The sequence below is a fragment of the Solea solea genome, chromosome 21 (genome assembly GCF_958295425.1).
Source record: "Solea solea chromosome 21, fSolSol10.1, whole genome shotgun sequence".
Taxonomy (NCBI): domain Eukaryota; kingdom Metazoa; phylum Chordata; class Actinopteri; order Pleuronectiformes; family Soleidae; genus Solea; species Solea solea.
In genome coordinates this window covers 16,541,267-16,685,445 of record NC_081154.1, presented here as the reverse complement: position 1 = coordinate 16,685,445, position 144,179 = coordinate 16,541,267, and the positions used below count along the sequence as shown (strand labels likewise).

General features: G+C 41.3%; 2 protein-coding genes across 2 annotated transcripts; both read right to left on the bottom strand.

The window, feature by feature from the left end:
- Positions 1 to 36,515: 36,515 nt before the first annotated feature.
- On the bottom strand, positions 36,516 to 106,762 carry svild (supervillin d). Its single transcript, XM_058620921.1, has 29 exons — positions 106,380 to 106,762; positions 82,143 to 82,605; positions 75,756 to 75,790; positions 69,977 to 70,038; positions 65,558 to 65,655; positions 63,385 to 63,481; positions 60,763 to 61,304; positions 59,363 to 59,498; positions 51,126 to 51,273; positions 50,297 to 50,380; positions 50,084 to 50,170; positions 49,400 to 49,583; positions 49,102 to 49,274; positions 47,543 to 47,698; positions 46,901 to 47,037; positions 46,602 to 46,749; positions 45,752 to 45,897; positions 45,406 to 45,581; positions 44,848 to 44,983; positions 43,377 to 43,677; positions 43,030 to 43,184; positions 42,487 to 42,589; positions 42,143 to 42,350; positions 41,923 to 42,056; positions 41,684 to 41,839; positions 40,598 to 40,741; positions 39,551 to 39,663; positions 38,845 to 39,000; positions 36,516 to 37,033 (listed from the first exon to the last, which is right to left on the bottom strand). The coding sequence occupies exons 2-29, from the start codon at positions 82,499 to 82,501 to the stop codon at positions 36,947 to 36,949; spliced, it is 4,461 nt and encodes a 1,486-aa protein (XP_058476904.1). The 5' UTR covers positions 82,502 to 82,605; positions 106,380 to 106,762; the 3' UTR covers positions 36,516 to 36,946.
- A 4,032-nt stretch (positions 106,763 to 110,794) lies between these two features.
- LOC131448640 (glycylpeptide N-tetradecanoyltransferase 1-like) lies at positions 110,795 to 117,744 on the bottom strand. Its single transcript, XM_058621251.1, has 12 exons — positions 117,662 to 117,744; positions 117,475 to 117,583; positions 117,248 to 117,392; positions 116,505 to 116,623; positions 116,233 to 116,324; positions 115,157 to 115,273; positions 114,782 to 114,952; positions 114,007 to 114,115; positions 113,736 to 113,906; positions 113,468 to 113,635; positions 112,718 to 112,855; positions 110,795 to 110,985 (listed from the first exon to the last, which is right to left on the bottom strand). The coding sequence occupies exons 1-12, from the start codon at positions 117,727 to 117,729 to the stop codon at positions 110,962 to 110,964; spliced, it is 1,431 nt and encodes a 476-aa protein (XP_058477234.1). The 5' UTR covers positions 117,730 to 117,744; the 3' UTR covers positions 110,795 to 110,961.
- Positions 117,745 to 144,179: the final 26,435 nt, after the last annotated feature.

The following is a 144,179-nucleotide window of genomic DNA, read 5'->3' as shown; positions in this document are numbered from 1 at the left end:
CCAGAACAGCTGATCTGAGTTAGTTCAATCAACTCTGAGTATGTTAACCTCGAGGTACGCACGTGCACAACCACTATAAAAAGCCATCATCAATGGAGCCCCGATACCACGAGTCACCATGACAACCGAGAAAAAAGAAAGATCAACTTATTTCAGTGAGAAGGAGTTGGAGATCCTTATGCTGGCCTACGGAGAATATGAGCACATATTTCGCCGCAAATGCAACACAGCTGCAGCAGCGAAGGAGAGAGAGACCGCATGGGAGAAAATTGCTGCCCAAGTCAACGCGTAAGTTTGAATGTACTATTCCATTGACATTTAACCGTAAGATGGTAGCATAGCCTATAGTTATGAATATAAGTAGGAATGAAATCTGAGTTTTTCATTTAGGTGCAATCCAACAGGAGAAAGGAGGACTTGGAAGCAGCTCAAAATGAAACATAAAAACATCATTCAAAAAGGTATATTTTGCTAGGCTATGATTGCGCCTCACTTTTATTTATTTTTTTATTTTTAATTGACTTAGGCTATTAAATGTAACGTAAATATTAAATCAGATTGCAAACATTGAGTTCTGTTCAGCCAACAGAAAGAAGGCAGAGGCCTGAAAAACGGGTGGAGGGCCACCTCCACCACCTCTGACAGAGGCTGAGGAGCTGGCTCTCAGCCAAAACAGGGGTCGCCCTGTGGCTGAAGGCATCCCCGGGGGAAGCTCATCTGAGCCTGTCACCCCCCAGGACACAAGTGCCTACATCAGATGCAAGTATACACTTATGTCTTTTTTAAAAATAAAACTTATATATATATATATATATATATATATATATATATATATATATATATATATATATATATATATATATATATATATATATATATATATATATATATATATATGAGGATGATGATGAGGAAACGCTGTCTGCTGCCACAGGGAGAGATCCGAAGGGGCCTACTGTAGTGTGTTGGAGTTTGACATGTACACAGAAGTGATGAGCATAGATAATGGACAAACTAGCACATTCTTGTCCTTCAACAGAACATGGCTGGGCATCACCAAGAGGAGGGTCCATCAACTTCTAGAGCACAGCTTGTAACACACAGTGAGATTTTCGGTCAATACCATGTTAAATCTGTATTTAGAACTGCAGGAATTAAATGTCGTCCATATGTTTCCGAGTTGCCGGTAAAAGAGTTGTACAGGGTGCACCTAATGAAAACCATTAAAAAAAACGAGAAAGAAATGGTATACCTGGACCGGCAAATCAGAAAAACAGACTTGGAAATTCTATTACTTGAACGCCAGTTGAGGTGGGTGCATTGCCATGGTGAAACAGGTGAATATGTGAAATATGTTAATAGTTGGAACTATATTACAAATCCTGACTGTTGCTTTTGTACTTTTAGGGAATAAAGAAGAACCAAATAACATGTGAATTTGTCTTTTATTTTTAATCAAAACGTCTAATCTGGGTCGGAAGATTCTCTCACGACGTAATGCATTTCTAATCAATACGGCATCGATGTCGATTGGATTTCTAATGAATGGGCAATCCATGTCTAACTGCTTTCTTCGTGTGGGAGGAGACAGGTAGAAACTCTGGGTTTCTTATAGTAAACCTGCCAGCGAGCAGGTTATGTTCACAGAGTAAGTTACCGCAGTAACAGACCCAGAGTTTAAGTTACCTCTCTTTCTGGAACGGATAACTCAGAGTTTCCTTCATCTCAGGGTTAACAAACTCAGAGTTCTCACATAACCCGCTTTCTGGAATACCCCCCAGGAGTGGTAAACAGCCCAGTGGAGGTGAAGCAGTAGTACTCTAGCTGACCTTCACAGCTGAGCATCTCGTTAAAGTTTGGACAGAAGGGAAGGAGGAGGCGGACTGAGGTGGTGGTGAGACACTTGAGGAGACCTGTGCTTCAATCTCTTTTATCTTTATGTCTTACTCACTCACTCACTCACACATACACACACACACGCACGCACACCTACAGCTTGTTAATATTGCAGCAGGTGTAACAGTGCGCCATACATACTGATTAGAGCAGAGGCCTTATAACATATACAGCATTATTAATATAGTCCACACCAACCTCTCCCACACATGATTCCTGTCCTTGTGCAGACTGTCAGCGTCACAGTGGCTTTCTACTCAGTGCTGAACCATGATTTCTGAAACCTGCAAGCAAGTCCAAGTGTCTTCCGATGGACACTGTCAAACAATACTCTGGGTTTCATTGAAGTGTATCTTTCAAATTTAAACCATATTTTCAAAAATGCCCTTTTATTGCTGCTGTTAAAGCTGAAGTATGCAGTACGAATGAAGTACTCATTTAGCAGCGTTGGAGTCGTTGATGTGTATAGTGGTGTGTGTAGTTTCACCGCAGGGAAAAAAAGCAACCACACATGCAACGTTCTGCTTTTAGCAAATATTGGGAGTTAGTTCACCAAGGTGGTGCAAAAGAAGGATTGGGTGCAACTTCAAGGTGCAAACGAAGGAGCAGCAGTAGCTGTTCCAACATCGTTGTGACTCGTTGCTGTGTAGTGCAGGGAAACCCACAAGTTAGAGTCATGTTTCTGTCACATTATTTCTAAACTGCATCCTTCATTTGCTGAATCTGTTTCCATTGCACTCAATGACGATGGAGAAATTACACGCGCATCACTTCTTTGTTGTTCCCGACAGGAAATGTTGTTGAAATATTTAGAGCTTCAGTGTGGAACCTCGGAGGAATTACCACAACACCGAGGTCCTGATCTGACCTAGATTTTCTCCAGTTTTATCTCCAGTACTCCTGTAAGCCATTTAGTATTGTTGATCTTGTCTTTTCCCATAATGTTTAGAGCTGTGTGGCGCAGATAGAGGCAGAATGGCTCAGCTTTTCAGGTAGCGCGTGGTTGCTATAGTTTCTCAGTTTCAATATTGGATGATGACAAATTGTATTTTAACCACAATTTTGATTGTATCGTCTTGAAGTCCTGCTGAATGTTGAGGTTTATTTTTAGCAGTAGAATCCACTTCTGAAACGTATAACTTGGTGTTTTCAGCCATCTCACTTTACTTGCACGGTGTGCTTCTTCCCCCTCACTATGCTATACTGAGAAGCACAGATACACAGAGTCATGTGGAGCTGAATCAGCGTTGTGTGAACTTGTTAAAAAGTTACAAACTACAGCTTTAAAAGAACAACTGTTCAATGCATGTACAAGAATGTTATATAAATAAAACAGTATGGCAAAAAAGTGCTGTATATGGACACATTATGCACTTCATGTCTTCTCCAAGATTAGAATCAAAGAGTAATTAGACAGTTTATCATACACAATGCAAAAAAAAGGATTTCTTATTGTTGTAACATTAGCATAAATACCTTTTATGTGGACAACTATACAACAACGGGGGAAACATGTCCATTATAAAAACACTTCAGGTCATAGTCAGTGTTCAGTCCATGTGGCGACAGAGTTATTATTCCTTATTATCTGTTCAGCACATTTTCTTGTGTCTTGTGTTATTTTTTATTCTGGATTTTATTAGCAACTCCAGTAAGAGCTCTTTTTTTTTATATTCTTTTTGCTGAAAATTGTTCACTGCACCTCAGAGAAGCCACTGGTTGGCCTCTTTAAAATGTACTGTTCAATTCAGTTCAATTAAATCCAACGGTTCAAAGTGTTTTGCTAAACTTTTGCTAAACTTTTTTTGGATGTAAATGAAATGTCCTCAATTTGTGTCCTCAAAGTTTCAGTGGCACACATTACGTGTGTGGGCTTTGCCTCCTTTTGTCCTTTGCACTTATTCACGTTTACCTTTTACCTATAAGCCCCACTTCTCCGCCTCCCTCAATCTTAGAAAGCTTTTTGCAATGTTTTCATGCTTTCAAACAACCCTTATGAACCATGTGAGATCATGTGGTGTGTCACTCTGGTCCCCACAGAGAAAGGGAAACAAATGTACACCCACTGCAATGTTACCTGTCCTGTCACCCACTGGTTCCCTCAGCTTCCTGTCACAGCTTTAGAAGCTAATCCACAGAATGGTAACATAAACTGGGAGACAGATGACTTAGAAGCAGAGAAGACAACGGCTTAAGTCCAGTTCAATATTCAAATGCTTTGATCTAGAGGGCAGACAAGGTCAAACACTATGAACACAAGAGAGCCACACACACACACCAGGGAAACCAGGGGGGTATTCCATCAACGTAGCTAAGAATTGCCAGACTTAGGTGTAAGCTTGAAGCTTGACTAAGCTCCACCTCCCAATCTAGCTCCAAGTCGTTCCATCAAGTGAAATCAGCTGGCTCCACCTGACGCTTAGTCAAGCCTCAACTGTTAAACCTCAACTTGTTTCCCCCACAGGGAAAATAAAAAGCCCATTCTAGTCGAGCGCGGAAACTGTGAAAAATGCCGAAAAGCAAGAGGAAAAGAACGTGCAGAGATGTTCTCGGCAGCGGAGCAAACCCTCCTCATGGAGGTATATGAGGATTACAGCCACATAATCCGAAAGAAGGGCAATACCGCGGCAATCAATAAAGCGAGGGATGTGGTGTGGCAGAATATTGCCGACAGGCTGAATGCGTAAGTGACAAAGAAAATGAAGTATTTCAGCATCATCATGTTATATAAATCCTCCATCAAAGGGACAAAATATATGTAGACAATAATCTACCAATTGATTTCTTGATGGTTTTTGTTTTAAACTAATCAATTATGTGGAACTATTAATGCAACCAAATCCCTAAAATTTAAAGGAAAATCCCCAAAGAACAAAAAGACAGCCCTAATAAGTAACATTCATATGAACATAATTAAAATAGCATTACTGTTTCACTGCAATGTAGGTGAAATTCTCCATATTTTATCGTTTGGCAGCCATAGTAGTAATGTTAGAAGGTAAAATTCATCACATTTATCAACTGAATGTTATGCAAATCGATGGGATAGCTTTCATTTATTTCCTGCATGGCCAATTGTATAGAATTGATATCATTTTCATTTAAGCCTGTCATTTTTACATGCTGTATTTGTGCTACTTCTGTATTTTGTCCCAGATGCTATATGTTGAATTGTTGTATTTTCATTTTATTTCATGTAAAGCACTTTGAATCACCTTGTGCTAAAATGTGATAAAGTTGCCTTGCCTACATTTTTGATAATAATAGGCTGCATTTAATCAAAGTATTTTACATGACTCATCACATTTATCATACAATTGATGGTAGATTATTACATGAAGAAATGCAATGTTGGTTATCATTCTATAGGAAATAATCATATGATCACAGATCTATTGATTATTTATCTAGAATCATTTTAGCAAATCAAGCAATTCAATGGAGACGAGGACCCCTATTACAGTAAGTGAATGCAGGTGACAGCAAATCAATCATCTATCTCCTATCAATCGGAAGCCCTAACCCTTGTTACATCAAAAGAATGATGATCTCTTTAAATTTCCTTTTATTATATTTTTTTGCGAATTAGTTCAATTTTGCGGCTGTCTCATACGTCATAGCAGGTCTCACTATCGTCTTGGACCAACACATCAGCCCTGACACTCGTCTCCACCCACTCCACCCTGCCTGCACACTGTCCTTCACCTCTCTTGTGCACTGTCCATTGTTCTGGACAGTTGACCCCAGGTATTTAAACTTGGTTTAAATGGTGGTTTAGTTTACTGAATGACGACATAATGGTATTTTTTATGTACAGTAAGTGTATTGTAATCAATGGAGACATTTATTTCCTAAAATGATTTCTGAATTATAAGAAAATACCTTAAAAACAAAGATAGTTTAAAACAAGAGCAGCTTCCTCTCTCAGTCTTGCTGTGGCCTATGACCTGTGACATGAACCTGTCTTCCACCAACTCTCCATGGTAGCAGAGTCTGGCTGTTCCTCACTGAGTTTGAAGCCTCCTACACAGCTGTTTGTGTTTCAGTTAATGACCATGTTTCAACCTACACATGAGAATGATGATCATTAGCACTTGTTTGGTATAATTGGTAAATCATACACTTGAATATAATCCCACAAAATGCATGTGTACGTAGAGGAATTGATGCCGTTTTGAAGGCAAAGGGGTGGCTACACCAAATTTTGATTCTAATTCTGGTATTCTCCGTTTTGTAAAATAAACAATTCCAATTTATATTTGTGAAAATATTCTAACTGAACAGTGTTTCTTCACTGCCTAACACAGCACTGTATAGTTTCTGACTAAAAGACCTTTCACCAGGAGCAAACTCCAATGAGTCAGTCCGGCAACAAAAAGTGAAATAAAGTATGGACTGGAAATGTATTTAATTCAAGATGAAAAAAAAGCAAAAGACAGAAAAGGAACAAACTTAATGACTATATTGTAAGACAAAAAGGACTGGGAAGAAGAACTAGTACTTATTTATTGTACCTTGTGAAAATCATGTCTTTGTCCTTTTTAAAAAATAAAAATAAAAAACTGGTTTAAGATTGAACAATACTTTATAGCTCCAGATTAAGGCCATAAACTAACATTAAGACCATGCTCCATAGTTTCACCCCACAGATGGACACACACAAACTTTTAGTGTCATTACAAAAACAGGACTGGAAATAAACACAGAGGACTCTCACATGAGGGGTAAGAATCGGGCAAAAGAGCGAGTGAGGAGCTGAAGTATTATATAGGGAGGGCTGATTGCAGGAGATGAGGAGCAGCTGTGATCACAGGTGAGTCTTGTTGGCTTGATGAGGGGGTGTGTCTTGGCAGGTAGAGTGGGGTGGAGTCAGGTGAGTGGAAGACTGCTGAATGAACTGTGACAGTGTCTTAAACTTCATAATAAAGTCTGTTGTAACAATAATAATAATTACAATAATAATAATAATGATACTAAATGCAAAGAAAGTTACTTGATAAAAACTTTTCAATTTATTTGATTATTTCATCGTCAACCTCAGAAATGTTAATGCAACAGCATTTGTACTCAAAGATGCTAAATATATCATAATTTTTCACTTTCTATCGTTCTCCTCTGCTGCATTTCTAAAGCTGCAGCATTAACAAACAGCCTAAAACTGTACTTCATCTGCAGCTTTGATTGATCGGAAGTCATTTCCCAAAGAAAGACTCAAGTTTTTGAGTCGCATATGCCACACAATGATCATCATTAAATGTGGCAAATCTACGAGAAAATAAAGTTGCAGATTTAGGCGATTAAAAGTAACAAACTACGAGAAAAAAATTGCAGATTTATGAGATTAAATGTGGCAAATCTACCAGAAAATAAAGTCACACATGCAACTTTTTTCTCATATATTTGCTGCTTTTAATCTCATAAATCTGCGACTTTTTCTCGAAATATTACCCCCCTCCCCCAGGTCCTTTTTTTTTATACTTGGCTCTAATACAGCATCGTAAAAATTTAACTATTGTGTGAACAATGAATTGTTTTGTACATTTCTGTACCATAGTATTATATACAGTACAGTACTTTTAGGGTACTGAATTGTATTGATAAGGTACAAAAATTGACTTTTACTAACAGAGTTGTCTTTCAAAAATACAACCCCTACACATAGGCGATTAAAAGATAAAGTGTTATGTTCACATTTAATGCCGACAGCCGTACTGTTGTTTTATAAATTAGAGCCTGTTATGGCAACACCGGGGGAGGTTTTGGTGGGTCTCCACAGTTTCTATGAATATTTCACACTTAACAACTGCCGACTGTCAATGAGGTGTAAATGGGGGCAAAAAGCCACTAACTCATTAGCTGCAAACTCATCAGTGACCAGATTATCAGGCTGAAAGTCATTTAGCTGAATCAAACACTCACTCGGGCTGTCACATTTTCTAAAAGGTGCACCCCCAGTGAACTGAACTTATTTTATGTGTCATGCTATTTCGTGTAAGCTATGCAGTAGAACCCAAAGTACTTCCACGTGCCACTTTTCAAATGGTAATATAATACCACTGTCTTTCTGATGGGCCACGAGTAAATGGTCTGTATCTATACAGCACTTCTCTACTGAAAGCTGCCTTACACTACAGTTTTGCCATTCACCCATTCACTCACACATTCATACAGTGTATCTATGTGCATCACACATCTTTCATAGCCCGTCACATGCTGCCGGCACAGCTGTCAGGAGCAACGCGAGGTGAAGTGTCTCGTCCAGATGTGTCCATGAAGGGAGCCGTGAATCGGACCCTCGACCTTCCGCAAGAGCGATGACTCACTTGACCACTAGTTCTTCATTCTGAAAAGATTTGGTCTGATTTGAATTTACAATTCCATCATTTACATGGATGCAAAATGAAATGATGATGCGACTGTGGTGTGCGTACACATGCATCAAGTGTTCAGTCAGACTGGACTCTCTTGACAGTTGCCGCGTTTTTTCCTAATTTTCCGAAAGTAGAAGCAGAAGAAGAAGCTCCATTTCCACTTCACATGTCTGATTGCCCCCTCGCCCTCGCTGTCCACTATCTATCTTACTGTATGTTCTTCCTCTTCTGTGTATATGACTTTCACGTTTACGTGGATCAGACACGTGATAGCACCAAACCTATAAGCCGTGATTGGATCGACTTTTTATCTGAACACTGATCCAAATGACGATCGGCATATACCAGCCCTCTTGTCCGTAATGAAATTTGTTTCTGAATGGGGAGTTTTCGAATTGGCATGTTTACATGACATTGTGATGCCGTCCTGGGGAGGTGTTTTGGGCATGCCCAACCGGAACTACGATACAGTGGAGAGATTATGTCTCTCAACTGGGAATGGGTTTTATTCCAATTCGAAGGCATTTAAAATGGATCTCAGGCAATTTTAAGTTTGAAGACATATCCAAATTTTACATTGAAAGTGACAGCCCTCATGAACCCTAATTACATCAAAGTAAATGACAGCAGTAGATGCTTTAGCTGGAAACCATAAAACATTAATGTAGATTTCATATGATGGGCATAGGATGAATGAACACACACACACACACACAGTTCATTTTCTCTAATCCCGCTATACTTGTTGACATGCAATTAAATAAGGCCGTGTTGGACGACGCACTTGGCTCCCACACGCTTCCATTTCAGAGCAGCTTTCATAACCGTGCAGCTCAGCTCCATTAGCTCACTTTGACCAACACTGTCTCCCTCCACTCTCTCTTCGACATTGGGAGTCACTTCCCACCCGCCCACTCCAAATCCACTCCTCCCACTCTCCCCTGTTTTCAGAAAGCCTCTCTCTCTCTCTCCCTCCATGCCATTAAATACGATTTGCCCACTCTCAGCCAAATCTGAGCTGTTATGGAACAGTTAAAAAAAAATTGCTCACAAACCCCCCCCCCCCAATTCTCTTCTCTGTATGAAAAAGTCAATATTGATGACTTTGATTAGATTCTCAATGCCACTTGAGAAAATTAAAAACAAAATCAAAGGGATCTGTTTAGTTGATTGTTCCTGGAAGAGAAAACGATCAGCAGTCTGCAGGGAACTTGTCTCTCTAATGTGGGATTCACAGTGAAATGTCATCAGCAGAAAGAAAAGGCAGCAAGCACAAATCGTGGCAGTGACAGGTTGCTGTGGCATCTTTGGTGGCGGCTACTGTTGCTGCTGCTGATGCCGCTGCTGCCATCCGGTCGATGGCGAAGCACCGGGAAAGTGACGAAAGGCCGGTAAGAGCCAGTTAATAAGAAAATGAAAATGTAATGGGAGGTGTTTAGCCAGCGAGGCAGTACATACGCCCATTTTTAACCCAAAATATGCAATTCAAACACTTTACACAAAACTACAAAGAGTTGGACCTGGATAACTAAATAACCTTATACACTAGTTTTAACCTGAAATTAGCTTTTTGCCTTTATTAGATAGGATAAAGTAGTGTGAAGGGCCCTTTGCCCCACAGGGTGCCAACTTTATCAAAATGAGCAAACTCCAGTGCCCCATTGAATAATTCTGAAGTAAAAGGCTGGAAGAAATGTATTCAAATTTATTTAAAAAAATTATAAAATTCAATCTCTAGGTCCTGACCCAGTGTTTTGACAATGACAGGTTTGGATTTCTTATGAGAACAGTTCTTAGTTCTTATTTGCGGCAGGTCACATCTGAAGAAATTATGCAGAAAACAGTCAAAGCTGTGAGAGACTAAAGTTTTGCTGCAGTTTGCACTTCTGCAGATTGACTGCTAATGTTTGTTGTGGATTCAGTTCAAAAGAAATCTCCGCTGTCAAAAACGACAATGGAAGCGCACTCAAAAACGGTAGTGCTCGGCCCGGTGGGAGCGCTCGTTTTCGTACAGCTCTACGACCAGCCGTTACGATGCTCGGGGACAAGTTTATTGTTACCTTATTAAAATACCTTTATTAAGAGGTTATCCTCCCATAACCCTGCAGTTTTTATGATCAGTGTTTCAATTTGGCAGTAGTTCGCTTTGGGCCTTTGGGACTTGCTGGCGTCTTGGAACTTGCCGGAGTTTTGGGACTTGCTGGTGTTTTTGGACTTGCTGGCGTTTTGGGACTTGCTGGCGTTTTGGGACTTGCTGGCGTTTTGGGACTTGCTGGCGCTTTGGGACTTGCTGGCGTTTCGGGACTTGCCGGTGTTTTGGGACTTGCTGGTGTTTTGGGACTTGCCGGCGTTTTGGGACTTGCTGGTGTTTTTGGACTTGCTGGTGTTTTTGGACATACTGGCGTTTTTGGACTTGCTGGCGTTTAGGGACTTCCTGGCGTTTAGGGACTTGCCGGTGTTTTGGGACTTGCCAGTGTTTTGGGAATTGCTGACTGGTGTTTTGGTGTTTGTGTGTGTTTTCGCTTCTGCATGTGTTTTTGTTTTCGTTTGTGTTTTGAATCTGCAGTTTGTTTCTCCTCCTGCATGTGTTTTGGTCGTGCAGTGCGTTTGCCCCTGTCGGCCTCCCATGTGTCAGATGTTACTGAAACCATATGGGACCTACATAATTTGCCCACTTCAAACCCATGCCGACTAAGTACCCTTTTCAGACTACCTTTATACTATTGTCATATTGTCAGCACAAATAGAAGCCTTTTAGGGCCCACATTGACATGCTAGTTGGGCAGGTGTGACCCGACTTTGGCCCTGTGTCAGGTGGGATTGGCTCCAGTGGCCTTGTGACACACATATGGAAGATAAAGCAATAGACAATGAATCAATAAACATGTAATAAATAAAAACTCATTACTAAATAAATAAATAAACTCATTACTCTTGTGTAATCGTGTGGCATAATACAATGTCAATATCAATGGGGGCAAGCAGGAGCAACCCCCTATGTAGGATGCCAGTTTCCCGACTGGCAGAGCCATGTACCCTTATCCCGCCCAGGAAGGGGGCAGGCCTGTCCAGGCCAGGGACACGCCTGGGCACCCCACGAGCACCACCAGAGCGAAGGACCGGATCCACCACCACCCAACTAGAGGTACTGTAGGTAGGTACAGGTAGGTCCCCGATGAGCACAGCCCCCCAGATGAGGCAGGACCCGTGTTTGTGACAAAATACTAATACTCCACATTTCAAATTTGCAGTTCACAATCCAGTTCACTTTGTTCTACCATCCCCATCCTCTGTCACTGTCCCCGAGTACAAGATATCCTCTCACACCAGTCTTTCAACTGACTCCAATGAAAAACCCACTACAATAAAGGTCAGAGGTTGAGGTTAGGGATCAGGATTGGACCAAAGTTCAGGTTAGAGCCAAGAAAAGGACGGAGGTTAGGGTTAGGATAAACATCCAGGTTTGGCTTAGTGGCTATTCACTGTTGGCTCACTCTCTGGTGCGTCTCATTTAGACACGGAAGGATACCTTGTGCGTCTCTAAGGTGACGCTGAGGGACAGTGACAGAGCGGTGGTATATTACGCTCTCGGAATGAGAACGGGCTGTCAGTCTGCAGTTCGTGTGTGTGTGTGTGCGTGTGTATGGGCTCATTTGCAAAACCTCTGTGACCTACTGTATGTTTCCCATAACACTGTACACTGCATACATTTGCAGAGGTTTACATAATTTCAGCCTCAGGCACCAAGCTAATAAAATATGCAATAAATAAGCATAAACTGATAAAAGGTTTGATTCCTCTTACAGCTAACGTAGCAGGACAAAAAGAAAAGGAAAAAAAAGCACTGTACTGAGGGACACAATAAAATGTGTTAAATGTTGTCCCCAGAGGCATCAACTGCATATTTGTTCATTAAGTTCATTGCTCTGTGCTTTGGCTCAGTGTGGGGAAGGGCACCTTCAGGGTCGGTGGAGAGGCCGATGCCCTTCCAAACGCTGACAGAGTCATTTGTCAACTGGGGAAAGGCCATGAATTTACTCTACGTGCTGTCTTATCCGCATGTTTAACCCCCTGTAGTCCCATCACACACACACACACACACACACCTGTCCCCGCAGTGTGCACAAGAGGAGCCGGATCTGATGGAATTAGTGACAGATACAGTGAGACAGTGAGGTCGAGAGCGGAAAAGAGAGTTTATTTAATTAGAGAGAGAGACAGGAAGAGGACTGAGTGACATCATTTCAACATTACCCCCACCAGCGCACACACACACACACAGAAACACTGTCAAGTGCTCCATCTGGTAGCCCCCCCACACACACACACACACATTTGCACAGCATTCATAGTGAGGACACACATAGACATTATGCACTCCCTAGCACCTTGCCCTAACCTTATCCATCACAACTAAATGCCTAACTCTAATCCTTAACCTGAACCCAATTCTTACCCTAAAACCAAGTCTTAACCCTCAAAACCTTGACAGAACATGAGGACCACCCAAAATGTCCTCACTCCCTATGGTTTGTAAGATATTTGGTCCTCATAAAGATACCCATACAACAACTGACACACACATTATACAGTAGCTATCTTTGTAGCTATCATATCCATCACAACTAAAGGCCTAACCCTAAAATGACCCCAATGCTAACCCTAAACAAAGCCTGTAGAGCCTCAACAAAGGTTTAACCTTAACCATAAGTTAATCAGTTAATGTCTAACCCTGGCCACAATACAGATATTAGCCCTAAACATAACCAGTTCCTCAGAAATGAGCTTCTTCCTCAGTAGGACCAGGTTTTGGTCTCCATGATGACTACAGGGCCAGTGTTTATGTCAGAAATGGTTCTTAAAAGGTGACAAATACAAGAACACACACACATGCCCTCTCACTGAGTCAGTGGTTCAGATTAAAAAACAACACTCCTCCGTTTCACACGTCCGAGTTATCAGTCAGCTCCTTCATTGCCGCCATATGGCCCTGACACTCTGTCCATGCAGGGATCCATCATACATCTGACACATGACACTGAACCACATCAAATTCATTTCAGTTTTTACACTTAATCTGGAGAGTTACTGAAAGAAATATGAAAAAACGCATGCACACACACACACACACACACACACGGGTTGTATCCATTCAGACAATCTGCTGATGTGAACATGAAGGAGGTATTTTACACACTCAGGAATCAAAGATATAACATTAAACATATGTATTCATACACAAGATGAATAACCTTTTGAATATTAAACACATGCATGTGTGTGTGTGTGTGTGTTCTTATATGGGTTTCTTTGTGAGGACCAACACACTTTTAGTCTCTCTTGTTCTCTCACCACCAACAATCACTGTTTGAGGGTTGAGGCTGGGTTTTAGGGTTAGGGTTTGAATTGGCTTCAGCTTGTGATGGTTAAGGTTAGGATAAGGGATTGCATTATATCTATGAGGGTCCTCACTACAAATGTGTGTGTGCATCACAGCGTGGAGTGGATAGAAGGAGCCTCAGGAAAAGGTGAAGAGGTTCAGCGAACTGTGCGTGTTACATGGATTGTGGAAGGTTGCTGGACCCGTAGTGAACCACAGGGGACGAGGTGTCCACAGGAGCCGTCAGTGAGATCCGACATCACCGCGTTTTACGCATGAGCAGGTACCATGTTGATGCATCAGCTCTTTTGCATTGCAGTGTTTGCATTGGACTTCTTTGAAAATAATAATAAAAAAGAATCCCTCATTGCGTAAATAAATTACATTCTCCCTTGAAAGCACATTTTGATCAGCGTTACGTGAAAAGATCAATACCACTCAAGTTACTGTCCTTTGCCTGCAGCCTCTTTGCACAGCTCACACTCACTTTAGTCTGTACAAAAACCCAAAGAGCAACAATTACACTTCAAACTGGATCATGTCTTTACATGTCTATTACTCCATATACATACATTTTTACTGAAAGTGATGACGTTTCAGCGTTCAGGCCTCCATCAGAAACACTGAGACACTGGCACTCATTTATTATGTAGGTCACTGCTTGACACATGTGCTGGCAGTCATGACAATTATCCTCCATCTGCTGGGAGGGAGCGCTCAATCATGGTAAACACTGTGCAACAAACACATTTTATTATTATTATTGATTTACATTTCCTCATGTTTTGTTATCAGTTTATTATTTGTGAAGAGAACAAATATGTGGTTCATTACAAAGTAATGATCTATGCTTTTAATCCACCTTTAAATTAAGCAAAGTAATCCAAATGTAATCAAATGTAATTATTACTTTGAGAAAGTAATTGAAAGAGTTACACTGCTATTACATATTTAACAGGGCAACTTGTAATTGTAACCAACTACATTTCCAAAGTAATCTTCCCAACAGTGCTGGTAAACTGAAACGGCAGCAAACTCCAGATTAAAGACTTAACTTCAGTTCTCTGAAACACGAGTGAGATCCTGAAAAGACTGTTTCAAGAGAACGGTATGGAAACGAGCTGTGTTTCGGCGGCAAAAGTAACACACTGAAGCTTTAATACTAAAGCGACTGGAATGGATTTTACACTTCTATAAAACCACAGGAGCCTCGTAGAGCCTCTTTGTATGAAGATAAAAAATTTCGATAATTGAAGTCTCGCAAATCAAGGTTTTATAGACATTTTGCTTTTGAACGGCATCAAGGCTCAGGTTGAAAGAGACGTTCGCTCTGTTAAAGAGTGAAGGACAAACAAAAAAGGAAATTTCAAACTGGCAAAAATAAATTCACTCCTTTAATCTCTTTAAAATATTGTTATAGTTGTGCAGTAACAGTATAGGGAACAGACTGAATACTTTGGTTGTCACGTAAGGAACCTCTTAGACACTTTTTGTCACTCAACACCTGGCTAATAATAATAATTAGATTAGCATAGGTTGCGGGGCCGGGGTGGACAACACATAACCTATAAAGACATCAAATAATAACCCATGTTATATGAGTGACGGGCCCTATTAAGATACAGTATATCACATAACATAACCAGGGTTATTTGGCTTCAAGGCCCTATTAAAACACTGGGATGAATAACGTGGTAGCAAAGGTTTCGGGACAGTAGCACAGAGGCTTGGGCTTCAGGGGCCCCTGGATCCTTGGGCCCCTGGGCCTATAGGCCCGGTAGGCTGCTTCAGTAATCCATCCTTGTGACCCTGCAGCCCAGCCATTAAAGTAACCTGTGATAACAAACACCCAGATTAGTCATCTTTTCAGTACGAGGTGAATGCCTGCGAGGTATTGAAGCGCTGAGACGCAATTTGAGCGCACACAACAAATGCACCAGGGTCAGCAAGAGCACGGTCACCTGGGAGGCTGTGAAATTGTTTTGCTCATAACGCCCCTGTCAGAAAGGGTTCAGAGCACAGATTATATTACAAACCTTTGAGGTGCACATAGGTGTCATTAGAGGAAAGACACACGAGGTAGTGGAATTTCACCTAATAAACTCCCCGGATAGCAAATGCTTGTAATGGACGGCACTGAGGTGAGATGTGAAGGGGAAACTGCAACGATCGTGTCAGCACCTTCTAGTGTTGCCAATTTTTATATCGAAAATTGCTTATATTGAGTCACATGCTGTATTGTAACAGTGGATTCTGCCAAGACAAATCTCCCTGAGAAACACACAACTACATCAAATATTACTTTTTACTTGTTTTTTTTTTACTTCCCACATGGATAAACAGAAGGTTTGGGGGTGAGAGGGTGAGTATTTAACATGTATGATGTCTCCTCTCACATCATGTGATCATTCTCCGCTGCTGCTCTACAGTAAACGCACATTCACCCTCAATCTCCCGCTGCTGACCTGCTGAAATGAACCAAATAGGTTCCATGTTCATAAATTATGAAAGCAATGGGAGAGTTATGTGTGTTTATGTGCAGGAACACAGTGTAACGTCAGGTGTGTGTGGCGTTTTACATCTTACTTGAATCAAGCTTGTGTAATGTTGTGAAAGTAGATGTTTTAAACGCTAAAGACTTAAAAACCTGAACTACTCCTTTAAGAATTAGTGCATATGTGTATACTCAACCCAATCTTTAGGATCATACGTGAGTCTTGATGGAGCGATGGTAGCTCAGTGGTAGAGTCTTTCAACGGGGAGGTTGTGGGTTTGATTCTCAGCTCTGTGGGCAAGACACTAAACCCCACGTTGCTCCTCGCGGCCGGGCCGACAGCGTGTGAATTAGGGCTGCCACAAACGATTATTACCAATTATTTTTGCGATCATACGCAAGTTGTACGTTACAGCAAACACATAACATATGTGTGCTAAGGCTAATGAAAGCGTCATCGTTAATATTAACGTTTACAGCTATAAGTAAGTAGCTCACTGTTGACGCTAATTTTACCAGCTAACTAGCCAATTAGCTTAGCGAGTGAACTGTCGCTCTTTGTCATAAAAAATCAGCCACACCGTGCTTCCTTTTCAGATGCTCGTGCATCGCCGCCGTACTGCCATGGAGGGCAAATTCTGCCTTGTAGATTTTGCATTGCACATTCTTCTGTTTTATTTTGGTAAAAATGCTCCCAAACTTTCGAGCTCTGTTGTCGGCTAGCCATGATACTCTTTTCCGGTGACATCACGGCGGACCCCCGATTACCACTACTGTGCAAGTGTGTCAACGACAGAAGACAGTGTAAGGTGCAGCGGCAGTTTGGAGAGAAAAACATCATCATCATCATCATCCTCCGCTTATCCGGGGCCGGGTCGCGGGGGCAGCAGTTTCAGCAAGGGACCCCAAACTTCCCTTTCCTGAGCCAAATTGACCAGCTCCGACTGAGGGATCCCGAGGTGTTCCCAGGCCAGAGTGGAGATGTAATCCCTCCACCTTGTCCTAGGTCTACCCCGAGGCCTCCACCCAGTTGGACGTGCCTGATACACCTCCCTTGGGAGGCGCCCAGGAGGCATCCTCACCAGATGCCCGAACCACCTCAACTGGCTCCTTTCAACGTGAAGGAGCAGCGTTTCTACTCCGAGCTCCCCCCGGATGACCGAGTGTCTCACCCTATCGCTAAGGGAAAAGCCAGTCAATCTCCTGGCTAACTGACGCGGCCTTCTAGGCCATCTAGGACTGGCAGAGGGGCCAGGGAACCCCACAGACTGGGGAGTTGGGCTACCCGGGAAAACCTAACCACCCTGAAACCAGGAGCGTAACAACAGGGTTGGCAAAAGCAGGCACTCGAAAGGGATGAACTAAATTCAAGGCTTCTGCTACTTTGTAGACTAACTTCTCTCTGAACATTAAAAGCTATGGCATGGGTCCCCCAGCGTCCTGTTGCCATAGACCTCCAAACTCGTCAAAATCGTTATTATCATCATGCTGATTTACTCAAAACACACCGACATGCATGTCTGTGTGCGTCTGAGCGACAGTGGCTCAGTGGTAGAGCGGATGGCACACTTAACCCCATGTTGCTCCTGACAGCTGTGGTGTGAAAGATGTGCGAGGCATGGTGAGCGGCTCCATATGAATGTCTAAGTGAATGCATGAATGTCACCCTTTTTGGGCTGTAAACCCACACCAGTTCACCAGCGCTAAAATGCCTCCCTTTTGACGCATACCTGCCTTTGCTAGCTGGTCTCTGGTGAGGATTGTGCGCCGTCTCCATCCGGACCTGCAATTTCCTGGCATAGTCCGGCCCAGGTGCTGCATCTGGCGCCTCCGGTGGTACCCCAAAGGCAAGCTCTGCAGGTGTCCACAGCTCTCTGCCCAACATCAGCAGTGCAGGCATGCAGGCGGTGGAGTCCTGCACAGCAGAGCGGTAGGCCAGCAGGATGAGGGGCAGGTGGACGTCCCAGTCACGCTGGTGCTCGGCCATCAAGATGGCTAGCTGCTGGCCCAGGGTCCGATTAAATCGCTCCACAAGGCCGTCGCTCTGGGGATGCAGTGGAGTGGTGCGGGTTTTGTGCATGTCCAGGCGTTCGCACATGGCAGCAAACACCCGTGCCTCGAAATTTCTGCCCTGGTCACTGTGTATGGTACCTGCAGTGCCGAACCGACTGAACATCCCCTCCTCCAAGGCGTCCGCCACCGTCTCCGCCTCCTGGTCTGGAATGGCATAAGCTTCTGGCCATTTGGTGAAATAGTCCATTGCTGCTAAGACATAGCGGTTCCCCCGATCCGAGCAGGGAAAGGGGCCTATGATGTCCACAGCGACCCTTTCCATCGGTGCGCCTGCTGGTTGTTGCTGGAGCTGCAACCCACGCCACTCAGAACATAAACACAACTCCATAAGTCTGAGACAACACAGACTCTAGGCATGCGCATACATGGAATCTCTCGTAAACCTTAAAGAAACAGTAACAGTGCACTTTTGTCAACACACACATTGAAAATGAATCGTGCAACTAACACATGCCCTTCAGGATTGTTACAATACTAAGTGTGTGGACATAACAAGAAATAGGTGCAAACAATAAAGCCCCTTTTCCACCTACGGTCCCAGTTTGCCTCGCCTCAGCACGGCACGGTTTAGGTTGGTTTCCACGACAAAAAAGTACCTACTTAATGTAGGCGGAGTCATCACTGCACAGCTGTAATGAAACTGCAGTGACACACACACACACACACAAGTGACTGGGGACTTGTAAAGCAGTTGTTTTCAGTTTAACTGAATCATTAGAATCAGTTAATTAAAAATATTAGTTCAGACCGGAGCACAGACGGAGTCACTGGACTGAAATACAACGGCAGGGTTTGTGATGCCGCTCGCGATCAGCAGTGCTGTCGCTAAATACACCAGACTCCTCTGTTAAATACTGAGATTTTAGACATTTCCCTGGTAACTGTTGGAGATTAAACCACGTTTTTAGGATTGTATCTGTATCTACAGTTTGGCATTGTTCGGCTTGATTCTTGTGTCGGACGTCTCTTCCTGTGACTGCACTCTGACCAATCAGTGGCCGGCAGTCTAGTGACATCGCACATAGTATCGCCTCAGCTCGCTTGGAACCTCGCCAGAGTACTATCGCTGAATGAATGAATGAATGAATGAATGAATAAAACAACCAAAAACATCCTTAACAGATGACAGATGTAACAGTCCGGGCCAGACTGTGACTGAGGTTGTTACAGAGTTCAGGTTTGCTTCAGTCTGAGTCTGTTTATTGCTGCATATATTTTAATTTCAAATCTTTGTGCATTTTGAAAAGCCAGGTGTCTGTAAACAGGGAAAACAAGCAGTAACCATGGTAACATGGACAGGGTAACACTAACACGGGAACTGCATCAGGCTCAAGGTTGAGTTCAAGAAGAAGAGTGCAGCCTGTGCGGCGCTTTAGTGCTATTTGCAATTTTTCTCATGCTTTGCAGAAAATGATAAATAGCCCTGTTTTTTTTCTGGGAGACCAGGCTGTGATAACAGACTGCTGCATCTTAACGCTCATTCAGACAGAAATCTTGTATGACAGCACATGCTACGTGTGTGTGTGTGTGTGTGTGTGTGTGTGCGCACTGACACATGCTGGGGGAAGTGAGTCACTTAATTAGCTCCTTCGGGCCCCAAAGGAAAAGGGTTAGCCGGTCAGTTAGCACAGAGGCTAGTGTCTCTATCAGCACCGCGACTCGCTGACACACAACATTCATCACAATTACACAGTTGCCATCATTTTTAATAGCGTCGGACTGTCATGTGGATTGCAACAGAAGGCAGCAATTAAACTGCAGCATGTCTCTGCTGTTTTTTTATAGCCTGTGAGACTACAGACAGATTTTACACATGAAGAGAGAAGTGACGGCCCAATCCTTTATGAGACCTGGAGCAGGGCTCCAGGGCTACAAGGCTCCTTATGGACCCTACAAAGATAAACCCTGACCTACAGATATTTGACATTAAAAGAGTGTCCTGGCCAAGACAAGCAACAGCATACACAAGTCAGAGCGCAGATACAACCACTCAAGTGTACAACATATACAAACAAAATAACATATACATAAAATAAACTAACTCAATTATACAGAGCGAAAATTATGCAATAAAATCAATAAGAAGTGCATTTAGGCAAAACATCTGTAGCCATTATGTTTCTGCCTCCAATTCATCTAAAAATATTTTAACAGTGTCCAAGGAGAAATCTTGTATGTATGTATGTATTTGTATATATATACATATATATGTATATATACATACATATATGCGTGTGTATATATATTTATACACACACACACACACACACCATATATATGTATATATATATATATATATATATATATATATATCATCATCATCATCATCCTCCGCTTATCCGGGGCCGGGTTGCGGGGGCAGCAGTTTCAGCAAGGGACCCCAATCTTCCTTTTCCTGAGCCGCATTGACCAGCTCCGACTGAGGGATCCCGAGGCGTTCCCAGGCCAGAGTGGAGATGTAATCTCTCCACCTTGTCCTAGGTCTACCCCGAGGCCTCCTCCCAGCTGGACGTGCCTGATACACCTCCCTTGGGAGGCGCCCAGGAGGCATCCTCACCAGATGCCCGAACCACCTCAACTGGCTCCTTTCAACGTGAAGGAGCAGCGGTTCTACTCCGAGCTCCCCCCGGATGACTGAGCTTCTCTCCCTATCTCTAAGGGAAAAGCCAGTCACTCTCCTGAGAAATCCCATTTCGACCGCTTGTACCCGCGATCTCGTTCTTTCGGTCATGACCCAACCTTAATGACCATAGGTGAGGATAGGAACAAAGATTGACCGGTAGATCGAGAGCTTTGCCTTCCGGCTCAGCTCCCTTTTTCGTTACAACCGTGCGGTAAAGCGAATGCAGTACCGCACCAGCCGCTCCGATTCTCCGGCCCATCTCCCGCTCCCTCGTCCCCTCACTCGTGAACAAGACCCCGAGATACTTGAACTCCTTCACCTGGGGCAAGGAGTCATTCCCTACCCGGAGAAGGCAATCCACCGGTTTCCTGCTAAGAGCCATGGCCTCAGACTTAGAGGTGCTGATCTTTATCCCGACCGCTTCACACTCGGCCACGAACCGATCCAGTGAGCGCTGAAGGTCGCAGGCCGAAGAAGCCATGAGGACCACATCATCTCCAAAAAGCAGCGACGTGATCTCAAGCCTGCCAAACCACATGAAAATCACAAACAGGATTGGTGATAAAGCACAGCCCTGGCGAAGGCCAACACCCACAGGAAACAGGCCTGATTTAGTGCCGAGAACCCTGACACAGCTCATACTTTGGGCGTATAGGGATTGGATTGGAAGTAGTGCCCCCCTCACCCCATACTCCCGCAGCACCCACCTCCCACAGTATCTCCCTGGGAACCCGATCATACGCCTTCTCCAGGTCCACAAAACACATGTAGACCGGATGGGCCTACTCCCAGGCCCCCTCCAGGATCCCTGCAAGAGTAAAAAGAGCTGGTCCGTTGTTCCACGACCAGGACGGAATCCGCATTGTTCCTCTTGAATCCGAGGTTCGACTACCGGTCGAACCCTCCTTTCCAGTACCTTGGAGTAAACCTTACCAGGGAGGCTGAGAAGTGTGATGCCCTGGTAATTGGCACAAACTCTCAGGTCCCCCTTTTTGAAAAGGGGGGGCCACCACCCCAGTTTGCCACTCCTTGGGCACTGACCCCGACCTCCACGCAATGTTGAAGAGACGTGTCATCCAAGACAGCCCCTCCACACCCAGAGCCTTCAGCATTTCTGGGCGGATCTCATCAACCCCTGGGGCTTTGTCACTGCAGAGTTGTTTAACCACCTCAGTGACCTCCCTCAGGGATATATATATATATATATATATATATATATATATATATATATATATATATACACACTATAGATATAGATATTTATTTATTCCCAGGGGTCTCCAAGCAACCACTTAGTTCACTTATGCCTCGGGTCAGCTGTGGGCTAATGGCTTTGCTAAAAACTACAATAAGGACGCGTGTGTTGTGTGATGCGCACACATGATGCAAGATTCTGCATCACAAACAGAAGCAGATGAAGTCATTTGCACGTCAGTCGGAGGAGTTGATGCTGATAAAGCCCACATTTTCTCACATGACCTGGGAGTAAACACTAATGAAACACATTCTCACGAGTCAAAAACCCGTTCAAACCCCGGATTAAACTGAGAAACACACACACACACACACACACACACAACAAAAATGTCTTGGACCATCTGCTGCTGATACACACAGGGAATAAAAATGTACTCTCCCCTGCCACTAATTGTTGAAGATTTAACAGAGATGAAGAAGCGGAGCAAGATGGAGGGGAGGAGGGGAGGAAGAATGGAGGCCGACAGATTGAAGGAGGATGAAAGTAAAGGTAAACACAGAGGGAAACAAATGGGACAAGAGCTCGGGGAAATAGAGGGAAAACCAGAGATACACAAGTGAGCTGGTTTACAATCAGGAACGCCTGCAGGGACACTGAAAGTCCGCTGAGAATATACTGATTGACTTAACGTCTGAATATGCTGAGGTCACATATACTGTATGTGCATAAACACCAGCTGCATGCGTGTGTGTGTGTGTGTGCAGTGAGCGTTGCAGGCAAAGGTAAACACAAGTATGAAAGCAATTTCACAGCATCCGCGTAGCAGAATGAGTTTGTATAAAACCACAGGAGACACGTGGAGTGTTGGAATAAATGATTCTCCAGACAAAATAAACTGAAAAACTCATCAGAAGCGTGTAATCGAGAGGAAACATATCAAGGTGCTGGAGTAAAAAAAAGAAAAACACAACCACATGACTGTCAAGTCCAAGCCCTTTTGTCTTGAGAGACACACACTGACACACTATAACAAGCCCTTAGCCACAGTCCAATTACACATCCAACAGAAAGAGACTTGTAAGCGCTCAATAGTGAAGAGTGTTACACACCGCCATCTGTGAGGAGATTGATGAGGTTTCCCTTCAGTTGAAATGCAAAATAGTAAACAACAATGTGACAGCCCCTGTTCATCCTACACTGTCAGTTCCTCTGACTATCAGCTGGAGCTTGATGCAGCGGTTAATTAAATGCTGTAATCCAACCCGGTCGCCATGGGATATAACAGGTATGTTGCCATTGATCGTGTCTGCAAACCATAGAATAATGCCACTTATTTACTGTACATGCATATTAATGTCATGTTAATGTCAGTGGTTGGATTTATGCTGCGTTTCCATCATGGTGCGGTTTCGGTTCAGTACAGTATGATAGACCTGGGTCAGGCTTGTGTTTCGACTGATTACATCACCTTTACTTAGGTCGGCTTGGTGACAATGTTCCCCTTTGCCTAGGGACACAAGAGACCCTTGAAACATCTCTGCTCTTGCTACATAGTCACTCAGACAACCAAGACAAAGCATCAGGCCCATGATCAGACGCTGACGTGAAGCATGCATGAGTCATACAGGTGCATTAGCCTTATTTAGCTGCTCGCCAATGTATGAATGGCTAGACTATTTACTGCTTGTCATTGTTTTTCCTGTCTTTATTTACCATAACTATCCAAATAAAAGGCAGAAATGCTATATACACACACCTCTCAACTCTAAGTGTCATTTTGAAGTGAATTGATTGATATAGTGTAACAAAAACAGGCCTAATATATGGGAGCAGGAGGTGACACAGCAAGGACATACAGTGTCGAATCAGAGGCAGGACAGAGACCACGCTCCTGGCAGAACTAATTCAGTTTCCACACAGAAGGTCACTTCATATCAAGAAGTGAACAACCCCATTTAGCTGCAGTCAAACACCCCAATGAGCTTAGAAAGGATTAGACTGTACAAAGAAAGAGGAAAAACCACCAGCACTGCCTGTGATTAATGCAGACGGTATAGAAAAGCTGAGTCCAATCATAAAGAAATGGCGGCTCAATTACAAAACCCATCAAGTCTGGCTGAGACCTATAGAAAACACAGTGTTGAGGACTATTAAAGATGTGGGTTTTCAACGTCGAAAAGCAAATGAGTCAGAGAGCAGGCTAAAGACGTACAGCAAACCTACAACACAGTAAAACTTTCAAAAATAAAGAAAAGGTGTGGCCAAATGTTTGATACTGTCAATTCTGTCCTCCACTCCTTGTGTACGATAATTATGTAAAACAAGGAAATGCAATAATAGTGGTATAACAGTGTATACCCTCAATGGGCCCCTGGGTACAGATGGGAAAAGGGGCCCCCATACCAATTACACACACTTGCCACTAAAAAAAAAGGAAATTGGAGGAAGAAATATCTTCTCTCTTTTTTAACTCTTGCATAGCTGCTCCACTTAATACCCGCCGCTCTATCTTGCACTGACTTAAACGTGACATAGAATGCTTGTATCACACATATATGTTAGTTATGGAGGTCTACTTACATATATTAACTTGTTTTCATGGTTAAAATCCTCCTAATCGCTGCAAACGAGCCGATCAAAATATCTCCTCACTGACGCTCTCGTCAGCCGCGCTGTTTCAGACCCAAACCACACCCCCAGAACCAGGACTGTGTTGTGATTGGCCAGCCAACGAGAGCTTTCCTACTGTGCTGTGATTGGCCAGGTACCTGGAAGTGACGTAATAGATAGGCCAGCTCTCAGATACACAGCTCCCCCTCTGGCACGGTGGATGCTCTGCATCTCAGCAGCTACAACGAGAGTAGTTCTTCTTCTTCTGCGGTTGAATGTACGCAACCGGATGTGCCCGGACTAGTGCCCGCACCAGGAGGCGCTACGGTGGTGAGAGGAGTGCTGAGGATTTTTGATGACGACATCAAACTACGGAAGTGCCGATCCGCTTCGCAGAGCCCAGGAAAACAATACAACACTATTTTCTCAGCAGTGGCTGAACTGTTTGTTCTGAAGCTTTAGGGTTTCATAAACAAGGTAATGACACAGATACACACACAAACGCAGCGTTAATTGGAGCTTCCGGTCTATGTGGGCTTTAAACGTGATTGTTGTTATTAACTAGTGCCCACTGTTGACAAACACATCATTAATCCAACTGTAGCTTCAGTAGGCTAACACACTAGCCTAACTCCAATCAACTTGCAAGACCACCAGGCTCATAATTGAAGTAAAATGAAGTTACTATTGAATAATGAATGAATGAACTATGTTGGCTGTCATGTAAGGAGTCAGGCCTACTACTGATTAAAGGGGCCCTAATAGACATATCACATAACTTCACCTTTGCTCCGTTGTCGTGCCCCGTAACAACATCATGGGTAGATAACATAGTCTATGGGGCCCTTTGAAGACATCACATAACATAGTCTATGGGGCCCTTTGAAGACATCACATAACATAGTCGGTGTTGTGTGGCTTCGGGGATCCATTAAAATATAGGGATGTATAATGTAATAGTGAAAATATTGGCATAGTAGTTCCTTAACACATTAAACAACTACTGCTGATCGCAAAAACACCAAGTCTATTGGAAAACAAAATGAATCAATCACTTCATCTTTAACCTCAGCAAAACATTTCCCTGAGTTAACGGTCTCGAGCGTCCAATCCAAGACGCCTGGATGCACTTGAATTGTGTCTCTGGAGGCTTCAGAACAGGTTCAGATTATTATGGATGCTGCCACTTATGTGAAACACAACGTTCAAGCTGCTGCAGAAACATGGAAGTGAAAGATGGCGACCTTCTTAAAGCAAGGCCATTCCCTGAAGAGCATATAAAAGTCTTATTCTAAGGCTAAACAATACACTCACGGGTGTATATATTAGATTTTTGCTCATGTGTTACACAGTGGAGCTTGACTGGAAGTGCATTCATCATGTGAAGGACATTGAACGCATGGAGCAGGTTTCATGACTTTCTATAACATCTTTCATTTTGAATGTGATTTTCTTTTTGTTACTTATTTCCTTTACTTGACACACACACAGCTCTTTGTTGAAGTGGCATCACTCCAGGGATACTCTCTTTACTTTATCGTGCTAGTTTCCACACCAAGTCACGTTTCTCCTTAGTAAAGTAGACTGTTAGCATTTGGTTCAGTTTTACTCTGGGCTCAGTCGAACGGGCCAAAAGGGACAAAGTCAGCATCAAAAACTTACCGATGAAGGTGCTGGTGAGTGGAGGAGAGGACGATAGACAGCTGTAACTAATCACCACAGTGACTGAAGGTGGGAGGTGGGAGTGGAAGTGAAGGAAGTAAAACTAACAGAAACGAGAAAGCACAAACAGGAAGTCGACAAAATATGCAGGTAGAAAAACTACAAAATAAGACAAATATAAAAAAGATTGTGAATCCTGGTGTCATTGTATTGTGATACTGAGTTTAATCAAACATGTACATTTATGTTTATTCCAAGTAAAAAGATAATATAAAATTGAGGCTAATTAACTAGGTAACTGCTGCATTCATTATTTCCTAAGTTTAATTGTAGAAACTAGTAGTTTAAGAAAGTATATAATGTAAGAAAATCACAGTTTAAAAAGTGTAATGCATGCAACACCTGCATGGACAATTTCTCCGTAGAGAAAAAGGTGAAAAAGGGACCAGACAGTGTCAGGATGTTGTTGTATGTCGGTCCTGTCCATTATATTTGCTTCTAACTGCAAAGTACATTAGTGAGATGAAACGATTTGAAACCAGCCACAACATGAGCGCAGACATAATGTCTCTCCAGGGAGTTTAGGCCAATTTTCCCATTCATTACACATCAGATTTGAGGGTTTATAACCACAAGTGTCCTGCATTTGACTTTCATGTGAACACCACTCACTCATATCAGATACTGTATCTGATCTATGGAGTGGAATAGTATGAAAAGTTTAACTGTTTAATTCTTTGGCACCAGAGTAAAATGGTCAACAGGACAAAACTCCCTCACAACTGAAGTGAATACCCCACGGACGTCAGGGCAGTTTTTGATAGCACTCTACCACTAAGAAGAAGAAGAAGATGAAGAAAAACAGAAGAAGATGCCAGCAAACAGCAAATGAATGGTGGAAACACAAAACCATCTCTGAAATCACATCATACAGTTCAACCTGGAAATCAGACAGTTGCCACAGAGAGATCTTACCATCCTCATGTCATCACATAAAATGTAAGGTTTCCTCTGATCTCACTCCAGTGTCAAGCTGCTCAACCGTCACAGGCCTCATAACATTCAGTCTCTTCAGTCTCCATCACCTGCGGAGGTCTGCTGCCTTTATATTCACACCGGCCAGCTCCAGTAAGTGGAACTGGAAGAAATTCAAGTCAAATAAATTGTGCTCCTCTTGCTCTCCGCAGAGTAAAAAGCCTCAGGTGTGTGACGTCAAAACCGGGCGGCGGTGGCTCGATGGTCATGGCTCGGCCCTAAATGGGTTTCTCTCCGTCTGTCTCTCCCTCTCTTTGTAGCCAATTGATTGAAAAGCAAGGAGATGGAAAAATAGTCTGAAATGACGGATGAGCGCGCGTGGAAGATCTTTCAATCACTCTGTCGTCCGCGGGAAACAGGACTGATGTCACGGTCAATACATGACGCCTTTCATCACTGACGTCTGTGTGTGTGTGTGTGTGTGTGTGTGTGTGAGACAGAGAGAGACAGAGAGAGACAGTAAATGGTGTTTTGGTATGCAGGCGATGGAGAGTGCCGGGCAGCACCTGACGGCCCGTGGGCCGTCAGGTGCTCAACAGATGATTTTAAAAATCCGATTGAAGCCACTTCAATCACTTTGAAGGTGCTTATTCTGTCTCATGGCGCTTTACAGTGACACAATCTGATCTTCCTGACCATCTGTTCACATTATATGTATCGCAAGTGATCAGATCTGATCTGTGTGTGTCCATGTTGACATCATCTAGTCTTCCACATGGATTTCTACAGTTACAGGCCACGCCCCAGAAAAACAAGTAGCCTAAACAAAATATACGACAGAAATCTGTGCCTGGTTCTGTAGAGAAACGGACGAGACTGCCGAGTTGTGCCGCCTAGCAACTATTGTCTTCCACTGTGGCGATTGTTTAACGCGCCTCCAATTAACTTCCAATCGACTTCATCAGCACTGTTGTTGTTGTTGTTGTTGTCATCCGAGACACTGCGATCTCATCTGAGCGTCCAAGACAGTCACATTGAAACAGATCTGTAAAAATCAGAATCAGAACCGCATCGGAAACCACGTCCGTATGTGGTTTGAATGAGTGGGGGGAAATAATGGAACCTCATGCGTTTTTTATTCGTCCAAAAACAATCCTATCTCTTAAATTTGTCTTTTGTACATTGGATAGTTCAGATTCAAAGAAAAATAAAAGTTTAGTTTAGCAAACACAAATTTGGTGATGATGTTTTGACCCACTATTCAGTTGCTCAGGGAGAAATGTACTTTGCCGACTCCTGAGGGAGAGTATCTGTGTTTTTGTCATATTTGTTTTCTCTCTGTGTGGGTTTTGAATTTGCATGTGTGTCCCCTGTGTGTGTCTGTTTGTGTGTGTCTGTGTGGGTTTGAATGTGTTGTGCTGAAGTCAAGCAGGCAAACTGTCACCATCTGTTGCCTGGAAATATCCACTGACATAACAATATAAATGCTCACTTCAGCTCTGCTGATCCACAACATGTGTGAGATTGCAAGTGTTTTGCTTGTTTCATCTTTATTTTAATTCTCTGGCGGAAAACTCGCTTGCTCAGACGCTGCGTCGCGTTGTAGAAGTTCTTCACTTAAAGCTCGAGTCTGTAAAGAGCAAAGCAGGGTCGGCATGACACGTTCATCAGGCTAAAGGGAAGTTTTCTTTGAATCTAAACCCATGGTTCTCAAGCTATGGTGCACAAGCTTCCTCTGGTACTAAACTACAGAAGTATTAATAATGGTAAAAGAAGCAGCCCAATGCCCCATGAAGTGAAAAGCAGGCTCATTTACTCCTAGACTTACAAACTAACCGGGAAAGTCGCCCCCTGGTGGCCATTTAAGAGAATACAACCATCAAACTTCAGCATTGGCTTCACTTTCCGGGGGAATTTGGAGAATATGTGAAAGATTTCATTACGTAAAGTTATGGCTTTAACACGTCAACATGGACTCAAAGAATAAAGCATATTACGGAATATGACAGAGACTTGTGCATTAATGCCCCCTGCTGGACTGGAGTGGAAGTGCCTGATTTCCCTGAGTCTTAGAAAAGACACAATAATTGTTTCCAGGAACCTCTGCGTTGTGAAGAAAGTGTCACATTGCTGTTTTCCACCACGGAGCTCCCGCTACAGTTTCCGAGAACATACTTTACGAAAACAACCTCAAGACCTCCTGGTTTCGAGGACTCTGGGTTGGCCGCCACGATCTTGCAAAAGCTGGTTTTCCGCAAACAGACATTTATGTCTGGGGGTATAATAAGGGTAAAAAATGCTTCATATTTCTGCTATTATAAAGAATAATTACATCAAAGACGCCGTGCTTAAAGGATCCAAAGTAATATCTGAGAGTTAATCCGAGTGCACTTCATCTCAGCAGCAGGAATCCAGCTCCAGAGCGCCGCTGGGAGGGAAGCCAGAGGAACATTGATTAGCAACATCATCACCTTTATCACACACACACACACACACACACACACACACACACACACACAGACAGACAGAGGTTATTGCAGGTTTGTTTGTCAGTGAAGTGTTGGCTCCTGCACAATGACTTTTTCAAGGCCTTGGATTTCCCACAAAACAAAGAAAAACACTTTTGTTATTTTCACATGAACCAGCCTCTATTGCTTTGTGAGTTCCAGGCATCTGAAGGCCTCCTCTCCTCCTCCTCCTCCTCCTGCTGCTGCTGCTGCTCCTCCTCCTCCTCCTCCTCCTCCTCCTCCTCCTCCTCCTCCTCCTCTTCTCGCCCATGCTCATCACTGCTTACAGAGAAAGAAAGAAAAAAATTCAAAAAGAAATAGAAATCACAGTTTCATATTGATTGGCTCGTTTTGAGGCAATTACAATGTCTCTGTGGAGCGTCACGGCAATGTTGATCGTCGTTGGTAAACACTAACGTTAACTTTCACTCATTTAAACAGTCTTATCTCTTCTAACCCTAACCATAATCTAGTTCATGCCTCACCTAACCACACTAGCCCTACACTTAACCAGACACACACACACACACACACAGGTGCTGCGCTGGTGTCTGTGCGCCTCGACACAAACTCACTGTGAGCGCTGAATCACTGAAGAGGTTGGCAAGGACAGTTCTGACAAAGTGGAATAAACCACTGACGTAAACACAGCACAGACAGTTTGTGTTGTCATGGTTATTCTCCACCACAGCCTTTCAACATTTGCAGTAACAGTCTCTGTTTCTATTCAACTTATTTATTTATTTTTATTATTTTTTTCAAAGAACCCACATAGTTGTGTTGGGAAATGCATATATACATAAATATATGTATTATTTATGGTTACCACTGCTGAATCCCTCATACTATGTACATCATATACCAGGGTTGTATATTATTCATTCATTCATTCATCGTCTACCGCTTTATCCTCCACATGAGGGTCTCGGGACTGCTGGTGCCAATCCCAGCTGTTTTGCAGCAGCAGGGGGTGAAATATGGCTTCATCTCAGGTTCAGGCTCATGTTCTGAGGAGTGTGTTGTGGTCCAGCCTCCATAGTCTCGCGCACACACACACACACACACACACACACACGACACCCGGCCTGTTATTACACAGACTAATCTGCCGTGTATCAGCTGCTTCGCTGTCATTCCGCTGCCGTGGCACCTGAGCCAGGAGACAGAGCCGTGCAGGTGATTAATAACACTCACTTGATAATAAATAAGCGACGCAGACGCACTACTGCTGCTGCTGCTGCTGCTGCTGCTCATGGGGGAGGCAGCGGTGGATCCGTCCTGCCATGTGCCCGTGGATCATCTCCTGGAGACTTTCACCAACTTTAACCCACACGTACATCATGTATTCACCTTAAAATGTAATCATTCACTAACCTTAACCATCACAACTACATGCCTAACACTAAACCCTTGAACTAAGTCTTAACCCTGAAATAGCCCTTTATAGTGGACAACATGTCCACAGCAGACCTGATTACTGCAATGATTTCTATATGCTGGCGTCTCTCAGTCGTCCCTCAAACACGCAGCAGGCCGTCTTTTGTCTAACACAAGCAGACAGGAGGACATTACGCCCGTCCTCTTCTCTCTCCTCCGGCCTCCGGTCCATTTTAGAATTGATTTTAAACATTTAATGTTTGTTTTTAAAGATCAAGCTTAATGGCCTCGGCTCCATCTCATTTATCGGAGATGTTAGAAGAATGTTGGTGAGCACAGCAGAGCTTTGAGGTCAAGATTCCTTCTGAATCTGATTTATTCAGGATGGCTTTTAATACCCAGTAGTGTGGTGACAGTTTTCATACTTTGAATAACTTATTCTTATTTATGCTTTTGTCTTTGTTCATGCACTTGTGTGGTGTGTTTTAGTCACCTGTGGTTTGTTGTAAGGGGCGGTAGAAATAAAGTTCATTATTTTATAAGGTCAAAAGGATTTGTGTTTGGTCCTCACAAAGATATACGGTAAATACACACACACACACACACACTTGGTTGTCAGGTGTCGTTTAAAAACCATGAACTGTTTACAAAAATGGAGGTTGACCCCTGGTTGACCCCTACTAAGAAGTAGCAGCCCTCCACTTAAAATAAAGTCATGATTATTATTATTTCTGTCCATTTTTTTTTTTTTATTTTGCATCATAAATACATTTTTATGGCAACACAGAAAAAAAATAACTTTAAACTCAGAATTCAGAGTTTTAAGAAATTATTTTTTCCTGTGTGAGCCTCATCCTCTTCCATAGCATTGTTCCATATTAAAAAAAACACTTTTATTCTGAAATTCTACAAAATACCATCACATATATTATTATTACAGTTATATTATACTGTTTTTGTTAATATTCTTTGGTTAAGTTGGTCTTTTTCCCCCCACTTCATGGGCCTCTCCTCACCAGACGAGACACTGACACAAACCTAAATGAAGTCCTCTAGTTTCTTCAGAGAGGTTGATAAGGAGGCAGTCACCAGGGGGCGATGATGCTGGTGCACAGAAGAAGAAGAGAGTTGGTTTGAATGGAAGTGTTCATTACTTCTCATGTGATTTATGACGTCCAGAGGAGTTAATCGTCTCAATCACAGACTTCAGGTCTTTTTCTAACAGAATATAATATCAAAATCATAAATGCTGTTCTCATATGGAGGAAAACGGTGGTACCGTCCACTTTTATATACATTATCTTTATGATTGAAACAGACAGCCCACGAGAGAAACTGTAAAACTTACACACTACAGCTTTAAAGTGGAACGGACTTAGTCAGACGTAGATTTTTGCACAGTCGCTCAAAATGCTATGCCAGGTTTTTAATACCAAAATTATGAATAAATAAAATGTAATATCATATCCGTGATATGATCCTTACAAGTTTGCTTGAAAACTTCCTCCTGCAGAGGACCGCACAGCTCCAGAGCACAGAAGGTTGAACCAACACTGTCCTCTAGTGGTCAAACTGCAGCACCATCACAGAATCCCTCTTTAATTGTGTGATCATTTCAAAATGACGTGACCGTGTTGTGTTTAATAATTTTTGTCATTTGTTAAAAGGACTTGTTTCTGAATTTATAGCTCATGCGTGAATGGCAGACGTGACAGGCTTTAAACCACCATGCACATGCACTTGACTACATGTTATTTGTTTTTTTTAAATAACATTAAAAATAATATCTTCATTTCCTGAGTCTGCATCCATAAACAGTAACAAAGCACATGCACAATATACCAAACACTCTTAAGTCTCCTGTCTGTGGTACAACCACAGCTATGTGGACACCGGTAGTTTCATTACCAATAAAATAACATGTTTAAAATGTGTTAATAAAAGCAGGTTATAGTATAATCTACAGGAGACGGGTGAAGTCTATAGTGACTTTATATTACTGTGATGATATTCACTAATATTCTGAAGAAAATTACCTACAATTTGGGATTCATTTTTAAGTAAAATAATAATTTTAGTTATTAGTCACGTACCATATATTATTATTGTTATTGTTATAACCCGGAGAAAAGAGCTAACCACTACACCGACCGTGCGGCGTTTGAGGATTTCTCGTAAGGGCTGTGGTGCTGGAAGTGACGTACTCCGAGCCGGCTGTCAATGAAAAGCCGGCGCCGGCAACTATTCCCCAAGCTAGAAGTCCCTAAGTTTTCACTACAATAGAGGATTTTGATAGAAATCTTAGGGTTAGGGCCAAGATGACCTGGTAAGGCCATATAACAAGTAAATAAAATGTCACTGTCAAGGCTGTATTTCGTAACCTAAGTCCTTGGTTACTACGGCCCTCAGTACGTCACTAACGACACCACAGCCCACAACCCCGTGCGGCCCCTCGTCCCGACATACCTTCATTAATTAACCAGGCACCAGTTTCCAAAGCCACAACACAGACACACGTCACGTCTGTATCTTCTCCTTTGGTCACTGAGCTCTGTCTCTGAGTTCCCACACCGGGGTTGACATCAAATTCAAGGACTTTTCAGGACCAACTACCTCAAATTCAAGGACAGAATGTGCTGACACAGATGGGAGGGAAAACCTTTAAGAGTCGCTTCACCCATAATCCACTTGAATCTGGACACGATTGTCCTCAGGATCTTGGTCAAAGTCCGTATGTGTCCTTTGTCTCCGAGATCTTAGAACACTGAAAGGTTAGGGGGGAAAAACCTGCAGTGGGTGGTGCAGATTCTGGCTCCGATACTGTGGCACAAGCTGGAAAAGCTCTGACAGAAAACAGTTGTGATTAATTCCACCTGTGCTTTGATTACCCAGAATGCCCCGCTGTGTGAGAAAGGGCCTGTGAAGGTGTTTTCAAAGCATTTACTCCGTAATGCTTCACAGACTGTGCAGCGGTTACCTGCTCACGATCTCCTCCAGATGCTTCACTGGCACCTCGTCCACAGCTGGAAGAGCACGAGCAGCTGCCGCAGACAAAAACGCGGCCTGGGAAACACATTAGCGAGTCCTCAGGAGTGAAGATGCAAACAACTGGAGAAGTTGGCACATATTTCCTCTGAGGTTCTGGAAGAAGTCGGGCGGTTTATGGAAAAGGTAGAGAAATCACCACACGCTGAAGGCAAGGAACGACTCAGACCGAAATACCAAAATGCTATGGTCACGACTCAGGAATCAAGTCCAGTTGTCTAAATCTAGTCGGCTGAGGAAAACCATTTAAAAAACATTATAGACCAGAGCTGCAAAAATGAATCAATCATTGTCTCTTTAATCAATCAATGAATCGCTCAGTGTTTTTTAATTTCTTTAAAAAAAAACAAAAAACAATCAATGTGATGAAATTGAGAATACTAACCTTATGCATTGAGGACTTTGATGTGCACTTGCCATCTTGTGCCACCATGTTTCTACGGCAGCCCAAATGGATAAAACAAGTGTTTTCACATCTTGAAGCTTGAGAAACCCATTTAAGGATTTAAGGGAACTATCCCTTAAATGTGATTATATGGTTGATGTGTGTCTAAGTTGTGATGAAACATTTACCATGCAAACACAAACATATTCAAAGTGATTAGTTTACCTTAAAAACAACATTAAATGTATGCTAAAACAAATTCATGTTTTATAAAAGTCACATGCAAAGACCAGCGTTTATTTAGAAACTCCATCTAATAAGCAAAATAGTTATTATTATCAAGTCTGACAGCTACAGCTGTGAGAGAAACAGTCGCTATAACATTCATTCTCAAGAACTGTATCCAAAATACGATCGTTTCTCAAACCTTGAAACCACATCAAAGCACTTTCAAGGATTTCAAGCACCTATAAGAACCCTGTATGATTTTATGTTTCCCAGTTGTCACCTCCCGAGCTTTGTAGAGGCTTCCAAAACTAAAAAATAAAACGGCATGTGAAGGCCAGACGTGCTCCATAATGGAACAGAAGAGTTGTCTATTTGTAGATGTCACTAATTCTCACACAAATGTTAATTTTTGACATTAAAGGTCATTGCCATTTTGTATATTTAGCACTTTTTATTGTATTTTATGGACCAAATCAACTAATTTATTAACCAACAGATGAATCACAAATGAAAAGAATTAGCTTTTACACTCAGTAAAATAAAAGGATGTGATTTACTGCAGTCATGTGACAAAATGTCTGATGTGCGATAGAGGCATCAGTGTAACATGGAAACACCCACGTTTGCAGAGGAAAACCCACACTTTATTGTGTTAAATATTTTATTTAAAAATGGAATTTTGAGTGTTTGTCTCTTTGTCCCTGCCACCATCCATGTGCCATGAGATAAAAGCTGACCTGGTCACTGTGTCCATGATAAATGATGCATACTGACACTGACTGACACTGACACTGACTGACATGAGATTGTTAAGGAAAAGCAAACCAGTAGCTGTATATGACACATGTGTAAAAATAATACCATTGTTATTATAAGGAGCACAGATGAAAGGCAGCAACGTTTCTCTCACACACACACACACACACACACACGTGTAATACTTTATGGTTGTACATTCACACACACACACACACACACACACACACGCACGCTCACATTCACAGAAACAACCTTAGTAACGATACAAAACGATTACATTTGGTCCCAAACAACCAGATATCAAAGGCAGTTTCACATGAGAACCAGGAAATATTTAGTACCAAACTTGCAGCAACAACAACAATAACAACAACAAAAAACAAAAAAAAAAAGGATTATTGGTCAATTTCAGTAATGCTGAATGTTCACGCTTCTGTTCCGAATCATCTCTGCCTCGATTAAAAAGGGACAGCTCGTGTTTCCGTGTGGCGGAACGCTCGCTGACGACATGGAAACACAGAATTCAGCCACGGAGCAAAGGATTCTAACTGGTAACATCATCGCATGATATCTTAAAAACCATGTCTGCCAATTTAACTCCGCATTAGACAGACTTTTCTTACACGAAACTCAAGTTTATGTCGCAAACCAATCAACTCCCTGCACCACATCCTTTCATTGGTTTATTGAGTGACACTAAAAGCTGTTAAATGGTGACATTAATTAGCAAAAATCTTCAACTATTGAACATTTAGGGGTTTTGGACTTAATTTTGTGATGAATACAGAAAGAAAAAGAACACTTTTACAACCACAGTCTTAGTGTGACACTCTGAACTGACCACAGATGAGCAGCGGTTTGTGTCGATTTCCTTCCTTTTCCTCCTGCGCTAAGAGATTTCAGCTCAGCGATTTACCGCAGCTACACAGAGATGGCTTGTTATTTTTAATGAAATGTAAAAATGGATGAATTTCAAAGCACAGGTAATTGCCATAGCAAACATACTGTCCGGTGAAAAGCCCACCAGTCTGGAGTAAACACACACAAAAAAACACATTCATTTATAGTATAATACATATTTATAATATGGGGGGGTAATTTTTTTTTTGACCATCGAAGCAGATTAACAATTGCACATAATTGTTGAGTAAAAGTATTTCATTGACACAGAGAAATATTAAAAAAAAGAAAAGAAAAAAGTGGAATTGTTTCTTTAAAAAAAGGTCAACGTTTGAACAAAACTGTACATTTGTCTTTTACCTTTACAAAACGACTACATTATTTAATTATTGGAATAAAAAGCTGCAGAGAACATAAAGAACGGGCAGGTTTGTTTGTTTTGTGTTGTGTGTTGTTTGCAGTTTTAAAACAGACCCTTGCTTTTCTTCAGATTCTTCTGCTTCCAGTTTGGCAGAGCGTTGAACTCGACTCGACTCATCTCCAGAAGTGTCTGCGGAGAACAGAAATAAATAAATAAGAAACGGAGGTTTGTATTTCATATTGAAAGCACACAGAATGTATCGCCACAGATGTGTTGGGGCCATTTCGAAAGTAAGAAGCAGAAAGCCTTGGACAAAAACATGAGAAGCAGCTGCGGGCGATCGGGTGAAAACAGGTCTTGCTCTTGCCTTTGTTCAATTCTTTCATCACGAAAAGTCCATGGAAATTAGAAGTGGTTTAAAGGCACAGTCTGTTTTTCATAGTGAGACCTCGAGCAGCAGCAACTACGACGACGACAAAACAACTACGCTGACAATGTTGGGAAGGAGTGTGGGAGACTTTCAGCAGCAAATCATGGCTGTCACCCTTTAGTAACAAATAAATACTCAATAGATGTATGAATAGATATCCACTTATCTATTTTATTGTCAACTGCTTATCCGAGATGCAGTTTCAGCTCTACTCGTTTCATTACACAAAACTGCCGTGACAATGTTTTATACGCGACGTCCGGCTCTGAATCTCTCTCTCGTCAGTCACGTACGCTCGCTGTAACACTCTTGCCAGTTTTTAAAAATGGATCGGTTGATTCTTGTGCCGGACGCCGCGCTCAGGACTCTTCCATTGACACACTCTCCCATCAGAGCGACATCACGGCCAGGGACAGTAAAAAGGCAACCACAATGAAATATGCATTTCTATGAATTCAACGAGTTTTGGAAAGATTTTGGTTAATGTATGTAGGGGAGACTGGGGTAAGTTGAGCCAAAGGGTAAGTTGAGCCACCCCCTTGTTGCTAGGAAACGGTAAAAAAAAAATTGATCATGTGACCAAATATTTGGGAGGATGGCATCATTTAATGGAGTTTGTGAAGGTAAGAACCTCATGGGTAAAGTGGTTAGACATTTATTTCCAAAAAAAACATTTTTCACTCTTGAAAGTGAATTTAGTCTTTCATACGTTTCATGAGAATTGTGTTTAGACCAAAACAGATCATTCTAAATGTGTTTTATACATCAATTGTGGTATCTATGTGCTACAACACGAGGTCATAAACCTAGCATTTTTAGCTGTGGGGACTGAAAGTCAAAATGGTAGCTCTGGGGTAAGTTGAGCCATTTGGCCAGGGGTAAGTTGAGCCAGTGGGGGTAAGTTGAGCCACTGGTATTTTAGCTGTAGCCTATATCTGCATTTGTATGAGTGGAGATCAATGCCTGTGTATAAGCGCAACACAAGCAGGGGAGCCACCACTGATGTTCTTGAAAGAGCCACCAGTGAAGCGAGAGAAGGGAAGTCTATTCGAGCAGCAGCAGAGGATGCCAAAATAGACAGAATGACACTGAAGAGATACATTAACAAAAAAGAAAAATGTACCTTTGAAAAAGACAGGCTATGATGGAGTAGCAGAGGCTAAAAGGATTCCCTAAGATGGCATGGAGTCTGAACTTGCCAAACATTATGTATAATAAACAAAAACACACATGAATGTGAAGAAGTGACTGTTATTTAGGGAGGGGTGGGGTTGAGGTGGGCGGGGATAGGCATACGGCTCAACTTACCCCGCTCCTATGCTCAATTTACCCCATACACGGGGTAAGTTGTGCCATGAAACCACTTTTTTTGGACATGCTATATTATTGACACAGTTATGTTTACACTCATTCTGTTTGTTTGAACAGATGCACAACATCCTGAAATATATGCAGATATATTAGTGAGCGTCAAAACTATGATTGCCTTCATGTAGTGATCCTAACTATGAAAAATGGCTCATCTTACCCCAGTCTCCCCTACTCATGCTTCCGCCTCTCAGTGTCTTACCTTGAAGTCCTCGTCCGACAGGTAATCCTCCAGGCGCAGAGGGTCCACTCCTTCTGGCAGTGGTTTGCGGGTGAGCTCCTCGATGGAGTACTGCTGCTTACTGAGCTTAGACAGCACGTCCTTCACCAACATCACTTTGTTCTTGGCGCTCTCCGCCTGCAGACACACACACAGATCACAGATAACAGATTACCTTTTTATCCCCTGGGGGAATCACAGGTCTTTTTCCACGCAGCAACACAACCAACCCGAGCATTCCATCTTAATCTGAATGTAAACACCAACATTTGGTGCACGGCAGCCAAACGTCCTCATTTTTAATCTGGTTTTGTAAAAAGAAAAGCGCCAGTAACGTCGTCCAGATGGGAACATTTCAAATGAGGAGGCCGGAGGACGTTTCTCCTCACCCCACAGTCGCTCCTGCACAAACATGTGACACTGTACATGTATTTACATTCCATAATATTAACGTAAAGCCAAACAGTTTAAACAAACGGTCCTTTATATTTAACCTGAAACGATACAGATTGAAATTTGTAACGGGAACATTCTGTAGCACATTAACTTTAATGAGGCTGATGGGGAAAAGAAAAGGCTGCTGGTTTCAATTACAGACAGAAACCTGAGCCTCCTTTGCTGAGACGGAATCTTTTCATTTTCGGTAAAAGTGATTGTACAAGGTCAGTAAAGCAGCCGAGTCTCCCACCTTTGAAGTGATGCTGGTATCCTTCTCCCAGTATGGAAAGATATTGGTGAACGTGAGGGGTTCAAAGCCTGCTATGACCAGATAAGCCAAAGGGGGGCGCCGGGGGTTCTTTTCTGTTAATTACACAAAGCACAGCATTGGAGAAGACGTCAACACTGAAAATGCAATTCATCTAAATTGAGGTCAAGCTTCAGATGACAATGTCTTTTCAGTAGAATTCAGTGGAAGTCTGAAACGTTTCTGTTGCCGGGCGAAACACAGAAAGTGTGTGACCTCATTTCACAACGGTTTTAGTGATTACACAGGAAATGTGTGATGTGTTTCACAATAAAAGCACAATACAGACTCAAGCAAGAGTCACTTTGTTTTATTTAGTTAGTAGATTTCAGTATGTGCCTGTTTTCTGTGACATTTTACTATTACATCACAAAAGAGTTTGTTTTGTTCTTTCTAACATCGAACATCAATACAGATATTTAAATAATGATGTAATAATAAGAATGACAATTAATGATGACAGATTGCAACAGCTGCAACTAACGAATATTTTCAATTTATCCGTCGATTATTTTCGAGATTAATCGTTTGGTCCATATAATATCAGAAAACCTTAAAAAATGTTGATCGATGTTCGTCAATCCTGGAAATGAGGACGTTCTCAAATGTCTCGTTTTGGCCACAAACCAAAATGATTGACTTTTAATGATTTCTTTGTTATCCAGAGCAAAGAAATTAAGAAAATATTCACATTGAAGAAGCTTAAACAATCGGAAATCCTGTTTTAATCATGAAAAAAGCTTCAAACCGATTAATCAATAATCAAAATAGTTGATTAATTTAATAATCGATTAATAGTTTCAGTTCTAATTGAAATAATTTGATAATTGGGTGTGTGCTGTGTAAATAGGGCAGAAGCGGCTCATTTTTCTGACATATCTGCTTAAATTCAATTAATAGACAGACGCTCCTTGCATTTATGGACAGATACATTTTGTGACATAGTGGAAGCATTTCCACCCCAAACACCAAACGCCCGTGCCCTCTGACCTTTGCAGTACTGCAGCACAGTGTCCATGGCACATTTCCTCTCGTTGTCCCAGCGCATCTTTGCAGAGCCGGTGCACTGTGTGTCGTCAGGCTGCCAGCCCTGCCACAGGTAGACCTCCATACGGTTATCCAGCAGGAACAGAGCTGCAGGCGCATCAAACGGAAAGATTTACTGCACAAGAGCATCCAGTATACAGACAGACATATCGTCCACTGTGGATAGACGGTTGCCAAGCGCTGCCACTCAAACATCAGAGTGTGAAAGAGTGTTTTGAAACACCAGCACCAACCTTTACTTTTGCTTAAATGACATAAAAACAACCCACTTCAAACTGTTTCAGTAGATACAGGATAGTGGTGTTGGTTAGTAATGGTGTTTAATCAATATTAATGCATTAAAACTGCCCTCTTCTGGAATTATCGATCCATTATATCTCCTCCTTACTTACTATGTTCTCCTAAGTATCCGTAAATCAGAGCCGTGCAGGCACAGAGGTGATTACAGTTGATGCATCAACTCCAAACCACAGGGTGGTGTGCAAAGAATACTAATCTTTGGATAAACCGGAGGTCAATGTCAACGTCTGCTTTAGATACACGTACATTAGAACAGATGAAACAGTATAACAAGCGTTATTTCTGCGGTTGCGTTTATCATATTTGTGACAGGAATTTTATTTAAAGCTGCTTCAGAAAAACAAGTGAAATTTGTTTTTGTTGACCCTTTTATTTCCACAGTTTTAGTTTAGTTACAATGCAACCTCACACATTTAATAGGTCATGTAAAAGGGTCTCTGTGTGTCAAACTTTTGACTTCTCCCCTGTGTGACGATGGTAAATTCTCCATAAAGACACATTTCTCCATCGTCATGTGATTTGTCTCCCTGCTTTTGTGCTGCTGCTTATAAAGAAAAGTCTGCTGAAACGTCGCCCCTGACTATGTTTACATGGACACAAGGCGTCGGAAAATAAACGCCTGATGGGAATAAAAACATGAGTCGTCATTCGGATCAGAGTTCATATGAACAGTCGAGCAAACGTGACCTAATAATGAACAGTCACAGACACAGAAGAGGTGTGGGCTACCTGGCTGTTGTGTGGCATAGAGGTTCTCCTGGAGGAAAGGCATGGCCATGACTCCCTCCGTCACCCGAGCAGGATACAGCTTCTCCTCCCCTTCAAAAATCCCGGAGCTGGCACTGAGGCGGAACAGCCGGGGCGTGTAGTTGTATTTCCCTGGATCTGGAGACCACACATGATTAGCGATCTCTCTTTTTGATAAATGCCTTACTGACTCTGAGGAGCATGTGAATGTGAGCGCGCACCTTGCAGCATGCAGTCGTAGGCCTTCTTATCCTGCGCACCCAGAGCCTTCACCAGCTCTGGAGGTTCAGCTCCTTCTTCCACCTCCTGAACATTCACACTGCTGCTGCTGCTCAGACCTAACTCTGAGGGACACCTGAGCACAAACACGCTGTCGTTAGCTCCACCACAGAAGCTTCAGCTCTGTCCATCATACACACACACACACGACACGCGTCTTACCTCTGGGTCAGTTTGTCCACAGCTCTTTTAGCCACTTGCCTTGCACTGACGTGTGCTTTACAGCCGTGCCACAAGTAGAGCTGAGCTTTCTGAGCATTTAGCAGCACCAGGCTGGCCCGCGAGCGCAGACTGGCACGCTGGCACTCCACCTCCACCAGCGACGCCTCCGCCTGTGCCTCACCACGGACACAGAACAACCTCCAGCCTCCTGGACACAAGTGATTAGATTCTCTCTGAAACTATACTGTATATTACAGGTAACAAAACAGCTTGAAATGATTCAGTGATGCTCCGAACCACAGAGTTTATACTGAAAATAACTTTTTCTTGTTTTTTGTTGTTACCTTTGTTGTTGGCACCATCCTCTCTGTTTCCCCTGTGAATGACCAAACCTCCCTGGAATAGCTGGAGGAAACATGGAGGCTCTTTCCCCTGACTCACCAACACCTAGACACACACACACACACACACACATAAAACATCCATATTATCAGATCCACAAAGTCACACTAACCTGTACTGGCTTTTGCCAAATCAATGAGATTACAAATATAGAAAAAAAACAAAATTGCATATAATTCAGAGGTGCATTTCAACCCTCACTACCTATTAACATCAAGCAGGAGCACAGAGCTCTCTCATGTGTGTGTGGAAATGCCTTTAGGGTCTTGTACGTGTGGAAAAGCTAACAAAAGCATGTTCCACTTCCTATTGTTCTTCTCATCAAAGATCCGGCCCCACAATACAGGAAGTTGTTGTTGGAAGTCAAACTGTTCATTTTGGCTGTGCTTTCTCTGCCATGTGTTTGTCACTCTGGTCGTGCACCGTATAAGAGCACAGGCACCGTGAGAATAAGCTATAAGTGGTTACAGAATGATGAAACTCACTTGCGACCCCCTGTGGCTGCCCAGCTCCACTGTCATGAGGGCTGAGGTTCCTTTCTCACTGACGCTGGAGTGACGGCCCTGCCAGAAAAAACAGGCGGTCCTCTCTCTTCCAGACGCTGCAGCACTCAGCTCCCCGGGTTTCTGACGCTTGCCCACTGACAAGACACATCCACAGTCAGCTTTCACCATTATAATAAAAATCCATCTTTCCATAATATGGTGGATGTATGGTGTATCGTATTTTGAATAGGGATTGCAGGACCAGGTTTACATTCACATATTTGCTCCATTCATTTTTTCATATTTTCATAGTATTTACGACTGTAGCTATTCAATGTCCGACTCACCCAGTGTGGTGACTGAATACTTCCAGCGGATGATGTAAGCATCGCTCTCGTGCAGTTGGCCCAGGCTCTCCGCCGGGAGCTCCTCCTCACAGTGCTCCTTGATGTGCCACATATCTACAGCCACGGTGGCTAACTCCGCCTGTCGGCCGTCCTCCGTCCTCACCAGGCCGTAGCCCCGCTGGACATCTACTCCCTCCAGAGCGGTCTTCACGGGATCGGGCTCATTGTCCAGCAGGGCTCTGGCATCACATGGCTGTAGTTCCAGTTCGAGTGGGGAGCGGACAGTAGAATTGACCGGACTCTGAGCAGGGGAGAAAGTTTTTTACTAGTTGTTACTTTACTCACTATAGTCATTATTTTGTGTGTATTATGTACAGTCAAATGTTTGGCAAAAGATAACTTGAGAAAGCACTCAGAGAGAAGAATCCTCCACCAAGAGTCACTCTTAGTACGGATCAATATCAAAATCTGATGAATGATTTTCATGGGTCATGACCAAAGTTTATTTTCACATTTGTCTTTTAACTAACCTTTTGGGACGTAAATATTTCAACATTTTTGTCTTGTTGTTGGCGTGTTTTTATCATTTTATTTCACTAATTTAAAGGTCTACCTTCACGGGAACTTAAGAGAACAATGGGCTTTGTCAGTCAAGGCCAAGGCTCTCTACAACAACCTGCTTGTGGAGATCTATCCTCCTTTTTAAACCAATTTTAATAACATATTGAGCTTTTACTGAGGCTGAGTGAGCATTATATTCATTTTAGTCATTTTTAACTGTTTTTATTCAGCCTTTTTTATATTTTATTCTATTATTATGCAGGAAAACACTTTTTTATAATAAGTTTTTCTTATTTCTTATTATTATTTTTATTATTATTATTATTATTATTATTATGGCTTGAAGAGGTTAAGCCACTGCTTTAAGCCCCTGACATGTTGCGCCTGGATGTGACTTATTTGACAGTGTGAGTCAGTGTGAGTGTCCTGTTTTTTTTAAATCACAGTTGCAGACAAAGGCTTTCAATCAAACAGTCCGTATATTTATTTTCCTTGCCGATAGTGTTCAATTGTTTCATTGCAATTACAAACAAACAAACAAACAAACATAGCAGTCAATTACGATGGTGTACTGACTAACAAACATTTCTCTCTCACTCCGGTCAAAAACTGTTTTGCTCCCGGTGGAACACCTGCCCAGACAAGGTTTAGTTCCTATTTATAACCTTGTTCAATTTGGCTCCTACATGGATAATAGGACTTTATTAAAAACCTGTACAGATATAACTAATTCCTAAAAGGTAATCATTAATATAAATGTAATGAATTAAATCTTAACATCCACAAAAATCTGCTATCACCAGTTGTAGAGGTGAACATACACAGTTGTTACATGTACAGCTAAACCCCTCTACATTACTGCTAATTCTTTTTTTAAATACAAACATGCCAAAGTGAGTGTAATCTCTACCTTGATTTCCTCAGCTTGAGCAGCTTCCTCCTTTTTCTTCTCAGCCCAGTCCAGGAACTTCTCTTTGAACAGTGCCGTCTCATTGTGCTCCGACAGCCGGCCAAACAGAGCCCAGCTCGGACGACCCTCCCCCTGCCTGGATCACACACAAATAAACACAGATATTTAAATATACATATATATATGTACACACACATATATATGTACAGTATATATACATATATATATATATACCTACCTATATGTACAGTATATATACATATATATATATACACACATACATATATATATATATATATATATAAATATATATATACACATACACACATACTTATACATATATACATACACACACACACATACTTATACATATATACATACACACACACACACACACACACACACACACACATACACATATGTATACAAAAAATTTAAAAAAATGAATTCATAGCTGTACTGACATCCTAAAACCACTAGGGGCTACAATAACACAACCAATAATCTTACAATCTCTCAGTGCTTCTCCACTGGAGTGGATCCCTGTGTCATACTCACTGAGGCACATCCTCATTTGTGCACGAGGCATCTAAAGGGTTGACTCTGCAGTTGCTGTAGTCGTAGCTGCCAGCGTAGAGCTGTTTGCCCAGTTTCACCGCCACTTTTCTGTCTCCTAAGGGCACATCCTTCCCATGCCACACGTACACTTCACCGCCAAAGTCAAACACTAAGACCTGGCCCGACAGCAAGAAGGAGCACAGAGAGAGAGAGAGAGAATGTGTGTGAGTCTGTGAGTGGACAATGCCCTTTTGGATGATTTATTAACACCTCTTTCATCATTTTTCCAGACTTTCTATGCAGGCCTGAACCCCTTTTGGGGTCATCACTCTCACAGTAGCTGTACCTCCTTAGAGTTGAGCAGGGTGACACTCGGGATGGATGCCCAGGCTTCTTCATGAGGCACCAGTTTGTCCCCCTGCAGTCTGTATACCCCATTAGAGTCCAGCACCCCGCTCTCATAGAGTTCATCCTCCTCTGGCTCGCCTGCCCCTATAAAACACACATACACAGCATGAAGACCAGGGTAAGCATAGCATATGTGTGTGACAGCAGGAGGGCAGAGCGGCCGGACAGATAACCCTTCAAGTGGTAAACACAACAACACAGCTGATGTAATCTTAAGACAAATAAAAGAAACGTATTATTATTATTATTATTATTATTATAATAATAATAATATATGTATATATATATATATATATATATATGTATATGTATGTATATATATATATAAGATATTATATACAGATCGGTTACAAAACAAGTGTTGCAGATTTGTTTCACTAAAACATTGACAAATTGGATTTACACAGTAATGAATGGATAGAAAGCAAATGATGAATTTATGACCAACAACATACTATTTTCGAAGGCTTTCATTACAGACTGGACATTCTCCTCATTAATCATCTCTCCCGCCTGCAACCCACTCACTTTTAATGTGAAATATTCATTAACTGCATGACTGTAAGTCTCTGACGCGTTAGTTCCCAAAGACAGGACCAGGCCCCGTAGATGGGTGGATGGCTAACTTTACTTATATACAAGATTTTTGTATACACGGGTCAAATAAAATGCATACAATTACATTTTAATTATTTAACCAAACAAAATGAGAGAAAAATGGGGTTTCAGGCTGCCTCTGGTGCAGGTCTTTCCTTCAGTATACTGTGCTTCATTAATGTTGTGTGCACCTCTGTATTTAGTCTTTCCTCCCAGCAGGGTCCAGAACTCTTTGGCCCATCTGCTCTCAGTGTTGATGCCCTCCTCCAGCACTGTCACCTGCGGGGCCTTACAGCCAAGGTCTCTCTTGGCCTGGACGAACGACGCCATCTCCGATGCCTTGATCGCACAAAATATGAAGTACATGTTTCAACATGAGTTTTCTTGTGCAATATCATTTTTTTAGTTCCAACTTCATCAAGCCAAAGCAGCACCTGTCTAAACATGATCATGTGAATTCTGAAGCTTTTTTTTGTGTGAGGGTCACAACCTTCGCTTTCTCAATGACGTTGGCAAACTCTCCGCTCCACATGAAGCAGTGCTTTGGTGTTATGAGAAGGAAGCAGTCGCCACTGTTCAGAGAGTGAGCTGTGGGTTCAACCAGGCGCACCTGCACGTGCCTCCGACCTACACACAGAGACAAAGTGCTTATCTGTGATTTAAATATATATATTTTTTTTAATTTGCATTTTTGAGGTGGTGTTGCATGAGGTAACAAAGGTTTGTGTCACTTTGAAAAGAACAACAACAAACAACTCTCACTTCCTGCACAGAAATCAGCATGTTCACATCATGGCCCGCAGGTTATTTTGTAATGTAAGTGTTTGAAATCCTTTGTTCAGATTAACCTAAGTGACACAGATTGACCAAATGTGGCAGCAGCAGACCAGCAGCTCTCTAAAATGACTGAGTCTTTCTATGGACACTGGTACAGGAGATTGAGGCGTTTACAAGTGAAAAATCTCAGTTTACAGACTAAAAAGAGCGACAGCAGGGGGAAAAACTGACTAACAAAAGCCTCACTTAAGAAGGCACACATGTTATTAAGTGAGACTTTTAGTGACCATTCCCCATACATCACAGCAGCAGTATTTACAGCAAACAAGCGGCACATTCTCGCGGCGTTTCTGACCTTTGATGCGGATGAGCATGAGCTTGTTGAAAGGCAGCGTGCTGTTGTTGGTCACAACGTCGGTGGACTTGACGTTGCGCAGGCTGACCTTGCGGAAGTTCTCCTTGCTGGCGAGGCCCGCCAAGGCCACATCGGCCAGGTTGGAGTGTTTTGCCACTGAGACGACAAACAACACAAGCGATGACCCAGTTTATCATACATTAACTAGTACAGGTTCAAGGTTAAACTACTGCTGTGATTTAAATCGTGACTGTGTCATAATTGTATCTGCCGTTAACAAATACAGGCAACGTTATTAACATTTGTTCTGAGGGATCAGGCCTGAACAGGGTCAAAATACAGCATTAGCCTAATGTATAGGGAGAGGGCGTGTCTTCCAACTTCCTCTTTCATGTGAACTCCACTATACATCAAATACTGCATGTTGCCACCATAGTTTCCTCTTATTAAGTTTACTGAGGTCAGTCACAGTCAGACAGAGGAACTGAATGTACATATTGAGAGTAGGCAAAGCAGATGACAGACGCACACTCATCAGACACAACATGTTTTTTTGTTAGTCTGAGTCCTGTGTTGAAAAGAGCTCTTGGGAAGCTGTGGCTCAGGAGGAGAGTATTCCACTACCCACAAGGTTGGTGGTTCGATTCCTGGCTAAATCTACATCTCTTTTCTAGGCAACATGTCAATGATGTGACGAGGATTAAACGTGTGACCAAACAACATAGGGGGCTGTTCACATGCAACTGCTTTTGTGTGCACAAATTATTATTCAAACAAAACAACAGCGTTCCATTGTAGTGGATGCGTTCCATCCGTTGTAGCTCGCCTGTGTTTTGGGGACATTTGAGTCACACCAAGATGAAGTACCTCCACATTTTGGAATGCAGCATGCACTTTTAACCTTTTCTTTTGACAGTCTGGCCAAAGAAGTACAACAAACTGCTCTTTGTTGAGTTTAAAAACAAGTTTTGAACCTCCACAGAAAGCGAACAAAGCTCCTGAATCAGGAAAGGAGCGGATGAACCGGATTAAGATTTACCCCAAAATGCCGTCATTATTTTGAAACTAAAATGAATTGTATGAGGCTACAGCAAATTCAGTCATCTCAGCAGCTCCCAGGTTTTGTGACAGAAGCTGAACTCCACAAGTGCCTTTGTTAATAAACAATGCATTTTTTGTAGATAAGTATACTGAAGTTTTGCAGTGCTGTAGAGATTCCACAGCCCTAAAATCCTGCTCTTCAGATATGAAAGCCTGTTTGATTGTTTCCAGCCTTCAAAAAAATTGATTTTTATACATTTTTTACCAGTGAAACAATTAAGACATAGCGGTTGTCATTACTAGCACTTAGGAATCATAATGCAAGCAAAGCTAACTTCTTTTTATCATTAGCATGCTGCTAAAGTAATGAACGATAACTGTACTCTTACTTTGGCGGGTCATTATATATAACTATGTGGCCGTCATTTAAAGCTGTTGAACCATCAGAGACTCTAAGGTTTAGCTACGTAAGAAGAGTCAGAAACAGTGCCAGAGTAAGTGAGCGCAAGTGCTCTTACTCCTTTCCACTTGGATCCTCTTGGTTTCCACTTTGGCCACATTAAGTCTCTGTTCGGTGTAAACCTGCCGCAGGTCGTTGCGAGCAGCCAGAGCGCGCAGAGGGTTCCTGGAGCCCTGGTTTCTCCGGGCCGGTCGCACTGCACGCTTGTGTTCTGCTACGGCTGAGGTGAGCCTTCAAACATTCATACACAAAAACATGCAACTCAGAAACCTGATATTTTTTTTATATATTTCAACTAAGTAAAGATTTGAATAATACATTTGATAATAAGGTAAGTGTGTGGACAATTTACTAACTTTGGTGTGTCGGCCTGAATCTGACTGAAAGACTCCTTGGTAACGACCACACTGGACTCCCGCAGTGCCGAGGGCGAGACTGATCTGTAGAAGTTGCCAAACGTCTCGTCATCGTCCAAGGTCATCACCTCTTTCTCCGTCTCTGCGGTGACCTCGATGGTGGCGTTTTTGCTTTTGCTCACGCCTGACGGAATGGAACAGGAAGCATTAGCACTTTTGTTAATACCGCTTGAGTGTATATTTAATACTTGTAAAATCTTTGTGTGAAGAGTGAAAGCAAACAAGAGTGAAATAACAATACTTCACAGCATGAATAGGAGACATGAGCCTGACGGGAGCCAACAGGATGGGCGAGGTTTGGACAAATATTTTGAAATTGCTATTGGCTTCAGGTCAGATTGCCTAACTACATGTGTACCACCAGATTTTAATTCCACATCTATGTGCATGCAAGCAGTCCAGTATATGCTGCACATGTACTGTATGTACACAAAAAAGACAACAAGCAGTAACCATGGTAACAGCTGCACGTCAAAAACAGGGTAACACACACTCAAAACAGCTTCAATAACCTGCATCAGACTCGAGAAACATCACGCTGTCTGCCGGCTATTACACATGTTTTTAACTAAAAGTAGAAATAAATAGAACCTGATGTGGAAAACAATAACAGGAGGATTGTACCTTTATTGTGGAGTTTATCCAGGAAGGACTCGAGCTTGTCCAGCCTTTTATCTCCTTCCACCTTGACGTCAGTTCTGCAGGAGATTTCTGTCCGGCAGAAACGAATGCAGGTTAGCTTTACAGAAATGTGCTCTTTTTGCCATTAACCTGGTTTTAATTTAAGTCAATTTAATGTGACTAATAAAAAAAACAGGGGAAAAGAAAAGACAGCACCTTCATGTGGCTTCACAGGTGTGGCATTAGACTTCTTGAGGGATTGAAGAGGTGACTCCTCCTTTCCTGTGTCTGACACGAGACCTGTTGTTAAAAACACAGCAAGAAGAAAAGAATTGTACATTGTTACAGCCGTATTAGTAATAATAATGATAACATTTTAACTCAAGGAAAGAAACGTAGCAAAGTGACAAAGTTCTATGACTTAACTGATTATTAAATGAATTGATGAAATGATCATTGTTTTCATTGTTTTCATTTAAAAGAGGAAGTTAGTAAGTTTTTTTTTCAGCTTCTGATATGTGAGTATATGCTGGTTTCTTTGTTTCACAATGACAGTAAACTTTTTTTTGTTTGGGTAAACAACAATTTTCTTCCCTGAATAAGGGATTATTACGTTACTACACAATCATTAGAAAATCAGTGAGAAGTCCTCTTCTTGATTAATAAATTACATTGTTTTGTGAAAGTAGAAAAAAGTACATTTTAAGAATAAAATATTACATAGTGAATTGTCTCGTTTATCCAACCAACACAATTACTCGATTATTAATCGATTACTTAATGAATCGTCAACTATTTTGATTTGGTTTGAGGGTTTTTTGAGGGTTTTTTCATTATTAAAACAAGATTTCTGATCAGTTTTAGCTTCTTAAATGTGAATATTTTCTGGTTCCTTTGCTCCAATTAATCATTAATCATCATTTCCAGGTTTGACAAACACTGATCAATATTTTTTCACATTTTCTGACATTTTCTGGAACAAACGCTTACTCGATTAATCGAGAAAATACTAGATTATGAGTAGCAACGATCAGATTAAACCCACCTCTCTTGGCCATGCGTCCAGCAACAGTGAACTGGACTGAGTCGTTGGCTGCTCCTTTGCCTCTGCTCTTCCACTGCTCCTCCTTCTCCTTCAGGATCTTCATCCTGTCCATCAGCGACATCTTTGGCTCCATGTCGACGTTGGACTTCTGTTGGAAATAGGAGTCAAATGTGGATCAGCCGCACGACAGTAACAGACAGTGATGCAATCATTAGTGAGCAGAACGGTTGCATGGAGACAAGACTGAGGCACCAGACAATCATCAAAGATGATTATTTATGAATTATTTCTGGATGGAAGTGACATTTCCACTGAAAACTGCTTCCATGGAAGCTTTTAGTGTTTTTTTAATTTAAAACAAAAAAGCATTATGGAGTCCCATCAATGCATCCCTGTGTATCTACCCAGGCCGTCCATCACCTAGTATTTAGTAGCACCGTCCTTGTATGTTTTACTGCTACTGTCATTTCTGCACCTGAACTCTTCCATCAAACATGAATTAGCAGAGGTTTACTGCCCCCCCGCTCCCACTGGACTTCAGGGGCTGTGTTCCAGTAATTAATGATATTCCACTCCTAAATATGTGAAGCTTTTTACAGCCCTGTCTGGGTTTTTACTGTCTGCCCTCCTCCCCTCATTCCTCCTCTGATAATGAGCATGGCATAGCGTGATATGCACCGCGAGTGGCGACTTTCTTTCTTTCTTTCTTTCTTTCTTTCTTTCTTTCTTTCTTTCTTTCTGCAGAGGGTAACACGCAGCTTAGTCACAAGATAAACTCTCGCACACAGGAAATGAATCCGGTAAACAGCATGCAGCACACAGACCAAGTAAACAGTGTCCTCGCTGAAGCCAACCTAGAAGTAGAAGTATATTGAATAGCCACTAGGAGGCGATACTGCTGGTTACGAAAAGAAAATTACACTATATAGGAAATATTGGTGGTTATTGAACTCTGGACTCAACATGGTGCTTGTGAAATTGCAATTTTAATAAAGAAAATAAAGCCAACATTTCTATTTAAAATCATAAATGACACTTACATTTCTGCATGCACTTACTGTATATATATATAAACATTTAAATTGCAATTAGCAAACTGCAGCACATTTAACCCAAAGTTTATACTCAACTCTGTCCTTTCAAAAATTCACATTGTCCTCCTAATGTGTTATTCCAGCTTAATATAAGGCTGAGCCATACAGTATGTGAGTGACTACTTATTTCAATATCAAAGATTTTTTTTTACAGAAAAATGCTTTACTTATTATTGTTTGGTTTTTTTTTTTTGCAGTTTTTCCAATAATTTGTCCGATTTGAATTGTTCTATGCCAGGGGGTCACCAACCTTTTTGAGACTGAGAGATACCTGAAGGGAAGGGGAATAATATGGAGGGCGACCATATCAACATTTTATGCAATTTACCATTTAAATGATGAATATTATGCACTCAATTGCATACACATTAATTCCAGTGCTCCCGCAGGCACCTGGTTGGTGACCACTGTTCTATGCCAGTTGAAAATGTAAAACAAACAGTTCCACAGTGGTGTAAAGTATCTAGTATCTATAGTGAGTGTATCAACATTATTATCATTACTGGTAAATACTGTACTTGGGAAGACTTTATGTATTTCCTATAATAGAGCTACTGAATTTCTCACACTCGCTCTGCATGCGTCAGCTCTGTTACATACATCATTTAATCATCCAAAGGGCAACGGCAGGGCAGTCTGCACGCGGCATTAAAGTCAACGATAAACAAATGTTTGGGATTCCCAAAAGCAACAAGCTTGTCACAGTCATAGAGGACTTTTTGTGGATGAAAGATGTGCTGACTGACTGTCAAACTGTGACTTATAACACTGTCTTTATTCCTACAGTATGTTGTGAACCATCAGGGAAAGCAGACACAGATGTCAGAGTCCTCTAAGAGTCAAAGACGTTTGGTTTGGTGGTGAACTGCGCGTCTGACTGATGTCGGTGTGGCATCACATCAGGAAAACTCTCCCCTCCGAGTCTGATATTAAAGGAAAATCAATATGAAAATATAGCCTGGATGCGTACGATAACCTATAATCACGCTAACCATGAGGTCTTTATTGGTCATCTTTGATTTTTGGTTTTAATAATTGAATCATTTTCATTTGTTTATTTACTTTTAGAAAAGGGGTAGTGGAATGTTTTTTTTTAATGGTGGGCTTATGTGGGACACGTAGTTAGTAGTTACACACGTTTAGAGAGGAAAGGAGAACGAATGATGTGATTAATGCACTGTTTTGCTGTGAATGAGAAGAGGAAATTAAATAAATATGCTTTTAAGTGTCTCCAGGGGCCTTTGTCATTGACTGTTTTAAATACAGACTCTGACATGCGAGACCAAATCAACCAGCATAGCTCACAGAATTTTGCCACAATGTGACGTAGATTATGGAGCTTTCAGTTACAGCGGCTTTTTATGTAATAAATGATTGTTGAATTTTCGTATAAAACATGAACTGATTCGTCAAGAGTTTGTATCAGTTTGAGAATGAGATGTTTTGCTCTGCAACAGCAGGTAAACACTAACGTTAATTGATACTGTAACTTCAATGTTTAGGTTTGAAACAGCAGAATTCAGTCTCTCTTCTTAATAAAAAGTGAATTTCTTAGGAGCAAAATAATAAAAGGGGCTGCTTGTGAGAGATGTATCTGTTGGTTTAAGTTTATGATGTGGAAAAGAGGTTAAGTAGCTTCTCGTAGATTTGTCTTCATCCTCAAACTATCTGGCAACCTCAAGGCTCTGGGAATGGAGGGGCGGGGACAATGGTACATTCCGTTTGTATACAAACACTGCTACCGTTAATAGCACTTCTGTCGTATCACAGTGTCCCATATGTTGCACTTGTTGTTTTCCAACTTCTGAACTGGAACATTACTCCCAGTTTCTACTTGCGATGTAAATGGAACGCAGCTTTCCAATATCTTCAACTGGGGTTGCAGTACCCTTTGTAAACTGTAGTCGAGTATCTTACATACAGTATAGCCCCTTTCGAGCATCCCACTCTCCCTCCTCTCTCTGGAGTTCTGGTTACTGATTAGATAAAGTGCTGAGGGGATAGTGGAAAAAAAGTTGCATGTAGATTTACGCACAGAGCCCAGAGGAAAGATATGTGTTATACGCGTCACATACAGTACAGTTGATTTATTGCTGACCTGTCCTGGGTTTACATCTCACACAGTGGAGGCCTGAAGAATGGGACATAAATTATCTATACTGTGATGTTTGAGAAAACCATGCACTTAACTGACCGCCTTCAAAGCCGTAGCTGTAACTCTGACTCTGGCCTGAGTCCAACAGTTTGAGTCACTCACGGTTCTCCACTTATCCCTGGAGATATTATATAGCAAGTTATTTTAAAGTTTAAAAGGAATTGCGTGATGCTGCTTTAAACACTCAAAGAGCCATGTATTGAATGAACAGGAACAAACACCAGCTCCTTTCAAACAATCTCACACACACACACACACACACCGACTCCACTCCCCCTTTCTCCCCCTCATTTCTTTCCTCCACTACAAACAATGGCGAAGGTTCAAGTGGTAACACATTTTCTGAGACTATAATGTCAAACATGTTGCGCGATGTGGTCAAATATTAGCGTGACATGAGAGCAAAGTTCAAAGACATACGTTTAATCACACCAGCATGCACACAGACACAACACACTGGGGCTACACATCAAAGTGAGCTCTTGCTGATTTCATAACATTAGAGAATGTGACACGCAGATGTTTCTGCACATACCACGTCCTAAATGCAGCCTAGGAATGGGAGCTTTTTAAGGTCATTAAAACACATTGCATCTTTAAACTATTAACACACAAAAACAGCACTTGTGGACCTGTTATTACAATACTTGTGCAGTCAGGCTACAATACAATCTGTCATCAGACCTGACGCATTCTCACAGGCTAACGCAGGCCCCTCCAGCAAGCAGCACCATCTCTGGAGTCAATCAGAGAAGGGAAATACCTCGGCCTGACAGGACCCCAGAGACGGAGGAGGAGGAGAGGAAAGGGTCTGTGCTTCAAACCCTCACAGGAAGCCATTTTTCTCAGCCCTGCTGTACTGTATGGCACGGGCGGCATCCCAGCCAAACCGCTGACACAGATATCACCCAAGTGAGGGCCAGCGAACCACATTCATGTAGAAACAGCAAGTGCGTTGACAGCTCAGGTCTCTCAGAGGGTGAGAGATCGTCCTGAGCGCAGGTAGAGGGAAAACAAACGGGTAAAATACCGAAAGTGCAGTCAACAGAATCGCTGGAAAGTAGTTGAGTTTATCAATTGCAGCCTGTTAAAAATACTAATTGTGGAATTGTGTGGAAGAAGACATTTCCTGAAACTATGCCGTGTTTAGAAAACACTTTGTAGTATACGCAGTTGTTGTGTGTGGCGGAGTAAATATTTACAGCAGCCAATGAGAGTTCCAGCTCTCTCTGAAGTGCCCTGTGATAGGCCAAAGTCTCCAGTCACTGGCCAGACTTTGCAAAGCCTCTAAATCGAGCCTAGAGGAAGTTAATAAGTGGTATTCTCGCTCTCAGCTCACTTGATTTAAATTATGCTCCAAGGCTATTATGAACCATAAAGCTGTACCTTTAAGTCATTCAGTCCATGCAGAGTAAAAACACTCACCTGAAGGGACAGGGAAAGGCTGACAGGTGTCAAAGTCAAAAAAGGGGAAGGGTAGAGTCTGCAGGTGAGGACAGAGGAAACTGGAAAAGAAGGGTCAAAGGTGAAGTCATCGTAGGAAGAGAAGAGGAAATGAAATGTATCAGAGAAGGGAAAAGCACAGCAGGGCAACTTTAGACTGCAGCAGCTGGAGAGGCCAAGGATTTTTGTGTGTGTGGAGGACACGGGTCATTTAAAGCCTGACACAAAGTTTGGGCGAGTGGGAGTCGAAAGGAAAAGGGAAACAGACTGTTTACAACAGTGCGTGAGGAGAAATCAAAACATCATAAACTGAGAGTAATACACATGCGAAAACATCCCCATGTAACGTTAGAAAGTCTCTTCATGGTTTAGTTGGAATGGAGTGAAAACGTCTCAGCTCGTTGGTGGATTTACCAGTAAAACTTCCCACGGATGACTCTGAGATTATGCTTATTTAGAGAGTCCAGCTCAACAAACGCATTCACAATGTTCTGGGGATAATAAACTCATCTTTAACTGATTATCTCAACTGCTCTTTTTGTTGTTTTGTTTTTCTGGAAATCAGCATTCGGTCAATATGACCAGCTGAGTGTGAAGCTTTCCGTGGGGGAGCTGAAGTGTAATTGTTTTGACTTGTGCCGAGAAGTGAAGGCTTGTCTTCAATGAGTCATCGCTGGAAAGCAAGGCTGAGACATTTAGCAAATCTCTGTGGGATTTAAAGGGAAACTGTCGATTCTCAACTATTATCTTAATGTTTGTAGACATTCTGTGAAAGACACTTTCAAATATAGAACTTCATTTGGAACATAAACTTGAACTTATTTTATATAAAAGCAGTATTTATTGAAAAAGGGGGACTATTAATCATTTACGGGTAAACAACAAGGAACAATTAATCAATGTAGCTTTTTATTAGCGTTCATTATTCAAGATATGACAGATCTTTAAATTTAAATTTACAACGAGGCCTCACTTTACAACACAACCATGATGTAGTGAACAGCTTAAACAGGAAACACCTGGAGCTGGTTGGAGATGTCCATGGTGTGGACCATGCATGTTACATTCCCTGGTCGCCCACATATCAACCAAAGAGCAACAACATGTGCTTCGCCTTGGCAGAGTGCGAGATAACGTCGACGTGAAAACCAAAGGTCTTTTCAGACATGTAACTGAAGTTACGCTCGGAGAGATGTCCCGCAGATAACACAGACGAGGCATGAATGTCGATTACTCGGGGTTTATTTAGTTTATTTAATTCATTAACGTAGTTTATTCGTCTTTTGAAGTGAGTTTGTAAGAGGTTGTGACCCACAGTCAGCACTGATTGCAGCCTATCCCCTGTGTCCACAACCAGTTTGAGACACAGATCCTGGACTTTCACTGAAAACATGGCAGCCCATGCGGACACAAGGAAAAACACACATCAGCCACTTAACATAATATATGCCTTATTAGATCTATAATCCTAAAACAATCTCCTTTAACTAAAGATTAGACATTATTTCCTGACTGGAAACTGAACGATTTTTACATGACAGCACAAATGGGTAGTTGCTCTACTGCTGCCTCGCCAAGCAAGTTTAAATGTGTTATTTTGTGACTTGAAATCCTTTGTTTGGATTTAACTAGGTGACACAAACTTAGTAAAAAAGACAGCAATAGACTGGCAGCTCCCGTGTTTCAATTACGGTGCCTTTCCACCGGCTCAGCACTGACCATGTGTCGATACCTCATACAAACACACTTTAAAATAAAACAAAAAAACAACAACTATCACTATGTGACAAACTATGTGTTATCTGTGTCTGCTGTGATTCAGTTTCACACAGAGCACAGCGTGGTCCAACCAATTCACAGGCAATAACCTTGGATTGAATGAAGGGAAGAAAACCACAGACTCTCTGGAATCCTGTGTGATTGTTGATCATGTGTTGAGGATGCACATTTCTGCGCTAGTAATGGATGGAATGAGATTTTATAGACTGTTGATTTATCATGATGATGACAGCCTGTACTTATAAAGTGGTCTTCCTAGATCAAGAGTGGATTTGTTCTTAAAGCTCATCTTTGGATAAAAGACGAACCCAAACCAGAAACTCCCTCCAAGCGGAGAAGTAAACTTGACATCAAGTCAAGAGACGCCTCATACAAATAAACATGAGGTCAGCTTTTTTGGGTGTTCTCCATCTGGCGCACGTGAAGCTTTCCTATGCTGCGTTCATCATTTCTTACTCTCAGTGTCATGTCACTTGAATGTGCATCTATTAAAACCTCCACACTGTCTGATCTGTGAAAACCTGTGTAGGGATAACTATCAAGAACAAAGATTTAATTGAAACCGATTTCTCGTTGTCGGTATCTGAATAAGTATCTGGATAAAAGCTGGAATTGTTCTGCGTATTCTCATGGTGAGGAAGATGCACATGTCAGTTTACACTCACTTTGCAAAGTTTACAGAAAAAGTAGCAAGTGTAATATTTTAAAAAGCAAAGCGAGTAAAGGGGTGATAGACAACTTCATTTAGCACTTAAAATAGTCTGCTGCTCATCACAGAACTGCAGTATTTGTTGCGATTATACTAGAATTTATATTTGCATACATAAACAGAATTCAACCCATCCTTTTTACACACCAGCAAACACGCACAAACTGGGCACAGGAGCGGTGCACATGGGAAGGTCGTGTACCTTGCTCAGGGGCACCCCAGCCCTTGACCTGTCACAGGATTAGAACCAGCCACCCTCCACGTACAGGCCCAATTCCCTTTCCCTTGTCCATAGGCTATACCCACGTGATTAAATGTGTAGCTTTAAACTTCCAACTTTTGCTCTAAAGGAACAGTAACAATGTTTGAGTCTTTTCACACATGTTTTATGTTGAATCTTGAGTAGTATCAATAAAAGTATCAATAAGTAGCAGTACCAGTATCAGTATTGATATAATTCTAATGATGCCCATCCCTGAATTGTCGTCATCTGGCTGTTTCTGTACGTTTGTGAGACATTAAAGTGCTTATGGAGGTGAACTCTTTCAAACTCTAAGCAGGAGGAAAGAAAGGCTGTAAAAACCAGTAAAGAAAGCTGGTAATAGCTTGGAAGGTTTGCAGGTGTTTGGTCACGGTGTAGGGTTTTATTTTTACAAGGGAAAGAGGGTGTGTCTCCTTTTCCCTCTGTGAGGCTAGCTTAGCCCTGGATCTCTGGCTTTTAGCGTCACCACTTCCAAATCTGCTGTAACCCCAAGGCCCTCCCAACCTCACACACTCTTGGCAGCAAGCGAAGTGAAAACGAGCTGATTCAGCAAGGGAAGAAATATGTCTACTGTCAAATGTTTCTTTCCCCGTGAACAAAACTGAAGGGAAAAGTCAACATATGGCAAAGTTTGCTCATTAAAGCCAATGTCAGTGCACCCAACCCCCGAGAAACACACCATGAGTTCATGTTGACATGAAAAATAAAAGGTTATGATGTTTAAGAAGTCTTGCAGACCTGGTATTCATCAACTCAACCCCATTACAAACAAAAGGAGGCTGCATAAAACCTTACCTTTTTCCTCCAGGCATTTTCAGAATCTTGGAGCTGACCGAGGCGATCAGTCAGTGAAGTCTGGATCTTTTCAGATGCTTTGGGCTTTTTCAGTCGCTCCTTCTTTTCTTCTGCCTTATTAGTGAACTCTGTCAGTCTAAAAAAGGACAAAAAACAGGCAGTTTACCTCATCTATACAAGTACGGTGTTACAGAGAACACTAGTAATTGATTATTGATGGATTATTACATTAATTGCCATCTAGTTTTGAGATAAAATAAAAAAACAAGTTCTCTTTAAATGTTTTCTTTACTCCTCCGACAGTAAACTGACAAAACAAGACATTTGAGTAACTCACAATTATGAGGGTTTATCATCTTCTAGACCATAAGATGAAATGACTGATTGAGCGAATAACCCATTGATCAATAAAGATATTAGATTAACCCCTAATTACAGATAAAGAAAATGAAAACCTCCTTGCTCCTCATTAAACATTGATGATAACATTTGTTTTAAGTACTTTATATTTAGGAAGCCACCTATTTAATTACAGGGAGCCTTATTCATATGCCTCATTTGAATAGTGTTTTTATTTGTAAGTGTTGTCAATAATTAATGCAACGTTAGTATAATTAAAGCTGCAGTGTGTTCATTTTTCAGGATTTTTGTTGTTCTTCTGCCGCTCATTTGTCTTCGAGGACAGCGATGATCAGTGGCGATTGCTCTAAGACAGCAAGAGAAGCCAAGCGTCCTCTAAAAATGTCGTCAAATATGTACCGAGTTGTATTTACATTTAAATACTAAATCAGAAAGTGTCAATAGTTTGTCCAGAATCAGCGGTTTATCCCGTAGCAGCCTACGCATTAAAACCACCTGAGGCTTAGCTTGGGACGGCACAGAGCAAGTTTTTTTCCCTCAGTGAGCTCGACCGTGATTGGACAAATGCGGCAGAATCGTCACTCCCAGGGAAGCTGGGCTTCCACGATAGTGGATAGGGGGAGGGGGGTTTGGGGACACTGGGCTTCAGCATGATGCTAGGAGGTCTAAAAGCAGTACTATCAGACCTGACTGAGGCAGCCTTTCAGTGTATACAGCTGCAGAGCAGGGGCGGACACGGACAGAAAGAATTTGTCCCCATCAACCTAATTAAAAAAAAAATGTTGTCGAGCAGTAGAATTCACTTCTGAACAAATATCACACATTAATCCTTTTAAATGTGTTTTTTGGATGAAAATGAGAATAATGATGTAAAAATTACATATCGCAATCGCATTTCCTGTCAAAATAATCACAATTAGATATTTAGATATAAGTGAAAACTTGCTAAGATAATAATTATTATTTTAAGGTTATAGAAAGGAAAACCAACACATATTTTCTGAACATTAAGCATACTACGTTTGTGTTCATCCATTGACCTGTGTTTGAGTGAAGATCCCTGACTTCCATCCAAACTGCTCTCCAGATCCTCAACATCCTCTGACACTGTGGAGCTCTTCTCCAGGCTCTCGTCAGGTGAAGGACTTAGCATCTCCTCAAAGCTCCCTCTACTACTGCTGCTGCTGCTGCCGCCATCGTCGTCCCTCTGCTGTCTGTCCACGCTGAAGCTCCCGCCGTCTGTGACATCGTCAGCAAATGACTCCTCCTCTCCATCATTCTCCTCGTAGAAGTCATCGTCCATATCCTCCTCCTCCTCCTCCTCCTCGTCTTCTTCATCTGCCTCCTGTGTGTCTTCCTCGTTCTCTACGTGGCTGAGGGTGATGCTGCTTTGTCGGGCTGGCGGGCACTCAGGCGTCGAGCCCTCGCTGTGGTCTGACTCCACACTGGTGGAGCGGCTTTTCTTTAGGATTCCCTTAATACCTCGAGGCCCCGAGTCTTGGCGCTGCAGAGCGGCAGGCTGGTAGGAAGGAGAGGGAGGAGGAGAGACGTCTCTGGACTTGTCAGGAAGGAGACTGGAAGGCTGGTGTAGAGAGGGTGAAACAGAGAGATTTGTGTTTTACTACCAGCCATTATATTTATAATATCTGGAAAAGACTATTAAACTCTGCAGAACCACTTGGAAGGTCATTCTACTGTGCTTCATAACAGCTCATAACCATCTCTGACCAAGATTTTCCACTCATTTCCTAATAAATGCTAAAAACCTTCGCTTTAAGTCCCACACTGTAAATACACAACCATGTATACAAACAGTCTGACACAATATTAACACGGTAATATACTGAGATGTCATTACTCATACATTAACATCAGATATTGATATTTCAATGAGCAAAAACAACAGTGCTTTCTAGAGATTTGTCTCACCAGAGTCACTACTTTCTCACTTCTTATCACAGGACTGAGTGAAGTACGAAGAGAATTTCAAGCTGCTGTCAGCAATATCAGCTTTTGGCTAACTTCCTGTGCATTGCTGTCATTAGCATCCTCTTCCTTCTCCCAATCACTTCATGAGCACAGTTCTGTCAGGTTGGATAAAGTGTTGGGGGACACTGCTGGCTGCAGGTAGCAAACACACCACTGAATTTCCTAGAACTCCTTATCTAACTTCTGTGTCCTTAAAGGTACAGGTCATCGAATGTTATTAGTCAGTGGGTTGGAGCATATCACTACTGATACATGATACTACTGCATGATAAATAAACATTAACATGTTATAATAAAGATTTCTGTTCTACATGTAGTTGAATACCAAAATGAGCATTAGTTGCATCCCACGTTATATTAATCAAATATTATTTTTTAAATTTGATGGAACGTTAAAAAGAAAACTGTTTTAAAAATGTAATTGACTGCCATTTTCTGACATTGAAATGAATGGAACCTTTGCCTTGGCTTTGATCTGAGTGGTGGGCGGAGTTTGCCACCAAAAACCAACAGAAACAGAAAAACATTGTTTGGATATTGCTGACTCAGCATTCCAAATATTACATCGAGTACAGGGAAACAAGTGTTGGAAGAACTCAGTATTCCCAACATCATTTTCTCCACATTTAACAGGATTGTCTTGAAATATATTAATTGCTGCAGATTCATTCCTGTGGGCCATGTATTGTGCATTTCTATGGTATTGTGAGTTACTACACAATTCCCAATGATACACAAATGTGATTTCAGCGACCTGTTGTTGTTTAGGATGAGGGTCAGTGGATCAGATGAGACACAGATGTGGGGAGAAGCAAGTCAGAACAGAAAGATTGAGAGGGAGGAACAATGGTGATAAAAAACAAAGATTGAAAGTGAAACAAAAAGGAAAGGAACGGTGTCAAAGAAATACTTTAGCATTTATCTACTGTCAACAAATCTGCAAGACGAGTGGGGAAAATAATAACGAAGAACACGTGTCAAGTAATGTAATGGAGACCCACAAAAGCTTTTGTAGTTCAAGCTGCCATAAATTAACTGTTCTTATACATGTTTCAAATTACAGTAAACAAGCAGATATCCGTGTAGACCCGTTTTAAGTTTGCAATGACACAACAGCAGCTGGAGAAACAGCAGACGCTCTACAGACAGGTTAAAGGTTACGAGGGAGTACTGATTAAGGAGGAGATGGGGGAAAAGAAGGATAGACCGAGGCCAGCTGGGTGTTAAAGTGCAATGCTAACCACATGTTGTGCTTTTAATGAAAAACACTCGGTGCATAACTTGTGGGAGCAGCATGTCAAGGTATTTGTCCATATTTTCTATTACTTGTGAGGATCGGCTGCAGATCTCAGTGACGTAATCCCGCCTTGTGCAGATGAGTCAAACAGTGGGTGGGTGTGCGTGTTTGTTTTGCAACTGCACACAAGCGGTATGATTTACCATCTACAAATCAACATCAAAAACACAGAAGTGAAGACAACGTGAGCCGAGAGGAGCACCGAGCCAGAGCTGAGGTGAGTGAGAGCTGTGGAACTGGCCTGCGTGAATGCATTGGTGAGATTTTTCAGCAGTGAGCAGCATTGGTCAAAAACTATTAGCTTTCAAAACTCAGCGCACAGTGAGTTATGAAAAACAGGTGACATTTTTGAGATACCTTTACAAGGAAAACTCACCTTTTTTTCCTCTGTAGCAGCAGCTGCAGCAGTCCCTGATAGCTCATCTGGGGTCACTGTCTCTTCCATTGCCTCATCTTTATCATATTTATGAAGCCTGAAACACACAAAACACACACATTTTTTAAAGTTAAAATTTGATTAAAAAGTGATTTAAGTTAAATTTAGGGTCAAGTAGCAGCAAACTACCATTATGTAAATGTTATAGAATCCATTTAAATAGGCCCTTTTGATTTGAAGTGTGTCTGATCATATTAACAACAGCCCTTTGTTCAGTTCATGTAATTCAGGACCGTGTGACAGATGGTCAGCATGCATGCTGACACTGAGGACGCTACATGGAACTCAGTCATTAATCATTTGATTACTTACATCTGCGATTTTTCTACTGTCCAAATATCTGCCATATGAAAAAGGCCCATTTTAAGCATGTAAACAAGAACACTGCCAGTGAAAATCAAGTAAAAGCCACTAATTAAGCAGTTTGGAACTGACACAGGAAGTGTGACTCTGTTTTGTTTTGACACAGGGTTTAACCTTTGATAACGCCATAAAATACAGCGCTGTAATCAACGTAATCAAGGCTCGTCACGTATGAAGCTGCTGTCTGTCCTGCAACTATTTCACACGGCTTTGTGGAACAAAAACAGCAGAGTGCTTTCACTGTGACATAGGAACTGGACGTGAAGTGTGTGCAGTTCATGTTAAAAATAGACAAGAGCGCTAATCTTCAGGACAAAGAAGCAGTGCTGCTCGCTCACTCACTCACTGAGACACACCTGAAAAGCATGTCTCACGTCTCCCCTCAGTGAAAAGTTGGATATTCTGCAATGCAGGTTCTCTGCTCGTGCATCCAGTGTGGCATGATCATTTTCAGAGGACGTAATTGGTCTCCATTTCCCGGACTTCAAGTGTGCTACAGGCTGGAAAAGCTGCAACATTTGTACCATAGCAGTTAACAATGATTTATGATAATAGGACGCCTATTAGTGACCTGGGATCTAATATACGTATGTATTTGTAGCACAACTACAACTACTCACTTGAGACTGCATTATTCTACACTTACATTTCAGATTATGTATACTGTCACTTACAATAGTTTCAACATGTCATATTGTTTTTGTGAAACTACTTTAAAACCATTTTTATCCACTCACTGCCATAACAATCTGGAAACTATTAGATTTGATTATTTAACTCATATTTGATCTGATTACTAGATTTCTGTTTGATTACGGCACATTAATCAGAGACATGTTTTGCACATCTACTCCACCTAGATCACAAACTGTTGAATGTCTCATTAAATTTCTTTATATGTCATGACGGATTGTATATATCCATCTGTTTACATTCTGGTCTTTCCTAGAGCAATATGGCACCCATCGACGTATCATTTAAACGGGCTGGAGCTGCCACTGAGGGTGCACGTCTTTCACCCAGAGTCACCCATGACCCTCAGATATAAGCAGTAGAGAATGAATATTAATCATGAACTCATATTTGGTTCATTGCAGAACAGTGGAGCTGTGCTGAAATGTCAGTTACAAGGTTCAGCTGCATCTATGACGAGCCAAATATACAGATATCTGAACTGGGCGGAAAACTGAGAACAGTTCAAACTCCACGTGGACGGACGAGCACGCACGCACACATTAGCCATAACTACTTAATGCCTAACCTTGACCTAACCACAATTTAATACTTAGCCCTAAACTTCATCAGCTCCACAGAAATAAGGTTTATACCTTATTGAGACCAGGTCTCCATGAGGACTACAAGTTCTAAAGAGGTAACAAACACAAGCGTGCACAAACACAGAGTTTGGCTACAGTGGTTACAGTGCTAAGTACAGAAAGGCTATCATTGATGTGGCTATTAACTTCAAATCTGGTTTCCGTCACCATGGCTACGACACAGCACTGAGTGTTTGTGTGTGTGTGTGTTATTCCAGACGAGCTCTGCAGGTCTATCTGGTTTATCTGTGCAGCTGTTTACATCAATGGACAAACCTCTCAAATCCTCTGTAATTACCTCTGTGCTCTTTTCAGTCTGTTTCGGTGTGTCAGCTTGTTTTAAATGGCTCTATATCCGACATTATCACACTCTTCAGTCCACAAAACCCTTCACAAAAACACTCAACATTTCAGATATTTTTTAACCTGCTCACCTGTTGGAGGCTTCGCCCTCGTCGCTGCTCATTGGCCGACGCTTTACTTTGTCCTCCATGTGTTGACGGCTGCTTCCATCCTCGGACCCCTCCAGCTCCTACACTCCAGCGAGAAGAGAAAGACGGTTATGAGCGGCTTTCCCGACGAAACACTGCTGAAGTACTACACCCGCTGTAAAAAAAAAATAATCTTGATAAAAGAAGTGAGTGAATGAATGAAGGAGGCTCCACCCCCTAACTTGAACAAAGCCAATGAGCTCATAAATGCTGCAGCTGAGCTGTTAGGAGGTCATTGTTGAGCTGGGTTAGTGACTGTGGAGCGGAGTTTCACTGGACTGTATGAGGAATCAACACACCTTGAGCACATACAGGGTAAAATAAAACAGTGCTCTCAGTGCAGCAACGTCTCACGGGATTTTTAAAACATACAACAGTTCAAAAACACGTATTTAAAAAAAAGATAAGATAAGGGTTTTTCATTTCACCAGGTTTCCACTGTGATGTACACAAGAAATGTAACAATAAATATAGAAACAAGAAAACAGTCATTTAAGAGGAAGAGAGAGATAAATAATTGCCGTTCATAATCATACCTTATGGAGAAGGGGTGGGATTAAGTAAGTTGTACTTCTTCCCATCCCTTTACAGTTGTCTGTGATTATCCACTTTTGTATTATTATTTTAGTTGTTGCCTATTTCATTTATATATTATACTGTTTGCATGTTGGGCCACACGGTGGTGTAGTGGTTAGCACTCTCACCTTGCAGCGAGAAGACCCGGGTTCGAGCCCCGGTTGGAACAAGGGCCTTTCTGCATGGAGTTTGCATGTTCTCCCCGTGTGTGCGTGGGTTCTCTCCGGGTACTCCGGCTTCCTCCCACAGTCCAAAAACATGCAATGTGGGGATAGGTAAATTGGACACTCCAAATTGACCATAGGAGTGAGTGTGAGAGTGAATGGTTGTTTGTCTCTATCTGTGTGTGGCCCTGCGATGGACTGGCGAACTGTCCAGGGTGTACCCCGCCTATCGCCCGATGTAGCTGAGATTGGCACAGCACCCCCCGCGACCCTCTGGGTGAGGATAAAGCGGTAGATGATGACTGACTGACTGTTTGCATGTTCAAAATAAACTACTACTGAAATACTCAAATGATCTATGTTTAAATATTGCTTCACTGTGTCCATTGTCTGCCTCACTGTCATTATAAGAGAGGCAGGTTAATAGTGATTTAAAAGAGGCTTAAAGAGACTCTCTTGTTCAGAGATGGTTAGATTGCGATCGGGTTCATTTATCACATAAAATACAAGTGATCTTCAGAGCTCAAGACCCAGAGAGGAAAACCCATATAACTTGTAGTTTAATAAGCTGCAGACTAAACTAAACCAGCTATTTCCCCAGCAATCCTGCCTACTACAGCTGTGAATATGCGAATATATCCTGGTTTCTAATCTTATCTATGACTGTAAACTGAATGTATTTGCTTTGAGGGAAAAGTAAAACTGTCAAGTTGACTTATATAGCACATTAAAAACAACAGGAGATGAACCAAAGTGCTTTACAGAAGGAAACGGGACAGAATATAAGACAAAATATAAGTATAACACATTTAAAACGGTGACAATCAGTCAAGACACCATCAGGTTTAAAAGCAAAATCTATACAGACAAGACTTCAAATTGAATTTAAAAAAATAAATAGCATTAGATGTAGAACGAGGGACTGTTCCAAAGCTTCATAACATAGGGTTTTGAAGTCGGAAATAAACTGGGGAGTGCATGAAAAACAAACAGAAGGACTTTAAGATTTATAAATGTTCTGACATTTGATAGACCAAACAACTCAATTAATTGAGAAAATAACTTATACATTCATCAACAATGAATAGCTGCAACCACCAGGTATCTACCTAGAGTATATACCAACATTCAGTATCAAACTTCCTGTTTGCCTCTTTAAAATGGAGAATTTTTGCGACCTATTTAACTATTTATATTTATATTTATAAAACCATATATGACTCAATTCAGTAGCAGTTGAGATGAAGAGAGTCTGTTACCTGCTTAGTTCCATGAAAGAGAAACAGATGTGATTAGAGGGACAGCATTACAAAGACGGAACGTCATGGACACAGGACACATTAAAGCCTGTGTACAGTGTGAACCACGCAGCTGTGTGAGAGCGCTGTCAATAAACACTTGAGCGCCGGCCCGGGTTAACCGAGTGCAGATAAGTAGATCTCCAGCTGTGAGGAAAGCCGCGTGAATCCAAATGCTTTTGTGCAACAAAATTACACACCAAAGCTTACAGAATTAGACGCCTCTTACTTTCTGATACTCAAAGATCACAAGTGACCACAACTTCCACGCAGCAATGTGAATACGCCGCCTTCCTACAAAACGAGTTATAACATTCTCAGGAAATTCAAAACATATATGAATCAGCTTGTTTCTTTCTCCAGAGGTCTCCATGTACACATTTTATAGCCTCTGCGCTGTTGGAAAGCACACGTGCTATAAACTCACTCCCACTCAGCGTCTCCTGTCTGAGACTCTGATTCACTGGCTTTCAACAAAAGGATTGTGGAGGAGAGAGTGAAAGCGAGATAAGCAAAAACTGAGCATCTGTTGTCGCGGATGACTTATAGTGAGAGACCACACAAACAAAAGGCGGAGAGTGAGGCACAAGAAAGGATGGAGAGAGAAGAGAAAACAAAACTATTTGTGACAGTGAGATAGCTTCTCCGTAGGAGCCTGTTTTCCCAGCAGGTTTTTTGGTTGAGGCAACTTGCTGCCATCTGGGTTCACTTGGCCAACCTTGGCACGGCTCATGGTCTGTGTGGGCCAAGTCAGAACAACTATTTACATCCAGTACCATGAAACATAGCCACTTCTGTAATCTAAGCAGCCTGGGAAAGCCAAATAACTAGGCTCACTTTTATGCACACTTATGGCCTTCTCCCATAGGATTGAGGACATTATCAACTTTTTTTTTTTGTCTGTGAGTGCAACCTTTAGCCCTTGAAACTATTCTTTCCCACTGTTGCTCTAAGCCCTCCACAGACTGTGTGTGCTGAAGTCATGACTTTGGCCAAGCATGAATCCAGGTGCAGGACAGCACAGTGTTCTCTCTGAGGAACAGCTCAATTTGTTATTAAAGAGAGAGGGAGGAAGCGTACACCATCTGCTCTGGAAAAAGCTTTAAGTAAATCAGTAAGGGAAGTGAAAGGAATTAACCATAGATGAGTTATAAAATGTAGATGTGGCTCCTGTGACATCACTCAATGCTGGGAACTGATGAATATAAACTGAAAAAAAGAGTGGGTTGTGTAGACCTAGAGTGTAAATACATCAGGGTTGTAGCTAGCGCATTTTGCATAATTTGCGGCCACTACACTAAATTGAGGACGTTACGGTAAAAACAATTTTTTAGTGTAACGGCCCTCAATTTTGTCAATACCTTGCTGTAACATATCGTGTTTATGGCTACTGTGATCTAATGCTGCCAGCAGCGAGGCGTGGAAACGGATCGTAGTATCGCATCGTATTTCATGCCACACATGACATCGATGACGCAAAGGCAGATTGCTCTACGTAGTTCATTCATACAGCCATCTTGAATTAGCAACCCATCAGCCAATCAGAAAATAGCATTTCTTGTTGCTGGGGGGAAAGTCTGAAAATACATGTAGGTTTCCGCTGCACTAATCATTCCACGAAGGTGCAGGAACGCGCATGAATGCTGTGAAGGCCAGGTTTCGAGTGAAAGAGCACGTTCAGGTAATCATTTCAATTATATCACTTCATTTATTATAATAGCTGCTTATTAAAGTGTAAGATTGATGTGTAAAGAGTATGAATTTAACGTTTGCCTTAAACATACGCGGATCCCGAGACATGAGGTTCTGCCTCATTGGGACTAGGGATAGCAAGGCACCACTTTTTCGAGTCCGATAACAATAAAGATATCACAATCTCGAGTATCTGCCCACATCGATATCAGTCATTTTAGACTTTTTAATCTATTAAATTGTTAACAAAACATTTGTGCTAACCATGTCAAAGAATTCTCTAACTGTGTTACAAATACAAATCTTCTCCCATAAAGAAGAAATAAAGAGCCCACAACATGACTCTGATGCTGTTGCTGATTTTTATTTACACTTTTACAGTCTGTGCATAGTGAAGCGTGAGATATAAAGGATTTCTGGATTGTATCAGATTGTGTTTTTATCTGTCCGATATCCAATCCAGTAATTCTGACCCGTATCAGACCGATACTGAATATTGTATTGGCTCATCCCTAATTAGGACCAGCTTCTGGTCTCCATCAGGACTACTTGTCCTGACAAGGTCAGTGTTTATGCAAGAAATGGTGCTAAAGAGGCAACACATAAACAAACACACAGCTTAAATACTGTACCTTAAAGAGGGACTTTTTGGATGTAGCAGACCTCTTGGATGAGTCCACCGGTATCTCAGCAACTAAAAAAGGACACAAATTTAAACAAGGTTAACTATGATTTTGATGAAAAATGTCATATTAGGATGAACAGTGTGCTTGGTATCCATGACATAACCCACTAGTGATGATCTGGCTTTTGGCTGTCCACAAACTAGAGGATTTCCAAATCATAACAGGTTTAAAAAAAAAAACAAAAAAAACGTAGGGGATCACAGTCCTGACAGAAGATGTGATGTGTTTGCAATGTTCTACCACGAGAATGAACACACACAAGTGCAAGGATGATCCATCTGAGACACAGGACCACACACACACTCTTGTATTTTAATTCAATTATTTCCAGAGGTAATTCCAGGAACTTGGGATTTCAAAAATTTCCTGTAATCATAGATGACTTCAGAATAAAAAAAATATGGGGGGTGGAATGTTGGAATTCATTCACTCACACAATCGCTGTCCCGTTAATACAGTTCCACTGAATCAGTCTCCCCTGACCCATTATTACAATTTGAAATCAGAGCGGACCAATCCAGTCATTGGCAAAGATTATAGATGTTTCCAGACACAAAATGAGGTAAGGACTGTGTCCAGACGTCTAGAAAGGGTGTAGTCACCTCCCACTTGTAGATCAAAAGGCTTCTGTATGCAAATGAATACACCGACAGTGATCCAGATGACGTATGCAGAGCGACAAAAGACGTGTCCTTGCTTAAAATGGAAGCAATTGCTCTTTGCCGGCCGCCATGTTGGACATATATAAAGATTGTGTGTTAGTGATTGGCTCCGTCTTTAGGAGACTCCGTAGTTGTGTCCTTGCCAGACGCGTCTGCAAAGCGAAATCCAATTGCTGCCAGACTCAGTTGGGTTCACCCAGGCTACAGTATGTTCAAACACGACAAACAAAACTTGCTGTGATTTATCTGGAGCTTCTCCTGCCATGGGACAACTTGGATATTATCCCGAACTCTGTCTCGGGAGCCGGCAAGAGAAGTTCAGGCAAATGTCTGGAGCAACTTTCATGGGCACTGCTGTTGTTATCATCTACATACAGAACATGTCCAGACTCCTGTGCAAGTCTGACAGCAGCTGGTATCTGTGGACACCTCAAACAGCAAGATCATTTGGACAAATGATTTGTTTAAAAAGGCCCAATGATTGTCGACTGGGATAATTGACTATATGCCAGCCTGACGATTTCCGGAAAGCCAGTGCCAACAATTCAGTGATGCTCCACAGTCGGTGTCTACAGAAGTTACCAAGAGTGTTTAGCGATGAATTACAGAATGAATTAATTTGGTCATTTCAAATCCCTCAAGGCGAACCACTTAAACGACTAAAAGACAATGTAAACATTGTACATTTTAATCACTGACGTTACCCTAAAAGGTTTGCCCCTCATCACGACAACTGAAGTAAAGGAGCTGGCTTATATTTTAGTGGAAGTTGTAAATGACGCTCTAGGCACTAGAGTCAAGTGATTGCCCTCCAGTTTGTGGCCTGCATTACTTTTTGTAAACAAAATACAATGACATGCAAAGGTACGACTGCACACAAATCGACAATGGGCTACACACACACACACACACACAGAAATACACTCTACTGACCGTCTTTTCAGGTCAAGTGGATGTTTTCCTCATAGGGGAGAACAGCTTGAAAAATGCAGACAGGAAATCTGACTGGAGAGAAACTGGCTAAACTTATGTCTCTAAGGTGTTTGGGGATTAGAAGAGGAAATAAAGGGAGTGATGTGTTCACTGGCCACAGGTGAAGTCTGAGAAGCCACTAATGAGAGTGACAGTGACATATTTAAATGGAGTACCACAACATTTGTGGATTTGTGCTCATGTGTCACGGAGGAAACACTGCTCATGCGAGCCGTCTAATCAGAATCAGCTTTTCGAATAGTACAATCCTCTAATCTTAACAAAAGGAAACAATTTTATTTAATTGTGATCCAAAACCAGCACAAATATCTTAAGTCAGCAGAGTCGATCTCATTCTCCCACTCCAGATCCGTTTTTATTGCCTTGACAATGTTATATTTCCAGCCAAAGAAAACATAAGAAGAAACAAATCCGAATAATGGGCCGTCTCTGACAAATTCCCCTTATCCAATGGGAAAAAAATACTCAGCTAAGGCCTAATACTTTGTTATGATTTATGTTTACAAGCTCCCCTGTTGTCCAGAACTAAGCATGATTTGGTTTAGATGATGAAACGCTGAGCATTGCAGACTGCTGATCCCATTCAGACTGTATTCTTTTGGTTTTGACTTTGGTCCAAGCCTTTTACATCATTCATCCATGTGAGTGAGGGATGGAAAAGCTCCACTTAACTTTACCGACTCTCCCATAAGTGTTTTCATCCATCTCACAAGACGACTATGCTTTGACCTCATTGTGGCCAAACACAGTCTGCATATACAACGGAGTGGAGTTCTCCTAGTCTTCCACACAAACGCCAACTTTGTCCTACAACAAGGACGCATGCTTTTTGTGTCGAACAGCAATATAGCAACCTTGAGCATCCGCTGCCTTTCACAACAACCACGCTGTTAATAACAAAAGTTTCCCGATGCTCTTCCCACTGAGCCATAACCAGCCTTCAAAAACAAAACACTCCAATTGTGCAACAAATATTGTGCTCCCACAAACAGCCCCTAGCATATGGCCTTTGCCAAGTGAATTATTTTTTCTTTTTCCAATGTTTGATTGAAACTCATGAAGATTAACACTACCAACAGCACACCAGTCACAACTGGAGGGCAAGAAGTAAAGGAGGCTGAGTCCTTTGTGTACTTGGGAAGTCTGGTAGACTGTCGGACCAGCCAGGATAGGGAAAGCAAGAGTAGCCTTCAAAGAGATTTTCTTTGGGAATGACCAGGATGGACAGGATTAGGAATGAGCTTATTCAAGCAACGGTTTGGAAAGAAAGTTAGAGTCAAGGTTGAGATGGTTTGGTCACGTGTAGAGGAGAGAGAGTGATTATACTGGACAATGAAGATGGAGCTGCCAGGCAGGAGGAAAAGAGGAAGACCTTAGAGAAGGTTCATGAATGTTGTGAGGGAGGACATGAGGACAGTTGGTTTAACAGAAGAGGACACTAGGAGAGGACAAGATGGATTTTTAGTTGCACTAAGACGATCATCATTTAAAAATGCACTTTTGATTTACATTTTTTTCTTTATTTCAGTATCATTTTATTCCTTATTTTATTCTAAATGTACTATTTCAATGTTTTATCCATGATGCTTGAATTGTTTGTCAATTGCTTTGTACATCCAAGGTTCATACACATACATTTTCCAAAGTCAAATTCTTTCCAAAGTCCATTTTCACACTTTTCTAGAACCTTACAGCTATGGTAAAAATGATATGAATATGTGCATACTCCAAGTGATTATTTCATTGCTCTGATCACAATATAAGAGATGGTATTATGCTATAAACAACATGTTACAATAGTCAAGTTCACAAGTGGCCTTTGCAGCAAGAAGACCAGGGTTTGTGACCCAGTCGGCAAACAAAAGCCGATGGAGTTTGCATGTTCTCCCTGTGTGTGTGTGTGTGTGTGGGTTTTCTCCAGGTTCTCCAGTTTCCTCCCACAATCCAAAAAACATGATTTGGGGATTAGGTAAATCGTTCACTCTAAATTGACCGTAGGTGTGAGTGTGAGAGTGAATGGTTGTTTGTCAACCTATCCAGGGTGTACAACACCTATGGGATTGGCACCAGCACTGACTCCCATTATCATTATTGGCCTTAAAAGTTATTAATTTAATCCAACAAGTATAAAAATGTTTTAATTGACATTTAACAAATAAAAAAAAAAAATTTGAACAAACTGTACAATATGTTTGGCAGAAAATGTAATAGTGTAATAAATGTGTGTACTGCTGTGGAGTAGCTGGAGGGTCAGGGAGAGCCCTGAAGGGACCATGAGAGGCGTTCTGGCTCAGACCTCTGTCTCCTCTGCCAGCCGGGACAGGAAGCTGCATCAGTCCCATTAATGCTCATACTCCTGCGCACACACACATACACGCACACACACAGACAGACAGTGATGTCCTTTGTTCCTCTTGCTGTGCCACTCATCAGTTTTTACTCTTCTCTTCCAACCACAGAAGCACAGAAGTCATTCTGTTGTTAAGTCAGTGATACTACAAAACATAAAGGATTCAGTGTCAAGTCATGAAGTACTTTCTATTGTGATTCATGTTTTTGTCTCAGTCAGGGCTTTAACTTAATTCTCACAATAATCAAAGCAACTAAAAGAGTAACGACATGGGGAGAAATATAGAATTTGGGGGAAAACAAAAACAGATCAAAGAAGGAACAAAGTCTATGCAGCATATGCAGCCGATCAAGATTAGGAGCTAGTTTATTGAATAGAAGAAGCAATTGCTATAATAAAAAAAAGCTCCATCAATGTCAATATGTGAGTGACACATCCAGTACAATAAGGCTGGCTTATAATTGGGATAATCATCAGATATTTTCTTTACTGTAAAACATTGTGATTCTTTGCACCTGACACTGTACCAATCTTACTGCTGGCAGACACACACACACACACACACACACACACACACACACACACACACACACACACACACACACACACACACACACACACACACACACACACACACACACACACACACACACACACACACACACACACACACACACACACACACACACACACACACACACACACACACACACACACACACACACACACACACACACACACACACACACACACACACATATACACAGTGCACAGAAAGAAGAACCAAAGAAAGAAAGCAGTGACGTCACCAGCTCTTTGTTTGCTAAACCAGTGCCGTGTTTGTGTACAAGTCTTGAAACTGTGACCAAATAGGATCTCTGTTGCTTCTCTACATGTTTGTTTAACATGTGGTTTGATACCAGAGCATTCATGTTTATATTCTGTACAAACACTTTACAGCGATGTTGTAATTGTAATTTGTAATAAATGCCACTACGAGTCCGCCCCAAATAAAGCCCTGTACGCCACAGCTGAGTTACGTGAGAAATCTGCTAACTATTAACAAAGTAGTCGACAGCCGGTGCATGTGGAAAGCACTACAGCTAGAATAAAAGACTGTGGAGAGGCGATCGGCATGATAAACGTTCTTTTGGTTCAAAAAAATCCCCACATAAACTTCGATATTTGAGATTGCAATTGAGACATCCCTATTGCAAAGCGCACCATGTATCTTGTGACTCAAATTTTAAGCAGAGACAGAAACAAAGCCATCCAAAGAGAAAAAAGGCAGACAGCCAGGTTGTATGACAGACAGTCAGACTCCAAGGCTCAGGTGGCTGCCCGAGTCATAAAAGCATCCAGAGACCCATTTCTAAAGTTAGCCATTTTCCTCCCTTTATAGAAGCCTCCTTATAGCACGTCTCCAAATTAGCTCATAAACAAGCTTCCGGTGTAAATACATGTGTTCAGTCAAACATTTGCACACGGAGCGCATACCTACGTCAGGCACACTAAACAAAACAAAACACCCTGAAGACGTGTGTCACATTATCTCTCTCTTTTTGTTCTGTAGAAATGCATTGGCTGAGCCAGCAAAATTCAAACCCTGACGCATGATCAGCCGTGATCAGCGTTCATTGCTGCTATAACACTGAGTATAAGCAGTATAGTCTGTGGAATAATGGATGAGAGTGGAGTGAAAGTGGATGGTTCATCTTACCCTGTGGCTTCTCGCTGTCATCGGGTTCCAGCAGCCTGCAAGAGGAAACAAATGAGGTCAGTCTCCTGCATAGTGGTGATGACAGGATTATGTGGCTCTTACAACTCATGCTCACAAAGAATTGAGACAAAAACTTGCACATGTAGTTTAACTTACACTGATATAACCAAAAAAAAAGGCTATATAAAGCCCCTAACAAGGCTATAGAGACAATTACTCCTCCTTGAATGATATTTACTAACGCTACTCCTCCAGTGACACAACAATGACTGAAGGTGGCCGGTCATGTCTGAGTCATGGGCGTTAAAAATGGATGGGGACAGCAGCTGCTCATGGGGCAGCAGCAGCAGCGATGATGTAACAGGATAGTGGGGGGAGACAACTTTAAACACAATAGAGAATCCTGGTGGACATCTGGAAGGGGTCAAAGGTTGCAGGCGAATGGGGAGTGAGTGCCCCAGGCCAGTCTGCAAGATCGAAATCTGGTCACATCCGGACATTATAAATGGCTCATCAATTTTCAGATGCTTGGTTTATTTCAGTTAGACACCATTGTGCTACTATTAACAAAAAAAATGCGACCACTTTTGCATCCAATAGGATACCAGTGTGAGATGTTCTCAGTGTCTTGATTTCTCCACAAACCAAACAAATATTCAGTTGATGATTGATGATTTCTTTGCTATATAGAGCAGAGAAAACAGAAAATATTCCCATTTAAGAAGTGGAAAAATGTAAAAGTTTAAAAAAAATTCAAACCAATTAATGGATTAGCCCTACTCATTTTGTCCACAAACCGATATTAAAGTTTTTTTCCAATTTAGGAAGCTGAAAACTCAGTGAGCTTTTTTAAAAATGATTAACAAATATCAAACAGCAGTTGATTCATATAACCGTTGCGTCCCTCGATTGCAACATCTTTCTACTCAAATGATGACCTAACTTGTCAGGCATCTATTACCACAAGGTGGCAGCAGCAACAAGCATTCAGTTCGTAGACTTATATGTGTGCTTGCACAAGTGATGAAATGTCGCAAGTTTCCTGAATGCATCTTAAAGTCTCTCCTCTAAGCTCAACACACCCTAAGAAGTGATGACATTTACGAGGGTCTTTGAATGCATCTCATTGTTACTTTTACTGACTTATTGTTCAAATAATAAACACCTTTTACATTTTACCCTGGGTCTACATAAAATATTACAGCAAACATAAAGCAGTTATTCAGCTGCTCAACATATCTAATAAACACTTCTAATTAAATAGATTTAAGCAGGAAAAGCACAGACTTTGTGCTGAAGATGAAGATAAAAACAAAACAAAATGAAGGGAATAAGTTTGACTCATTGTCCTCTAACCTTTTGCTTGGTCGAGTCCAAAAAAGACATTTCCACAGCAGGATATTATTATGAGATGGATTAGGTTTGGGTTTAGACACCACAGACAGTTAGTGGCTCACATTCTTTTGAGCGGCAAAGGAAATGATAATGTATGTCAAACAAAGGTATTTATGGCATGTGTGTGTGCGAATAAATGGCAGTGGAGATGAGGAATGAGAAGAGGATGACAAATTGATTTAAGCATTACAATAGTGTTATTGTGTAATATAAACACACTTTAAACTTGCAAACTATTTCAGGGTCACATCGTTTAAGCAAGATTACATTTCTTAGGTTGCACTGGTGCACTTAACATATAGTATGTCTACACCTTGTACTTTCATCGTGCCTAATCTGTATCTACAAAGCCTGTCCTCTATCCGCTTGAATTCACACTCAAGGAGGGATGACGTCTTGGTCAAAACCAAGCAAAGACAGATTATGGGTAGGTCTTCACCTCCGATTGGCTCTAATCCATGTGTGTGCAGCAGTACAGTAATTCAAGATGAAGAGAAGGCCTCGAGCAGTGGTGTAGTCTATATTAGAGGTGTCAAACTGGTGGCCCGCAGGCCACATGTGACCCCGGTGTGGCCGAGGCACAGCTGCCAGTGAGGTGTTCGATTATAGACAGTATACTAAATATATCTGCAGGCCATATTGCTGTAACTAGATGAATTCTGCAACATAAATGTTTTTATTATGACATACACATACTGTAATTCCACATCAAAACAAGCACTTTCACTTTGAACTTCTGTTTTTTTTCAGTCCCATCTTGACCAGACTAAACTCTCATTGACCCCCAAGTCATTTGAGTTTGACCCCCGGGTCGACATGATATACGGGAATAAATAATTTCCCCACTAAGGCTGCAACAACTAAACAAATTATATATCCTATATGAATGTACATAGGAAATGACAAAAAGGCAACTTTTGTTGCACTTGTGCACCTGCAATCAGTGCAAGAAGTGAAGTCTGTACCCCTGTGACTTCACTTCAACTACTGTAAACGCACCGAAGCGTGTAACGTCACCCATTTAAAGCTGCTGTAAACCTTGGAAAACTCTTGGTGTGTGACGCCTCCTAGTTCAAACGTCCTACAACTGCAGGGCTCAGTGACATGTTATCAGCCTCACCCACGCCTTGACTGCTGGGTGATGGAAGGGGGGGGTGGAGGCAGCACACGCGGCTCATACACTCCAATAAAAATAAACCAGATAAGAGTGGAGTGCAGATAGAGGATGAAAAGAAACAAAAGAAACAGTAAAGTAGAGGGGGGGGGTTGAAGAGACAAACACAATGAAATCAAGACAGGCTGGTTATTAAGCACACTTTTTTACTGTATGTGTCTATTACACAACCTCATGCATTACTACATCAACACAGTGAGACAGAGAATCTTAGATATTACAGACAATACTGAGCTGAAGCTCGACTTTAAAAAATCATCACAATCAAATATTTTACTAAAAATGTTCAGCCTTTGTGCAGATATAAAATAATTACATTTTCCTACAAACCCACAACACAACATGCTGTATTGTTTGTACTAAAGGTTAAGACGTCATTGTGGGGAATCCTTAAGTTGCTGCATTTCCTTGAAATGCGATTAAGTCCAACAGGCTGCAAAGAAAAACAACAACACATATGCAAGTGGGACAGTGCACATGTCAAAGCCGCTGTGTTTTGGAATGTCACCCTTCAACTATGCGAGGAGGATTCCTGTATGTGTCAGATAAAAACGCGTTGACAGTTTTCATTATCGATGGAACAGCCGAGTTCCAGTTCCCTTCAAAACTATTTTTGGAAAAGACACATACTACATGTTGAACTTGACTCATAAAACACATGCAAATTGACTGAGATTTAAAGATATTAATAATATATGAGGAATGGAACTGTTTAACTGCCATTAAAAAAAATGAAACACACCAGTAGGGGACGGACACTACCCAAAACACGAACGTAATTAGCAGAAGTCAAAATTCCTGGAAGTTAAGACAGTTGAAAAGGCTTGTATATGGAAATATTATTGAGCCACATTGTTGATCGCTCACAAGAATGTTTTGTATGTACATACTTTGTTTTGTACGTGCTCTCCATACCTCCCTCTTTGCACACGCAAGACGGCCTGTCTGTTAACTCAACTCAACACAGCGTTACCAGTGTGCCACAGTTCCAGCCAATCACAGACTGACTCAGTGCGTCTGCATGTTAAAAGTCTGATTTTAGACTAAAACAATAATTTGGTTTTCTCAATGTCATGTAAACACGTTAGTCCGACTAAAATTGAGCTAGTCTAAGTCGGACTAACATACCTGGATAATGTGATTCATAGTCCAATTACTCCTGCATGTATACGCTTAGTCGAATTGGAGTTGGACTTGGCATTCTGCGCATGCACCAAAATGTGGACACAGTTCTTGATTCAAGCAAAAGGAAAGGTGTGTCCAAACGTTTGACTGGTAGTGTATATACTCGGCAAATCCATCTGCCTGTCTTTTATATAGGATATAATAGTAAAACCTTCCTAAAGGGCATAAAAAACCTTATTTTCCAAAGTGACATCATGGCTGTAAACATTGAGTTGCTAGACTAACAAACTGGACCAGTTTAGCCAACAACTTGCAATGGAAAGTAGCGAAAGTCAACCTGAGAAGTTTGCTAATTAGCATATGCGTGACGTCATCACGTTATATTTGCGTATCGCTTGTGTTACATGGTGCGTTTTGAATATATTCTTGCAGCACCACGTCTTTCTTTTAATTCTTATTTCTGTGTAAAATTTAAACAAACAGAAAGAAAAAGTCGTCTTAATTCGCTAACAATTAACCAACTATCATTTATTAACTTATTCAATTAATGTTTAAGGAATATGTACAACCCTAATTAATATACAACTCAGAATAATCAGTAGGAACACTTAAAAACAAACACAGAAGTCAATTACCCACAGGATTAAAGGTCAAAGCATCACATACAAGTAAACGTCTTGTAGTGACTTGACTGATAACAACAGCTTCTACTGTATACATCTCTTCTTATGTAATACTATATCCACTAATGCATGTGCACACAACACTGCACAGCTGGACTTTGACACGCAGAGAAGGTCGAAACAAAGCTGACAGATTAGTAGCTAACGTGACAGACGAGCCAGACAAACACGTCAATGTGTCAAAACCCATCTTTGTGCTCTCTGTAATTAAATATGTTCGTGTTACTAACATCACCAGGTATTTTTTTACACTTTTTGTGTACAAAGCATAATTGTATTAGTGTAATTTCATACTAAACTGTCAAAAACATGGGCTAGGGTTCGAGATATTGAAAAATTCAAAATCTGCATTAACATTAAAATGTCAATAAAACCCTCTCAATTTAAACCTTTTGATAAAAAAAAACTCATTATACTCATTGTGAACATTTGTTCAGTAATAACAAGAATCAAAGGGTCCTGTAATGACTGAAAGATGCAGGCCCCCTTGTGGCGCTTCAAAGAATAAATCACTAGGACTGTATGATGACGTGCAAAATGGAATGTTCAAGTCACTCACATACACATTTACAATCATGAGTGTTTTCATTGTGTTGTATGATAGTAATATCTTTACATGAGAGATTTTGTCCGTATCAAGAGTTGATCTGTTGTAGCTTGTCATTGTCTTCGCTAAATCTAGTGCAACACAAGACATGTCTTTCTCAATCTTATGAAGTAATTGGTCCATAGTTATCTGTGAGATCTTGCTTCATTAGTTGCAGGGCAAGAAATCTTGGCAGATTGCTACTGCCCTACCCCCACATGCCCCAAACAAAGAATTTATCTCAAAACTCCATCCGTCTCTTCACTCATTCCCTCTCCCTCTCGTCATTCCCCCAGGATGTTTTTTTTCACAGAGACAAGTCTGGCTAAGCGCACACAGCGGAATCCCCAGCAAGATTACAGCTCAAACATCCAAAACCACGACTTGACACGTTTTACTCCGTCCATTTGCAATTCGGAGCAGAGCAAACTTTTTTGACAATCCATGAGAAAATGCCAAAGGTCCTAAAAGTTATCTTGATGAGAGCCATTTGTTAATCCATACGACTGTAAAGTGAACCAAAACAAGCGCAGTTCATGTCATCACTGCAAAGCATGCCATGGTTAAATAAATGTGGCAGGACATGGCCAATTTTGGAAATGTTAGCAGCCGTGTTTACTTCAACCAGAAAATAGCACTATGTGTTCTACAAAATGTTCAGACTTGTTGCCTCCTCTTCACTCATTAGGAGCCAGCAAGCCATTGTACAGTGATCTAGCAGCCGGCTAAACTACCAATGTATCAAGAAATATTACCACAGACAGATGCTACTGTACTTGATTCAACTCCAATTTGAGGGGATGTGAACATTCTGCTCAAAGTTAAAGCAGATTCATTTGTAAATGTTTGTAAATGATGACATAGTCAGGACTAGTCTATTGAGTCTGCACACTCACCAAAGTTGAAATTCAAGATTATCTAAATAATAAATGATGATTTTGCTGCAGTCCATTTATGAGACTCAAGTCCGGACCACTTATGAGTATCTAGCTTTCAGAGAAATTGAAAATGCTACTGGCTCTTAGTTTTTGTCCATCAAGGTTAAATGTAAAAAAAAAAAAAGAGACCTTTGTGATCAATGACGCACTAAATGGTTCTTATCAGTTGCAATCCATCACATTTCGTGGACAGCTAACAGTGAACCTTACTTTCATTCTCACCTCGTCGTCAGTCTCAAAGAAACCCTTGCTCTCACATTTCACCATTGTCGTTTCTCATAAGTCGTACTTTGATAAAAATAAGCAAACACCTGCAGAGGAGTGAATCAGCTTCCCAGTCACACCAGCACATTGTATAGGAGTGTCACGTGATCTATGTCCTCAAATTACACAGTTATTACTGCTGGTACAGATCAGAAACGCATTTCATTTGAAAATGCCGTTTTCAAAAATTGTTGCAAATCTTGGGAAAACGAATAAACTCACCTGAAATGGGATGATGTCTTATAGGAGGAGACGGTCTCCAATTTAGAGGATGAAACTGCATCTGTTCCGAGGTGAGTGGACGTCTCTTTTTTCTGTGTGGGCTCATCCTCAGTGTGCTCCACTTTATTCCTGAGGCCCCTCCTGCTAAACGTCGGCTCCGAGTCGTTATCTTTGGTGGTTGAAGACACCGTTTCCGAAGTGTCCCCGATTTTCCTGTCCCTCCGGACGTACTTGGAGGTGTATTCCTCTGTGTTGCCGTAGCGCTCTGCGAGCTCCCTTCTCCTTTCTGCTTTGTAGCGGGCAATTCGCTCAGCTTTGGTCTCTGGTGCCGAGCTCTGCAAGGTGTCAACTCCATCCATTATGTGGCTAAAATCCGTTTAGTTGGTAAGACTCAAATTGGCTTCTTCACCTGGTATTATTTTCATCTGCGGAAATCTCTCACTCCATCGAAGTCGCCCCAGTCCTGTGAGTAAGAAAGGAAGACATCATTAGCAACTAATGATTATGGAGTAGAATTTCAGAATACTAGCTCTCTAAAACTGTGTTAAACCACATGTGTATACTGGAGCTTTCCGATGAAAGTGGCTTGGCTGCAGAGCTCCGAGCCAAGCCTTTTCCCTGCTCCAACAAACACCACCCCCCCCCCTGTGAGAATGATGTCAGTCTGCTCTGCTCAAAGACAGCCGACCACCGCGGTGAGACTCTCGTATAACCTCTATTCCACTAGCTCACACAGCGCTGGTTGGAAAGAGGGAGGAGGAAGTGAGAGAAAGTAAGATCAGACTTCAGCCACTTTTTTTCCCCTGCCTTAGTTGAGGCTTAATGTCTGGTCCAGTCAACGGTCTAACATTATCCTAATCTATGAAGCCTGATTGTTTCATTAAATCATAAAAAAAAGTGTTAAGAGCCACAAGGGTGGATAAGTGTATGTGGTTTCAATAGAGAATTCTGAAACCGACACATAAATTGTTGCACAACTTTGAATTTGTTGAGAAATAAAATATTGTACTGACACGGTCATAGCTGACTGCCCCTGAACTGCACATGCTTTCTCAGAGAAATGGCTGCCAGTGGGGGACACTGGAAACTGAGGGTAGCTTTGAAAACCACTCACTCTTCTGCACCACAAGTCCAGTGTTTAATTCTTGCAGGGACACAGAAGCTGCTCATAGCCTGACGTTTATGTCACTTGTGTAAATCTAAACTAAGAATTTTAAACACTGAAGACCCAAAGTACTGATGGAGGAAGCAGTGGATTACCAACTTCTCTTTGCTGTATCTTGAATTTCCTGCGGGATTGATAAAGATATAGAGATAATATCTATTGGTCAATCTATCTGTACAATCTGATTTAATTTTTTTATTAAAAGGGATAAAAAAAGTTTTTATTTTGGTTGTATGTACCGACTTCCTTATGCATGCTCTGTTCCCCAGCTGAGTCAACAATCTTGGCTGCTAAGTTATTGATCCACAGCGGCATCCATCAATAAGTTCAAGCATTGATTTGGCACATTATGGTATGAATTTTTTTCACTTTTCCATTAGGAATAGATCCAAAAATAACCAGCCCCTACAATTCCATTTTTTGGCACCCTCCCCATGGGGCACCAGAGAATAATAAAATTCTACAGTAAGGTCAGGGTGGAGCTAGACCGGCTACACCCACAACAATCAGCTGATTGGGCAGAAAAAAAAGCTGTCTTTCCCTTAAACACCCGCAGTCTATTCTCAAAAAAGCTTGATGTCTTCTTGAGACAAACGGCCACAAACTGAGAAGGACAAAAAGAGCTGCTGGATGTCCTCCATTGCTGTCTGTTGTGTCGCATTCAATGTCATTGTTGTCACTCCGGTATGATGTCACGCTAGGTCTAACTTTCATTAGCAGCAATGTTTTCACCACCTTGCAGAGTTCTCGGCAAAAGGAGCTTGGAGGAAGAGCACACGTACGCTTTGTGTCAGTATCTCATACTTACAGTACATGCTCATCAAAAAACCCTCCAAACATTTTACATTTACGACAAAAAGTGCCTGAGAAACTCTGAACACTGTGACGTTGTGTGCCCCTGATTCAGCCTTCTAGTCTCCTGTGTCTATGAACAGCATGATCTGTTATCCATCTCCTTTCCACTTCTACCTCAGTAAAACCTTCCATTTCAAAAAGCATCCTAATGTTCAATAGCGAGCGACTTAAATATAGAAAGTGAAATTTAGAGGCCGAGTTGAGCTCATGCTGTTCCACCGAGTATTCACAGAGCAGAAAACCACATGAGGGTCAGTTAAAAACTGCATCCATATAAATGCATCATCATCTGACAGCAGCAGTGAAACTTGTGAGTGTGTGCAGCTTGTGAACGCTTCACACCAAGACTTTCCTTTTCCGTAAATGTTTTTCTCAGCACGTTCGCTTATGGTGCTTTGGGGCATGTGTCTGAGGAAAGCCAAAAGGACATGACTATGATGAATATAAAGGGAGGTATATTTATGCAAGAGGGGGTAGGGGGTTCAAGGTAGCCCCCTGTTTACCATTAAATGACAGGGCAGGAGTTAAGTTAGCACTCTGGCGCTCACATTTATAGTCAGGAATGAGGAGGAATAAAAAAAAAAAAGAAAAGGGTAGGTACTGTTCGCGTTAATAATGAGGGAGACGAGAATAAAGAGGGAAAGTGAAGAACGGGTCAAGGCTAGAGGGGAAAAGAGAGGTGAGACTGCCCTGGTCATGAGAGCCCTTTCTGTAATGATGACAAGCTTTAACAAATCTCAAGTGAGGCCCTCTGACCACCTGCTGGGCTGCAGACACCCCCACTGAATTAAAGCTCAACCTCTACTTAAAAATAAAATAAAAAATGAGTGCATATGTCAGAGGACGTGTGTGTGTTTCAGTCTTTCCCTTGACTCGCCCATCCCTCCTCCTCCACCTAAGAGTTTGGCTAAACAATGCGGGGGCCACAGTGCCTCCCCCTTGAGGGAATTTAAATGTAGTTTGACCATAAATTGTAACTCTGCCAGACAACTAAAAGCTGTCTGCACTGAGTTTTAAGCATGCATGTGTCCATCACACCTACACTCGGTATGTCCAAGCCTATGTATAAAAACCAAAAACATCTAAAATAGATAGAGCCGATAATGTAGAAGAACACTACTACCTTAACCGTTAATAGCACTTCTGTTGTATTATTCTCACAGTAAATCTGTACGACTGATAGTACCATTTAATTTTTATTTGTTGCTATGCTGTTTGTGTGCGCAGAATACCGTTGTTATTGAGTGGTATTGCTCACAACGGCTAACCCAAGATAGGTTTGCATTTCTGGGTGAAGTCACTCCCAGTTTCGACTTCTGAGTTCCAATATAAATGGATTGCGGCACTGTTGGGTGTGCTTCGTATTACCTATGCACCGATGCACTTTGAGAAGGCAGGGGCGAGCAGAGGATTATTGTAATCTGCAGTCTCACCATTAGAAGTCACTACTTTCAAACTGGACTGAACACACAAAAGGTACATTTTTGGTGTAACGGTGACAGAAATACGACACTATACGCATCTATATTGGCCTTGTTTTAACTATAATACCGATTTCACAAGTGTGGTGCAGTTTAAACGGAAAAATTACTCAATTTACAACACAAATAAACTGAATCATTCTGCATCAAAAAAACAAAGAAAAAAGGGTTTTCTTGGTATGTGTCGTTTTTCCACACACGGATCCTTATGACAGAACACCACACCAGCTCTGTAATGTTGTGTCTCTACTTTTCAGAATTTTGAGATTGAACAATAATACACCTGCAACAAAAAGGGACCCAAGACTTTCCTTTCCCTGGCCACATTGTCCAATTCTGACTGTAGGATCCCCAGGTGCTCCCAGGTCAACAAGAAGATATAATCGCTCCACCTGGTCCTTGGTCTGCCCCAAGGTCTCCTTCTCGTTTGAAAATGCCAGGAACACCTGCCTAGGGAACCAGCCCGGGTGGGATCCTTACCAGGTGCCTGAACAACCTCAACAGTGGCTCTACTTCCAAGTCTCTCCTGCATGGATGAGCTCCTCCACATGGTAGACATCCAGAGGATGGATGGATCATATCCGATTTTGTAATTGTCTTCTTTCAATATCTGACTTTGACCAGCATCATACACCAATACAGAGTAAGAACAGTTGATCCACCAAGTCAGAATTCTGTTTCCTTTCCTATATCAAATTCTAGGACAGGAAACCATTAAGAGATCATGAGACTAAAGCTTGAAATATGAAATCCTGCACCCTCAAGTCCTTAGGCGTTACACATTCCAATAAGAAAATTGATGTTAAAATGATTTGTACTGGTTTAGCATTTTAAAATAAGGGTTGTTTTGCTTGTAAAGTCCTTTAAATAGGAGAATGTAGATATAAAAAATAATGGCAGTGAGCTGTATGTCATGTGGTTTCATTACTTTTCTTTGGCACACACCCATTCTCCTCTGCAAGAACTAAGGCTAATTTAATTTCAAACTGGATGTCACTTCAATGCCTGGGCATTACCTTATGAAGGCAAAAAGATGCCGAGTTTGGATGTTGATTTCAGGACTATGCACACGCTTACATAACTTACCTAGGTCATTACCTATAAAAAGAAAGCTAAACAGTATGTCAAAGTATGTCAAAGATCCATGGAGACCCAGAACATTGAGGCTGCTTTGTTTGGAAGCTGCCTCTGTTATTTTAAGCAACAAGGGGAACGATGTGAGTCATACTTAAAAAAAATAAAAAAAATTATCACCAATATCAACAAACATGAACTCACCCAAGAGTGTTTGTCGTATCGAGCAATTAACACAGCCGGCAAAAGCCAAAAGGTGTCATTTCCTATGTATGGTCATTTCTTTCAGAAACACAGACAATTAGTGCTGTTGTGATATTGTTCTTTTTTCCTTATGGAACAAATATGTAAAGCCAGAGATGCACTGTTGTATGGTCACCGAGCAGTGCACAGTAACCTTGTATAAGTTAAGGTGTCTCAAACAGACCGATCCTTCTGTGGTGAGATAACAACAGTGGCTGACACAGCAATAGAAAGTCTATAATTAATTGTCACTATAAAGCACAAACAGATACTTACTGTGGTGAAACCTTGCCCTAGAAAACGGCACTTAATTTTACATTGTTTTGTAGTGACGCAAATATAGTTTGACTCTGCAGTGAGAGTAACAGTAACCGTACAGTTGTATGGTATTGCAATGATGCAACACATTACACACTAGTTTTTTGCAGATCCATCATTTCACTGACACTGTACAGTTGTACCAGTTCTGCTTTCTAATTCGCGCAAGTCATATCATTGCTGCTGCCCTGGGACATGTAAACAAAGAGGAGTCCATGGTTTCCAATTACTGTGTGAGGGTTCTGTGACCTTGCGTTGTGTTACAGAAAAAGATCTGTCACTTCCTGACCATGCTCCATATCCTTCATACACCTCCATTAATCAGGAAATGTTACTTGACCCTCTTTTGAGACAGGATGGGTAAAGGGAGTGGGGAAAAACCACATCAGACTTCCTGCAAGTGTTCCGTAATGATAACATTTTGAAATTAACATTGTGATTATTTATATTATATAAAAAAAATTTTGGTTTTGGGTCAACTAACAACTGCAATACACCACAAGATTCACAAGATTTGACAGCTGGCATAGTTCAAAACCTATTTGAGATGCGAGTGTGTGAGGAGTGTTTCTGTCCAAATGTTGAACAGATTTGGTCTTGTGTTTCCCCACACGTCCATCACATTACATTATGAATGCCACCACGAAAACCGCCCTTCAGTTTTCATACATGTTGATTTAAATTAATGTTAAACTGGATGTTATTTCAAACTATTAAAAAGAATAAAGTTACCCAGAAAAAAAAGTGTTGATGTACAGGTCTGTTTAAGTTGGCATTATTCCTGCTAAACTACTGCTACTGTTGCTACACTTACTTGACAGTTAAACCATTAATGTATTTTTATTTTTAACAACTGCATCATACAAACACATTTCATTCAGATACTACAAATCTGTCTGTTACTTTAATTCACTATATAAACCAACTATTAATATGATAATACGATACAGAGTGACCAGTAGACACAGGAGGTACAGTATGAAATAAAAGCTCTCAAAATCCAGTCTTGTAATTCAAATAAAAGGTTTTTAACGACATGTGAACAGCATTTAAAGCTTCTCGATTCCAGATAAATGAGAATTTCAATGTCCTAGGACAAAAATCAGATCATTCTCCAATTTTGCTTCCAATAAAAAGGACCAAACGACAAAAATGTAAACCACGATTGTTAACTAAACACATCTCACTCACCTTCTGTAAACTCTCCTTGCACAACCTCTCTCTCTCACATCATTCACCTGTGTTTTTTTCGCTTGCCATCCCTGGGTTTATTTTCCTGTGACAAGACTCCAGCTGCAGCTCTGTAGGCCCCTTAAACACACCTCATTATCACGTGCGGCGGTCCTCTGTTAGTGTCCAAACCAAACCTACCCCCAGCACAAACCCCTGCAATGTTTGGACGTTCACTTTCCTGCACATTTGCCCTTCACTGCTGCAGCTGCATAGTTGATAGATCTTCAAGACATAAAACATGGAAAGAGACCCTGAAATATGCAGCACTGTGACTGGTTTTCATATTTGTGATTTTTTTTTTAGACAGGCACTAGAGGGCTTTAGGATCAGTGGTTCTCTGGCTTGATTACAAGATACTGCACATAAAAAAGCTTAAAGTTTGCCTTTTCACCTTAATGTTGCAAATTAATCTTCCCTGGACGCCAGAAATCACAAAACATCTCTCGTTCTTTAAAAAACAATAGTGAGTGAGTTGGAGTTGGACTGATTAGGAGCTCAGGATCACCTCCATCAATCAGCAACAGTTTACACTAACTTTGAATAGAGTTCTGAGAGAGTGTTGCAAGGCTATGACTATGAGGTTTATTTTTACAATGGGTTACTCTGTTCACGCGAATTGTTCCAGAAAATGTCAGAAAATGCTTGTTGGTGTTTCCAAAGCTTCAAAATGATGATGTTCTCAAATGCCTTGTTTGTGTCCACAAACCAAAATGATTTTTTTGTTGCATGGAGCAGGAATGCACGATGTTGGACTTTTTGCTTATATCCCATATGCTGATTTATCAGGAGTGCCTGGGCCCAAATGCAGATGACATTTAGTCATCTGTAGTGAAATGAACTTATTATTTTACAAACACATGTCACGGCAGATGAAGATGTACATTTTCTTCATTGTGCAAATTAAATAAACCTAAAATTAACAGTTGTAGAGGGTGCAAGCATAGAAGACAAGCCTACTGTTTCACTCAGACATATCGAGGGATCTTGGCGTGTTTGCCGATATCCGATGACAGATTTTAAAGCCAATACCAATATCATGCTGATAATATTGTGAATCTCTATTAAAAAAACACCGAAACCACCAGCAACCAATTGATGGCAAAGCAACCCTCAGACAGGTGCGTTTTAAGTGTCAATAATCAATGCGTCCTGCAATTCACATTAGTTCTCGCAGCTACATGCGTCCTTCATCGATGCCGAGTGATCCATCGCTAAGAGTTGTACATGTTTTTCAGTATAGCATTAAAACATGTTCTGGGATTATTCATCTTTTTAATGTGAAAAATTTCTAGTTTTTATTCTCAATATAATAAAGATAAAGATTTAATCATGGCCAAAACAAAACATATGAGACATCATCATCATCTTTTTGAGGTTTTGAACACACCAATCGACAATTTCTGACATTTTGTGGAGCAAATAGAAAATAATACGCACTAATCGTTAGTTGCAGCCTGGCAGAATAGTTTACTAATCGATTACTGGATTAGTTCTTGCAGCCCCAGAGTGTTAGATTACATTACATGTCATTTAGCAGACTGACAATGGAATTGTACAATCAGCCAGGGGTGGAGTCGAACTTGCAACCATTGCGACCATGACGTCTTTCGCACACAGGGTACCGGTCTTAATCACTGAGCCACTCCACCCCCCTGGATATGAGTGTTGTCATATCCATTGGAGCCTTGACGATGACCAGGACAACCAAAATCTAGATCACCTATTACAGTGGTTAGGTGAGATTCCAGGGCCTTCAGTGAACACGCAGGTCCATGCAGGTCTCAGCAGTACTGCTTCTCTGTTCACACAATTTAAAAGCCTGTTATACAGTATATTCATGGTGGTTTTGGCTGAGGGGCAAATAACACATTTTTCTTTGGTGAGACAAAATCTGCACAACACATTGATAACTGACTGACTCAATGTGCAGCCCTAGCATTAGGCAGAGAGTCAAGAAAATCAAAGCAAGGAAAATACATTGTTGTAGCAACAAGAGGCAAGATTATTAGGCAGCATTTATGACTTAATTGGGATTAATCAATGGCCGACCATAAGAAAGTGGGCAGGGGTGCGTTGTTGGTTTTTTGTGGGGTTTTTTTTGCACGGATCGCGTGTAGAATCTCACACACTGTCAGAGCTGCTCTCTCGAGGCCCGGCATGTGGTCAGTGTCTCACCTTTATAAACAGCTAATGATGACTCAAGTGCAGCATCTGAAAGGAAATCCAAGGAAATCCTACATAGCGGAAATTAAATGATTTAAAAAAATATTATTTAATGTCCAAAGATGTGGATATTCGTCTTACTCAGCCCGCTGATATTTACACAAGAGCTGCAGAATTAGACTGATCTTCAGTATATGACAAAGCAAGTGCTTAGTAGATCCACATGAGGGTTTAACAATTCATTCCAGGACAAAGATATGACACAAAGTTGCCTCAGCTGGCCAAAGGCTGACCTGTAGCCCACAAGAGGACCGCTCAGGAATGCAGGATACGCCCTGACTCACAAACAGTGGATTTTGTGCATCAGTTGAAGAAACACACAAGTTCTGAGAAAGGAAGATTCAAGATAGTATCCTGGTCACTTCATAGCCCTAGAGCAAGTAAGTGAATGTTAGTGCGGAACAATTGCTCTTTTCTGAATGACAAATGCAATATTAAAACAACACAATTAGCAAATTACAAAAGCTGCAATTCAATGTTTCACTCAACTCAAGCCCCCCCATAGAATTCTATTCGGTCCATGAGATAATATGTTAGTAAAGGAAATAAATAATGGCAGTGGCAGTTACACGGCATTAAGCTGGATGCCGACCGCCGTGAAAGAAGAGATTCAATGCCACGCCTTGTGTCGCTCATGTGACGCGATTACAATAATAACTGCTGTTTTAACTACCTCTACCTAAAGTGCAATTTAACCCCGTGCAATAATCAAATTAGCAGCATAAGCCACTTTTGTAAATACAATCCATATTTTCTGTACAGTATTCAGTTTCTCTACACATCTAAATACATAGTGTTGATGTAAATTGCATACCTCATTTTATTTTATTTTATTTATTTTATCTTATTTTAATATTTGTTTCTTTAGGTAATCTACGCCATTCTGTTCTGTTCTGTCCTTTGTAACATGTATGTTACTGCACAAGTTACTTTCCCTGTTGTGGGATCAATAAAGTATAATCTAATCTAATCTAATTCTGGAAGAAGCGTTTGAAAAATGGAGGAGGCGGACACAGCAGAGAACAACATTAGCAGAGAGAAAAATGCACGACCCTCGAAGTACGAAGCCCTAGTTGTATCATGATATTATTGGTATCGTGGACCATGTATTGTATTCATATTGTGAGATACCCTGTGATTCCCACCCCAAATGGAAACACCAGTATAACATTCAATAAGAATACCAGTCTGCCTTCAGTTGAACCACAAAACCAACAGCTTTCTACAAGCCATATGTTCTGTAGATGCATCATTTAGGTGCATCATCTATGTCATATCTTACCTTCAAACAGGACAGTGCTTTACAACGGAAACTACTGACATTTTGACAACTATGCTTAGAACTCACACCTCAGTAAAGCCGTTCAAAAGGACACTACACAGGGTAGCGTTTCAGCTGCCACAACTCTGACAACATTTTGCCACTGGAAACCTTCAGGAATCCACATAAAGTAACCACAAGCATCAGAGGGACTTCAACATTAACTTTCCTTTAGTGCACAAAAAAAAGAGAAAGAAAGACAGAGAGGAGGCCGTTAAAGATGCAGCCAACTCCTGACACATTTTTTTCCTGAGGGAAGAAGGTGGAAACTTTGCTATGCAGAGAAAACCAGGTGCTGGTGTAAAAACAGGCCAGTGGTCCTTCAACTGGTCCAGTGTCTGAGAGACTGTTCAGGAACCATAAAAGGGACAAAACAAAAGATGGAAATAATCTGTTCAGGGGAAAGGGACAGTTATACTGCACAGGATATCTGAGCCACTTCCTTGCTTTGAGGATTAGTCATGTGATGCATCTCCCGAACAATGTCTGGGGAAGGTTCTCAGACATCCTGGTCATATGCACTACTTATACCCCATTCCTTCGGATAAATTAAAATGGCTTAAACTGTTTTTGACAAGTGGGACTGAGTTCAATCAGCATTAACTCCTGGGTCAAATGACTGCGCAAATGGACAAAGGGTTCTTAATCGGCTTCAGCTCTGATTAGCATTAGTGGGAACTTCCTCATCTTCATTTACTTGTGAATTCCTGCATCATTTCTGGCACAACACCATGCACATTTATTTTCCAGTTGAATGTGTGCAGCAAATTTTGCTTTTTCAACTTAGCACATTGCTAAATGTTTTAAATTAATCATTCGATTCAATTTAAAATGGGAAATTGGTGATGTCCTAATCCCAACTCTCTTTTGCGCTTGCATTTGCCATCACACTCTTTGTCGTGTGTCTTTCTCTTGTGTTTGGACATTGTTTGTCGTTTTCGCTTTAGAATAACTTTTATTTTCTTTCCTTAGTTGCCTGGCTTTCTACATTCCGTCTCTGTGATTGTGTACATTGCAGTGTATACTAGAGTTGCACATAAAAATTATTTCCCCAATTGATTAATCTGCCTATTTTTTTCTTGATTTGAGTACTTTTTGTTTGGTCTGTAAAATGTCAGAAAATGATGAAAAATTATTGAATGATATTATGATGTTCTCGAATGTCTCGTTTTGTCCACAAACAAAAATGATTATGTCGATGATTAAATTAGTAATCGGATAATCATTGCAGCTCTAATGTATACTTATTAGAATACTTTTTGTAGACAGCACACACATGATGTAAGTGCATGCTCAAAGTCTACAGGCCTGGCATGTGTACAGTAGTTTTGAGGGCATTTCATGTGGATGAAGCCATTTGTTGAAATGTTACTGTGTTTCCGGAAAATGCCAAAAAAAGGAAAAGATTGTTTCTGTTTCCCTGTAGATAGGGCCTCACTTTTTATTTTAGAAATGCATCTTACTTGCGACAGTTATGCAGTCCTCACTGCACCCGCCCGCCCAGTTTTGAAGCATTGAAAACAGATATTTGGAAATGTTGAAGGCCGACAACTGAGGCATTTGGAAATGATAAAGCAGTTAAACATACATGACTCGACGATCGAGCCATTATTAACTCTATTTACTATTGATTTCAGTTTTACCTCATATCCCTGCTTCTACTTTTCAAAATGATAGTTTCTGAAACAATAGCATAAGAACAGTAGGTTTTCAAATGTGTTGGACACTGGTTATTACTGCGGCGAAACAATTGTCTATTATATTGAAACTAAGTAGTATGGATGGACGATAACATCTTTAGGAAAGTCACGTAATAAATAAGTCATACTTTTATTCTTTTAACCAACAATCCAGAAAAACGGACATCAATAGAGGCATGGTTGTCTACATTTATGTACAACTAGGTCATATGACCAGCTATTGAGAACTAACAGTACCAAGTACGGGTCACCAGTCACTAATCCAATTACTCTATCTCTGACATACTGGATATCGAAGCACTGGCGTCTACCCAATCAATTCCACCAAACAAATCATGAGAAAACTGCTGGGAGGGTGAAATGAGTCCAGGGTGTGTCACAATTTTTGAGCCACTCTCCCAGAGCAATCAACCACATACTGAGTGACCAATGTGTTTCTCATTAAAAAGCAATCTTTCACCGTTTAAGGCGGTTTTACTACAGTCTCTGCAACCACTGGCAGCATGAAGTTCTAATCGCAAATTGTAGAGGCGCACAACACTGGAGCTTGTACAAACAGGCCCGTGTTGACTGAGAGCTTCAAACGACAATTCTGACAGAAGGTGTACGTTTGTCTAACATGGCAGAGGGCCTCCTTTCACATGACTCAACTCTGCTGCAGCGCCGAGTTGTGGAGGATGGAGGAAAGAAATTGGGTGAAAGGAAATGACAGAGAAAGAGGAACATGGTTGAGGAAAAGAGTTCAGAGGCGAGGAAGGGTGGGTGCAACAAGAGAAAAGAGAGAGCTCCAGAGGTCAGAGCAGGCAGAAAGAGGAAAAGAGATGGAAAGGAGGCTTAAGAGAATGGGCTCATGGGAGGGGGTGGATGTCATGGCTTTTTGGGGCATGCGTCTCCACACTGCAAAGGGGCCCCTGTCGGGTGTTATGGGAGTGGAGGGAGGACAAGATCTGCTGTGGAGTAGGAGGAGGATGGGGCAAAAAAAAAAAAAAAAAAGCTGAGACTAATCCATCTTCATCTCTCCCTCCCTCCACCCTCCTTTTTTCTCACACAGACACAAAGTCTCTCAAATCCCCTTTACCAGAAGTCCCGCTGACTGTAGCCAGTCACCCGAAGAGGCAGTTGACACAACACCCCCCCCGTACTCATGCCTGCAGTCTGCTGCTCCTTAGTAACCGACACTGTAAAAACTGTACTGACCTGCTGGAGGCAGACCTGCCATCATTAACCAGACAAAGACAGAAAGCTGCTTCCCCTCCGTGGAAAACCTTTGACAAAGCTGAAACACAGCTACAGATAAACAATACAATAAAAGTTGGCCGATAATTGGCATCATTATGTCCGATGATGCTTGGCATCGTCCATCTGCCCAACCCTGCGATGCCATGAGGAAAAGCAATTTAACACACACATAGGTTAGGTAAAGGAGATAGTGAAGCCGTGTTTACATCAGGTGGAATGGTTAGGTACAGTACAATACAACTGTTGGCGTTAAGGAATACCAAAATAACCGGCCCAAACTGTTCCATTTCTTGACACCCTTCCCTTGGGGTACCATAGTAAAATAGTACAGTATGCTTAGACCAGCTCCACCAATGACAGTCAGCTGATTGGGCGACAGAAAAGTGCCACTCCCTTGCAATCGATGTAAATATCTGTTGGAAGTCGAGGCAAACTATTGACATACAAAAGGTAGTGTGCATAGCACAGTAGTCAGCACTGACTACGTATCAGTATTAGAGCTGAAACAATTAATCGATTACTAAATTAATCGACAACTATTTTGATAATCGATAATCGGTTTGAAGTTTTTTTCATGATCAAAACAAGATTTCTGATTGTTTAAGCTTCTTAAGTGTGAGTATTTTCTTTATTTCTTTGCTCTGGATAACAAAGAAATCATTAAAAGTGAATCATTTTGGTTTGTGGACATAAGACATTTGAGAACATTTCCAGGTTTGACGAACACGATCAACGTTTTTTAAGGTTTTCAGATATTTTATGGACCAAACAATTAATCGAGAAAATAATCGACAGATTAATCGATTATGAAAATAATCTTTAGTTGCAGCTCTAATCAGTATTCTGTACCACAGGAGGTACAGTATATAAAAAGTGGCCACTAGGGACAACTCTGCTGGTTGCTAAATCACTTGATTTATAACATCAGCAAAGGAGGAGAAGGAGTTAATGATCTCAATTGCTTGTTTTAGGTCTTTTTCAATATAACATGTCAAATTTGAAAATCACATTATCATTTAGAGGAAAACAAATGATAAAGCATATGAGTGGACACCTGTCTGATTGACAGCTGGTTGCAGGCGACACTTCTGGTTGCAAAGAGTCAAATCACAATTCTGGAAGATTCTAAACAAGCGTTCACATGTGACGACTGGCCACGTGATCAGTACCTCATACGACCACAGTACAAACAAAATAAACTATGCCTTTGAGAGACAGAACAGAATGAGTGTTGTTTTTTTTCCCCTATTTTACAGGATAGCTCTTTGTCCCAGACATCCGGCTCTGTTTGCTACATTCAAAAAGGAGTCATTACATGTGACGTACGGGAAAGCAAACAAGCTAACTCCCACAGAAACATACATACACAGTCGTAAAAAAAAAATGACACACAACCGGAGCGTCGTGAAAACATGCCCAAAGGAATACACACACATACTGTCTCTGCTAACAAGGCTGCAATCATGGAGGCAGGAGTGTTGAGTTGAGATGTTTTATATAGCTTGGGGAGATGGGGAGACTGTGCCTGTCCCAGCATGCACATGCACGCACACAGACGCTAAACTGGATACTTTTCAGAGGCTTTATGTGGACCAGAAACAAACATCCACATAGGTTTTTTTTTTTTTTTTGTTTTGTTTTTAAATAGGACACACAATGTGTAGCAGTTAGAGCACCTATGCAAACCTCACGCCAACCTCTCCCCCCTTTGTTTTGTATTATTCAAACATGAGCACTGCCTCAGTCTGGTAAGACCTCAAGAGCATTTCATTTGCAAAAAGAAAGAAAAAAAGACAAATATGCAAACTGACCCAGACACTCAGTCATAGCTGGAACCAGGCAGGTCCTTTGAGGAGAATTTATGTTTTGTTGAATTTATACCACTTGAATCTACGCTTTATCAAATATAAATGTTTCAATTGTCGAATGGTGCCAGAAAGTAGGAAAAAGAACTGACGAGTTACACTGAAGAACATTCCTCTACTGATATACATTATTTAAGTAAAGATTCAATTAAGTGTTCGCACAGTGCAGTGGATTTAAAACATGGACCATTACTACAGGACACAATAAAAGTATTGCAAGGATGAGGACTTAAATTGTCTCTTAATTTTAATGTGCATAGTACTTAGAACAATCAAAAACAAATGAAATAAAGTGCTACCTTTGATATTTGCCAATTGTGTTCTTTCAAATTGCAGTTTTGATTTTAAAAATGATTAATTGTTAACAGGATTTGGTCCAAGGTACTTGTATTTGCCAACATATGCCAACTTCTGTGATCCAATACTTGAGATTGGGATCAGGACATCCCAAATTGTCCAGCTCTCTAGACTGTGCTAAACACACTTAAGTGTCTCTCTTCTTCAAACCTACACAGTAACCATAAAGCTGTCTCCTCCTAAAAGAATGATTTTTTCTGATTGTCAACAACTTAACATGGTATTTACCCTCAGAAAGACCATGAGTGAGAGAGAGACAAGACTGAACAGAGACAGGGGGGATGACATAAGGAGTTGAGTGGGTGTCAGTGGAGTGGAATGTCTCATCAACAGAACCCTGCTTGTGGGGTTTCTCCCTCTCGGCTCTTCGGTGTCCACTGTGCAGAGCAGACACCATCTGGCCAGCTGGAATGCTACCAAGGAGGGGGTGGAGGGGTTAAGGGGGTCGACTTTCTGGGGGGGGGGTTAGGTGCTGGTGTTATGGCTGAGTGATGAAGAATTAACAGTCAATGGTACTGACCACAAAGCCAGACTGACATATTCAACAGACATGCAAGAACAAAGGTCAGATGACTATAAGAGGCAACCAGTTATGATATCACCCTTAAGAATCTGTACTGTCATTTTTGAAACTTTAGATTCGCGATCAGAGGTGTCTCCTGCAACCAGGCTCCTTGCCTGTGCCTTAATTTATTGTTTGTTGTCTTTCTAACATCAAGTAACATCATGTTCCACTGAAGAAGACCTGAAACTCGCGATTGAGACTATTAACCACTCAGAAAAGTACGTACTGAACTGAAAATCAGGTGAGAATTAATGACATTTTCCTATCGACTTCCATTGAAACAAACTTCTTATCGCCATCTAAACTTTTCAACTTCATGTAAATAATTTCTGGTTTTCGATCCTTTTTTATCTAACAAGCCACAAAAAATGGGTTTTTTTAAACACATTTGACATTTGTCCTTTTAAGGTTAAGGTATATCTACAGTATGTGCATATAATAGTCCCAGCCCTTAAATATGTACTGCTGCCCATTCATGCGATATTAAAGAACGGAAAAACTTACATATTTTCAAGTACAAGGTTTGTGCTTTTGTGCCTTGTCCATGATACCATATATCAATATTTTTATGAATAAATAATCATGAGTGTTTTGGAGTTAAGTGGTTTTAATTTCTTCAATGTGAATATTTGGCGGTAATAAAATAAATAGAACTTTTAAACATTATTTAACATTAACTATCAAACAAGGATATAATCAGCTTATTGATAATGACAGTAGTTGCAACTGTAGTTCATTGTAAGAACTGTACAGTGAAAAAACACTCCATCCACTTCTCCTGGAATCCAGCTTAAAACACAACTGGTTCCTCAAACTCTGACATGTTTATGGCACTACCATCACAGCTGAAAGTTGAATGACAGGAACTATTGTTAAAGGTGCAGTCTGAGGACACAATCGAAATCAAGTATGATTTGGATGTGCTCCTTTAAATTGTACCATTAGGATAAATTCCAGGCAACCCTTAAACCCCCACTTCAATTTACATTAACAGAAGTGTTATTTATACATTCCCTGCATATGGTTTACAAGAGACACACCAGTATGTGCATGTTTAATACTGATGTTTCCTGGCAACAAGTGTCACCCACTAAGACAATATAAAACTCTGGTTGATATAAAAGCACTTATTTTAAACATAGACATAACGAAAAACCCTCCCTCCGTGTTTTATTTCCAGGCTTTGTTCTTGGTTGATGATGGTGTCAGATGTAATTCAGCTCTGACAGGGAGCTAACACAAAGTGAAAAGTAGTATGGAGGAGAGCGGCCTTGTGCTGCCGCTTTGCATGGAAACTATTATGCGTGCACAAAGTGAATGACAATGAAGTATAACCATATGTCTGCGTGTGCCATGCAAATATTGCACTGGCTAAAAACGTCACCATTGTGGGCCTTGGCTGTGCAGTTGCTGGCCAAATACAGTTAGTGTCCTGGTGTCAAAGCTGGAAGCGGTCCACCCTAACTGCAAGCTAAGTTTATAAATATGTCTTAGTGGAGATTAGCCTGCGGGTAACCCGTTGCACTCCTCCCTGTGGAGTTCCTATTGCTCACATTGTCACATCCCTTCTGCGACTTATAAATATTTGTGTGAAAGAAGTTCTTGGCTGTGCAGATGCTTCTAAACCAGACCGAGAGCTGGGGAGAGAGGCTGACTCAGGCACACAGAGAGAGAGAGAGTGGAGAGATGGAGCTATGAGTCCATGACTTTTTTTTCCAGCCAAGTTTTGCAGTTCAGCTCAACTGTTAAGTAACACAAGCAGGTACTAAGACCTGAGGCTACGAGGGTGGGCTGTAAAGTTCATAGGCTGACTAAGAAGGACTAATGCCAGAGCAGAGAAACTTGGCGTGTATTAAATTCAACATTTTGTGATACTAAATTCATTGTTTCCCATATTTGATAGCTAATGGAGGACTCTGAAAATGAATACTAGAGACATTTTATAAAAACATGGACAGCATTTGGCACCGTGGTGGTAATAAAGATCTGCGGAAAAAGGAGGTAGCCCCCGATGACATTCATGCTGACATGGTTGCTACATTATGGGATGATGCTCCAATTCAAGAGGGGTAGGGAGAGCCTTAAAGATGGACGTCCAAGGTCTGGACGTCCTGCCACAGCCCCCACCCAAGAAAACACAGATCATGTTCACCACATGGTGATGAGCTTCAACACCAAGGGCATCCTAGCACTGCAACACTGATGGATGGTGGTGGAAGATGGTTTATTACCGGAGGAACACTGGTTTGAATCAGGCTGCCCTAGTTCTAAGAAGGCTCCTAGTAGAAGATGGGTTAAATGCAGAGGATGAATTCCCCTGCAGGAATGAATAAAATACAAACATTTTAAGTAAGAGCAAGAATTACTGTTATGAGACGGTCCAAGGTCGCATCGGATAAGAACTAAAAAAAAAATAAACTAAAAAAAACCCAGCACATTGTTTGTGGATATAACAATGCTATTTTTACTGTGCGAGCTCTCGTTGTGTGGCTACAGGGGGGTCCCAATATTCCAGATCGTCATCCCTTTATCGAGATGTGAATCATATTGCCAGACTCTTGCCAATTCACAGTCCATCTGGTAACTACACATAGTTTCCAAAGGCCTTTGTTTTTTTCCCTGTCTATACTAAAATGCAGCATCAGAGTTTTCAAATGAAAATGAAGGCAGCAGTGCTTTTAAACCCTCACTTTTTTTGGGGCTATAAAGCACCAGGGTAGCATGGACAACAGGCGAAAATGAAAATGGAGTTTATCCACTATTTTTGACAATGCATTTAAGAGTGGGGTAAGTCCTGTGGTTTTGGCTACATAAATGTGTGCGTAAATGTCTTGCTTTTTAGATACTCTGAGGGTAAAATGCATTTCTCTGAAATCAAGACATGACGAAATCATAATTTGGAGGGAATCCAAAAAAGTTGTTTCTGTTCATTTAAATTTCATTAAAAAACCCTGAATGTAAGGAAAAGGGAAATAACGAGCAATAGAAAAGCAAACTGTTTACTTAATCTCACTAGGTGCAGAAATGCTTCTGAGAAACTTCATTAAGGACAATTCACAACTCAACATGTGATTGGGTATGACTTCATCCATCCCAAATAGACATTCAAGTGGTTAGCAGCTAGATTTGGATTAAACTCATGTAATACAAATAGCATACGTCTCCTTACAGTGGGGCCCTCTCTCTCAGAGCCTTGTTAAAAACCTCAAAAACCAATTTGAAGCCAAGTTGCAATCCTAATTTAAAGGAGATTTTTTTTTTCTCGACATCAATTTAACTACTTTTCAGCTAAGAAACACCCTGTGGGTGGTACTTTGATTTACTCAGTGCACAGCAAAAGTATTTCAAAAGTTCTGACAGCATGCTGGCAAAACAGCAACGCAATACACAAACCGAAAAGCCTAATAAGAGACTTTCAATCTCTCTGAAACTGTAAGGCGAGGGAAAGCCCCTTATGGCTGCAATAAATTAGGAATAAAATGCACAGCGGCCAAGCAACACTAATGACTAGATTACCAGTACTTTATATAAAGCTGCTGTCAGGAAAATACTTAAGTTACAATCTGTTAAACCTGGGACATGCTGTCCCGAGATTCGGCCAATGGCTAAGAACAACAACTAACCGCGACGCCGCCTTGATTGAAATGTGTCTGGGGAAAAATATTGTACTCCCACACACGGCATTGACTACAGCCTGTGAGGAATCAGCATGTATGTTTTGCGCCTGTGTGAGAATTATTTTCCTTACCAGCAGGTGGTGTTTATGATGTCACTGCCAAGACCATGTTAGTTGTGCAAAGTAAAAAGCTGAGCTCTTGGTGTGTATTCATGCTCACTTTTTCCCAAAAATCAAGTATGAACACATATTACATGCACAACAAGCTATTCCTGCGAGGCGAGTGAGCAATTTGGCTCCTAACTTCGCCATCGATGGCACAGAACCCGTCATCCAGATGCTTTGCTTGTGTCCATTGTCTCAGCATAACATTTTCTAATTCCAAGAGAGGGCATTTGAAGAGAATCTAAGGCCAAGCTGTGACCATGTGGTAATTACTTGACACAATCAGATGCCCTTCTTGACTGAGAGTTTCCAACTCAAATGAAATTTTAAAGTTGGAACCCCTTTCACTCTCCTACATGTAAAATATCTCCCAAAAATATGCAGATCACTGATCCACTGTGGTGACCCATCTAATGGCGCATTTCCAACGCGTCTCGCCGCGGTTTAAGTCTCGTTTCCACTAGCATAGTACCTGGTACCAGGTACTACTTTTAGTACCTGTTTAAGCGAGGTTCCAAAAGCGTGCTGAATAGGTACTATGCGATGTTTGGTCAGACTGCCAGAGTGCCGTCACAGGAAGAGACGTCCCACACACAAATCAAGGTGAACAACGCCAAACTGTAGATGACTTAAAACTACTTAACAATTGTAAAAACGTGGGTTAACCTCCAACAACTACCAGGTAAATCTCTATAGTTACAGTAACGGAGGAGTCTGGTGAATTAAGGGACAGCGCCGGCGATTGCGAGTGCCATCACAGACCGCTGCAGTCTGTGGAGTAGGAGGCTGTACTACGGGGACAGAAATCACTAGTCCCTCGTGTGTGTGTGTGTGTCGCGTATAAAACAAAGTCACCGTAGTTTCACTCAGCCGTGTAGTGATGACTCCGCCCACATTAACAGAAAAGTAGGTACCTTTTTTGTAGTGGAGAAGCAACCTAATCGTGCCGAGGCGAGTAGAGCCGGTGGAAATACGCCATAAGCTCCAACATCATGATCTATAACTGCATAACAATTCAGACCTTTGCTCTCCTTCCTACCTTTTCTTTGTTATGCTAGTCGAGTTGAAACTCCAACTTGATTAACAAGTTGATGCCCTGGTGCAGATAAAGACAAGTCCCTGCAGCAGAAGCCCTTGTCCACACACAGCACGCTTCACCAAAAAAAACCTCTCACCAGTGTTGAGTAACAAGATCCCCGCAGGGGCAACACAGCACCACCCGTAGACTGACTGGCACGAGGCGTTCAGGTGAATGATAGCACTTGACTTGACAACAACAATAGAGGGTCTGTGTGTTTGTTTAGGATCTTTACATGGTCCAAAGAAAATATGGCTTAAGAGCAGTAAAATTATGCAGGTGGGAGTAAAAGAGGCGTGACAAGAGCCACTCCCTACTCGGCACAAGCTGGATACTGATCAGCAAAAGCAACTCTGCTTTGTCAATGAACAGTTTCCAGCCCCCAGCAACTCCCAAACAGTGAAAAAGTGGTGCGTTTCAAGTCTTTTGCACCTAAATAAAGCACAGGTTAACCCCCCAAAAAAGGTAATGAACAGCAACAGTAGAGGGGATAGCCTCTTTTTTTTTTTTTAACTCCAGTGAGTCGTATTCAAAGTCAGAAACGTGACGTAAACAACAAACATGCAACCCGCAGCAGAAGAAAATGCCATGGAGAGCAGTGTCCTTGCCATGTCCTCTCAAACTCTGCAGCAACTGAACCATTTCAGATCTCCGTCTGAATTAACAGAAAAGGGTGCAGACTCCACAACTCAGCTGTCAAAATAAAAAAAAAACAGATGATGACCCATGAGTCATGTTAATAGTACTGCCAATCAGAGCAACAGATATTTAAAACTCAGTATCTATCTATAGAGAGTTGACCCAGGGACTGTTCCCACTGAAAACAAAAGCAGATGTTAACGGGTGTAAAGGGGTTTTCTGACCAGTGGAAACAAGACTTTAGAGTGCAATGCGAACATGTGCTGTCCTGACACTTACAAAATGACTAGGTCTTATCAAGACATGCATCTTTTTTTCTTTCCCCTGTTGCTCAACACCAGCTGGATGAGGAAGATCTTAGCCTGTTGTGGCACTACAAGAGGAAAATTCCAGTACGACAACCCTCAAACACCATCAGAAATCATCACCCTCGGATAGGAAGAAGTATTCAGTATTCTCAAATGAAAAAAAATCATTAGTTCTTTTTGGTAAAAAGAAATAAAATTTAATAGAACGTGGAATACTTTTTTTTTTTGTTATGGGGCACAAATTAAAAAGATACCATGTGTTCATAGAACTTCAGGCGACATCGTGTTTCAATAATGGGACAATATTCTGAACACCAACATCAGGATCCAGATGCTGGTGGTAGCTGGTGAGTCACATCCAGCGAAAAACACAGGACAATTACTGCTGAGTGAAATGTACAGCGCATAAAAAAGGCAAATCAAGCCACGCAGTCTCCTGCAGCTCAGTGTACACAGTATGAAGGCTATGTGCGTGTATGTATTTGCATAGCCATGGTGGTGTGACCCGGATAAACACGACTTTGATTCCAAACTATTACGTGCCAAATTAAATAAACTAGTCTGCAGTGGCATTGCTGTCATCTTTTTACCACAGCAGAGTCAATACTTTGTTTTACTGTGGGAGACTGTGAGCTTTTACAAACCTACTGATCTTTTTGGCAACATTTTTATCCATAAATGTGAATAAAATTGTAGAAAACATAACTGTGTGCAAAATACCATGAAGAGTGCCTTGTTATCGACTGGTATTGCTAACAATGGCTAGCCCAAGACACGTTTGCGTTTCCGAAGGCAGAGAACTTGGAGGAGATGTCAATCCTGGTTCCAAGCGCAAATCCAAATGGACACAGCATAAAAATCGATAATTGGTGAATCAAAAGTGATATAATCACTTTATCGATCCCCCGGAGGACGTTGGCATTTAAGACCACTAGATGGTGCCAAGTGCTCAGTCTCACTAGAGCAGTTGTGCGAGTACATCGCAATATACGATTTTGTATATAATATCCTTTCTTGACTCAAATACCGTGATAATATTGTGGGCGATTCCCACTCCGAGAGTAAACAGAGGCCAGAGGAAGTGCAAAAGTGTTTTACGTTTACATTTTGGTGAAAGATTAAGAAATTATTGATCAATAACACCAATAAAAATAAAATAAATACTGCTCACTGTACCTTTAAGTGTTGCAAAAACAGACTGGAAGTTAAATAAATTTAATAAACTTCAGATTAAAAGCAACTAAAGGCCCTAACACATTTTCTTTTTTTTGTTTCTCGCTAATCAATTATAAAATAAATGTGATAAAGTACAAGCTGATAATGGAAAGACAGTTATGTGCTCTCTGTTTTGTTTACACAGGTGGTTTTTGCTGAACTCAGTCCTGGATGTTCACTGCTCTTGAGTCACTGTTTACCGACAGCTCTGTCTTTCAAAGTGACTCGCAGTTAGAGGTCAGACTTTCAGTTGGTCTCTGCTGACCAAACTGACAAAGTAAAGCAGTGGAAGAATAATTAAAAGCAGCTGACTTTGGGGGCTGAGTTAGAACACAAGATCGAGCCTACAAATGTGATGTTCCTGTCACTTTTATCTATAATTTAACTGTAAATGCAAAAGGTAGGCCTTTCTGTCGATATTCTACCTCTATTTGTTTCCGATCTGAACATTTACAGACACAAATTAAGCACTTTAATGTACATTAAATAAGATTATATAGGCCTTTATGATGTAACATTGGAAAATATTCAAATAAGCTGAGGCATCAAGGTTTACTCGACCAATTTCTACCAATTCTTTTTCATTTATTGCGCACATTGCAGTAGGGTGGGGGCAGGGACAGGAAACATTTATGCCTGAAAAAATATGTTTTTTGAGCACTAAAATTATTGGAATCCTTGGAACCTTGGACCTTGGAAATTCCAACTACCATAAATGCAACAGTACAGACGGCGTATGGCCAGCCAAGCTGATAGACTGTATTAAACTGATATGCTCACACCATCCCTAATTTTTACGAACTCAAGTGTTGATGTTGCCTCCATCGGTCTCAACTTTAAACAAAATCACTTCCTGTGTGCAGCACAGAAATGTTGCCAAGTGACACGGAGAGAGTCTTGTGGAGCTGATTTAACAAACGTGAGCTCGATTAGCTCAGTTATCAAACGTTGCGTACTACAGTTTTAAATCATGAGGACCTACAATGCGTGCACAGATACAGTCTCACTCTTATGGCTTCAAAATAAACCACTAGGAACAGTTTCTATAACACGATATAGGAAATCAACTTATTTTGAAAGCTTTTCTTGAACAAATGTATATTGTCCCATCCATAAGTGATGTAGTTAAGTTCTTGCATTAATATGAAGCTGGAGTTTTAAGCAGCACACTCAAATACATCTCTGGACCTCATAAAGTTTTGGGCCGGCCCTGGTTGAATCAAAAACAATGATTTCCTCCAGTGTGTGTGTGTGTGTGTGTGTGTGTGTCTACACTGTATATAGGCTACTGTCACAGTGAGAACTAATGATGAAGGAAGGAAACCACACTGACTCATGTAATGACAGCAGCAGCAGCAGTGACTGTGCGTGTGAACAGCGTTTCGACACACACACACTCACAACATCCTTGTTTGAGACATTTCGTGTTGAAATTCAGCATTTCCTTGAACGCCTGTCACATACTGTACCTAACGTGTGTCGCAGGAAGCTTCAGTTTGTGCTAAGTGCAGCGTCAAGACAAACAAACACGAGAGTATTATGATTAGCCTCACACAACAAACAGTGACACAACGTACCTGAAAAGCGTTTATGGAGGTCTCCTGATGAGAAACTGGTCCGAGTCTTCTGTGACAACAGCTGTGCAAACAAAAAAAGCTCAACCTTAACCCGCACTCTCGCTGTGTTTTGGAAAGTTCCTCTGAATGCTGATGTAAACCTGAGCACGTAGTAGGTCAGTGAACGTCCCGCGGCTGAGAAAGTGAGTTCTCGACGAGACTTGAAAAGGGGAGGTTGAAAAGAAAGGTGGGGGAAAAAAACGAACGAGTCTTGTTTTATTCAGAAAACAGCGTCGTTTTCTTCACGCATCCTCCAGTGAAGCTGGGCGAAGACAAGACTCCGTTCAGCACGGGAGAGAAGTAGTAGCAGCAGCGGTGACAGAAGCTGCTGCTGCCGCGGATCTAAGGACGCTTCAAACTTAAAACGCTCCTTCGCTTCTGATTGGTCCAAAGCGGAAGTGTAGCGTTCACGTGCTTCCAGTAAAACGCCCCTTTCCTGTCCAAAAATGGAGTTATTGATTTTTTTTTTATTGCTCGTGTTGAGTGACATGTTACATTTAGCCAAACACAGTTGATTTCTCATAATAATAATAATCATAATTTAAATTAAAAAAATAATAATATCTAGTATAATTTCACATTCAAAGCTCATCCTACCCAAACACAGAGAAGAGGTGACGACCAAAAATATACAGCTGCTTTATTAGAAATAAAAATGTTTTGGTCTGGTTTGATTTAGGTTTATTGTTGTTGTTTTTAAATTGCTGTGTTAAAAGTGATCAGTGTCAAGTGAGTGAGTGAACCTTTAATAGAGGGCCCCATCACTACAGGGTCCTATACAGACATCACATAATAACTATAGCTATTTGGCTGAGGGGCCCCCTTTACATGTACGGTGTGAATAACATAAATTGATTGATGATTGAGGGGCCCCATCTGGCAACAAGCCTCCATGAAACTATCAGGATGAATAAGTTAGTAGCAAAAACTCTGCAGAGGCTTGGACTTCAGGGCCCCCTGACCTTGTAAGTAAACCATCTTTGAGTCTGTCACTAACGAGTCATTTTCTTTCACATCCGAGTATAAATGCAGAGCAAGTGATGTCTGCATCTAATGAGCCTCTTTGGTCAATGCTGTGCAGTAAAAAAACACAAGTGACAGTGTTGCAGCGCCTCTTCCTGGTGATACCTGGACAGTGCATGTGCCTCAGGGTTTCATATCTGCACTAACACTAACCTTAAACATGAAAGGAGTCATTCATTATGAGGACATAATCAGTGAAAAGAAACACCAACATTTAATAGAATGTAACTCTTAAACAGTTAAAAAACATATGCAGTCATTTGACAACTGAGGGGCCAGAACACAGAGGGACCACTCACCTTTAATAGTTTAATATTACTTTTAATTGACCAATGGAGGGTGTCTGGTAGTATTTTAGGCTCATTGGGGGGTCAGGAGTTCAGCTGGGGAACAGTGAATACTCACATTTCATGAGTTGATGATATTAAAGCAGAGTAGACCAAGATGATGTATAAATGTGTTATGTTATTGTAATAGTAGTCATCTGTACGTCAGTGCAGGCGATGGATTGCACCCGAAGGCTCAACAGTTTTTATTGCATCTGCAGTTATGGCTGTACAGCCCCCATCTAGAGATGCACAGTCTCTTCTGCAGTTTGCACAGACAAACGGAGGGAGGCCTGGAGCAGGAGAAGTCACTGCTTCTTGCAGTTTCCTCTCTCGTTTCTTTGGCTGCAGTAAGGCGATGCGTCTCTCCTGGAGTGACCTGCTGGGACCCTTTGCAGCTTCCTCCTGTTTCACCTGTTGGGGTTCACGTGTCCTTCTTGTCACGTTTGCAGACACCCTTGTAGCGCAGGATGCGGGCGACCAGTAGGCCTGGAACCCGTTGACAGCTCTGGGGAGTCAATTGGGGTCCATCCTGTGGCCATCTGAGGTGGCGCTGACTCAGCATAGCAGGTGGAATGAGCACGTTCCAGGACTTCCGTGTTGGATTCTTTGTTCTCTGTCCATACCACTTGGGTATCTGAAGTTTTGTGGACCAAACGACTAATCCATTAATGGAAAAATATTGATAAATTAATTAAAAGTTGTTAGTGTCAGTCTACTACATTATTAGTGGCAAGTTAGACGTTTTTGTGACCCTCTATTTAAAGTGTGCTTAGTTCAAGCTTGTCTTTTGTGTGTAAATACGGCAAGAAACTCCTCTCACACACTGTTCTTCTTTTGTAACAATCTGTTCTCATTGTTCCTCTCTCTTTCCAGAAGAGGGCAGTGTTGTCTAAGCTCTAGTGTTGTACCTCTTCAGGTGACAGATTAGAGTCTAAGCTTTTTATCAGACTTTATGGTTCAATAAGAGAATAAAGAGATGTGAGTATGAGAAAGTGGGGCTTTTTTAATTTGGACTTCGTCTTATGTTTCCATGCACGTTCTGGTTCTGTTTGCCGTTGTACTTTGTGTTGATGGTGTTCAATTAAGGTGAATTTAGTCTCTGTACTCCCCAGTCTATCACTGTACACTGAAGTTTGTAAACTGTTCACTCTCCCGCACCAAAGTCCATAGAGAAAACCAGTGTTTTTAGTTTGTGGGAACATTTTATCTTATAGTTATTGGTGGTTGTCTCCACCGTGTAGATTTTGTGGATGTCCTGTTTTATTTTGACACTTCCGCGTTCACGACCCAGTCAGGAGAAGAGCCTTTCTGCATGGAGTTTGCATGTTCTCCCCGTGTGCATGTGGGTCTTCTCCGGGTTCTCCAGTTTCCTCCCAAAGTCCAAAAACATGCAATATGGGGATTAAGTAAATGGGACACTCTAAATTGGCTGTAGGTGAGGGTGAATGGTTGTTTGTCTCTATATGTGGTTTTGTGATGGACTGGCGACCTGTCCAGGGTGTACCCCGCCTTTCACCCTATGTCAGCAGAGATGTGGAGGATAAAGCGGTAGAAGATGAGTGAGTGGTTTGTTTGGATTCTGTTTCTTGTTCTTTTGATGACCTGGCCCGTCCCTTATTAGCTTCACCTGTGTCGAGTTCTCCCCTTACCCCTTTTGTTGTCTGTCAGATTGGCTGTATTTTGCTTCCTGTGCTTCTCATGTCTGTACTCCCTGTGGTTTTGGATCAGTGTTTCTAATGTTCTAATGTTTTCGCTTGGATTTCACCTGCTGATACCCCCGAGTTGTCCTGCACTCACAATTGTGACAGTCTAACCATAGATGTTAATAGCAGTTAAAATCAGTTTATCCTCGTGTCCTTGCTGGCAGCCATGGCTATAGTTCGTGAATAGGTATTTTGGGTATTTTATGGAAAATGTAGCCGTTTCTGTGCATTTTGGTCTTTTCATACACATGCAAACTGTGGTATAAGGGCTTGGAGTTTCACAATCTCCATTTACAGTGGTAATGTGTTGACACATTATTGTTATTTTCTTTGTATTCCAGTGTGATGTTGAAAAATGTGATTCTACTTTACTGACACGCATTTGAAAACAGATTTATAAATCTGAAAAGTTATTTTCCGCAGGAATCCATACATCGCCGCCTGTTGACTTGGCATGTGTTTGACAGCACATGGGGTTTTTGTTTGTGTGTGCAAAGATATTTTTGAGAATTTATTAGGTCTTACTCGGGCTGGTTCCTGTTTGTAGGGAGTGTGCACGAGTCAGCGATGACCGTATAACTACACCTGATGACTGCAAAAATGGATTTTCAAGAGAGTAAAACAAGTCTCAAATTGGGAATTTAAAAAAACAATGACATTTTCAGAAAAAAAACTTAACTTTAGACATTAAAGACATAAAAGCTGACTTTAAAAACAAGCTTAAACAATGGTTTGTGTGAAATTTCACTACTAGTGTGTATTAATTAAGCGTTAAACACATGTAAGATTATGGATTTGGAAATGTGTGCAAATATAAGAAATTCTAATATATAAATTCAGTCAGCTTCATCAAGAAAGACTAATTTTGCTTGTGATAAGCTCAACCTTCTCAAACTTTGGCCTCTTTTTCCTCATTTTAAAGAACATTACAGTCTGGAAGTGGCTACATTTACGAGCTAGTTTTAATAATTACATCCAAGCAAAATTTCCATACCTCACTGGCAGATTCTCCATCTTAAAAAGAAGAAAATTGAAATCAATCTAAGAATATTTGGCTTATTTCTTGTGGGGCTGGTTTCTGCAGTGAACGCACGTGTGTAGTCAGTTTTGTCTCTTCATCTATTAAGTGTCATGTCACTGGTGGTTATGTAGATCATCTGCCGAGACACACAGTCATAAACTCATGTTAGAAGATACAGGGAGCATTTTCTGAACCGCATCTGAATCCGCGCACTCAATTTTCCGTCGTGTCAGAAATGATATTTTCCCGCGGCAGAGGTGTCGAACCCAGCGAATAACTGACAGCCAGGTGATGAATGTATTCATGGATGGAATTTCACTTTGATTTAATTTCTCTCTCACAGACATTTCGCAGCTTGTCAGTTTGCATTTGAAACTTTTATCGATGCAGTTTGATGTCAACTGGCCTGCCAGTCACTCCGGTCCCTCTCATCCTCGGCACGCTCGCTGTCTCTCGGCGACATCAGGTCAGCTGGGCAGCACTAAGCCGACCTGGAAAACATGCACATGACAACAGGACTTACTGAAACACAATAAGCATTCAAATTGACCACAGATTTATCTCGCCGAAAACATTGCTGCATTTCAGCTTTTTAATCCTTGTGTTCTTTGTGACTGCATTTTTTGACATAGTGTATGTAATTTATATCCACCACCTTTATCACGTTCAACCCTCCATATATTCAACTGAAATCCAATCTTCGTGTGTACATTAACACTGTCTAGTCTAGTCTTCCAACCATTCACTCTCTTACCTAATCCCCATAATACATGTTTTGGGACTGTGGGAGGAAACCGGAGAACCCGGAGAAAACCCACGTGCACACGGGGAGAACATGCAAACTCCATGCAGAAAGACCCTTGTTCCAACCAGAGCTCGAACCCTGTTCTTCTTGCTGCAAACCACTACACCTCTGGTGGTACTTGGAGTAAAATCAGAAATACTCTTCCACTGTATCATACCAGGGTATGTGATCGGAGTGGACCAGAATCTTTAAGAAGAGCGCTTAGAAAATAACATAATAATACTAATAATAATAACAATAACAATAATAATAATAATAATAATAATATATAAAAAACAATACAAAAAATATATAACAAATAATAATAATAATAATAATAATAATGAACTCTTGCTCTTAAATGGAACGGAAACAATGTTTATTAAATTATAAATTCAATTATCATTTGTCCCTGCCTCCATTAAGCTGATAAACAATGTGCAATAGAATAATGTGCAATAAACAGGTTAGCACTTTAGCACATAGCACTTTATTCACAAGTTCTAGTGCAATAGGACAATATGCAATACAATATAATATTAACACTTGCACTTTATCCTTATATCGTAGGTTTCTATAAAATACAGCAAAGTGCAATTTAACTTACAGTCTACCAAGCTCCATGTTGTCGATGTTAAAATGTTGGTTTGTCTGTTTGTTTGTTGTACGTTTTGGAAGCAATGATAAGGACAAATTTCCCCACGGGGACAATAAAGTTGAACCTTGACCTTGATGTAACATTATTATTATTGTTGTTATTAGCATTAAGGGCTGTCAGTTGCAGGGGCTGACCTTTGATGTGTAATCTATAGTATAAGCGAAACTAAACCTCTTAACTACTGTAAACTAGTGTATATGTGTAGCTAGTGGCGCAAATCTTCACAGTTTAGTGCAAAGTATTGAAATTATACATGATACAAATCTGTGTATCTACTGCCTCTCTCTTGGTTTATTTATTGTTGGTCCCGGTTTGTTTTATGGACTGTTTGTTCGTTTTAATTATTTATTCAATTTTTTTTAAAATTACAAATATTGGAGATGGAGAATGGGGAAACCATATCTCGTTCCTCATGTTTCTTACATGTTGAATCCTCATGAAAATTCAATGAAACTGTCAATAAATCCACAGACATGGAATCTGATATTCCTGTCACAGGTAACTGTAAATGTCACTTACAAAATCCTCATCAACATGAACACAAAACTTTAGTTGCTCATAACATTATTAGTGGGTTTGACAGAGGAAGAAAAGTAGATATAAATGAGATTTTGGGATAAAACTAAACGTTTTTAAGGAAAGTTGAGGTCCAAAAGATGATTTCAACCTAGCTGTCATTGTAAAATGACCAATGACACACACACATGCCGCTGTGGTGTTTGATGCAAAGCATGACTGTGCACTGACGGTCTGAAGGTGATGACCCAGCAGGAATCCTTACCTTGTCGGGTCTCGTGTCAGGACACATCCAGTTGTACAGGTAGTAATGAAGGCTCTTGTCAGTGGCGTTGAACTTCAGCTTCTCCAAGAAACTCTTGTTATCCATCACATCGAGGGCAGAGAGGATGTCAAAGCCTTTCTGTCAGCGAGCAGGACATAAAAAAAAAAACTGTTGATGGCAACGACCATCACTCTATTAGACATAGAGGTCAGAGAATATCAAGGTAACTTTACAGAATAACCAGAATATGTAAGTTTTCATATTTCATGCACGTATTTTGAGAGTGAATTTAATGACTTACTGTCAGATTATTTGTATATTGTTGAATTAAAGGAATAGTTAAGTTATTTTTTGTTATTGCATTGTTATAAGGCTTTGCTGCACTGTGGCCTTGGTCCAGCCTGGGGACGTGGACACTCGCTGATAACACAGCTGTCACTGTTTCTTAAGAATACGTTTGGCATTTTATCTCACGGTTGGACACCCCTTTACTACTGGAAATTGTAAAATCTCCTAACCATCAAACTCCATAGAGAAAATTGTCATCTTAAGCTTGTGGAGTCATGGCAGCTGCTGGTCTACTGCTGTATGGTTTGGTGAGGTTGTTTCACTTAAATCCAAACATTCAGGAAAGACATTTTAGGAATAACTACATAGATTTTATTTAATTAGCCTTTATTTGTAGGCCTTATGTCCTGGCTAACAATCCAAACTGTCCCTTTAATGTCATGTTTAATGTGTTACACTCACTGACTTAGCGAGGACTAAGGCGTCCTCCATGAGATCGGCCAGGTGTGTGGCGGACGACGTCACGTGAAGGAGATGAGCTGCTCTCAGCTCAGTGTGAACCGGGTGGTTCAGCACCTTGGAGGAAACGGCGTAGAAGCTCACCACGTCTGTCAGTGTCCCATCATCCCCCTGTGGGAAGAGGACAGGTGAGGAATTGAAAAAGAAATTGGCGAGAAGAAAAGCTTCTCCCCTCGCCAAAGAAAGTTAAAGAGACGAAGTTGAGCCAAACCTCCACCACGTAGGTGTCAATCACATTCTCCCGCGGCAACAGCCAGTGCTCGACTTCCTGCAGTGACAGGGTGGTGCTGAGGTCAAACCTGCTGCTGTTCTTCTGGAGCAGTGAGTGCGTTCCCACAACATCTTCTCCGGTCATTGGGCGTAAACCTCTAGTCTTTGTCACCTTCAAGAGAAAAAATCTCTGGGTTATGATTTTGGGGTGCAGCGTCAAGAGTGTTGTGGTACTGGCTGATATCTGCCCTTAAGTGGCAGCAGAAACTAACCTCAGGCAGGTGGAAGAACTTAAGAGCTCTCTGCAGGTTCATGCTCCGTCTCAGACCTGGGTAGTTCACCTGCATCAGCTTCTGGGGATTCAGAGGCCGATGCCAGGATCTAAAAAAAACATGTTGGTCCTTTAGTTGATGTAACTGTAACTGCATTTAAAAAAAACACACACACAAAAAAACAGAATAGCTTAATTCTTTGTGTTGAAACCCCTGAAAATGAGTTTGTATATGCTACCCTTGGTAGGGCTGTTGCAACAGGGTATAAGCAGGGAAGGCAACTGCATGGGTTGAGTTGCTCTGTAGCCAAAAGACCAACATCTTTTTCATCTTAGGCCATGAATCCGTCAGAGCTACTACTACTACTATAAATCTACTAAAAGTGAATGTAAAACGTAATCAGATGTTTTTATCGCTAACGCTAACCTTGCAAGGTCAGAGTTTTCCCTTAGCGACAACTGACTGGATATATATGTACATATATATGTATATACATATATATATGCATATATATATACACATATGTATATATATATATATATACATATATACATATACATATATACACATATACATATATAAATATAAACATTACCTGTTAATAGAAATGAGTAAAACGAAAGCATCCATTAAAAGTCTGATGCTGTTACAACTTTTGCTCAACGTTGTGTCCAAGCTTAAAGCTGTAGCTCGACAAAATCATTTTCAGGGGCTTTAAAAGTGATGATTCTGACCTTGCTTGCCACTCAAACCAAACATGAAGCGTGAACTCTACCTGCAGGAGCTGAGAGGAGTGGGCAGCACGACAGCGGCCATGTAGACGGCTTGGCTGAGGCCCTGCTGGTTGACCCGTCTGACGACCTCTCTGATCAGAACCGGAGTCATCCGCTTGAGGCGCAGCTTCTTGTGCACGCACAGAAGTTTGACCTGCACCATCTGCATCTGGCTGCGGGACACACATTCACACCGTTTGCTTTGAGACATTTGCTGGAACATTGCTTCGGATGTGTTGGCAGCTTCTCTGCATGCTAATGTCCCTCATCAGCTTCCATATAAACACGCATCGCCATGCGTATTTATGAGCATGTATATTACGCTCATAAATATGTGCATATGTACGTTCGCGTGCGCTTATTTATAAGCTACTCACGTCTCATAAACACGGACATCTGCAGGAACAGCAGCGATGAAGCCAACTAACTTGTTATTGGCGTCGACTCGCACACCACAGTGCCACTGGCTCAGCCAGTTAGGAGGCTGTAAAAGCCTTAAGAGAGAGAGAGAGAGAGGGAGAATCAGCATTTCTAGACATACAAAGGTGTGTGATTTGATGTTCAAGGATATAATTCACTATAAAGAACAGGCCGTGGTGGGCCGCATAGCATTGATTGACGGTTGAAGTTTAAAAACCTCTGACTTAGAATAAAAAAGTCATTGTAGTTCAATGAACTCTGATTCATCACAATTTCCAGGGAACTTTCCATGGAAACTCAATTTTGGGAATTTTGGAAATATTCCAAATGGGAAACTTTCCATGGGAATAAACTACACAATACTATACATAATACATTTTGATTTAATAGTTGCTAGGTGAACTTAAACACTATCGATCAAATATCTACCTCATCATCAAAGCTTCAATAGAGATCATCTGTGATGTCACAGTGCATGTAAGGGGCGGGGCCTCAATATATGCATTGATATTTAGCTGTATTTGTGTGATATCTGATTTTTTTTTTTTGCCAAAGATTGTGCTACAATATTTTATTTACCAACTTTACTAAAGTTTCCAACCTTCAACTTTGTAACTTTTTATTCACATTTATTTCCATAAATTCCCATTCATTCCCATGGAAGGTTTCCAGTTTTGAAAATTCCCGGAATTTTGCAACCCCAAACAGAGCATGAGCTGACGAGGCTGCATGAAAGGAGCAGCTTCTCTTAAGCTCAGGGTCAAGAATCCATCAGTTCGTAAAGCTGTTGTTACCTTTAATGCAGATCACAAAGGGAAAATAAAAGGCAGTCGTGAAATGATTAAACTAGAAGTTTGTACCCAAATGTTTAAATGCACTTATTGTAAGTCGCTTTGGATAAAAGCGTCTGCTAAATGACATGTAATGTAATGTAATGTAATAGAAGTCCTTTTAAAGAAAGACTTAAAGAAAGTCATATTTCTGTTGGTTTGGCATAGTACGGTATGAGAAAAAGGACCATGTTGGAGCTTACCACTGCAGATACTCAGGAGAAAAGAGCAGTTTCATGGTGTTATCATCTTCCTGCATGTAGTTTTCACTCAGTAGTGTGCACAGCTCTTTCATCTGAAATGACACGACTGCATTAAATAATGCTATTAAATATGTATTAAGTATTAAATAGAATACAATAAAGCTCTGAACCTAACTGAAATTAACTTTTTTTCCCCTCCCTCTTAAGCTGCAAACTTAACTCCTGAACACAACACAGTTCCCTCTTTTTTTAAACTACAGACGGTCACTCACCACAGTCTGGGTGCTCAGGTCCAGCGTGTCCCAGGAAAAACCCGCAGGTAGAGAGTAGGGTTCCTGACGGACGCTGACCGCAGCCTCTATTATTGGGCCATGTGCTGTGATATTGTCACCTGAGGACATAATTTAAGTCAGTTACTTTCTTTTACAGAACACAACACTCAGTGGACTTTACATTTACATACAAAAAGTTATTATTTAACATATAAAGGTTATTAGTGAGGGAACGTTTCTGTGTATACAGCAGCAGCGCGGGGACAGGAGGGCGGGGGCAAGAAGCATTTATCCCGTCAAACTGCTGAAAGGCAAGGTTCTTTGTTGGTTCTTTGTCTACTAGAATTTCTGCGGCTTTTCTTGAGCGCTTTTCTGTGTCTTCAGTCAAACTCGGACTTGTTTGCAGTCGTCTTTCTTAATGATGTTGCCTGCATCTGTCTCGACATGAAACAAGTCACTTCCTGTGTGCAGTGTGGCAATGTCACCAGGCAGCGTGAGAACGAACCGCTGCTATACTGTAAAACACAGAGATTAATCGGGATTCTGTGAACTCATTTGACAATGTTTGTTTTTTTTTACATTTAAAAGTTACGCACTGCAGCTTTAAATCTAGATTTGAGGCTTTAATAGTGGAGTTTCCAAACCCCAAACCAATAAATGACACCGTGATCCACCGGCCTGCTTCTCTAAAGCTCACAAGTTGCATATTTTGGAATAAATATTCTTGCAAAACCACTTCTCACCCAGTTTAGGGACAGGCTGCGTGTCCCAGAATTGATAGGTGTATCTCTTGGCCTCATGCAGAGTCTTGGGTGGAGTTGGGCTCATGCTGAATAAATGGAGGGCTTTCTGGATCTCCTGTTGATTCTTCTCTGGCAGTGAGTCCAACTATAGAAGAGGACATGAGCAGCAGAGACTTTCGGTCCACACATCAATCACTGTCAGAAAGTAGTGAACAAAAGACACAAACCATAGCAAATGGGTCTTTGGGTGGCGCTGGTCTCCAGGCATCTTCCTTCTTCAGCTTCCTTTTGCTCTTTTTCCCCCGGGCTCCGTCTCCCTCTGCCAGTGTCTTATCACTGAAAGACATATAGTATAATGCACTGTGCTCATACATTCAGGCACTCAGAAACACAAGAGAGGAGCGGTGTACTCACAGTGACTCGGAATCAGTCATCATGAACAAGTGCCAGTCCTCGAAGTAGAGTGTGAACCGGAGACACATTTGTGGTTTTTCACCTCTTATCTCGGCGAGCAGCAAGGGGGAGGGAGGGCAGGGAGGGAGGAGAGTCGCCGCCGTTTACAAACCAAGCCCAACTCCCCCACCCTGCAGATGCAGACAACTGACAGCAATACTAACAGTGAAATATAACTTCTCACGGTCTTCATGTGTCAGGCCGCCGCCGGTTTCGAGCTCCACTGCAGATTAAAGGCTGGAAGCTGCTTGATCCGAGGAGCAGATTTAATTGGTTGAGATGGTTGAATTTCAGTGTTCCCATTAAATTCTTCACTTTAAAACCCAGAGCGTTGCATCTTGCGGATGTGATGAGTATAATTTACCAGGGGTTCACACTGGCACAGCTGATTCATCACGGGCGGAAAGAACAAACATACTCATTAGGTTTAGATTACGATCATTCATTGGTTGATTTCTAACAGTAATATGGTCATATTTATGTTTTCAATGATCTGGGTATTGAAACCATTCTTTGAAATGGCATCGGACCAATACTTTGAACTAAACTCCCCTTTAATTAAAGACAAGAATTGAAATGATCAAGTAATATTTACACCACAACAAACCAAAACACTGTTCAGAAGAAAAATGCAGTTCACAAACATACTGGTTTATTTTCCAGTGGTTTATTTATATGAAATCATCTATTAACTTTGACAGTTTTGTGTCAAAGTGGAAGTTCTTTATCAGAATACACAAATACTAAGAAGTTTCTCCAATGGCCAAAAAACTTTCATCTTCAAGCTCGTATGAGGTTGCTAAACGCTGAACCGCTGCTCCTCCCTGTCTGCTGTAAATCACATGGGGAGGGGGGTGGTGAGTGGTGTGTACATGTATGTGTGTGTGTGTGTGTGGGGGGGGGGGGGGTTCTTCTATATTCACTGTTATGCACAATTTATTAAAATGAAATTACATCAAAAGCATTTTTAGACACTGAAGCTGACTTTAGCTTTAGCATGTGTCAAAGGTAAAAGTGTCTAAGGAACAACATTTTTTGGAGTTTTGTTCTGCACCCAGCCTCCATTTGAGATCTTTGATTGTTTGAAAGAAGAATCTTATTTTGCTCACAACCCCCTGACAAACCGGTGAAACCATGGGTCCACATCTGAAAGCACCAAGATTGTGACTCCTCCCCTGCACCTTTGACTTTTGGCGCTTTTCCATAATACAGTTCCAGCACTGGTCGTCTCTTCTCGGCTCAACTCACAGTCACAGTGTTGTCGCTTTTAGAAATGTCCTTTGCTAAATGTTGTAGATTAACGCACGTTTTCAGGATTTTTAAGTCTTTTTAACTGATCTACAGTTCGACATTGTTCGGTTTGATTCTTGTGTCGGACGTCGCTCTCATGACTCTTCGGCCCCGTTCACACGAGGACACTTGCGGGTAAAAATGACAAAATATTTTATCGGAAGTGCCTTTCGTTTAGATGGTGACAGCGTTTTAGGGGCTTAAAGGTGACATCGAATGCTTGTATCGCACATATATGTTAGTTATGGAGGTCTACTTACATATATTAACTTGTTTTCATGGTTAAAAACCTCCTAGTCGCTGCAAACGAGCCAATCATAATATCTCCTCACTGACGCTCTTGTCAGCCGCGCTGTTTCAGACCAAAATCACACCCCCAGAACGTGGACTGTATTGTAATTGGCCAGCCAACAAGAGCTTTCCCACTGTCCTGTGATTGGCCAGGTACCTGGAAGTGACGTAATAGATAGGCCAGCTCTCAGATACACAGCTCCCCCTCTGGCACGGTGGATGCTCTGCATCGCAGCAGCTACAACGAGAGTAGTTCTTCTTCTTCTGTGGTTGAATGTACGCAACCGGATGTGCCCGGACTAGTGCCCGCACCAGGAGAGGCGCTACGGTGGTGAGAGGAGTGGTGAGGTATACCGATGACATCATCAACATACGGAAGTGCCGATTCGCTTCGCAGAGCCCAGGAAAACAATAAAAGCCTATTTTCTCAGCAGTGGCTGAACTGTTTGTTCTGAAACTTTAGGGTTTCATAAACGAGGTAATGACGCAGATACACACACAAACACAGCATTAATTGGAGCTTCCGGTCTATGTCGCCTTTAAAAACGCAAAAATCAGAAACCAACCTCCAGAGTGGAAAACTTGAATACGCTCTGCTGTACAGGGAAATATACTAACATGCGTCTTCTGTTCGGACCGTCATCATGTAAACGTAGCCTTCCAGTGACCGGGAGTCTGTTGACGTCACATTTGAGTATCGGCTCAGCACGCTTGGAACCTAAGTTTGTCAGCTGGAGCTCACAACTTCTCCCTGCTCACAATTCACGTCACTGTTGCTAATAATAATAACAGCAGCAACATTAACTGTGACATCTTTTGCATTGTGCATCCTGTATACTGTCCTGTGTAAATCCCAGGGGAGGTTTTAGCAGTGTCCCTGTGGAATCTGCCGCATGCGATGCACAGATTCATCTGACGAGAGCGCCGAGCCCTTTGTGCCTAATACGTCTGTTAAAAGAAATAAAAAAAAGAATTTGTGCTAAAAACAGCCCCGTCGCTTTTGATGTGAGTGTTTCGTCGCTCAAGTGTACGCGCAAAATAGATGCCGCCACTTCTTTGTGTTGTGTTTTTGAAGGTCAGCCCGCAGCTATTTCTGTGCCGACTTCACGGCAGTTCTGCTGCGGTTTTTATCCCGGTGTTGAAAACTAAATGCCGACAGGAGAAGGATTCTATGTCACACCTGTCACCATTCAGGAGGAAGCGCGTAACGTGTTTACCCCATAAAGCTCATGAGCAACTGCTGCCATGACAAAAAATAAAAAATAAAATAAAAATAAAATAAAGAGGCAGAGGGCATAGGAGCATGGAGGCTCAGGTGTTTCAGTGGATCAACGAGTCACAGGATGGTGATACAGTAGAGCTGCCTCGGCTGCACATCCTGGAGGCGTCACCAGATGAAATGCAGCTTCTAACACACTAAATACACTCACCTGCCACTGGGTTAGGCACCTAATACAGTGCCAGGTGTGGCATTTGGTGTGGTTTTCTGTTGCTACGTACCCTGGTAGTAACATTTCAAACCATTCACCAAACTCTGGCATCAACAAGACATCATCTCCCAGAAAACTACTGCTTATTATCTCTTCTTTTTTTTCCAGAATGCGAACACTAGAGATGATTTATGTGTGAAAATCCCACGAGATCAGCAGTTATGAGCAGAAATACTCGACCAATACCAACAACCAGGCACGTTTGAAGTCACTCTTTGAACTAATCAGCCGTGTTCGGTTGCAGTGCGTAACTTTTGGTGATTTTTTTTCCCTAGTTGCTGTTATTATTCTGTCTCTGTTTAGTCTTAGATTATTAGGAGGATATTAGGAGGTGACATGTTTATGTGAAAACAGGCTGACCTGACTGAGGGAGTGTTTGTGTGTATACAGCAGCACCACAGAGGCGGACGGGGTCAAGAAACATCTGTCTACTGATTGAACTTAGTTTTTTTGGAAGTTTTCCTGTCACCTGATGTTAAGGGGGTGACGTGCCTTATCAGCCTTAAGTGTTTGAATGATGCCTTAAATGTCTGTTTTTGTTTTTTTTTATTTATATTTCCGTAGACAGTACAACATATGTCACCTTCACAAAATACAAGACTCCACTGTCCCATTTCAAAATAAAAAATAAAATAAAAAATAAATAAACAAACAAAAAAAACAACAACAACAACATGTGCCTTACACTTATGTTTAACATTTGACCTCTCATTCTACCACATAAACGTTACTTTCGGTTGACATCTCGAAGGAGCCCCAAACTTGATTAAAGATATCCTCTCCCCCCAATACTATGTACGTGACTCGCTCCTAAGTAGCCGTTCTTGTCATTTGTTCAGTCCATTCCTTAAAACAGCACAGAGTAGATGACTTCCAGAATTATTCTACATCCTGTTGTTGTAGTAGCCAAGCGTACCCATAATCTCTGTCTTCCAGTCAAAGTGCTATTGTCTGGCAGCAGACCCAGAATACACAGAGCTGGGGTTTTGGTGAGTTGTAAAATGGCTGATGGGAAGTTTTCCCTGGTATGCTTTCTCTGTTTCTCTTCAGTTTCTTTCTGGTGTGTATGGAAGCATCTGCCTGTTTCACCGATGTAAACATCATTGCAAGAACGGCCTGGGATCTCGTAGATGATGTTGCATCAGGTGACAGCTCGGAGTAACTGATAAACAAGGTAAAAGGAAAACTTTTACCTTTAACCCATCAAATAGTTGAATGTCATGTTTTGACAATGAATTGCAATAAAGCTGGAACGTGCGACATGGAGGTACAAACACTATCTTCACAGAGGGGGACCGGGAACACAGCTTATTAGGTGCCTGCAGCCACAAGGCATACTAGTCAGAACTCCCTAGAGTTCTCACTAGAATGCATTGTGCTGCGAGCACATCTTGATATTCCAACGGCGTATATTCCGCTTGATATTCTCGCGCCCCGCCAAAAGTTTGGCACGCTTCTCCTCCCGCAGCTTTGAGAAAACCCCAACACAAGTTACATCAAAACGTGCGCCTCGACCGGGAATCGTGTGCTATGACTTTTCTAAGACTTTCGCGTAACCATGGCGACAGAAATCGCGAAAATGTAAAATAATTTCCACTCACACAATAATGGGAAACCGAAAAAACCAAGCCCACTTTGAAACATCACAGTGTCGTCATACTTTAACGCAGAAATGTGGTTGGAACTTTAAACGGGTCACAAGACTTGGGACTTTTCTGACCTAAGTCGACATTTTGATCCATGTTACGGTTTTTAAACAATCGCAGTTTACGTTTTGTACTTTTTTTTTACGCTTTCAGATTTTATAATGGGTGTTTGAGTGGTGTGTGGGCGGATCGCTAGAGTGTGCCACTCTAGCAAATCCAGCAAAATAATCACCAAAAATCTCTAAACAAACTCTTCTCCTGCCCACAATTTCCAACCTACACAGACAATTTTTACATCAAAATGTTGCCATGGCCGTCCTCTAACCCTGTATGTGTTTTCATGTTCATATGACTTGTAGTTTTTCTTAAAATCACCTCAAAGCGCAGAGAGTTATGGTCACAGTCTACATCCACCTCAATGTTAAAATGTCTGCTTTGGAGTTGTGGAAAAATCAAGACGAGGGTGATTTTAAAACTGTGATTTCTCTGTCAATTCAAGCCCGTTTGTCACAAATTTAAATGTGGGAGTTGCTGAAAGCCTCCTGACGCTCACAAACCAAAAATTGTATCTCTATCATCAACCGTTCTTGAAATATGACAACTTTAAAACATGCTGTTTTCTCTGCTTTCTCTGCTGGTTTTGGAGAGATAGGGACAGGTGCGTGTGTGTGCGTGTGCGTGCGTGTGTGTGCGTGAAAGGAGAGGGGACTTAGGGAGGGGCGTGTAAGTCTCTCTGTATTGAATTGCTATTCTTCCACACAAAACTTTGACGTGTAACTCCTCCCACAGTTTTGAGAAAACCCCCACACATGTTATATCAAAACGTGCGTCTTGACCGGGACTTGTGTGCTATGACTATTTCAAAGTGTTTTAAGTAACCATGGCGACAAAAATCGCAAAAAAACTGCGATATAACTTCCACATACACATGAATGGGAAACTTTATTTTATTATTAAATAAAGGGTGACTCCACCAAAAAGTCCTTCCAAGGTGGATTGGATCCAAATAATGTTTCCCAATGACGACACATGCCGCAAGAACTGCAGGCACCCTCGAAATTTCGGCCACGGAATTGCCACTCTAGTATACACATGAGGTGGAGGGAGACAAAGAGACACAGGTTAATCTAATGAGGGTGGGGCAGACAATCAAAACACACAGGGACAGGAAGTGAAGTGGTCTGAAACGAGAGGAAAGTTTCACAATAAAACAGGAAAACATGACAGTAAGAAACAAAATAACATATCCTTTGATGGATCAATTCAACATTACCCTTCAAAGTCTTTGCGCTGTACCTTTAAGTTCTCACCCTTGCATTAAAGTTAGATTTTACTTCTGACCAATCATTTGACTGATATCACGCTGCAAGGTTATAATGCAGTTACTGATCAATTAACAACAATAATATGGCTTGAAATCAAAGGAAATGTATTTTGGCCGAGTCATGATTTACTGCAACTCTTTTGTAATTCTCCATCAGTCGTCATCACTGTCTTCTGAGGCAAACTCATCATTTTCAATTACTGTACAAATGTTTTACATATGGATATATATATATATATATACATATATATATTATATATATATACACACATATATATATATACACATATATATATATACACACATGCATATATATATATATGTGTGTACATTCACTCAAGACATGTTCACTGTCAGGCCTGTAGATGGGGCAAAATGACTACAGTAACAGAGAACACCATCATTAACAACCACTCAAGAATAAAAATGCAGCGTGGTAATTTGTTGCTCCCTACTCAGAGAGAACAGGGAGACAAAGGTAGGCGCTCACACACACACACACACACACACAGAACCCCATTACTAATCTGTAAATAGACATGTATTGCTGTGATCTCTCTGCTTGCCGTCTCCTCTTCTTCCTCGTCTTTGTCCTCACCCCCCTCTTCTGCCTCTGCGCTTTTAACCCTGTTGTTTTCCAGATGCTGACTCACTCTTCCAGTTTGTCTGAGTCACTTTTTCTCAGATTTCTCTCCCCTGTGCTTGTCGCCCCCCCCCCCCCCACACACACACACACACACATTGCGTTGAAGTCTTCTGGTTCACAGTGTATTGAGAAGCCACCAGATTACAAAGAGAACTCTGTATCAGCCTCTTCTTCTACTCACTTGATTTATAATGTGAGTAAACATTATTCTGAGGAGTTAATGGTCTCAATCACTAGTTTCAGCACTTCATCCATCTTTTTTTTTTTTACTTATTTTAACCATAAAAGGACCAGAAAATGTCCTGTGAGTAATCGCTTTTTATCTGTTTATTTACAATTAACTGCATTTAAAAAAAAGTGTATTAACAATATAAAATGAAGAAAAACAACAAGTTTTATTGAGAAAAAAACACTGTAGTTCTCAACGGGATTCTCCGTCTTCCTGCAACAGCGTGACTGAAATGACCGTAATAACCACCAGGGGGGCTTTGACTTGCTACTTCTCAGCTTTCAGAAACTGCTGGAATTGTTCTGATAGCACAAACTGTCGCGTAACTACGGTGATGCTTGTACAGACGTGTCTGCGATACGCTAGGAAAACAGATGATAAAGCATGGCACGTACAAGTGGACGCCAGTGTGATTGACAGCTGGTATTGACCAATAGGAGCCTGTGACTCTAGAACACTAGACAAAGTCAATATGAGCACACACAGATCTGATCTGATCCCTCGCGATATCTAATGTGAACAGTTGGGCTGCAAGAACTGCAACAAGAACCCACCTCCAGTTGAAGGACAACTCGCTTCACCGCTGCCGCCCTGTCATTATCACAACTTTAGCGTTCCGTGCACTCAATCTCAAGCTGTTTCCTCAAAGTAACAACATATATATTTATGGTATGGTCGGGCAGGAACTGAAACAACCTTGTGTTTCAGCAGGAGGTAAAACTTTCTCTTTCACTCCCCCAAACTTGTCGCTCACCTTGAGAGACTGGCTGCATTCTCAAGCAGCCTGAGTCTGAGCTAACTGGCTCCCCGCACGGTAAATAAAGCTGAAACAAACAAAGGAATAAACTGGATTTATTTTATTTATCAATTATATATAGAGGACCAGACAGCAGAGTTTGAATTTACATTCCTGCTACTTTTCTCTTTCACAGATTTCACCGTGGAACGTGATCGTCAGTGATTTTCAGCACAGAAACTATCTGGCGTTATTAAATGGTCATTTCTGTGTGGACAGCTTTGTCCATCGTCGTCTTCAAGGTGATAGTTTTCACAGTGAAGTGAGCAGGATTTAGTGTCTTGGACACGGAGGATAAGTCTTTGATGAAATGTCTGAAATGGAAACACTGACTTTACAGTAAATGACCATTACATCCACAGAGAAGTCAGAGAGAAACCTCATTCTCCCCTCGTTCTTTCTGTCAATCGCTCCCTTTCTTCTCATTCTGTCCGGTTCTCTTGTCCTCCCTCCTCCTCCTCTTCCTCCTCCTGGGAATGAATCTTGACACATGTCCCATTCTTCATCATCCTTAAAGCTGCACTATGCAGGATAACTGGAAAAATAGCTAATAATATGTTACCACCCCTGTTTCTGGATTGCAGCTTTCTTTCCTGAGATCTTCTCATCAAATGAGCACAGACAATCACACTCGTTTCTAACGTAACAGATGTTTCTGGTGTGATTTTTTTGTTGTCTGACACTCATTTGTGGGGTTTTTTCCCTCCCTTTTTTGGGGGGTTTCTTTGCAGTGAAGAAGCTGTGATTCTGATGCTGACGTTACAATCATTCCACCAAATGAACCTGTGTTAAAGCAGCACTATGCAGGATTTCCCCCTAATTGGCCGTCTCCACTCCCCACCTCCCATGACGAACATTTTATGTTCTTTATCTTTAAGCAACGGTGCAAATGTATGCGTAATTTCCTTTAGCCCCTTCTCCACCTGGTCCCAGCTTACAAAATAGTACCTATGCAGTTTAGCACTGCACGATTGCATTAAACTGCCATGACGTTGTTTTACACACGAGTGTCAAAAAGTTGATAAATCAATTTTGGGAAAATGAAGGCTGTTAAAAGGTATTAAAAAGTCTTAATTGCGATTTCATGAGGTAATACATTTTGAAAGAGCTTGAGTGCATGAATGTATTTGTTTACCTCCCCGTGTTTGTTAAAAACAACGCCAGGTCTGACTCTAATTATATCTTTTTTTGTTCTTCACATACAGTATATCTGATTGTCCTCCACGTACCACCAGAGGAAGCTCGCGCACCACAGGACTAGGAAAATTGAAAATGAACCAAAATAAAATAAAACAAATATGTGCATGAAAAAAAATAAATTGAACTGGGACTGCAGTAACATTTTTACACTGGACGTCACTGTTTTACACATTTTACATTTAGCACCTTTAAGATTTAGTATTTTTCACTTGACATGGCATTATTGCAAATTCCAGATTATCATGATTATATACCATGCAATGATGGGATTAATGTTTGGAGAGGTTTTTGTTTGACAAAAACAATGAAGGGAAACTGAAGTTGGCTGGGCAGGAGGCGGTGTAGCTTGTAGAGAAGTGGGTTTCCAGGCTGAGAGCCAGGCGTGGCATGGCAAAGCCTGTCCCACACAAGAGGATTTTCAAATCTGACTTGATTTAAAAAAACGTGGGAGACCACAGACACAACCAACTTTGTAACCGATTTCCAACGTTTTAATCCTGACAAAAGCACAGACTCGACGATCCAGTCAAGACTCAGGACCACACACTTGGTGTTTGATCAAACCATGTCGGTGAGGAGATTCCAGGGATTTGGGATCTAACAGAAACTCGTGAAACACACATGGCGGCAGACTGTTGGTGTCTTCAGTTCATAGCTGTTGTGTGTGCAGTGTAAGAGTATAAAGGTGAAGTCATGGCGGAGAAGACGGAATCAAACTTGGCATCTACAAATGATGGTTCTGAACAAAAATATGCAACATCTATTTCACGATCAACTTGCTCTCATTGGTTATTGCAGGGTTCATAAATATCAAACATGTTTGATACTGACGATTTGAAATCAGGAAGATGTGTCCAGTGACGTTAATCCCTCACACTACAGGATAATTTGGCCACATAATACTTCCTACGATTGTCGGAAGGACCAGAGCAGGAGTGAAGTCTTGATGAGGTGTTATGGAGGGACTTCAGGATCTAGGTCAGCCACACAAACACGGAGGAGAACACTACCTAACCTACGCTGATTTCAAAAATATTAGCCCTAATCATTCTCAGCTATAATTGGAAACACGGTAGAGCTTTGATGTCTATTTAATCTCCCACCTATAGAATGATGTCATTCTTCAGACACAGCTGCCTCTCTGAATAACAATGCGACTGGCCTGCTGAGAGCACTAATCCACAAATAAACCTTGTTGGAGAACTGGCAACCCACAGCAAGGGTGCAAGAAAGAATATACATATTCATCAATGCAACAATACGAGACATAAACTAGGAACAATGTGTAACAAATGTTCCACTCTACACCATTCTTCACAAAAGTAATTATTATTCAGAGGATACGTCAGTGAAATACAGAAAAAGTCAAACACAGCTACATTTTAGGGACCAGTTATTCAGAAAGTTGACTCAAAATTAACGTTTTGGTGGAATTTATGATTCATGTCAATGTATACACACAGGTTTCACATGAAATAATGAAACAATGAAAATAAAACAAATCCTTTGTCCATATATTTCCAAATAATATCTAAGTGAGTCCATGCACAATAGGAAAGCCATGTCCTGATAGGCCGGGAATAACTTTATTACTCCACAGAGGGGAAGCTCGTTTGCTACCATGGACATCGCACGGCAACCAGACGATGCACAACATGCAGTAACAGTGCTGTACAGTGTGCAACACACATGAACATGAACATCAAAAGGAAATACAGAAGCTAAGAATATACAGCAATGCAATAGGCTAAATAATACAGTGTAAAACCATAGGTAAAAACATCAATAATCAACAGCAGTTCTTGTTAAAAAGTCTAATTGCACCAGGAACAAAGGATTTCCTAAATCTTTCTGTGCAGCCACTGACTCCTCCTACTTCTTACAGAGAAGCCCGACATGGGGTGGTCTTTGCATGACAGGACACACCTCAGCTTCCTCATGGTTCTCTGCTCCAAAGTTCCTGGTACCAGGTACTTTGCTAGCTGTCACATGAAGAGATGTCCGGTCATAGAGGATGTACTGAACAAATCTTTTTAATGAACTGATTCTAATGATTCAGTTACACTAAAAACGGTCACTCGTCACTCGTTTGTGTGTCGCGTGTAAAGCGAACTCACCGCAGTTTCATGGACTCCGCCCACATTGAGTAGGTCCTATATTGCAGTGGAAAACCAATCTAAACCACGCCGTGCCGTCTGTTGATCCTGTTCCTGTCCTCCACAGTCAAGCTACCAGTCCAGCAAACAACAGCATCAAAAAAAAGAAATAAACTTCCTGAAGGGCCATAATAAAAAGTGTGTAAAACTGACCTGCTGATATCAAAACCTGAGGTTCCTAAGGAAATCAATCTGGGGTGGACTTAACTGAAGGTGATTTCCTGAGTTCATATGTAATAAAAAACATAAGTGGGACAGAAAAGTCATTTTTCCTATTTATATTATAGCATGTTTGGGAACATCTGTGGGTCAACTATGTATCAACGGAAATTAGCATGAGCTCAGTGCCCATGTGCTTTTAAAATGGAATGGAGAAAATGTGCCGCGTTTTCATATGCAGTCAATTTACCAGCGCATCCCTCTGTAGTCTGAGACTGTAATGACCACTCAAAGTGCTTTACACGACAGGTCACATTCACCTATACACATCCATAAGCCAATCATCATTTCACTCAGTCATCAGGGCCAAGGACACTCCAACATGTGATCATCATCATCATCATCATCATCATCAAATGTCCTGTCAGTAAAAACCCTCCTGCACTGCATCTTTGACGGATACAAAACCAGCACGTGTCTTTTTTGAAAAGGGCACCGTCGATCAAGAATGCTGAATTAGTATGAGAGGGTGCAGGTTAAATAAATGAGTGACTTGTTCTCAAAAGGTCCAAGCTTCTCGAGCAGAAACTTTTCACATGTCCAGAAATTATGGTACGGACACTCTCCAGAGATGATGGCAGCCCATGGCCAGGTAGAAAGGGAACTGGGCTTGTAACTGGAGGGTTGCCGATTCCAGTCCCCACCAGGTCAAAAGGGCTGGGGTACCCCTGAGCAAGGTATCCAACCCCATTGCTCCCCGCGGTGACGCTCAGTGGCGGCCCACTGCTCCTAATTCTAGTCCTTTTCTTGGTCCCTAACCCTAACCTCAATCTCTGACTTTTATTTTACTGCTGCTCGACTCCAGCATATTCACATTGGAGTCAATTAAGAGCCCCGTGCGTCTCTTTAAGACATGGATATCTTGTGCGTCTGTGGGATGTGACAGAGCAGCGGTAAACACCTCATTCACTGTTTTTAGGACAATCCATTGTTTGTCTATGAGAATTAACATCCGTGAAATGCCCCTGAGACGTAATATATCATTTTTATGTAAAGTGTGTTGATGCTCTAAAGGAAAGTACATGATCTTTTCCTGGCCTGAACCTGATTTTGTGCCATAATAGTCCAGGATGATCCTGTGGATCTTTTTCAGCTCCTTTTATGGTGTAATTATGGGCAGCTGGCCACTGCCTTCAAGCTCCTAACAGGCCACTTTCTCTTTGAAGCCAGTCCCTCTCTCCATCATCGCTGACACCATCGTGGCAACAGCTAGCCTCTTTTCTTTTTTTTTGTGCTGTTTAGTTTTGTTTTCGGCACATTCCGCTCTGCTACTTTGATTAACTCACATTTGTTTGATACATTCTTGGTTTTAATGCAGCTCTCTTGTGCCAGCTCCCTCATTTGTTACGGTCACTGAGCCAGACCGTAACTTCGGATTACTCACTGTAAGATGACTCATAATTACTTTCCTCATTTAAGCCAAAAGTGCAACCAGTAGTCAAAACACCATCACGATGATAAGTGACATCATTGTGGTTCAGAAAATACATGATTTATAGCTACACCTTTCCCGAGGTCAAATTCAAGCACTTTTCAGGTTATTTTGAATGCTTTTCCAAGCACCTTGCAGCTGTGGTAGATTAAAATGGATATTTAACTGAAAAACATTGTTTCTGTTGCACTTAAAGAGATATAGTTGCTTTACCAAAATCATTCAAAATCAGGTCCAGGCCCACATTTTAGTATTTATTTATTCCTCCATCTAATAGGCAAACTATTCAGCTATTCTATTATTTGTGGGGAAAAAAGGTCGGTATTTCTAGCGTTTTTGATCACTTTATCCAAAATCCATCCTCTTTTCAAACCTTGAAAACTCACCATTACAATTCAAACACTTTTTAAGAATTTCAAGTTCCAGTACAAAAACCCTGAGGAAACATAACTGAGGATGCAGTTTAATAGGGTGGGAATACATCTCGGCACAGTATTTCTGAATTTTAGTGCAAAAAGGTAGAGCATACACATAAATAGACACAACACAACAGTCCAAGGACACACACAAAAAAAGCCCCCTGCATTTTTAGTCTGCGGGGACAAGCACAGCCAGGTAGCTGCTGGTCTAGAGCTGCATCATTAGTTGAGTTTGTGTCACTTATCCACCTTATTCCCATATGGCCCATGATGCCTTGCATGAATTTCGGCGTGTCCTGAAGCTGTGTTTTCCATGGTAACTGGACGCTAATCACCAAATTTACCATGTGGAAACATGAACCTGTTACACGCCGCATAAGGGACGATGTCATCGTTCCTCTGCCTGCTTCTACACATTTTGCAGCAGTGAAAGTTAAATGAACACCAATTCGGATGAGGACAAGATACAATCAAGTTTTTGGTTAATTTGAAGTAATTAAGTGTTAACTATTTAGAGTTAAATCGACTTGTTCACTGTTACCTTAACACTGCTAGACTGCTTTACTGTGTGTAACCCATTGTGATGCCACAATTTCTGCATTTCCCAAATAATAACAACTGTAAAATGATCACATTCTGTATCACTATGACTCCAAAGTTAGTGTTAAAAAACTGCAAGTAGGAAAACAGACATTATTATACCCCCTAGTTACCATGTCCATGTGGGCCCTTAAGGATTCTATTCAGGCTGACAATATGGGTCTGAAGTGGGTTTGTTCATAGTTTAAATGGTGGCCCACCTGTGTTTGCCCACTTACTACTCTTTCCAGGGTGGTTTACTAAATGGGTTTGAAGTGGGCAAATAATGCAGGTCCCATATGGTTTCAGTAACGCAGGCCCCACATGGAGCCACCGTGAAAACCACAGACAAAGTCGCTTGGGACCCATATTGTCAGCCTGAATATAACCATGGACACGCTGGCTCGGCCCATAGCATTTGTTATTGCTTCAATTCATTTCTCAGGGTCACCAACTTGAATTCCTCCATGACATTTTCTGTGGGAACACATCGTTATGGTCTACCAGCACATACAGTAGCTGCTGTGTCTATTCATGCGACTTTGCGAGCACATCTTTTGGATTTCAGCCCTAGTGGCTGGCGCATTCCAAAATTCATCAGTCCCTTCCATTATTTTTGCAGCCAAGGCAATTTAGTGCCTCAAGTGAACCTCCATATGGTGGTTTGCGGCGCTGCCAGAGTGACTGGTACAGAAGAAGCACTCAAACTTGAGCGGCATTTACTGGTTTTGGGCTCATTTTAGTTTCCCCTGACTGATTATGTGTGATTTACCTGGTGTGGAAAGACAATGAAAACAGACAGTGTCTTCATAGAGCACCGCTGTGAAAGCAAAACCCTGCCACGTCTTTATTGTGTATTTTTATTCCTTGTCTACTCTGCCTTATTTCCTGTGCTCCTCCTGCCAGTATCTATAATCCTTTGTTCTCCGCACACAACTTAGTGACGGGCCTGTTTATGGAAAGGACTTTATAAATAAATTTTTCTGACACCAATATCTCCAGAAGAGTTTAGTAACCCATTTAAATCAGCTGGTGACCCAGCTTTGGGTGCTGGAGGAGTGCCACGGGCTGGAAGGAGAACAGTCGTCACAGCGACTGTAGCAGAAAGCAGCAGATAACGTGTGAGGAGAAATCTTTGGTCTGTGTGGGACAATATTTCCTTCTAATTACATCACAAATCACAACAACACTAGATCAAAAAAAAACTCACACGAAGGATATATCGCCCAATCCTTGTTGTCGCCGACCATTCTATCAATCTATGACCAGACAAAATCTATCACATCCGTCATCAATCTCTGTTTAAAGCTAAGCATATTCTTAAAAAGCTTTGATTGATTTTGGTTTGGTTTGGACAAAATCACTCATCTGGTGAAGGTGATGTGCCTCCATCCAAAAATATTAGTACTTAACCACCTAGCCTACTACAGCTTAATACTGAAGTCCTGTGTGTATGTGTGTGGGTGCCATACAGATTAGCCTCTGATCCCTTTGTAATCCACAAATCAATAGGTCTCCGTGTGTGGTTTAGATGGTTAGTGAGGAAGTTCTGCTTCACAACAACCACACATGAGGCCTACTCCACATTCAGAGCACACGCACACACACACACCCGTGTGACAGCTGTAAAAGATTGATTGATAGAAAGGAAGAAGCCAGAGGGTGTTGAGAAATGGAAATAAAAAAAAGAACAGGAGTGAAAACTTTGACGCTGGTAAAAGATGTGGCACAAAACCGATGGAGAGACACAACCAGAAACCAGACACACCTTTCATCATTAGATAGAAAATGAGTAGGGGGTGGGTTTTTTTTTTTTTGGATAAAGAGACAACTGATCAACTGATCACTAAAATAAAACTGTAAACCTTTAATGCACAGTGTTACAATACATATAATTGTATTATTTAATTATTATAATTTTCTAAAGCATATATGCAGCACACTTTCGACCTCACACAATTCTGATTCACTTCCATCATATCAGTTTTTACAATGACTTTTCCCGTCTAAAACTATTATATAGATATAAATATATAAAGTTTAAAGAGCTGAATGATTTCCTCTGTGACTAAATTGCCTAGTTTCATGGTCCAGCACCGCAGGAAAAGCTCAAGTCAAAGGTGTAAGTGACCTCAGAACAAAGACTGATGAGAAAAAGCTCTCTGTGTCTGTCCTGTGAGATCTCCATGCTGCATTAAATGCTCTAGATCAGACTGTTCTGTGGAGCAGACCTGAACCTCTGGCTCCTGTCTCTGTGGCATGATTCTCAAATCACCGTGGCCTTATTTCACTGGTGAACAACTTCCACCAAACTTTCACTTCCGCTCAAACATTTTGATATGCGGTGTCCCACAGGGTTCCATCCTAGGCCCGATTTCAGGCAACAATGCCACACTGTGTGGCCCGTGTGTAAAGTTTATTTTTAATTTTTGATTAATATAAAAATATATGCTCGGTCTCTCAGCTCAAAAACTAAACCAGGTCTTAAACTCATATGACCCGGGGGCCACTGAGTGTCTAGTTTGGTCAGTAGGCGGCCAGTCAAGTGAAATAAAGTCCACATTTTTGAGAAAAAGACATTGAAATAATAATCTTTATGATGAAATTTCACAAAATTTTAAAATAAAAAGGTTTGTTTTGATATGGTAATATGATAATTTTTGAAGCTTTGAATCTTGAGACACATCTCTTTACTGTTGTTTTCTCTCCCTCTTTCTCGCTCCACAGTGTCTTTTCTTTACCTGACTGCTGTGTCTGATCCTGCTGTTTTAATCCAATTTTCTTTCAATTTACAGCATCTTCCTTAACTGTTTCCCCTTCGGTGCTATTTTTATTATCTCATCTCGTGTTCCAATTCAACTTTATTTTATTAACTCATAGATATGATTACTTAGATCACAAATATGATTACTTACTTTTAATTTTTTTTAACTCTGTTGCACCTGATGCATGGATTATGATCGTTAAAGGTACAGTAGGCAGGATTTCTTTAACATTATTGCTCAAAAATGACATGATGACCTTTCAGTGCAATATAGGGCTGTTTATTGCCTTCTGTTGCATCACGGGAAGTGTTGAACAATCACAGGGAAGCTTAGATAGAGAGAGACCAAGCACTCTTGTTGGTTGCTCCACTACAACTGTTGCACATGAAGGGTTGAAGTTAGGGTTAGGAGCACAGAAAGACTGTAATTCCAGAATCTGGGTGCTTTAATTAACTGCAGTAACCCTGCAGACTGTAGAATTATCTATAGTTTGTGAGAAATCCATAGATAACAGAAGACTCTCCTTCTTAATAGATCTTAATCAATATTGATGATGATGATGATGATGATGATGGGTGAATAATGAGATATAAGATTGTCGGCGTCACAGTACTGGCACAAATTTACTCATTTATCAGTAGTGAGTATGACAGTTTATTACCGCATTGATTTTGTATCTTAATTAGCATCTTGCGCACAGTACGTGTAAATGATGGATTAAGTGTGAAGCTGGTGGAAAAGGTCAGTTGACTGTCAAAATATCAAAAAATAAATAAAATTCAAAAAATTAAAGTCATGCATTCGCTCGGGATATGACTATGTTCTGTTGAGGGATTTGTAACACGGTTTTCTCTGAAAGGGCTCGCAAAGGAGAGGTCATTCAAAGCAAAGGGTTTATCCTCTGGAGGGTCAAGAAGTACCACTTCATGTATTTTGAGGTAGTTTGTGACTCAGCTGGGAATGTAAGCCGAACTAAAGTCCTTCTAGGAAAGTCTTGCCACTCGGCAGCTGTCCTGCTAATGCCTCAGAGCAGCAATTTCAGACTAACAAGGCTCCGATCTGAATGAATGGGCAGAGAGCCATAGTTACTCTTTTAGTGGATGGGACTCAAAATTAGGGATGTCCCGATAATGAATTATTTTGTAGTGTGGAATGTTAGAATAGGCTTGATCAGTGATATTACTTAAACAGAGAACACTAGTATGAGGAAAACTGACCCTTTTATTATTAACCAATGGGTTACATCAATTTTAACCTTCAACATAAGAATATTGGATTTTTTGCCATTTTAATTTCATACAGTCTATGGTTAATTTCCAATGGGTTACATCAATTTTAACCTTCAACATAAGAATATTGGATTTTTTGCCATTTTAATTTCATACAGTCTATGGTTAATTTCAGGAGGAAAATACTAGCGCTAATGGGGGTGTTTTCAGAGCACCTGTGTTTCACAGGTAACCGCGTGTCTTCAGAGAACACTCCCCCTTGTTTTTACTATTTTGGATTAGCCCAACCCACACAGGGTGAGTGACTCGTCCAGGTAAACACGGAGCCCGAGGACCGTCCCTGCAGTACTTAGCTCCGTGTGTGCAGCTTTAGGACACATTTAAAACACAGAAAGCTCTTGGCATGGCTGGTTTTTGGGGTATATTTAACAAACGGAGGCTGTTGAAAGTCGACACGTGTCTGCTGGCTCCTCTCCCTCTCTGGTCCTTGGAAGATGATTGGATGATGACAACACACCTGCTGCTCATCAGCTCAACGACTCCTGCATTCAGCGTTAGATCGAACAAGTTTTTCCCTGGTGCTTAGTCTGAGTTAGGGATGTCCCGATCCGATATTGATATCGGATATCGGTCCGATGTCAGCCAAAAAACGAGTATCAGATTATATCGGACTGCCTCTAAAATCTCCGATATCTCCGATAAAATGTGACTTCTGAAAATGGAGCTAGCATTGTTTTTAAACTCTGTTTTTGGATGACAGCTCCATCTGAAACTGAATGTATGCGTTTTTAAATGACAACAATGTGGATGTGGCATGGATGTTCAGCAAAATATGAAAGATAGTCACAATCATTAGCGAGAATACCTCGTATACATCTGAGCAACAGCACGCAGTAAGATGTAGATACAGGCAGATCTGCAGGTATGTCCCAATAAATGTTCAAAAAGTCACAGTCGCCCAACATCAGTGGTTTTTCTTGGATTATTTTCAACACGTGACGCTTTTAGGACAGAATTTCTTGCCGTCGACTTCATTTTTTTCTCTCAGTGACTATGACTTTTCTATGCGCTTGCTTTCATATGGAGCAAGACTAAAAGCGGCACCAATAGTCACAAATGTGGAAAATGGAATTGCAAATTGATTGCACTGTGTCGTGAATAATGGAGTACCTCTTCATAAAAACAACTCCTTGTTAATAATAGAGACAACATTAGTGAGTAAAACGGTTTTTAATCCTGCAAAAGCAGGGTTGGGGGTGGGGAAATTGATTATCTACCACAAAGGTGTCCTTATTGCCTTATTACACACAATGTCACAATGACCACTTCCAAGAAAATGTCTGGACTTCAGTGCAGTTAATGAGTCACTCGGGAATCTCAGTACAGTGAGTCGAGTTCAGCTGGAGTTGAAACAGTCAAACCTGAGTTCAAAGATAATATGATTTTCCTTTTCCCTCTAAAATAATGCGTGAAAGCACACTCTCATTGTCACTGCAATGGATTTTGATGCCAATCCCATTGTCTCTGTCTCTCGGTTAACCAAGCACTGCTAGTCCCAGCTGTACCAGTGCTGGCACAGCACACACACAATCCCTGCATATAGTGTGTGTTTGCATGAATAAACCCACACAAGTATGTGTGTATATCCACTGCATGTATCTGTGTACCCATAAATCAGTCCTTAATAAATATCGATAAACATTTTGTACCATTACCAGCCAAATAGAAACTCCCCTCCACTTGCCCTCAGTTAAAAAAAACCCTCCTGGAACTATTTATAGGTACTCAAGTCCCAGGGGAAGTCTTTTGCCAAAACACCCGGGGCAAAGAGAACAAGCAACAGATTGAATTACTACCATAAACTTCCTGCGTTTAACCAAGTTAACGTTATACAATACAGTCGCTCATCAATATTACTTTTCCTGTTGCTTTAGGCTACGCAGAAAAGACAATTTTAAACACTAAAAAAAGACAAAAAAAAAATGTGTGTTAGGTGTGTAAACCTCGACTTGCATGCACATTGAGCAGCTATTTGACTCCCTTGACAAAATCCACAAATCCACAAATCCAGGACTGAAGCCACAGTGTTGTGTATCTTTCTGCAATGCTGTCAATCAAAAACTGGCTCCGCCTTTCAGACAGTTCCTTTAATTAACCCAACATCCCCACCCGCCCACTGATCCTTTGACTCCGAGAGAAGCTAAGCTTCTGTGGAAGGGAGGTTTTTTGCCACATTTGTCCAACAACTGTCAAGCTCACAGCAGTGAAAACAATATATGTTCGTCCCATTGAGAACAGGTGAAGCTGAGCTTCAAGTGGTTGTAATGTGGAGGCTGCTACGGGAATACAAAGATCGTGTAAGACGGTCCGTCATCTGTGATAAACAGCTGATTCTGAACAAGCTAGATCTAATTGCATTCTATATTGCAATGTCACCACAGCACAGCATAGTTTTGACGACATTTTAGAGGACGCTGAAGAAAATATTCGTGAAAAGTGAAAAGTGCAGGATTTCTCTATTTATTCTCAACATATAGAACAAAGTGCATAAAGTCTATGTATTAAATGTGGATGGGGCATCACTGTAACTTTACCCTCTTCTTCAGCCAGGTAAATTCTCCCCAAATTCCTATCATTCAGTTAAGTGGCGCCACCTCAAGGAGACGTCAAGTAACGACACCTGGCGAGTGAAAGTGCTGGTGACTGTTTACTTTAGAGTGCCTGCCCTGGCAAATCAATTATTGTATTGCACAAGGCAGGACGACAATATATCACCAAATATCAGAAAGACAAGCAAGGGAACTGTGCAAACACACATGCAGAAATATGAGTAAAGTCAAAATGTGAGAGAAAAATCTGTTTACAGTGTGTAAGAGTTTGAGTCTTCTTTCCACAGAGCCACTTCAAAATTGAGAATTTCCTTTTCCAACCTCATACATCCCCCTTGCCGTGAAATAGACGGGACTATTGTGAATCCAGGTCAAAGCTATGATCCACTCTCGATTTTCCCCATTAAATCCTGTCATGACGGGGAGATGCAGATGAGACCATGGAATTGTCACAGAGAGATTCTCACGGTTTTTAAGTGTGTTTGTAGGGAATGCGGGGTGAATTTTAAGTGAAGGCATGCTGCATGAAGTCTCCAGGAATCTCAAAACAAGTTTTGATGCATTTGGTTCACAGATGTATATCTAGAACTATCCAATGATCCCGAGGTGGCTTCAGCAGGAGTGGAGGTCAGAACATGAAGGAAGTGGCAACTGGGTGTTCTGGGTTTGGGGAAAACGAGAGCCAAAAGCTCATCCAGGAGGGAGTGTGTGCAGAAGCATAAGGGATCATATGGTTGGGCAGAAGATCACCTGGATAGAACTTTGGAGAGTGAAGCCACAAAGATTCAAGTTCTTGGTCCAGTTGGCATATGATGTCCTGCCGTGTTCACCTGGGCCTAGCGGACACATCAGCTTACCAGCTCTGCCAGAAGACGGGGTTCATTGGAGCTCTGGGAAAGGAGCGGTACTGTTGGTGCCTCGACTAAGTTCTGCATGCAGTAGCAGATATGATCTACACTGGCATCACCGACAGCAAGCAGCAACAACCTTTAAAGTGAAGCCTCAGTCTCAACTGAAAACCAAGGGTGGGCAACTCTCAACGGTGAGGGATTGGCAAGGTGGTGCTGGTGGAGTGTAGAGCAAGAACATTATTGCATGAACCAAGTTATTGTGCAATTAAATCAGGAAAAAGTGATGTTTTTAAATGAAATGATTGTTTTCTGCTCGATTTTAGTCTAACCTTTTGTTTTGTTTCTCTCTTTCTATTTGTACTGATATACATATATGTGTGTGTATGAATAAAGCTGCCTTGCCTTGCCAAATAACAAATACACTGATACAGAAATAAAAACGTATTTTTCATAAGACTGCAGCTGTTCATTCATACAATTACTCTGAATTATGTGACTGTTAAAGATAAAACACTGACTGGAGTCACAGCATGCATTTTTTCTGGGAGAGTGCCAGCAGTGTGTGTACCCATGATCCTTTGCTGTCACTCAGTAATGCCCTGAGGGTTCTATGTTGCCAGAGATGAAGACATTTCTTGAGTGAAAAAAATCATGCCTTTTCCATACTGTACAGCTGCCACATGCCAGTGTACCGTGCACCAGAGTGACATGTGCCAGAGGCGCATTGGCCGATATAGTGAAGGTTCCTATAGAGCTGACACAGATACACACATATGGAGACCATAATGTGCAAAAACTCTCTGCAGTTACCACAAGCTTGGTTACAGTCAAACATAACTGCTGACACAAATGCTGTGTTTCCATCATGGTACGGTTCAGCGTTTCGACTGAGAACAGTACCTTGACTTGGTACGCGACAACAAGCGACGACATTGAACACGGCACAGCAGACAACAATGGAGGACGTCCACCAACTCTTTTTTTTCCTGCTCGGTTTGCGGCTGTTCGTCTCAACAAGACGTCAAAGCTTTGGGAGTGACGTTTTCTCTCGCCCCAAACTGCGCACCGTTGTGGCCACCCTGACCATCTACCCTGGTACCCTGAGGGAAGGGTGCCAAAGAATGGAATGGTTGTGGCTGGTTAACTTGGTACTATTCCTAATGGAAACGCAAAAAAGTATGTACTGCGTTCCACTCGGTGGAAACACATCTATACATGCAGTGTTTAAGTGAAGGCCTTGGAGATTCGGTAGGTTTTTAGTTTACTGTTAAATGTGGAGACTACAGTAAAGGCTCCCAGGTCAGTAAGCGGCCTGTTCCAAAGTTAAGGACCCTACTAACTAGAGGCCCCCTCACTTATTGTGGGGACAGTTGAAGAAGTTCTGCCTGACGACCTGATATTGTTGTAGTAAGTGAACAACACTGGTAATCAAGGGAGTGATTGTACTGTGCATGTTAGAATTCGAGCCTGTGAGAAGAGATTGTAAAAAACAACCCTGCGGCTCAGAGCATTATGATAATCCAATCCATCTGAGATGAATGAACACGTTTCTTGGAATCACTTATGAAGGATCTAATGTTTCGATTAATTTTATTGAAGTGATAAATTGGGGTTGTGTTCATGTCTAAAAAAGGTGACTTTCAAAGTTGAGATCAGTGTTCCGAGTCATGCCAAGATTTCTGAATCACTCACTGATGCAGAGAGAACTGGACACCAAGCGGGAGCAAATGATCAAGTTTATATCATCAATACAGATCATCCATGTGATGATGGGGTTGAGGTTTTCTGAGGTAAAGTGACAAATAGAGCTATGGTAATGGTAAATGGTCTGTATTTATATATTCACTCACACTTTCATACAGCAGCTACATGTAGGGAAACGTCACTTGCATCTGTAAATGTGTGTCAGGACCATCGAAGTGAACAGTAGATATAAAGAAGTGTCACAACAGTGGCATGCACAGAGTCCTTTAAAAAAATGGGGAATTAAAAAGAGACACTTTCTTTTCTGGCACAGCACTGTGATGCAGCCACTGATGATGGATTGAGTTCACACACAAACAGCCTCAGTGGCGCGTGGTTGATTTGCAGGCAGGAGAAGAGTTGATGATGGTGTTACTGAGGTGACTCAGGGACTTCCAGCAGATGGTTGAACATGAGAAATGAGCAGGGCGGTGGTTGTGATTCTGGCAAAAAGGGGAGAGTTTGACAATTGTATAGTTGTTGGATATAATTGGTTTTCCCACCGTGGGGTAAAGGAGATTTGGGGAGCTGTGTGTGTTACAGAGCGCCCTGCTGTGGGGAAAGTATCAGTGCAATATGAGAAACGCTCGTCCCAAAGCCTTTAGTCATGAATTTCAAGTGTGTCACATGCTCAGTGTGTGTGTGAGAGTGTGCAGCTGTGGAGAAGGTTAAGCAGGGCTCATTCTGTTTTCTTCCCCTCTTCCTTGTCCTCTTTCTCTTGAGATCTTACCAACAAAACAAAGACACATAAAAAAAAACCACAATGCATGTGTATTTGAACTTTTCCATTCCTTTTCCATCCCTAATGTGCACTCAGCATCCACACATTTATTTTTTTACTTAGTCACTGTTGCTCCACCTGTGAACCTGAGCTGCTTTGCATTAATCTGGCAGTTTTGCCACTCAACCAAGATCCAGACATTGTGGTGGTGTGGGGTAAACTATTTGCAGAAGTGTGATGCAATTGCAGCACAGAACACTGTGTGTCATATTTCCATGTAGAGTGGGCATCCCGACTGTGACTGGATGAGTTGGCTTTCAAGAAACAGGCCCACGGAAATTAAAAGCGATCAGCGTTGAGCTGTGAGAGTCAGGTCTGAGCCATAGAACGGGGAAGAAGATGTCACACACTGAAGTCTCTGTAAGTGAGAGGTAGACTGAAAAAGGGACTAAAACACATAGGAAACAAGCCTTTAAATTGAAAAATGTTCTTTCTTCTAAAACCATTAAAGAGTTTATGATCATCAATCATTCAGAATGTAATTACGCTGAACAATTTACAATTATACAACAATCTATCAAGCTATTGTTGTACTGACAGGCACTGGCTGTCACATGTGTGTGCACCGCTGTGCACAACAATCTGGCAAAGGAGTGAGTGAGGAATTGGAGTATATAATAATAATAATAATAATAATAATGCATTTTGTTTATAGGCGCCTTTCAGGACTCTCAATGTCACCTTACAAAAAATAATTACAGAACAACAACAATAAAAAACAATTAAAAAACAATTAGAATACAAATAATATAACCATTCAGATACAGAATGATAAGAGAAGACTAAACAGCAACAATAAAACTATAAGGGGGCTGATTGCAGGAGATGAGGAGCAGCTGTGATCTCAGGTGAGTGGTGTTGGCTTGATGAGGAGGTGTGTCTTGGCAGGTAGGGTGGGGCGGAGTCAGGTGAGTGGAAAACTGCTGAATAAACTGTGCCAGAGAAGATGTGATGTGATGTATTACACACAACCACGGGATTTCCATAGAAAGAGTTGTGTGTTATTCCCACTGGAGCTCTATATACAGCACTTCAATGAATATATTATAATTTGAACTATATACCCCGGTGAGTTCCATGATTTACACAGTACTTTCTTGTGTTTCTCTTTCCCTATAGCTTCTTTCCCTGCCCTTATGAGTTTCACCTGTGTCTCATTAGATTTCATTCCCTGGTGGGTTTATCTCCTTGTTCCCCGTGTTTCATCGTTAGTTCACCTTGTTACTCTTTTCACCATGGGCCTGTTTCATAAAAGCAGACTTAAAGCTGCAGTGTGTAACTGTGTTGATGATGTTATTACTGCCTCTGTTTGGTTTTAGTGAACAGAAATGTGTGTGTGTTTTTGCGCAGTAGTATTCACTTCTGAAACTTATTGTGGGCTGTTTGCTGTCATTTTGCTTTACTAGCATAGTGTCCTACATCTGTATTGACATAAAACAAATCACTTCCTGTGTATATTATGGGGATGTTGCTGGGCGACTCAAGATCTTAACACCGCTATTGTGTGAACTCATTTGAAAAACGGTTTAAAACTAATTCAGGAGGACAGAGAAAACCAGCCATGACCTAGTCAGTATAAGGTGGAGTGGCTTGGTCACGCCAGGTGTAAGTGAATCAGATTAATGCACGTTCACGGCTTTTATGTCAAAACACAAGGTGGATCTCTTGATGCCAAAATGCAGAAGATGCGTGCTGAATATTTTATATCGGTAGAACAACAGCAGCTAATGGAGAAACATGAAGCAGTGAAGCATTTTATATGCAACAAAGGCTTAATATTTCTCTAAAACAACTGACTTTTGCTGCAGTATCAATGTCACCAGATACTGAGATGTATTTAATATATTACATATTTTCTATGTAGAGTGAGTCTTTATGTTAACAATTATGGACTATAATGTTATTTACCTGCTGTTCATTCTGTAAAATTGAATTATGTGACATTTATTTCAATCACTTACATTTACTTCACATATTTTACTAAAAAGAAAGAAAGTTAGAAACGTTTCCAGGTCATCCAGGTCATACTATTTACATTTAACATTTAAGCATTTAGCAGACACTTTGATCCAAAGCGATTTACAAAATAGGAATAAGGAATAAGAAGTAGTCTTGCAAAGAAATCCACTAGATAGTAACAGGGGATTGATAGAGGGTGAGAGTGCAGAGGTGGATCCAAGTACAGAAGGAGATGCAGGGGAGGGTGTAAAGTAAGTGCTAGGACAGATGATGCTCTTGGAAGAGCTTCATGAAGATAGACAGGGTCTGTTCTGGTAGCACTTGGTAGATCATTCCCCCTGCGTAGAACGACGCATGAAAAGAGTCACAAAATAACTCAGAGGTCAAAAAAGACTCAATTCCTTTTAAATCTCTGTTTCATTAACAGGCTGAGTGTGCCATTGTCACCATTCATTTATCCCTAAAACCATCAGCCAGAAGCTGTTGATGCCACCTGGAGACAGACTTCACATTAGTGGCTTATAAAAGGCATCCTGTCCTATGGGAGTTTACCCGGAGTGACTCATGAAACTTGACTGAAGACTGTAACAATGCACCTGATAACTGACTGGATGTATGTGGTCAGTGAAGATGTCGAAGGTGAGCACTTTTTTGAAAAATAACTTCGATAAAAATGTTTGGTTTTCATGATGTTGTTCCTGTGCATCTGGAAGGCCAGTTAATAAGTTAGACTGGGTGTAAAGATTTTGCTGCTTCTGCCTGGTGTTTTAAAATGTGGTGCTAATGCTGAGCTATTATCCTGTTTAGTTGTTTCTTCTTCAAACA

What these genes read in the sequence shown, in the direction of transcription:
- svild (XM_058620921.1), bottom strand. Translation starts at nt 82,501, where the DNA reads ATGGATGGAGTTGACACCTTGCAGAGCTCGGCACCAGAGACCAAAGCT. An exon ending in ACAAATGAGGATGTGCCTCA is followed by an intron (nt 44,984 to 45,405) that starts GTGAGTATGACA and finishes TGTGTGATCCAG; the next exon opens with GCAGGGGGAGGGTCGTCCGA. An exon ending in CTATGCCACACAACAGCCAG is followed by an intron (nt 40,742 to 41,683) that starts GTAGCCCACACC and finishes ATGCGCCTGCAG; the next exon opens with CTCTGTTCCTGCTGGATAAC.
- LOC131448640 (XM_058621251.1), bottom strand. Translation starts at nt 117,729, where the DNA reads ATGTGTCTCCGGTTCACACTCTACTTCGAGGACTGGCACTTGTTCATG. An exon ending in TCTCCTGAGTATCTGCAGTG is followed by an intron (nt 115,274 to 116,232) that starts GTAAGCTCCAAC and finishes CTCTCTCTTAAG; the next exon opens with GCTTTTACAGCCTCCTAACT. An exon ending in ACTCCTCTCAGCTCCTGCAG is followed by an intron (nt 114,116 to 114,781) that starts GTAGAGTTCACG and finishes TGTTTTTTTTAG; the next exon opens with ATCCTGGCATCGGCCTCTGA.